The sequence below is a fragment of the Carcharhinus amblyrhynchos genome, chromosome 27, assembly GCF_965287045.1.
Source record: "Carcharhinus amblyrhynchos chromosome 27, sCarAmb.v2.hapA, whole genome shotgun sequence".
NCBI lineage: Eukaryota > Metazoa > Chordata > Chondrichthyes > Carcharhiniformes > Carcharhinidae > Carcharhinus > Carcharhinus amblyrhynchos.
The window spans coordinates 36,939,845-37,084,023 of record NC_137350.1 but is presented as its reverse complement, the minus strand read 5'-3'; the positions used below and the strand labels follow the sequence as shown (position 1 = coordinate 37,084,023).

At 44.1% G+C, this 144,179-nt stretch overlaps 1 protein-coding gene across 2 annotated transcripts; it reads left to right on the top strand.

Moving 5' to 3' along the window:
* The first annotated feature begins 27,359 nt into the window (after positions 1 to 27,359).
* Positions 27,360 to 89,061, top strand: socs7 (suppressor of cytokine signaling 7). 2 transcript variants are annotated; one of them, XM_080213392.1, is made up of 10 exons: positions 27,360 to 28,271; positions 57,286 to 57,350; positions 58,113 to 58,217; positions 60,532 to 60,669; positions 62,557 to 62,672; positions 63,990 to 64,158; positions 73,862 to 73,990; positions 83,802 to 83,937; positions 84,524 to 84,676; positions 86,205 to 89,061. In XM_080213392.1, the coding sequence occupies exons 1-9, from the start codon at positions 27,373 to 27,375 to the stop codon at positions 84,642 to 84,644; spliced, it is 1,878 nt and encodes a 625-aa protein (XP_080069518.1). In that variant the 5' UTR covers positions 27,360 to 27,372; the 3' UTR covers positions 84,645 to 84,676; positions 86,205 to 89,061. The 2 variants fall into 2 exon arrangements, with proteins under 2 accessions (XP_080069518.1, XP_080069516.1); XM_080213390.1 differs by having other exon boundaries at positions 62,554 to 62,672.
* The last annotated feature ends 55,118 nt before the right edge of the window (positions 89,062 to 144,179 follow it).

Genomic DNA, 144,179 nt, shown 5'->3' with positions numbered 1-144,179 from the left:
CTGTGTGGGTTTCCTCCAGGTACTCCAGTTTCCTTCCACAGTCCAAAGATGAGCGGGTTAGGTTGATTGGCTGTGCTAAGAAATTGCCCCTTGGTGCCCAGGGATGCGTAAGTTAGAGGGATTGGTGGGTACAATGTGTGGGCATGTGGGGGTGGGGTCTGGATGGGATTGTTTGGTGCAGTCTTGATGGGCTGAAGGGTCTCTTTCTGATCTGTAGGGTTCTATGATTCTATGATCTCTTGGATTGTGGTAGAAAGCAGTTCACCCAGAGGGAAAAGGTAGCACAGTGGTTAGTACTGCTATTTCATAGCACCAGGCACCCAGGTTCGATTCCCAGCTTGGGTCACTGTCTGTGCGGAGTTTGCACATTCTCCCCATGTCTGCATGGGTTTCCTGTGGGTGCTGTGGTTTCCTCCCACATTCTGAAAGATGCACTGGTTAGGTGCATTGACCTGAACAGACATCAAACTGTGGCAACTAGGGGAATTTCATAGTAACTTCATTGCAGTGTTAATGTAAGCCTTAATTATAATTAATAAATAAACTTTAAGCTTTTACTTTAAATGCACAAACTCCACAGACAGTGACCCAAGCTGGGAGTTGAACCTGACTCCCTGGCACTGTGAAGCAGCAGTGCTAACTGCTGAACCCCCATGCCAGCCTCGAGTAAATCCTGGCAGTGTTGCATATCTTTTTCATGTGTTGGCCATGACAGTGACCCTGGCTAGGCCAATATTTATTGCCCCTTGAGGGAGCAGTTAAGAGTCAACAACATTGCTGTGGCTCTGAGGTCACATGTAGGTCAGACCAGGTAAGGACGACAGATTTCCTTCCCTAAAGGACATCAATGAAGCAAACGGGTTTTTACGGCAATAGATTCATTGTCATCGGTAAACTTTTAATTCCAGATTTTTATTCAATTCAAATTTTACCATCTACATTGGTGGGATTGAAACCCAGGACCCCTGAGCCTACTCTGGGTCTCTGCAATATTAGTGCTGTGATAATACCATTGCATCACTGTCTCCTCTTCTCGAACTTTCTCTGGTTCTAACATGCTCATACTTCTGCTGCTACTCGCCTTCAAATATCTCCTTGGGCCTGACGTATTTGCCTTTGCCTCTTCCTGGCTGTCTAAGGTTACCGAGACTGGCTGCATGTGTTCCTGAAGGGTTCATAACCTCCACCTTCAAGATCCTGCACAGTAAAACAGACATTTTTGCCTCCAACATTTCCACAACCAATAAAGTGTTCAAAGAAATTGAAAATGGATATTAATTTATTAATGCCCCGGTGGGTTTCTTTTCTACTGGGTGTTGTTCACAGCAATGTCTCTGAGATTAATCCCCCAATGCCTGCAGAGTTGGCAATCCCTCATGGGGGCTAAAAGATGGTCAGGAAGAGGCAACAGCATCGCCCACTCATAGGGTCCCAAAGGATTGTTTGAAAGTGAGTGGTCATAGAAATGTGGGCAGAGAGCTGATGGACCAACACTGCCAGAATTTACTCAGCCAACAGTTTAACCATAGAGTATTGAAGTCAAATTTAAGTTACGTAATCATAATATGTACTTCAATAAGATGGTCTATATGCCATTTGCATTCTTTTTAACTGCGCATAAAAGTTGATCAAAAATCCTTGTAATTAAATGTTGGTGTCAAAATAAACTTAGAAATATCCAACGTGAAAATAATGCAATCTGTTACAACATATATTTATAAAGCACTTTGAACTTAGAAATATGTCCCGTTTGCTTTAATTAATAGTAAGAAGTCTGGGAATAATTCTGGGACAAAAGGTTTACATTATGAGGATGAGTACAGACAAAGCCTGCATTCCTTTGGACACAGAAACTGAGGGATAGGTTTTTTAGGGTGTTTATGATGATTGAAGCATTTGACCAGCGTCAAGAGAAACCATCCCCTCTGATAGGGGAGGCCAGTGCACGGGGCACACCTTTTAGTTCAGGGCTGATATCAGGGAGCACCTCTTCAAACACAGAACTGTAGAAATCTGGAACTCTCTCTCCACAACAGCGTTGAGGTCATTGAAATTTTAAGACCTGAATTCGATAGATTTTTGTTAGGCAGAAGAATTAAGGATTACAGGAACAAGGTGAGTAAATTGGAGTTAAAATACAGATCAGCCCATGATTTAATTGAATGAGGAACAGCTCAGAGGGGCCGAATGGACTAATCCTCCTCCTATGTGGCTACATTTGATATTAAATATCAATATATTCCTCAGATCAATTTGGGAGCGTAAGGAATGCTGTGGAACCACTGGAAGAAAACTCAGAGGAAACTAAACAAATACTAATGAATGAAAGGAAATGATGAGAACAGCTTTTACATAAAGCAGAACAGAGTGGAACCTCCTCAACCAGTAAATGGTGATTGTTTGTTTGTGTTGGGAAAAAGCTGACGGAGCAATCGGCTCTTTGCTAAAGTTAGGAATGAAGTCAGTCTCTGGGGAGAAGTGTGGCCACGTGCCTCATTTCAGCACAGAATGGTGCAGAGTCAGCAGCGAGATTAAGGTGCTGCTGTCAGACTCGCTCCCTGCTGGATTCAGGCAGCCCAGACGCTGGCAGTCAATCGTAGCACTGAGATTAGAACTCAAGACTCTGAAATCTAAAGCAGAGTAAAATACATTTCAAACAGATAGCGGAGAAAATCCAATAATCTCAAAGATTGATAAATATAATATCCCGGACTGGAAAGTAGAAAGAAAGATTTGCATTTATGGAACACATTTCAGCTTCCCAAAGCACTTTAATCAAGTACAAACAGCCAGGTGGAGCACAGAAAGATCCCACAAACAGCAATCTAATAACCAGATAGTACATTTTCTGGTGGTATTGATTGAGGGATAAATATTGGCCAGGACCCTGGGAACAACTCCACTGACCTTTATTGACCTAATATCTTATCTCAGGATCATTTCTGTTCATTTGATGGCCTGAATATTTGCTGCGGTGTCAGGTGTACAGAGTCACGAGAGATCCTGGCACCCTGAACCTGATTTCTGTAAAAGTGTACTGGAAATGTCTGATTTTCAGTCTGGCAGGGTGGGGAGGGGAGGGGAGGGATGGCAGAGCTGGTGGGGAGGTGTGCTCAGGGTGGTTTGACAACTTGGTCTGTTAAAATAGTCTGGTATTAGGAAGGCCCTTCTGAGAGCAAGGAGGCCAACGGTTCAGCGATTTGATTTGATTTATTATTGTCACATGTATACAGTGAAAAGAACCGTTTCTTGCGTGCTATACAGACAAAGCATACTTTACATAGAGAAGGAAAGGAGAGAGTGCAGAATGTAGTGTTACAGTGATAGCTGGGATGTAGAGAAAGATCAACTTAATGCAAGGTAAATCCATTCAAAAGTCTGACAGCAGCAGGGAAGAAGCTGATATTGAGTCAGTTGTTATGTGACCTCAAACTTTTGTATTTTTTTCCCGACAGAAGAAGGTGGAACAGAATATGCCCGAGGTGCATGGGGTCCTTGATTACGCTGGCTACTTTTCCGAGGCAGCAGGAAATGTAGACAGAGTCAATGGATGGAAGGTGGTTTGCGTGATGGGCTGCGTTCACTATCCTTGGGCAGAGCAGGAGCTATACCAAGCTGCGATACACAAGAAAGAATGCTTTCTACAGTGCACCTGTAAAAGTTGGTGAGAATTGTAGCTGACATGCCAGATTTCCTTAACCTCCTGAGAAAGTAGAGGCATTGATGGGCTTTCTTAACAATAGTGTCAGCATGGAGGAACCTGGACAGGTTATTGATGATCTGGACTTCTAAAAACTTGAAGCTCTCAACCATTTCCATGTTATCCCAGATTAGGAACAGCAGGAGGCCACTCGGCCCCCTTGAGCCTGTTCTGCCATTCAATAAGATCGTGGCTGATCCAATTGTAACCTCAAACTCCACATTCCTGATGACCCGCAATAACCTTTCACCCTCTTGTTAATCAAGAATTTATTTAACTCTGCCTTAAAATATTCACAGACTGCTTTCACCGTCCTTTGAGGAAGAGAATTCCAGAGACTCAAAACCCTCAGAGAGAAGAAACCTCCAATCTCCTTTTCAAATGGGTGATCCTTTATTTCTAAACATTGCCTAGTTCTAGATTCTTCCACGAGGGAAAGCATCCTCCCCACATCCACCCTGTTACTAACCCTCAGGATTTTATGTGTTTCAATCATGTCGCCTCCTACTCCTCTAAACTCCAGCGGATACAAGCCTGGCCTGCCAAACCTTTCCTCATAACATTGCTGTAGGTATTAGCTTAGTAAACCTTCTCTGAACTGCTTCCAATTCAGTAACCCTAACCCGAACCCTTCCTTAAATAAGGAGACTAGTATTATACACAGTACTCACCAATGTCCTGTATAACTGAAGGATAACCTTCCTACTCTTGTATTCAATTCCCCTTGCAATAAATTATTACATTCTGGACTTGCGATATCTTCAGACTAACCTTTTGCAATTCAGACAATAAGACCTCAAAATCCCTCTGCATCTCAGAGCTCTGCAATCTTTCACTTATTTAAATAATTTTATTCTTCCTGCCAAAATGGGCAATTTCACATTTTGCCACACTCTACTCACAAAATCCATTTGCATCCCTTTGCAAGCTTCTTTTGACCTCTTTATAATCTACTCTCCTATCTGTCTTTAGGTCATCAGAAAATCTTTATCCAAGTAAGTTACATACATTTTAAATAGTTAGGAAGTTGGCATAAGGGAGAATTATAAGGATGGGTTCACATCTTAAGAACAGTGCGATTGTGGTTAAGACAATGGCAGGCATCAGAATGTGCTTCACAATGCGCGTCACACACATCCCAGCTCTGCTCTCACACACCCCCATCAGGAGCAGGACGGATTGTCTGAGGAGGAAGTGTAGCATTTGACTAACTGACGCTCTGCCAATTCAGATACCAGCATCTCAGAGGGATGTAGTGCACCTGGAGATTTCCCTTGGAGGAGGGGATATGAAGCTGTAATGATGTTCCATTGGGCAGGAGTCACATTTTGGAGTACAGTATTGGGTGGCATGGTGGTGCAGTGGTTAGCACTGCTGCCTCGCAGTTCCAGAAACCCGGGTTCCATTCCCTAGGGTCACTGCCTGTGTAGAGTTTGCACATTCTCCCTGTCTCTGCATGGGTTTCCTCCAGGTGTTCCCGCTTCTTCCCACAGTCCAAAGATGTATGGGTTGTGTTGATTGCCCCTTAGTGTCAGGGGGATTAGTTAGGGTAAGTGCATAAGGTTATGGGGATAGGGCCTGGGTGGTATTGTGGTCGCTGCGGACTCAATGGGCCGAATGGTCTCCTTCCGCACTGTAGGGATTCTGTGAAGATGGATGAACATGTGGCGAGGATTCTGGAGGCAGTGAGAGTTGATGCTCCGTGAGTGGGGTGGGGGGTGGGGTGTCTTTATATGCCCTGTTTGTGAACAGAACTCCCACTTACCTGACGAAGGAGCAGTACTCCGAAAGCCAGTGGTTTTTGCCACCAACTAAACCTGTTGGTCTTTAACCTGGTGTTGTGAGACTTCTTACTGTGTCTACCCCAGTCCAACGCTGATATCTCCACATCATAACTACCATCAGCCTCATAGTGCCAGGGACTGGATTAGATTCTCTTCATGTCTGTGTGTTTCCTCTGGGTGCTCTGGTTTCCACCCTAAGTCCAAAGATAAGCAGGTTAGGTGGATTGGCCATGCTAAATTGACCCTTAGGATGGGTTTTTCTGGCTGCGCTCGCTCCAAGGCTGGTGAGGGTGGTGTGGTGGCACAGTGGTTGGCACTGCTGCCTCACAGTGCCAGGGACCTTGGTTCAATCCTGGCCTGGTGTCACTGTCAGTATGGAATTTACACATTCTCCCCATGTCTGCGTGGGTTTCCTCCAGGTGCTCCGGTTTCCTCCCACTGTCCAAAGATGTGCGGGCTAGTTGGATTGGCCATGGTAAATGGACTCTAGTATAAAGGGGATTAGCAGGGTAAATATGTGGGGTTATAAGTGTAGGGTTTGGGTGGTGTTGTGGTCGGTGCAAACTTGATGGGCTAGATGGTCACTATGATTCCTGTGCCGAGTTGGACAGGAAAATTCTGCCCTTAGTGTCCCAAGATGTGTAAATTAGATGGATTAGCCATGGGAAAAGAAGGGGGGGTTACGGGGATGGGGCCTAGGTAATATACTCAGTGCAGACTTGATAGGCCAAATGGCTTCCTTCTGCACTGTAGGGCCTTTATGAATTTTAATATCTTTAAAGGTGAGAAAACTAGACAAAGCAGCAAAGGCCAATGTGAAGGACACAACCTTGTTTGAAAGTGAAGCTGAAATTCAGCCGCGATCTTGTGGAGGGTGGAGCTGCCTCGAGGGAGCATGTGGCCCTCCTCCAGCTCCTATTGTGGAGTGTGGAACTGCCTCGAGGGAGCATGTGGCCCTCCTCCAGCTCCTATTGTGGAGTGTGGAACTGCCTCGAGGGAGCATGTGGCCCTCCTCCAGCTCCTATTGTGGAGGGTGGAGCTGCCTCGAGGGAGCATGTGGCCCTCCTCCAGCACCTACTGTGGAGGGTGGAGCTGCCTCGAGGGAGCATGTGGCCCTCCTCCAGCACCTACTGTGGAGGGTGGAGCTGCCTCGAGGGAGCATGTGGCCCTCCTCCAGCTCCTATTGTGGAGGGTGGAGCTGCCTCGAGGGAGCATGTGGCCCTCCTCCAGCTCCTATTGTGGAGGGTGGAACTGCCTCGAGGCTCCATGTGCCCTCCTCCAGCTCCTATTGTGGAGGGTGGAACTGCCTCGAGGCTCCATGTGCCCTCCTCCAGCTCCTATTGTGGAGGGTGGAGCTGCCTCGAGGCTCCATGTGGCCCTCCTCCAGCTCCTGTTTCATCTGTTTTATGAAAGGAGATGAAAGTAGAGCTTTGAGAAATCGGGGGAATGTTGCTCGGGTTCAGGCGGATCGCGGATTGGAGGAGGAAGTGAGAAAAATGAGACGTTCCACAGTGTGAGTCTCAGGGAGCAGGATGGAGGCAGAGATCATCCTGAGATAGTGAGGATGTGGAAAGCGGGAGCAATGTGTAAGGTGGAATATTTGGAGTTTAGAAAGGACATTTTGGGTATTTTATCCAGCAGTGTCATCAGATTCACAAAACGCACAAACAGCACTAGCTGTTCTTCTGTGACAGTGTGGATCTGCCACATGAATTTGCAACTATGTCTGAGAGACAGACAGTTTAACTCTCTGTCATTCTGCAAAGCATCAGATGTCCTGACTTCCAGTTGTAGCACAGCTAGTGATGACTAATAAGTATGTCAGTGTGTTTTCTCACTGTTTTGTAGCTGTCTTGTAGCGTTTTACAAAGTAACTCTGTAAGCTCAGCGATCTTACTGCTGGGTCAGGACATTGCTGAATGCCCAGGCCTCATCGCAGGGATGGTGTTTGGTCGATTCTCTGCTGGAGTTTGGCCTGAGTGTAGTGAAGCATTGCCCCTGTCCGCTGGGCCAGGCCAGTGTCAAAGGTCCCCATTCAAAGTATTCAGTCAGGAGCAAAAGGTTGTCCAATCACCTGGCCAACGTTACCCCCTCCACCGAAGAAAAATCCCAACAAATTGACATCAGTTTGCTGTTTGAGAGGCAGCGTGGCCGATAACATAAAACAGTCACTGTGTTTTACAAAATAATTCATTACATGAAGCATTTGTTTCAATCTGAGATGCTACATGAGTAATACGACAATACATATGAAGACTTGATCAGATAACACTCCTGTGAAGGACCTTGTGACATTTTATTATATTAAAGATGCTATAAATACAAATTGTTCTTCTTGTGGCTGTAAAAAAAATTCATACAGCACAATTCGGAGAAGAGAAAGGGAGTTTATCCTTGTGTCCTGGTCAATATTTATCCCTCAGCAACACCTCAGACAGATTCTCCAGTGACTGCAGCTTCCCGGCTCCTGGAGGTTAGTTTTTAGTAAATCAGTTTGATACATTTTCACTCCAGCGGTGACTACACTTCAGAATCACTTCATTAGATGTAAAGAGCTTCGAGATGTCAAGCTCCTTTTTGTGATGTTAATTGAGAGATAAATATTAATCTTAAACATCCACTAGAGAGGGTAGATGGAGGCCCTGTTTGACATCTCAATGAAAACATAGAAACTGGAAGCAGGACGAGGCCATTCAGCCCTTTAAACCTACTCCGCCATTCCTTTTGATCATGGCTGATACCTAAATATATAAATACCTTGATCCCCCCCTTCCCCCCTCATCCCTTGATCCCTTTTGCTCCAACAGCTATATCTTATTTCTTGTTGAAATCAGACAATATTTTATCTCAACTATTTTCTGTGGTAGTGAATTCCACACATTCACCACCCTCTGGGTGAAGAAATTTCTCCTCACCTCAGTTCTAAAAGGGTTACCCCTTATCCTCAAACTATGACCCCTAGTCTGGAGTCCCCCACCATTGGGAACATTTTTTCTGAATCTACTTTGTCCAATTTTTTTAAGTTTCTATGAGATCCCCTCTCCCCTCTTCTAAAGTCTGGTGAATTTAATCCTAACTGATATAGTCTGTCCTCATATGACAGACCAGGCAACCCAAGAATCAACCGGGTAAACCTTTGCTGCACTCTCTCTAAGCAAGGACATCCTTTTTCAGATAAGGACATCAAAACTGCACACAGTATTCCAGGTGTGGTCTCAACAACACCCTATACAATTGCAGCAAAACATCCCTATCCCGATATTCAAATCCTCTCGCTATGAAAGCCAACATACCATTTGCCTTCTTTATAGCCTGCTGTATCTGCACACTTATTTTCAGTAACTGATGCACGAGGACACAAAGGTCTCACTGAGTATCCACCTCTCTCAAGTTACACCCATTCAAGTTATAATCTATCTTCCTGTTATTGCTACCAAAGCGGATAACTCACATTTATCCACATTATTCTGCATCTGCCATGCATATGCCCACACACTCAGCCTGTCCAAATTACACTGAAGCATCTCTGCATCCTCCTCACAGCTCACCCTCCCACCCAAAAGGCATACCTCCAATAGTGCAGTACGCCCTCAGTACTGCATTGATGTGACAGCCTGGACTCACAATTTCTGGATTAAGACTTTGGACCCATGACCTTCCAACTCAGAAGCCAGAATGCTGGTCAATGGGAGAAATTACTTATGCCAAAAACATTTGTTTGGAGCATGCACTGAGGATATATTACCCCCCTGGCTACCCCCCTCTTCCCCCTCCCCCCCACCCCACCACAATGTTTACATGCTGCAGAAGCAGCTACATTTTTAGAAAGTGAGTTTGATTACAAAAGGTCAAGACACTGGGGGGGTGGATTCTCCGGCTGTTCACCCCAATGGGATTCTCTGGTGCCACCGCAGTGAATGAAGATTTGGCTGAGTGCCAGATTCTCCATCCTCCCTTGCAGTGGGGCGTGAACGTGAGAGAGAAGGATAAATGTGCCTATCATTTACAGAATTGGAGATGAAGAAATGATATCTGGGTTTGTGAAATAAATTTGAGATTAGTAATGAATTGGTCATTAAAAAGTAATTATTGAATATTCACTAAACTATGGAATTAGATGGATTGCATCCAGGAATATTTTCTTAAAATGCACCCACCCATCTAAGTATTTCTTGCACATCCCTAATTACCCTTGAGAAAGTGGTGGTGAGCTGCCTTCTCGAGCCACTGCAGTCCACGTAGTGTAGATACACCCACAGCGCTGTTAGGGAAAGAGTTCCAGGATTTTGATCCAGTGACAGTGAAGGAACAAGGAGGTAGTTCCAACTCAGAATAATGAGTGGCTTGGAGAGAAACTTGAGGGTGGTGGTGTTCCCATACGTCTACCGTCTTTTTCCTTCTTGGTAGTAGAGTTTGCAGGTCTGGAAGGTGCTGTAGAATTAATTGTGACGAGTTGCTGGTGACAAAATGAAATAAGGGCAGAGCCTTTGATTAAATACACGAGGTAGTTCTAAACAATTGGAAAATATTCCAGTTTTTGAAGAGGTCAGTAATACAGTCCAGGGAATTAGCAACTCACGTGATTGACAGCTATAACAGAACATAAATTGGAGATTTATATAAAGGAAATATGAAAATATAACAACAGTCAAGGTAATAATTCCAAACTGACATCAACTTATGAAGGCAGGTCGCTGTCTAACAAATTTAATGGAATTCTTTTGAGGTTGTAATAGAATTGGATGCATAATATGTTATGGATATTAGATTTCTGATTCTCAGAATGTATTTTATAACATCTGTCACAAGAGATTTGTGACTAAGATGTGAAGAAGATGTAAATTTGTGACTCCATTATATAAACAACAGGAAACAGAGGTCAAAATGATAGAGATTCTAATTGGTCAGGGCCTGGCCAGAGGCTACTATAAGAAGTAATTCTGGGATCTCTCTTGTTTACACAATATTTTACTAAATGTAATTAAAAATTCTGGATTGAAATAAGGATGTTCATAAGATTTTCTGTCCTTAATTTTATTTAATGTGAAATAATGGTGAGCGGTGCCTGTGATTTCTCTGTTATCGACTCCCAGTGAATGAGATTCCCCACAGGGTTAAGCATTTCTAAACTCCTCCTCAGTAAATCCATCCTCTGTAAAGATGCAGACAGCGATCTGGCAAAGCCACTAATGAGAAATGGTCAGAAAATTAGTATTAACGCCACTACATTTCAAACATGCCTTTCTTCTGGAATGGGCTAAGTTTTGGGACAAGATAATAGCCAGCCCCTACCGTCAGTGGTACGTTGCCTTGCGCGATCTGTACAGTAAGAATTTTTACAAAAAGGAGAAGAAATTGCTGAACTTTCTAAACTTCCCCTTTTTTCACAGATTTCAAGCCCACCAAATCAGTGTTGGACCAAATCCCATACCTCTTCAAGCACTTAGTTACCCCTGGACCTCCTCCCCAAGAACTGAGTCCACTACATCTGGCTGACCTCTGGCTGGCTTCCACTTTTACCTCCTGCCCCTCACAATAAAGAAAAGTTGTAACCTCCGAGCTGTTGGAAAGAAATAAAATCAGCTTTTAAACATTAGAAGTAGTGAAAAGTAGGGATGGTTTGAGGAGGCAAAAGACAGACAGGGAGGAGAGAGAGAGAGAGCAAACACATTTGCATTGATATAATGTCCTTCACAGCCTCAGGACATCCTGAGCTTCACAGGCAATTCATTATTTTTGAAGTATAATCACTGTTGTTTTGTAGACAAACTGCCCCGGCCTCCAGCAAAACTGCTGACAACTATAACCTTCATGAGTTTCACTGCCCCAGTGCAGGGTATTATCTGAAGCCCTTGATTATGTGACAGGTCCCAAAGCTCACAATAAATCACATCTCAGTACTCAATTTTGATGAAAGGATGTTCTAAGTAGGGACTGCAGCGATTTTTAATTTGAAGCCTGTTGAAGAGAAAATCATAGTAGCTAAGAGAAATTTTTTTAAAAATCAGGGATTTAAGTCACTAATAAAACACTAACAGTAATTAAAATTACCTCAGATCAGATTAACTGTTTAACAGGGGAACAGCCTGCATAAAGCACAGAAGAATGAGTTTTGAACCATGTATTTTGGTAAGTCAAACATAATAACTGTATTTTATAAAAGTAATTGAATTGTGCACTTTATCCAAGAGCAGGTTGCTGTGAGGGGTGCTGGGATGAAACCTTAGCAGACAGAACCACATTCTTCTGAAACAATGAAATGTGTAGGTTCTTAACAGCGAAAGTTGTTTGCAGTCAGGTTCTCAGGGCTACTTATGAATAGATATTTTTTACACTATCTGTTAAGACAGATGCCTTCTCAGACATGAGAATGCACATCTGTCTCATTTGGCTAATGATGGAGCAGAAGTTGGTGGGAACTTGAACTTTGACCTCTGTAGCTGAGAGTCAGGGGTTACTAAGCAGCAGAGGAAGCAACATCAGCAATAGAGGGAGGAAGCATCCGGATTCTATGGACCAATGAAATCGCATGATGTCAGAGGATAGAATGCAATTGGCTAAAGTAAGTGACAAGTGTTATTAATAATTTATGTGGAAAATGATTTGATCAGAACTGATGAAAGGTGGGAGAATTTGATATGAAAAATGTATAATTGATTAATCCGTGCGTTGGAACCTATTGGAAAGTTCAGAGCCTTCTCTGTAGAGAGGATTGGACTGACCAATGTTATCGCTCCCTTCAACAGTTGGTTAATGAAGATATGTCATTAACCCGAGACATTGGCTTTTGTGTGTCTTTGTATTGGCTGAAGTTTTGGCGATACCTAGCCTCCAGAGAAGCCCATGACAGAGTCAAATTAACAACATGACTTTCCCTTTTATTTTTATAATCTGTTTCTATGTTTCTATTTGAACTCTTTGACTGAAGATAGGAAAGTTCCAGTATCCCTGGGTTGATTGGATTTGTTTGTATTCAGCTGACATGATACGACAGTGAAATATATAATACGATGATAAAATTTGCCTGACAAAGTCCAGTGTTATTCTGTAATAGCTGGAGTACAGTTGCTGATCTGATAACAGCTTTATTTTAAAATTATTTTCAAATCCCTCCATGACCCTATTTCAGTAAAATCCTCCAGCCCATAACCTTCTGAGATCTTTACATTTCTCCAATTCTGGCCTCTTGCATGTCCCCAGTTGTACTCTGATAACTGTGCCTTCAGCTGCCTGAGCTGCAGTGAATTCCCTCCCTAAATCTCTCAGCCTTGCCACCTCTCCCTCCTCCTATAAGATGCTCTTTACTTTCTTTCTCTGTTTTTTGGTCATCCTCCCTAACACGTCCTTCTGTGGGCTTGGGTGTCATATTTTGTTTAATAATGTTCTTGTGAAATGCCTTGCGGTGGTTTATTATGTTAAATATAAGTTATGGTTATTTTTGATCCTAAACTGCTAAATTCCCTCAAAGGCAGACTCAGAGAGGGGTAGCTGAGCCAATATAATCAGGAATTTGTTTAGCTTGTGGCTGGTTGGCTGATTAGTGATGCAGAGAAATGCCAACAGCGTGGGTTCAATTCCTGTGCCGGCTGAGGTTATTCATGAAGACCCCATCTTCTCAACGTTGCTCCTCAAGCGTGGTGTGGTACTGCTCAGGTTAAACCACTGATAGTCAAAGGGGAGAACAGCTTATGGTCATCAGGGACTACGGCAACTTTGTTTTTAACCTACAATCAGGAAGTAACTGCACTCAGTTACTGTTCTGTGATCAGCCAGCTGATTTCAACTGGAACAATAATAGGATCCCTGTATTGTCCCATTTGGAGCAGCCTCGGGAAGAGTAATATCCCAAATGCTAGCTCCTGACTAGTGATCCAGGGTCGTGTAGTGACCCTGACGCAGTATTGGACCTCCATATGCAGTAATGCCCGGGCAATAGTGATCATAACATTATTGGGTTTTACTTAATCAATTGAAAACTCGTCGACAAGTGGAGCAGATTTATTCAGCTGGCAGAAACTTGAATCAGATCAACTCAGCAGCAAGAACATTGCCAACACAGAAGGAAGGTGGAATATATAGAAAAGCAGAGAAGTAATGTTAATCTTGTATAAGAAGCTTGGTTAGATCACAACTGTCCAGCATTCTGGTCTCCAAATATTGAGGCACAGGAGAAGGTGCAAAAAGAGATAAGGGATTTAAATGTTTGAAAATGGGACTGAGAGGATATGTTTATTCGGAAAACATGGGGAGGCAGGGGTATTGTCACTGGATTAGTAACCCAGAGACCCCTCTGGGGACCTGCATTCAGATCCCACCACGGCAAATAGTGAAATTTAAATTCAATAAAAAATCTGTGATGACCATTGTTGATTGTTGTAAAAACCCATCTGGTTCACTAATCTTTAGGGAAGGAAATTTTGGGTGGCACAGTAGCACAGTGGTTAGCACTGCTGCTTCACAGCTCCAGGGTCCTGGGTTCAATTCCCGGCTTGGGTCACCGTGTGTTTGGAGATTGCACATTCTCCTCGTGTCCACATGGGTTTCCTCTGGCTACTCCGGTTTCCTCCCACAGTCCAAAGATGTGCGGGTTAGGTTGATTGGCCATGCTAAGAAATTGCCCCTTAGTGTTCAGGGATGTGTAGGTTAGAGGGATTAGTGGGTATAATATGTAGGGATATGGGGGTAGGGTCTGGGTGGGATTGTGTTCGGTGCAGACTCGACGGGCCGAAGGGCCTCTTTCTGCACCGTAGGGTTCTATGACTCTATGATCTATGAAATGGCTTCTGAAATGGCCTTGCAAGCCGCTCAGTTCAAGGGCAATTAGGGATGGACAACAAATGCTGGCCCAGCTAGTGATGCCCATGAATGAATTTTAAAAAGAGGAAAGGCTGGACAGACCTATAAGAGAAAAGGTTGAGAGAGTGCCCTGATTGAGAGATCTTCAAAAGATTTAATCAGGTAGACGTAGGTGAGGTGTTTCACGGTGAAGCCCAAAACCGATGATCACACATAAATCCAATAGGGGATTCAGGAAATTCACACAGAGATTGGTGAGAATGCTGAACTCAATATTACAAGGAGCAGTTGAGACAGATAGCATAGATCTACTTAAGTGGAAACTAGATAAACAAATGAAGAATTTGAGAATACATTTACAAGATTAGATATAAAACCAGTGGGAGGAGCCTCATGAGAAAACAAAATTGCTGGTATATACCAACTGTGCTGTGACGTAAGTCTGTGTAATCCTTATAAACATCATTGCATTAGGAGGCTGTTCACATCTCATAAAGGTCAATGTGACTATAATGGGCTCTGTGTAAGGCCAAATCAGATTGCAGTGAAAATACTCTTACACATGAATGAGAGTCATTTTTAGGAGAACGGGGAAATATACCAAACTCAGCGAGTGCTTCAAGGGTAATGATAAAGTTATTGGAAAAGAAAGTATTTATTTATTAGTGTTATTAGACTTATATTAACACTGTAGTGAAGTTACTGTGAAAATCCCTTAGTTGCCACACTCTGGCGCCTATTCGGGTACACTGAGGGTACCTAACCAGCACATATTTTGGAGGAAACTGGAGCACCCAGAGAAAACCCATGCAGACACAGGGAGAATGTGCAGACTCCAAGCCTGGAATAACCAAACCTGGAGTTGAACCTGGGTCCCTGGCTCTGTAGACAGCAGTGCTAAACATTGTGCCACCGTGCTGCCCAATTAGTGCATAATTGTGGTCATAATATCTGTTTTTTTAAAGTAATGCTGGAGGACAACTAAGAACTAGTTGAAGGATTCTTCAGGTAGAGTTCTGGAAGAGGACAAATGTTTGAAACTGTTTCTTTTCAGCTGGGAGAATATGCTTCAAAGTTGCATTGTACAGTTGGCTGTAAGTGAGATCTAGAGACATTTTGTACGAGTATCTAGACAGAGAGAGGTTAGAAAAGACCCTCAACATGGTTTTAGAAGAAGAAGGTAAAATCTCACCAATCTGGATTAATTTTCTGAGGAAGGTAGTTGGATATATTATCAAGAAAACAGCTGCCATTTTAATGGTTCTATATTTGTATTGTTAAATATTAGAAATAAGATATAGTTGTAGCATTTAATGTTTCTGCATCAAACAAGATAAACCTATCAGTAGATTCATGTGAGATAAAGTTGTTTGCACTTAGGGATTTGGATTTCAGATAAAATTGTGCTTCTGTTGGGCTTAGAAAAGATTATGAAGTGAAAGATAAACAAGCTGGGAGAAATATATAATTACTGCTTAGTAGCCAGCGGCACCTTTAGGATGGGGATGCTTTTTCAGTTTAGTTTTAGCTGGATTTACAGCAGTTGATTACAGAGGAAATCTCTCAGCTTTGTTAGAAGAGAAGCCATACCATAGAGTAATGGTTCAGAAAACAATTGCAGGAAAGTTAAAGAACAGCTAGTTAAGGAAACTAGAGAAATTAAGAGAAGTTGCCAGAATGTGACATTAAAGGAACAAAATGGAAGTGCGTGAGAGTGGGATACTGGTTGTCGATGTCAAAGTCAGGCTTAGGAAGAGAAGAGTTGATGTGGTTGGCTATGGGCAAGCCACATATCTGAAGCAATTGTAAGGTTTGTTGTTCTTATTTCCAGTTTTTGAAACTGGATGTTGGGATCTGAGTACCTGAGTTTGTGTAAAATTATTTAAGACAAAGGAAACCTGAAAGAAAAGGTAGAAAACCTGGCGCTGGATTCTTTGCTAAAAGAGGAGCAGAAGATTTATTTGAAAGGATAGTTTGAAAAGCTGGAATGGATTATTAATGCAAACAGTTGATGCAAAGCATTGGTTGAAAAAAAAGATTTTAAAGCGTGTCTTTTTGGGAGTGGAATTTGGAAATTCTCATGTGACAATCATCTGGGGGGAATCTGAAAGAAATCCATGGAAGATTGATTAAGTGGCATCAGCCGTTTTGTTCAGAGTGGGGTGTTATTTTTTGAAAACTGTATACATTTGTAAAGCTCACGTAGAGGGAGGGGTGGTAAAGGAGTTTTGTATTATAATAAAATTTTCATGTTTAATAAATGTTTTTTTCCTTTGATGTTTAAAACTAATTAATTACTTTGTTCTTCCACATTTTCTTTAAAAAAAGTAAAAGTTATGATCTTCTGAGCCAGGGTTCCATCCTGGGATCTTCCCCTCCAGTGGTAACACCAACTGGATGGTTGGTGTGTATGTACATAGCTGAGTACAGTGTGTAGCTGAGTTAATATTGTGCACCTGCATTATCAAAATGCATTTGAGGAAATGCTACATAAGATGCTGTTTAATAAGATAGAGTCTTACGGGAGAGAAATTGCTGGGGGCGGGCAGGTGGTCATGGAGTTATTTGTACCCTGAAGGAGTGGGACAGTGGTTAGCACTGCTACCGTCAGAGTGGTTAGCACTGCTACCTCCCAGCGCCAGGGACCCAGATTCGATTCCGGCCTTGGATCACCGTCTATGTTGGAGTTTGCGCATTCACCCCGTGTCTGCATGGGTTTCCTCCGGGTACTTCCATTTCCTCCCACACTCCAAAGATGTGCACTTTATTCCCACCATTATTCCCATGAAACTCATCTCCAAACTCCATGGCCTGGGGCTTGGCTCCTCCCTCTGCGACTGGATCCTGAACTTCCTAACTCACAGACTACAATCAGTAAGGATAGGCAACGACATCTCCTCCATAATCATCCTCAACACTGGTGTTCCACAAGGCTGTGTTCTCAGCCCCCTAATACACTGCTTATACACCTATGACTCTGTGGCCAAATTCCCCTCCAATTTGATTTTCAAGTTTGTTGATGACACCACCGTAGTGGGTCGGATCTCAAACAATGACGAGACAGAGCACAGGAATGAGATAGACAGTCTGGTGAACTGGTATGGCAATAATAATCTCTCCCTCAATGCCAACAAAATGAAGGAGATTGTTATTGACTTCAAGAAGTGTAAAGGAGAACATGCCCCTGTCTACATCAACAGGGACGAAGTAGAAAGGGTCGAGAGCTTTAGGTTTTTAGGTGTCCAGATCACTAAAAACCTGTCCTGGTCCCCCCATGCCAATACTATTGTTAAGAGAGCCCACCAACACCTCTACTTGCTCAGAAGACTAAGGAAATTTGGCATGTCAGCTATCACTCTCATCAGCTTTTACAGATGCACCATAGAGAGCATTCTTTCTGGTTGCATCACAGCTTGGTATGGGCTCCTGCTTTGCCCAACACTGCAAGGAACTACAAAAGGACATGACTGTAGCCCAGTCCATCACACAAACCAGCCTCCCATCCACTGATGCTGTCTACACTTCCTGCTGCCTCAGCAAAGCAGCCAGCATAATTAAGGACCCCACACACTCTAGACATTCTCTCTTCCACCTTCTTCCGTCGGGAAAAAGATACAAAATCTGAAGTCACGTACCAACTGACTCAGGAACAGCTTCTTCCCTGCTGCTGTCAGATTTTTGAATGGACTTAACTTGCGTTAAGTTGATCTTTCTCCACGCCCTTTCCTTCTCTATGAACACTATGCTTTGTCTGTATAGCACGCAAGAAACAATATTTTTCATTGTATGTTAAATACATGTGACAATAATAAATCAAATCAAATCAAACCCTATATTAACATACAGTGAAAAGCATTGTTTTTTGTGCGCTATTCAGACAAAGCATACCGTTCATAGAGGAAAAAAGGAGAAAGTGCAAAATGTAGTGTTATAGTCTTAGCTACGTGTAGAGAAAGATCAACTGAATGCAAGGTAGGTCCATTCCAAAGTCTGATGGCAGCAGGGGAAAAGCTGTTCTTGAGTCAATTGGTATGTGATCTCAGACTTTTGTATCTTTTTCTTGATGGAAGAAGATGGAAGAGAGAATATGCAGGATGCATGGGGTTCTTAATTATGCTGGCTGATTTTCTGAGGCAGCAGGATGTGTAGACAGAATCAATGTATGGGAGACTGCTTCGTGTGATGGACTGGGCTATGTTCACCAGTCTTTGTCCAAAGATGTGTGGGTTAAGTTGATTGGCCATGCTAAAATTGCCCCTTAGTGTCCTGGGATGTGTAGATTAGAGGGATTAATGGGTAAATGTACAGGGATATGGGGGTAGGGCCTGGGTGGGATTGTGGTCGGTGCAGACTCGATGGACTGAAGGGCCTCTTTCTGCACTGTAGGGTTCTATGATTCTTTGTAGTTTCTTGTGGTCTTGGGCAGAGCAAGAACCATTCCAAGCTGTGATGCAACCAGAAAGAATGCTTTCTTTGGTGTATCTATAAAAGTTGGTGAGAGTCATAGCTAACGTGCCAAAATAGATGTTGTGTTGATGCTTCCCTTTGGCTGGGAATGTCGAACCTGGGGTCAGGATGTTAGGATAAGGGGTCAACCACTTAGGACTCAGATGAGGAGGAATTTTTTTGCTCAAAAGGAGGCTACCAAAGGAGCTGTGGTGAATCAATCACTTTCAGTTAGAGGTCAACTATTCTTTCAGACACCAGTGCAATCAAAAGATACAGGGAGAGTATGAGAAAGGAGAGTATGAGAAGCCAGATCTGGGTGGCAAGGTCAGCTATGATCTTATTGAATCGTTAACATGGTTGAGGGTTTGAATGGCCTCTTCCTGTTCCCAGCGATTGGGGATTAGAGGGAGTAATGCGTCCGAGGGAAATACATCCCAGTGTGACCTCTCACCCTCAGGGAAGGGAAGAAAATAAGGAGCATTGTTTTCAGTGAAACCAAATAATGCTGCTTTTGACATTTATTTTTCTGGTTTGTTTCTGTTTTCCTGTGATATAAACTGCCTGGATGGAGCTGTTGAGTTTTAGCCTCTTGAACTGAGTATTGATTGTGACATAATTTCCTGTGCACAGTAGCTTTTATTGTGTTATCTCTTTCACCAGGGTTTGTTTCTGAGCTTTTTCCAGCTTTTCACATTGTAATTTATAGCTTGCATTTTCACTGTAAGTTACTGAAAGGAAAGAAATTTCTCATTTCAGTTTATTACTTTGTAACAAACGAAGGATATTAGGAATGTGAAATCCCATAGGTCTGAATTTAGTGAAAGTGGTACTTCCTATTTTGGGAAATATTGATGACTGTTTATTAATTATACGGTAACCCTAAACATGAGCTTAAACATAGAACATAGAACATTACAGCGCAGAACAGGCCCTTCGGCCCACGATGTTGCGCCGACCAGTTAAAAAAAAACAACAATGACCCACTAACCTAAACCAATCCCTTTTCGTCCATAAACCTATCCACAGACTTCTTAAACGCCCCCAAACTAGGCGCATTTACAACTGCAGCAGGCAGGGCATTCCAATCCCTCACCACCCTCTGGGTAAAGAACCTACCCCTGACATCTGTCCTATAACTACCCCTCCTTAGTTTAAAGCCATGCCCCCTTGTGCTAGATTTTTCCATCAGAGGAAAAAGGCTATCACTATCCACCCTATCTAAACCTCTAATCATCTTATATGTTTCAATAAGATCCCCTCTTAGCCGCCTTCTTTCCAGCGAAAACAACCCCAAATCCCTCAGCCTCTCCTCATAGGATCTCCCCCCCATACCAGGCAACATCCTGGTAAACCTCCTCTGCACCCTCTCCAAAGCCTCCACATCCTTCCTGTAATGTGGGGACCAGAACTGCACACAATACTCCAAGTGCGGCCTCACCAGAGTTGTGTACAGTTGCAACATAACGCTACGACTCCTAAATTCAATCCCCCTACCAATAAACGCCAAGACACTGTATGCCTTCTTAACAACCTTATCTACTTGATTCCCAACTTTCAGGGATCTATGTACACATACACCTAGATCCCTCTGCTCCTCCACACTATTCAAAGTCTTCCCGTTAGCCCTATACTCAACACATCTGTTATTCCTACCAAAGTGAATTACCTCACATTTCTCTGCATTAAACTCCATCCGCCACCTCTCGGCCCAGCTCTGCAACCTGTCTAAGTCTTCCTGCAAACTATGACACCCTTCCTCACTATCTACCACACCTCCGACTTTGGTGTCATCAGCAAATTTACTGATCCACCCAACTATACCCTCATCCAGATCATTAATAAAAATCACAAACAGCAGTGGCCCCAACACAGATCCCTGAGGCACACCACTTGTAACCGAACTCCATGATGAATATTTACCGTCAACCACTACCCTCTGTCTCCTATCCGCTAGCCAATTCCTAATCCAGTTCCCTAGATCACCCCCAATCCCATACATCTGCATTTTGTGCAGAAGCCTACCATGGTGAACCTTATCAAACGCCTTACTAAAATCCATATACACCACGTCCACTGCCTTACCCCCATCCACCTCTTTGGTCACTTTCTCAAAAAACTCAATAAGGTTAGTAAGGCACGACCTACCCGCCACAAAACCATGCTGACTATCTCCAATCAACTCATTACTCTCCAAATAACTATAAATCCTATCCCTAATAATTTTTTCCAAAACCTTGCCCACAACAGAAGTGAGACTCACCGGTCTATAATTCCCGGGGAAGTCTCTGTTCCCCTTCTTAAACAATGGGACAACATTCGCTAACCTCCAATCATCTGGTACTATACCAGAGGCCAACGATGACCTGAAGATCAGAGCCAGAGGCTCTGCAATCACTTCTCTTGCCTCCCAGAGAATCCTGGGGTAAATCCCATCCGGACCAGGGGACTTATCTATTTTCAGACCCTCCAGAATATCCAGCACATCCTCCTTATCAACTGTAACACTGTCAATTCTACTCCCCTGCAACCCAGTGTCCTCCTCAGCTATATCCATGTCCCCCTGCGTGAACACCGAAGAGAAATATTGGTTCAATGCTTCACCAATCTCCTCCGGTTCCACACATAACTTCCCTCTGCCGTCTATAACTGGCCCTAACCTTGCCCTAACCAACCTTCTGTTCTTGACATACCTATAGAACGCCTTAGGATTCTCCTTAACCCTATCAGCCAAAGTCTTCTCATGTCCTCTTTTAGCCCTTCTTAGCTCGCTCTTCAACTCCCTCCTAGCCAATCTAAAGCTCTCTAGTGCACTATCCGAGTGCTCACGTCTCATCCGAACATAAGCCTCCTTTTTCTTTTTAACCAACGAATCAACTTTTTTGGTGCACCACGGTTCCCTAGCCTTACCAATTCCACCTTGCCTGACAGGGACATACCTATCACAGACTCGCAGTAGCTGCTCCTTGAAAAAACTCCACATTTCGGACGTTCCCAATCCCTGTAATCTCCTAGTCCAACCTATGTTTCCTAATTCTCTCCTAATAGCCTCATAATTACCCTTCCCCCAGCTAAAACCACTGGCCCGAGGTTCATGCCTATCCCTTTCCATCACTAAGGTGAACGTAACCGAATTGTGGTCACTATCACCAAAATGCACACCAACTTCCAAATCCAACACCTGATCTGGTGTTGGTGCTATCTAGCTTGGTGCTATCTATAAATTCCATTAATCTCTTAAATCTCCTCCTACTACCGAACTTGATTTTGTTAAAGCCCGATATATTCTGTCCTCTCCTTCACATTTCCTCACCTCCCCACCCATCTACCTCTCCTCTCAGTTATTGTCTCCTTTATCCTCTCTTCCAACCCAACCCCTATGCTCTTCTACACTCCTTTCTGGTCCCCTCTCACCTATTCTCTCTCCTTCTCTCCCCTTTCCCCTCGTTTCCCCTCCTATAAGGTTAGGTCACAGTTCAGATACGATCTTATTGAATGTTGTGTCAGAGGACCAAGACCTCACATTCTATATATTTTATAAAATATATATAGATATGTTCCTGGCTAATTTCTAAAATTTAAAAAAAACTGGGCAAGATCTTTCAAAATGGCTGTTTGTGACCGTTGAACAAAAGGAGGTTTCTGGCTGTAATGCAGAAACTTGCACCTCATTACCTCTGAAGAGAGAGTAATGACCCCCCTGTGGGTTGGGCAGACTAAATTCAAAGAGAATTATAAAATGGCCACCTGGATTTTCTAACCCTGATTGGTCAACTGGCATTTATTTGTCTGCTGGGACAAAGGACCCTGGAACTTGCCTTTCAAGTCTTAATGGTTGGGACATTTAACCATCTTGGGAACCCAGGTACAGAATACACACCATTTATCAAAGGCAATGTGGAGAGGTAGGAGTCACGTCACGTGAATCTTGAGTTGATGGAACCAGTTAAATTGCCTTGTGGAACTACAAAACTCAGTCCACCATCTACAAAGCTGCAGCCCAGATTGAGAACAGGGTCCCATATTACTCTGGAGCTTCTGTACCATCCACCTACAAGACTGATTCATCTCTGCATGCCTATCTCCTCATGTACGTCACGTTCATTAACCACTCTACAGCACTGGTTTTCAACTTGCTGACCTCGGTGAAGACATACTTCACTGTACTTTGATTCTGGACTTTAAACACAAATGAAACAACAACTATTTTCTCTGGGGTCTTTGCCCTGTCAGTTTATCTTTCTCCATCCCTGTTTACTGTATGAGGCAATGCTGTTACCCTCTTCCCGCATTTGAGTAGAAACTAACCCTTTAATTCATCCTATTGTGAGTTTGCTGTGGGGTTATTACTAAAAGTTGGATCACACCAAAACTGAGGGGTTGGGAAATACTGCATTGTTTATAAAGGGGGAAGCAAATCAAAACCCCTTTCCATTTATGGTCAAGTAGTGAGAGGAGAAATTAGAGCTATTTAGATTAATCCTCTACTGTCCATAACAGATGGAAATGTCTTGATGGACTGAATGGCCTCTTATGTTCCTCTCCCCTTCCTCTACTCTCTCCATTCCTCTCTGCCAACTCACACTGGGAACGGTTCTGTTGGCAAATGCCACCTTCATCCTAAGTGTCCATTCCTCATGTATGAATTGAGCCAGTGGGGGTTAGACATTCCTGGGACTGTCAAGCCGAATGGGACAGAAACCCCGACTGCATTGGGGCAGGTTACTCACACATTTCTGTCCAGTCATTTTATCCTCATGTCAATGGAGCTTATAATTATAAATCACCTATCTTACATCTTATTTTTCTGTCTTAACGTCCCCAAAGTTCTTGGTGTCATTGAGGAGGCAGGATTATGTTGCTGGGTTATGGGGACCTTTTTATCCACTTTGAGCACTCAGTATCAGTGTGCAGCCATCCCAGGGCTTGCTGCTACCTTGCTGAGCTACATTACCCCTCCATATCTCCATAACCTCCTCCAGCCCGACAATGTGAACTCTGTGCTCCTCCAATTCTGGACACAGAGGCATTCCCCATTTTCTTTAATCTGTTATTGGTGGCTGTAACTTCAGCTGCTTTAAGATCTAGAATTCCCTCTCTAAACCTCCCCAGACAAATCTCTATTTGCTTTTAAAGGCACCACCACAAAACTGACCTCTTTGACCAAAGTTTTTGCCGCTGTCCCAGTTTATCCTTATGTGGCTTAGTGACAAATGTTGTTTGCAGAAATAAAGCTCATGTTATAGGGGGTAACACACTGGCATGGATAGAAGGTTGGCTAGCTAACAGAAAACAAAGAGTTGGCATAAATGAATTTTTTTCAGGTTGGCAAGCTGCAAGTGGTGTGCCACAGGTAACAGTGCTGGATCTCAACTCTTTATTGTTTATATAATTGACTTGGGAGATGATCAAATCTGTTGACAACACAAAGTTAGATCGGAAAGCAAATTGTGAAGAGGACACAAGGAGGCTACAAAATGATGTACATCGGTTCAGTGAGTGGACAAAGACCTGGAAAATGTGGCTAAATGTGAAATATTCCACCTTGGCTGGAAAAATAAAAAAGCACATTGTCTAAATGATGAGAGAACATAGGATCCCTACAGTGCAAAAGGAAGCCATTCAGCCCTTTGAGACAGCACTGACCACAATTGCAGAGTTCTGAGGTACAGTGGGATCTGGTTGTCTTTGTGCATGAATCACAAAAGGTTAATATGTAGGTCAGGAATTAATTAGGAAAGATAATAGAATATTGTCATTTATTGCAAGGAGAATTGAATACAAAAGTAGGAAGGTTATGCTTCATTTGTACAGAATACTCGTGAGACCACTTTTGGTAGTTTTACGTGACTGATACCTGGAATGGGCGGGTTCTCTTATGAGGAAAAGTTGAATAGGCTCAGCTTATATCCGCTACTGTTCAGAAGAGTAAGAGGCAATGTGATTGAAGGCTTTAAGATCCTGAAAGGTTTTGACAGGGTGCAAATGGAAAGGATATTTCATCTTTGGAAGAATCAAGATCTAGGGGTCAGTGTCTAAAATGAAAAGACTGCCCTTTTAAGATAAGTATTGCAGTGAAATTCTTCCTCTGAGGGTCGTGAGTCTTTGGAACTCTCTTCCTGAAAAGATGGAGGAAGCAGAATTTTGAATATTTTTAAGCAGAGGTGGATAGAATCTTGGGCAACAAGATTGTGATAGGTTATCGGGAGCGGACAAGATGCAGATTTTAGGGACTATCAGATCTGCTGAACTGATGCAATGACAAAAATCTCTCCCTCAATGTCACAAAACGAAGGAGGTAGTTATCGACTTCAGGAAGCCTAGTGGAGAACATGCTCCTGTCATATCAACGGGGACGAAGTAGAAGTGGTCAAGAGCTTCAAGCTTTTAGGTGACCAGATCACCAACAACCTGTCCTCATCTCCCCATGTCAACACTATTGTTAGGAAAGTCCATCAACACCTCTACTTTCTCAGAAGACTAAGGAAATCTGGCATGTCAGCTATGACTTTCACCAACTTTTACTGATGCACCATAGAAAGCATTCTTTCTGGTTATATCACAGTTTGGTATGTCTCCTGCTCTGCCCAAGACCGCAAGAAACTACAAAGGCTGGTGAACGTAGCCCAGTCCACCACATAAACCATGAATTCCCATCCATTGACTCTGTCTACACTTCCCGCTGCCTCAGGAAAGCAACCAGCATAATTAAGGACCCCACACACCCCAAACATACTTTCTTCCACTTCTTCCATCAGGAAAAACATACAGAAGTCTGAGATCACGTACCAATTGACTCAAGAACAGCTTCTTCCTTGCTGCCATCAGACTTTTGAATGGACCTACCTTGCGTTAAGTTGATTTTTCTCTACACCCTAGCTATGACTGTAACACTACATTCTGCACTCTCTCCTTTCCTTCCCTATCTACAGTACGTTTTAACTGTAATACATCACTGTGTGTTAACACAGGTAACAATAATAAATGAAATCAAATCAGCCATGATCTTATTAAATGGCAAGGCAGGCTTGAGGGGCTGAATGGCCTACTCCTGCTCCTTGTTTGTATGCTAACACTAGTGTGGAGGGTCTTGGAATATTTACTAAAGGCATCTGTCAGCATGTCTTAGTTTCAGTGTCAGTACAGCACCCTCTATTGCACCATTCTCTACAAAAAAACATCCTGAGCATCCCAAATAATTGAGTGACAGCTTTATTGCCTCGGCCTCCTGCCCACTGGGCCAGCACTGGATTTGACATGGCTAAAGCTATTTTAAGTGGTCCCTTGATAGGCGGTAGGCTGAGATTCCCCTCGCTTCTATCGCTAAACCGGATTACAATATAGATTCCAGAGGTGACAGATTCCAGCGGTGATAGCTTCCCAACTGGGATCACACGTGTCGAATGTTTATTAATGAATGTATAAAAATTAAAACAGCAGAGTTTCTATTCTTTAGGATGTACCGATAAAATTCACTGTAACATAGGGAGGATATTTAAATAGGTTTACAACCACACAGGATTCTCATGGCACATCTACTGCATCTCTGGAACATTTTCCTTAACTGTTTTAAGGGAATCGGTCCGTGCCGATAACAAAACTACATCGGGAAAAAAGGGTTAAAATCCTTCAGTGTAAACCAAATTCAGCTAAAGCAGCTTCAAAGATGACCTTTCATCTCAGCCGGAAATCCGCTTCATGTTAGCTGATAGCACCTGATACCCCAGCTCCAGGTTTTTACGGTATTTTGGTGCAATATCCTTCAAACACTGTAAAGGAAACCTTTGCAGAAGCTTCGTGCTGGTGACAGTGTCTGCGAGATTTTTGGCCTGAGCCCGGCGCTCTGACCTTTGCAAGTGCCCAGCAGTCGGATGGGGAGGGGATTGCATTGAATTTGCGGAAGTGTCAGCGGGTGTGGCTTTAAACACTGAGCTGTGGCTCATGAAGCTTTCCTCGCTGCTGTGTGTCACTGCAAAGATGCTGGATTGCGGGGCCAGCGCAGCGCAGAGAGAAGAGGGTTAGCCTGGAACAGAGAGAGAGAGAGAGGGAGGGAGAGAGAGAGTGTGAGTGAGGAGAAAGAGGGGAGAAGAGAGTGTGTGAGAAGGAGAGAAAAAGAGAAGGGAAGAGGAGAGAGAGAGGGAAGGAGAGAGTGTAGGGAGAAGGAGAGAGTGAATGAATGAGTGAGGAGGAGAGAGTGTGAGGAAGAGGAGAAGGAAGGAGAGAGTGAGACAGGAGGAGAGGGAAGGAGAGAGTGGGGGAGAGGAGAGGATTAGCCTGGACCAGACACAGGGAGAGACAGTGAGAGGAGGAGAGGGGGAAGGAGGGAGTGTGAATAGGAGAGAGGGTTAGCCTGGAATAGACAGACAGAGAGGAGGGGGGAGAGCATCCCTGGACAGGCGGATAAAGGGTTAATGTGCTAGAGCCCCGCTGCCCCCCCCCGGCTCTCGGTGCCCCCCCCCGGGTCTCTCCCCCCGCTGCCACCCCCCCCCCCCAACCGGTTCTCTCCCCCCACCTGCCCCCCCCTACCCCCTGTACCCCCCCCCCCCGCCCCGGGTCTCCTCTTTCCCCCCCCCCCCCCCCGCCCCGGGTCTCTCTCTTCCCCCCCCCCCCCCCCCCGGGTCTCTCTCCCCCCGGTCCCGGGCCGGGATGATGAGCGGTGAAGCGGCTGCCGAGCTGGTTTTGCTGCAGGTTTTGGGCCCGGCTTTAGGGGACGGGAGCGGGGGCTCAGCCCCGGAGCGGCCCCGGGTGTTGGCCGCGGGCCGGCCCGACTCCCTCTACCAGAATGCCGGCTGTAAGCTGCAGCACCTCCGGCTGCCCGCGGCCCGCCCGCACCTCATGGTCTTCCGCAAGCCGCTGCGGGCCGGGAGCGGGGACCCAGGCCGCCTCCGGCTGCCTTTCCCCCGGACACAGGCCCCGAGCCCGCCCCGCTCCCCGGCCTGCTGCCCCCGACAGCAGGAGCGCGTCTGCTGGGAGCTGGCGCGACATTTCGGCGGCTTCTCGGTGGCCGGCGGCGGGGCCGAGTGGGCGGCTTCCCCCGGCTGCGAGTGCCCGGGCCCGGCGGCTTCCCCCAGCGAGGAGCCGGCCGACAGCAGCGACGCGGTGCTGGTGCTGGAGGCCGGCCTGGGCGGCCTAGAGCCGGGCAGCTGCCAGCCCGAGGCCGAGGCTGAGGCCGGGGCCTTCCAGCTGCCCCCGGAGCCGGAGCGCGGCTCCCCGGGGAGGCGGAGAGACAGCGAGGCCCAGCCCGAGAGCCTGGGCCCGGGGTCCGGCTGCAGCCCCGGCCCGGCCTCCCCGTGCCCCGGCCCCGCCGCCCGGGTCCGCCTGAGCCGCTGCTCCAGCTCGCCCAGCCCCTCGCTCGCCGATGAGAAGCTGCTGAGCCGCCTGCCCGGAAAATCCCGCAAAAACTCGCTCAAAATCCGCCTCAGCAAAATCTTCCGCACCAAAAGCTGCAGCGCCGAGCCCGGAGCCAAGAGGCACTCGATGGACCTGGAGACATCAGCCGGCTGCCTGGCGGAGATCTCCCAGCTACAGGACTATAACATCAGGAGGTATCGGACTTCATTGCTGCCTGTCTGGGGAGGGGGATCTCAATCAGTGTGGCTGTGAGAAACTCTGACACTGTCCAGGGAGAAATAGCCAGCACACAAACTCTGACACTGTCCAGGGAGAAATAGCCAGCACACAAACTCTGACACTGTGTCCAGGGAGAAATAGCCAGCACACAAACTCTGACACTGTGTCCAGGGAGAAATAGCCAGCGCACAAACTCTGACACTGTGTCCAGGGAGAAATAGCCAGCGCACAAACTCTGACACTGTCCAGGGAGAAATAGCCAGCACACAAACTCTGACACTGTGTCCAGGGAGAAATAGCCAGCGCACAAACTCTGACACTGTCCAGGGAGAAGTAGCCAGCGCACAAACTCTGACACTGTCCAGGGAGAAATAGCCAGCGCACAAACTCTGACACTGTCCAGGGAGAAATAGCCAGCGCACAAACTCTGACACTGTCCAGGGAGAAATAGCCAGCACACAAACTCTGATATTGTCCAGGGAGAAATAGCCAGCGCACAAACTCTGACACTGTCCAAAGGAGAAATAGCCAGCACACAAACTCTGATATTGTCCAGGGAGAAATAGCCAGCGCACAAACTCTGACACTGTCCAAAGGAGAAATAGCCAGCACACAAACTCTGATATTGTCCAGGGAGAAATAGCCAGCACACAAACTCTGACACTCTGTCCAGGGAGAAATAGCCAGCACACAAACTCTGACACTGTGTCCAGGGAGAAATAGCCAGCACACAAACTCTGACACTGTGTCCAGGGAGAAATAGCCAGCGCACAAACTCTGACACTGTGTCCAGGGAGAAATAGCCAGCGCACAAACTCTGACACTGTCCAGGGAGAAGTAGCCAGCGCACAAACTCTGACACTGTCCAAAGGAGAAATAGCCAGCGCACAAACTCTGATATTGTCCAGGGAGAAATAGCCAGCGCACAAACTCTGACACTGTCCAAAGGAGAAATAGCCAGCACACAAACTCTGATATTGTCCAGGGAGAAATAGCCAGCACACAAACTCTGACACTCTGTCCAGGGAGAAATAGCCAGCACACAAACTCTGACACTGTGTCCAGGGAGAAATAGCCAGCACACAAACTCTGACACTGTGTCCAGGGAGAAATAGCCAGCGCACAAACTCTGACACTGTCCAGGGAGAAGTAGCCAGCGCACAAACTCTGACACTGTCCAAAGGAGAAATAGCCAGCACACAAACTCTGACACGGTCCAGGGAGAAATAGCCAGCACACAAACTCTGACACTGTCCAGGGAGAAATAGCCAGCACACAAACTCTGACACTGTGTCCAGGGAGAAATAGTCAGCGCACAAACTCTGACACTGTCCAGGGAGAAATAGCCAGCACACAAACTCTGACACTGTGTCCAGGGAGAAGTAGCCAGCGCACAAACTTTTACACTGTGTCCAGGGAGAAATAGCCAGCACACAAACTTTTACACTGTGTCCAGGGAGAAATAGCCAGCACACAAACTCTGACACTGTCCAGGGAGAAATAGCCAGCACACAAACTCTGACACTGTGTCCAGGGAGAAATAGTCAGCGCACAAACTCTGACACTGTCCAGGGAGAAATAGCCAGCACACAAACTCTGACACTGTGTCCAGGGAGAAGTAGCCAGCGCACAAACTTTTACACTGTGTCCAGGGAGAAATAGCCAGCACACAAACTTTTACACTGTGTCCAGGGAGAAATAGCCAGCACACAAACTCTGACACTGTCCAGGGAGAAATAGCCAGCACACAAACTCTGACACTGTGTCCAGGGAGAAATAGTCAGCGCACAAACTCTGACACTGTCCAGGGAGAAATAGCCAGCACACAAACTCTGACACTGTGTCCAGGGAGAAGTAGCCAGCGCACAAACTTTTACACTGTGTCCAGGGAGAAATAGCCAGCACACAAACTTTTACACTGTGTCCAGGGAGAAATAGCCAGCACACAAACTCTGACACTGTCCAGGGAGAAATAGCCAGCACACAAACTCTGACACTGTGTCCAGGGAGAAATAGTCAGCGCACAAACTCTGACACTGTCCAGGGAGAAATAGCCAGCACACAAACTCTGACACTGTGTCCAGGGAGAAGTAGCCAGCGCACAAACTTTTACACTGTGTCCAGGGAGAAATAGCCAGCACACAAACTTTTACACTGTGTCCAGGGAGAAATAGCCAGTGCACAAACTCTGACACTGTGTCCAGGGAGAAGTAGCCAGCGCACAAACTCTGACACTGTCCAAAGGAGAAATAGCCAGCACGCAAACTCTGACACTGTCCAGGGAGAAATAGCCAGCACACAAACTCTGACACTGTGTCCAGGGAGAAATAGCCAGCACACAAACTCTGACACTGTCCAGGGAGAAATAGCCAGCACACAAACTCTGACACTGTCCAGGGAGAAATAGCCAGCGCACAAACTTTTACACTGTGTCCAGGGAGAAGTAGCCAGCACACAAACTCTGATATTGTCCAGGGAGAACTAGCCGGCACACAAACTCTGACACGGTCCAGGGAGAAATAGCCCAGCACACAAACTCTGACACACTGTCCAGGAGAAATAGCCAGCACACAAACTTTTACACTGTGTTCAGGGAGAAATAACCAGCACACAAACCTGACACTGTTTCCAGGAGAAATAGCCAGCACACAAACTCTGACACTGTGTCCAGGGAGAAATAACCAGCACACAAACCTGACACTGTTTCCAGGAGAAATAGCCAGCAGACAAACTCTGACACACTGTCCAGGGAGAAATAGCCAGCACACAAACTCTGACAGTGTCCAGCACACAATGACGGATTAAGTCTTCCCAAAGTCTGGCAAACTTTTGTTTTTGGAGAGAGCACATTTGAGTCCCTGTTACAACTCCAGGTTGAACTTACAATGTTATCAACTGTTTCAATGGGCATCATTGCTCCGATCGATTTGAGATGATGAATAGAAATGTGACGCATCAGTGTGTATTGTCTCAGTATTGGATTGTCGCCTCTAATGTAACTGTAACAATATCCTAGATCGGTTCCAAATCGTGAAGGGTTTTGTTAATCAGGAGAAACTGTTCCCAGAATCTGGAGGGTTGGTAACCAATGGACACAAATTTAAGAGAGCTTGTAAAAGAAGCAGAACGTTGTTACATGGCGAGTTGTGATCTGGAATGCACTGCCTAAAAGAGTGGCAGGAGAAAATTATTCAGCAGTTACATTCAAAAGAAAAATGAGAAATAATTCTTGAAGGGGGAAACAAATATTGGTGGAGTCTGATTAATAAAAGCAGTGTACCTTAGCACAGGTACAGTAGGTCAGGTGATCTACTCCTGTATCGTTCTTTGATATGATACAGGCAATGGCACAGCAGTGTTGCAGTGGCTGGTGTGTTCTGTCTTCTAATTCACGTGTGGGAATGCCACACAATCTTGTCAAGCTGTCAGGCTGAATGGAACTGCAGCATCCCAGTTATCTAATAGAACAGCAACTGTAACCTAGTTGAAGGTAGTAATCAGCAAAGGTTCTTGTATATTAAACTGATCCATCCTTTTGCCCAAATTAGTAATGCAGAAAAAATATAATTGTGGAGCCCCCCCCCCCCCCCCCCCCCCCCCACACACATAGTGTTCTCCTGAAAGCAATAAGTCGTACCGAGAAGTAGTTCTTGCTCTAAAGGCACGGTGTAGATCTGGTGTGATACATACCAGAATAAGACATGGCCTGGTTCCTGAAGGACATTGGTTTTGCTGACGGAATTTTGACTGCAGCTTTTGTATTCATTTCCTGCAGTGCCAGTTCACAAAGAAGCCAGTTATTGAATTCAATTCTGTAACTTGCCAGAGTGGGGTTTTTTACATTCAATTTTAAAATCAGACAATTACATTGTTGTGGAAATCTAACTGGTTCACTTTAAGAAAGAAAACCTTTATCTTATCTTAGCACAGAAAAAAGGAGCAGCAGTAGGCCATTCTGCCCTTCAAGCCTGCTCCACCAGTCAGTATGCCCAGGGCTAATCCTCTGTCTCAATGCCATACTCTAGCATGTTTTCTCTCTTTCTCCACCTCCCATATAATAATACTAATTTCTAACCTAATCCGTAATCTATTTTGTTAGCTGTGATTGGGCTGCTTTTCTTGTGTTTTTGCACCAGAAAGGAGTGTGTAACTATTGCAATACCCACATTTGTTTCTGAAATATTAGCATTGCCTATCCACCATTATGCTTTTTAATCAAGTTCCCCAATCTATCTTAGCCAACTTCTGCCTCATGTTTTAGTTTCCTTAGTTTTGATTTGGGACCCTAGTTTCAGATCGGACTTTCTCGCTTTCCATCCCAATGAAGAATTCTATCATGTTATGGTCACTGTTCCCTAAAGGACCCATCGCAAGGTTATCAATTAACCCCTTTGTGATTGCATTATACCAAATCTAGGATAGCATGTTCCCTAGTTCCTCAACATACCATCTAAAAAAAATCTCCAGGGGTTTGTCCACCACAGTATTATTATTACTAATTTTGTTTGTCCAGTCTGTGTAGATTTATCACCCATGATTAGTATAGCACTCTTGGTACATGCACCTTGAGTTTCCTGTTTCCATCCTCTATCTTACGGTTACTGTTTGGAGGCCTATAGACATCTTCCAGTGATGCTTTCCACCCCTTGTTAACTTGCTTCTTAACTCCACCCAGACAGATTTACATTTTCAGAGTCAATATTGCCTCTTAATATTGCACGGATTTCATTTTTAACCAACACCACCCCACTTCCTTTCCCTTTTTGCCTACCCTTCCTAAATATTGGATATTCCACTCCTAGCCTTGGTCGCCCTGCCTCTATTTGCAGTTATATCGCACCCATTTGTGCTGTTAATTTGTCCACCTTATTGTGAATGCTCCATGTGCTCAGATACTCTGCCTTTGGCCCGATTTGCTGCTAACACTTGTTTCCTCTGCCTTTCATGTTTGCTTTCTGCTTTTCTATCTTTCATTCCTATCTTTGTTTCCCTTTCTTGTGTCTCCCCAGTCGAGGTCCCATCCACTTGCCACTAAGGACTGAAGGGTTTAAGCTAATGTGTTGGCCTTTGGCAAGCCACTCAGCCATTGCAGCGGTCTGATAGGCTTCCATCTTCTCGAGGGCATCTTGCGATAAGCCTCCAGCCTTACCAGAGAATTAAGTTGCTGTGATGGGGATTTGAACACAGTTGCTGAGTTAGACTCCTCGTGTCTATGAGGCTACTGTGGCCATGGATGACAACAGCCCTCACTGAACTGGCCACACTTTACCTGTGTGGTGAGTGCTGTGCTGCAATTTAATGGTTGAACAAGTAGATGAATTGCAGTGGAGGCTGAGAGCATCCTCACTTGCAATCTACACACTTGCCACTTCACAGCAGGGGTCACTGATAATTCATTCCTCTAAGGACACTTAGACCGATTGTAGCACCCACAGTCTTATCATTTCCTGTGAGCTTGTGGGTATCAAAACCACAGCCCTCCTGATCTGTAAGAAAACAATTGTGTCATTTCTTTTCTTGTAGGATGCTGTATAGTGTGCAATATTAATACAACAGTAATGTAAAGAAGTGTGATACTGCATCAGCCATGATTTGTATTACATTGGTGTCATTCTTCAACCATTGGTGGCTGTGTTTCAGCCCCGAGCTCTGACATTTCCTCCCCGTCACCTCTCAACCTCACTTTCATCTTTTTAAGACACTCCTAAAAACCTAAAAGCGGGACAAAGGGCTAGGAGGAGGGCAGGAAAGTGGAGTTGAGATTAGGATAAGATCTGCCAGCAGCATGTCAAATGGTGGAGCAGGCTGGTTAGGCTAAATTGCTGACTAATGTCTATGTTCCTATGGTCATCTTTGACCAAGTTTATGGTCATCTTTGACCAAGTTTAAGGTCATCTGACCTAATTTCTCTTTGTATGTCTTTGGTGTCAAAATTTGCCGTATAATACTCCTATGAAGCACCTTGGGATGTTTCCTTAATGTTGAAGATGCCATATAAATACAAGGTGTTGTTGGTCATGGGACATCTGTTTAAATTCGATGAAAGAGTTGAGAAATATCTGCAGCTGAATTCTATACAATGTTTAAATTCATTTTGTGAATGGTCATCCGAGCGGTAAATCAGAGTGACTATTTTAGGGTCAGGGATGTTATATTCACATATGATGCTAAATTGTAGGTGTTACCCCTTTAAGGCATCAAGGCCCAATTGTTCTGCAGTCTTAGTGGAAAACTGGGTCAGTTAAAGATCAAACTGGCTTTGTGGGAAAATTACTGGAAGAAGCTGTAGATATTCTGGCCTCGTTATTAACCATGATGCAGAGGTTTGCATTGGAGCGTATGTGACACCTGGATTAATCTATATTGAGAATGTATCACAGGTATGATTGCTGTCACTTGGAGATTGTTTTACAATAATAGAGGTGTCAGAGTGTGATGGGAGAAGTGTTACAGGAAGTGTGTGTGGCAATAGCAGGAAGTACATACAGGATTCTTAACCTGTTACAAAGGATTGCTCATTTTTAAAGTGTCCGTATGTCCATCGTCTAACCTGTGATTGATATTCTGGGATTCGGGAAGACTATTATGGAGAAGCAGGTGGCGATTAAATGCTTTTGGTGAGGATGTCTAGAAACTAGAAGCAGGATTTGGCCTTTGACCCTGCTCCTCTATCCATTTTGTTAACACTCCTTCTGCCACCAACCCCATTCCCAAAGAAACATAGATTCATGGAGTAATGGGAATAATTTATAGGATGTAGCATTTGGGAGGAATAAGAATGGGTTGTTTGACTGTAATGATATTGATATGGAATTAAAGTTGAGAAAGATGGCAACAGAGAGGAAGGTGGCACCTCTGGCGTGAGAAACAGTAGTTTCAGGGTCAGTAAGGGTTGTCCCTAATCCTTCGCAATCATCCTGAAACCTGCCCACTCTAGGGGATTTTCAGAGTGACTTCATTGCAGTGTGAATGTAAGCCGACTTGTGACTAATAAATAAACTTTAACTTTACTGTCCCGCCTGAAACCTGCACACCGCATCTACTTTGCTCTGTTCCTCCCCAACCATTCTGTTTAACACAATTCTGATCCAAATTAACTGTCAGAGGCAGTTTGCAAAGTGACAGCTGAGCTGGTACGCAAAGGCTCAACAGAATTCAGATCTATGTTCACTTCATCGACAGATGGGATTCTGAGTTCCGGAAGCCTTTGTGTTTGTGGAGTTGGGTTGCAGATCAGCGATGATCTCGTTGAATGACAGAGTCAGTGCAAGGTGTTGGATAGCAAACGTATTTGTCCTGGACACACACACAATGCATTAAACAACATTGTGTGGCTCTGATTTAGAAGATGTATCTGAAGTTTGGGGTTTGGAGTGATTCACAATGTTTGTGTCAGGGTAATGATTATTGGAGAGGTGAAATCATGTAGCAAGTGGGGGTGGGGTGTATTACCCCCCATGACACTTCAAGTTTGAGGGTCCATTGGTAAGCTTTAATGAATCCACATTTGCTTTTGCTCAGTAGGTGTATTGTAGGTACCATGCTGAGCATTTTCAGATAGAACAGCTCCAGGTTTGACTGCCAACCCTCGGTTAACAGTTGTGCAATTGAAGCATAGCTGTGGGATGAGCTGAGAGCCAGCAATTGTGAACCTGTATAAAATATACTGGGGTGGCACGGTGGTGCAATGGTTAGCATTGCTGCCTCACAGCACCAGGGACTCGGGTTCACTCTCTGTGTGACGTTTGCACATTCCTCTCCGTTTCTGCATGCGTTTCCTCCGGGTGCTCCGGTATCCTCCCACAGTCCAGATGTGCGGATTAGGTGGATTGACCATGGTTAAATTCCCCAGGGATTAGTAAGGTGAATATGTGGGGTTTTGGGATAGGGCCTGGGTGGGATTGGCGTTGGTGCAGGCTTGAATGGCCTCTTTCTGCGCTGTTGGGATTCTATGAACAAGAGTCAGAGAGGGGAGGAATGGTTTGTACTGTGCTGACATGGTGTGAAAGTTAACGTTAAAGGAATGTGTAAGGTGTCCATGGAACCGGTGTCTCTATACATCGCCAGTTTGGCCACTGCAGCCAATTTAATGAGTGCAATGATTGAAAGGACCCGAGGCAAGGTGGCTTAATGGGTGAACAGGGAGTTGGGCTCAAAGTCATGAGATTAGGGGAGAGAGAGAGAGGTGACAGAATGGATTAGATTTTAATTGGGCTGAACTTCAGCCAGTGGAATAGCGAAAGGGAAGCAGGCATTTAATTTGTTAGGTTAGCAAACGTCTGTTAACCTGACTGAGCAAAGATGTTCTCACCAGGAGTGGAAATTATAGGTTGAAGGAGGTGATTGTGAATTTAAATCAGTTTAGTAAGGCCTGGTGTTCTGGGTGCTTGGGCAACAATTGGAGGGAGTCCAGAGGAAATCGCCCAGGAATGAGATGTGGGCATGACTGGCAAGGCCAGCATTTGTTGCCCATCCCCAGTTGCCCCTTGACTGAGTGTCTGGCTTCTAGGGGGCATTTAAGAGGGAGCCACACTACTGTGAATCTAACATCACAGGAAGGCCAGACCAGCTAAGGATGGCAAATAGTCTAAAGATATAGGTAAACCTTTTAGGACTGAAATATGGTGAAATTTCTTCACCCAGAGAGTGGCAAGCCTGTGGAATTCACTACCACAGCAAGCAGTCCTTTTAAAGGAGGAATTAGATTTGGCTCTTGGGGCCAAAGTGATCAAAGGATATTAGGAGGGAATCTGGATATTGAGTTAAATGATCGTCTGTGATGATGAATGGTGGAGCAGGTTCAAAGGCCGAATGGCCTCCTCCTTCTAGTTTCTATGTTTCCATTTCCTTCCCTAAAGGAAATTAGTGAACCAGATGGGTGTTTATGACAATAGTTACATGTCATAATTAGACTTGTTTTTCTGGATTTGTTTTATTCAATTCCATCGTCTGCCATGGTGGGATTTGAACCTGGGTGTCCAGAGCATTGCCCTGGGTTTCTGGATTATTAGTCGAGTCACGATGCCCGATGTCAGAACCTCCCAAATTGTCGATCATCTTTTCTCTTTTGGAGATTGACACATTTCCAACCTTTTCTGATTTTAGCTTTTAAAGCCAAAAGTTGGCTGCCATAGCCAACTGAGTTCTCAGCACGATCGAAACCAAATAATTGCTGTTATTACAGATGTGCCTCTGCAGGTTGCTGCTATGTGGAACTGTAAATTGACAGAGAGGAGGGAGAACAGACGGGCAGTTTTCACAAATTATTTGGCGAAAGAACCAGGCAGGTGCAAGAGAGATTCTTTACGCAGCGAGTTATTGGGAACTGGGATTTCACTGCACAAAAGAGCAGTGGCAGCAAATTCAGTAGGAAAAGGGGAATTGGAATAAATACTGCAGGGAAAGAATGTGCACGGAGAGTGGGCTGACCTGGTTAGCTCTTTCAAAAAGCTGGCACAGGAACAGTGGGCTGAATAGCCTCCTCATGTGCTGTATCATTCTCTGACTTTAAGCACTTTCTAAAGACAGAATTGTGCCGTGAGGATTTTTAAATAGGAGGTGATTTGTTCCTTTGCAAAATAATAAACTTGGGTTCCTGATCCTTCTGAGCCTGTCGGAGCAAATTAATGGGGAGGGAGGCAATCACTTCAGCTGTTGATTTGTTGGAGCTTATTGCTTTTCAAATTCAGGATAAAGTTGAGAGATGATACGAACCTCTTTGAATATAATCACACAGCAGCCAATCTGTCTCTGAGTGCTTTATTTGTAGTCATTACGGATTTCATATAAAGAGTGACAGACCTGAAAAAAGCTCTCTGATCTTTTCCAGTTCCACGCAGTTTATTACCTTGTGCATCACAATAATACACCCCCTCCCCCAACCCTCAACTCCACTGAGACGTGCAGTCTCCTGGGTGAGGGGTAACCAGATGAAAAGACCTAGTGCATTGGCCATGCTAAATTCTAAAATTCTCAGCCAATTTGTGGGGAGAAAAATCTGGGATTTTTCTCTGGCATCCCCAGGTGAGATCACTGCCCCGGTATCTCCCTTTTCAGAAGGTGATCGCTGCCACATGCTGCTCTCACCTGGAGGAATTCTGTGTTGACAACTTTTACCTGTTCACATCTCTCTCGGTGGAGAATTCCCATTACGAGCCTGTTAGTAACTCATTTGCAAATGTTTCCATGTTCACCGTCATGTAACTGGGGTAAGTGGGTTACGTTTCACCATTGCGGCAATTAAACCAAAGTGAAGGCTTGAGGCCGAGTGAAAGATTCCAGATAAGAGTTCCCAGTACTTCGCATCAAATCACACAGAGCTCAGGCCATTCTGCCCAAATAGTCCCAGCTGGTTCCAATGATCCATGTGAGCTGCCTCACCCCCTTCATCCAAACTGAATTAAAATAACTTGTTCCTATCTCATTGCTCATCTAGCTTCTCCTTAAAGACATTTATGCTGTTTGCCCCAGCTCCTTTCTGGGTGAAATAGTTTCTCTTGAATTAGTGGATTTACCAAGTTGTGCTTTTCACAATATTGAGACTTCCCAAACTGTTTTACAGCAAATGGAGCCACTTTTGAAATGTAGCTACTGTTTTAAGTAACATTAATTCACATAAGTGACAGGAAATGACTATCTTCAAGTGAAAATCTAACCATCCCATCTTGACAATTACATTACTGTCACTGAATTCCCTACTGTCAACATCCTGGTGATTACCAGTGACCTGAAACTGAACTGGACTAGTCATATAAATGCTGGTGTTACAGGTCAGGCGCTAGGAATCCTGCGGCAAGTAACTCGCTACCAAACTCCCCTAAGCTTGTCCACCATCTACAAGGCACAAGTCAGGAGTGTGAGGGAATACTCTCCATTTGCCTGGATGAGTGCAGTTCAAGCAGCTCAACACCATCCAGGACAAAGCAGCTCTGGAACCACATCCACAAACATTCGATCGCTCCACCACTGCACAGTGGCAGCTGTGTGTACCACCTATCAGGTGCACTGCAGCAATTGTTCAGGCATCTTAGATAGAACCTTCCAAATTTACCTGGATAAATAGGGGTAACAGACCTATGGGAACACCATCACTCGCAAATCTCCTTCCAAGGCACACGCTACCCTGAATTGGAAATATATCAGCTGTTCCTTCAATGTCAGAGAATCAAAATCCTGGAACTCAGCACTGGGTGTACTTACATCACATGGATTACAGCTATTCAGGAAGGCAAGCTCACTGCCACCTTCTCAAGGCAATTGGGGACGGGTAATAAATGCACACCCACATCCCTTGAATGAATACAATAAACTTGATATTACCCTGCAGACTCCCACATTGATCCAAGTTTCTCATTAAAAAAAATGCAATCCCTGTTCCCAGAGATGTAATATACTGTGAGTTTATTACACTGATAATGTACGTAATTGACCAAACATGTAAAATTAAATAAGAATAAAGACTTTAATTAGATTGATACTTAGATCTGCATGTGGAGAGAGTGACTCTGGTGAACTGGAGTATTATGTCGCAGTGAGTTGTCTGTTTACCTCCTTTACATTCACTCAGAGTTTTGAAAATGATAAGGGGGGAAAAAAGCAGCAAATCTGGGAATACACAGCAGCCCAGTTGGTACCTGTAAAGATGGGAAATGTACCTGAAACGTTGACACTGTGTTGCCTTGACACATAGACTGACCTGCTGTGCACTTTAGCAACTTCCTAGCTTTATTCTGGAAAGCTTGCATTTGACAATGTGAAGAGAAATCCAGCACCAGGAGCCTGGGATTATTATGGAATCTTACAGTGCAGAAAGAAGTCATTTGGCCCATCGTGCCTGTGCTAGCACTTTGGTTGAGCTATCCAATCAGTCGCAATCCCTGCTCCTTCTCCATTGCCTTTCATAATGCTGCTTTTCAGATATATATCCAAGTTATCATTGAAACTACTTCCATTATTTTTCAAGCATTGCATTCCTGATCATAAGACTTTGCAGTGTGAAAACAGTTCTCCTGATCTCCCTCTCAACCTCAACTCCTTGTGACCTCCAGCTGTTGACCCTTACGCGAGTGGAAATTGTTTCTTCTGATCTAATCTATCAAGACCCCTCAATTTTGAAGACCTTTTGTCAATCTCCCCTTCATCCTTCTCCACTCTAAGGAACAGCCTCAATCTCTCTGGTCTCTGGACAGTCCTGAAGCCCCTCGACCCTGGCACTATACTGATAAGTGTCTTTTGCATGCACTGCAAGACTTGGGATCCTCCCTGAGGCATGGTGCTTGGAAATTGAACACAATATTCTATCTGACACCTAACCGATGGTTTCCCAGGACCTCCTTGCTTAAGATATATGCAATGTTCCTCTTAAAACAATTGTGACAATGATTGGAGCCAGGGAGGGACTTGAGCAAGACTCACAGCAAATGGTATTCGTTTACTCTGAGCGGATTCTAAACCGTGCACTACAACAACAGTCTACAGAGTCTATTTAAAAAATGGTCCCTGCGAACTACAGCAAACTAAACTCCATGGCCAAAATGACAGCAGCATATCCCAATAATAGCAGGGTGATTTGTTCCTGCAAGATGTAGCAAGTGGAAGATTGTTGCATACAAATGAAATCAGATCAGTGCCAGCCACTTGCTGCAATGCAGTCTCCTGGAGCGATTGGCAGAGGAAATGACCCAATTATCTCTCCTCTGGCCAGAGATACTGGTGTGACTCTGTGGCCGAAAATACATGGGCCACGTATCCGTGAGAAAAGGGATAGACTGCAAATGACACACGGCACTAATGTCAGCTACCTGCCGTGCCGAGGGCTTGTTTGGAGATTTTGCAAGGCAGCCGTTGAGCTAATTGTAAATATCTGCAGAACATCTTTATGCATTTGACATTTGAGTTGCTATTGGGATAAGTAAAATTTAATTGGGACAAATGTATGCCTTGCAGTGCCTGTCTCTGGGGAACTTTATTGACACACTATCTTGGAGTTGAGCAAAGAGCTATCCGAACCCCTGTCGCATAGTAATTTTATTTTCCAATGTTAATCTCTTATTTGTCCCTTTCCCAGTGTGTTTCGACTGTTGCTATAATTTCACGGATGTGTACGCTCTGGTTCTTCCCCCAGGGGTCAGGCTGTTCATCCATGGGGAATTCCATACCACCCCAATCCTGATCTCTCCCAATGCCTATTTGGGCTTTCCAATCTGTAAAATTCAAAAGGATTTCAATAGGATATGTGTAAAAGATAATTCCACCTTTTGGGGAAGTCCAAAACTGCTCAATGGAACCTAGTCCAAAAATAGATGTGAGATAGTCACAACTAAATCCAGGAGTGTCTCGGCATAGAGCACTGAGGCTTACTGTACACGTTCACTCCAACTGAGATTCATCAACTGGACACAAATTGGAATTTTAGTCTGTGTGGCTTCAGAGACTCATTCTTATTGGAGACACTGAGGAAGCTAAATGTTTATTATTATACCCACATTTATTCTTCACCAACTTATTGCAGAGTGATGGGAACTAAGAATGGGATCATTTTGTAGAGAAAAGTTAACCCTCATCCCTGAATCGCTCTTCATTGTGCCCACCCCACAACCCATCCCTTTTACAGTGAATTCCAGAATATCATAACTCGCTGCTTTAAAACAAACTTCCTCTGCAAGACTCCTGACAATTTTCTTAAACCTGTGTCCTTGTTACTGACCTTGCTGCCAGTCTCTCCTATTTACTCTCTGACAATCCCTCCTTTATCCCAGGTGTAGCAGTCAATGTTAATCTTTGTTTTCTCAAATGCTGATAGTCCTATTCCTTGTTGTGTTGGGAATTCTAAGTACGTGGTTTTCAATATGCCCCCTGTAACTCTGGAAGGAAAGTTTGAAGTTTGTCTTGCTCTCTGGAGAATTTGTTCCAACGTGGTTCTGCATTTGGCTGAAGGAGCTGAAGATTCCTGTGAAGGAATTTGGTATTCACTTTTGATTGGGGGGAGGAGGGGGAGGGATGCTGGAGAAGATAGTGACCTTGAGGGCACAAAATCTCCCATCATTCCTCCAACATTGCAGCGTAGTGTGAAATTTCCAGAACTGCTGTATCATTGTGTGTGTCCTTTTCACAATATAGTCCCGTGCAAGTCTGCTGGGTATTTGTGAATATGTCTTTGATAGTGAGTATCTGTGCAAATGGCCCAGGTGCAGCATAGAACGGGTAACACTTTTATCTTTGACTCAGAAGATTAAAGGGTCAGGTCCCACTCCAGAGACTCGTGTACGAAATCTAGGCTGACGTTGTTGCCGCAGTACTGGAGAGTGCTGCACAGCTGGAGGTGCTGTCTTTCAGACGAAATAGCTAAACCATCTGGACCTAAAAGTCCCATGGTACTTCTGGAAAGAAGAGCAAGGATGATCTCCTCAGTGTCCCGGTCAATATTCATCCCTCGATTTATCTGGTCATTGAGGCATTGCAATTTGTAGGGCCTTGTTGTGTATAAATTGGCTGTTTCCTACAGTAGTGAAAACACTTCAAAAAGTATTTTGTTGTGTTAAGACCCAGGCCCAGGTGTTTTGGTGAAGTTAGCATAGATCCTAAGTTTCACAACTGATTTTGGCATTGATGAGCATAAGGTGTTTCACACCAGGTATGGTTAAAATGACCCCCTAGGAAGCTTTTATCAAACAATTTAATTAAGAACACAATTAGAATATAACGAAATAATTAGCATAACTTTTACCAAATAGTGTTGTAGAAGTTTACAGTGTGGAAACAGGCCCTTCAGCCCAACTTGTCCATACTGCCCTTTTTTAAAACCCCTAAGCTAGTCTCAATTGCTGGCATTTGGCCCATATCCCTCCATAACCATCGTAACTGTCTAAAGGCTTTGTAAAAGACAAAATTGTACCCGCTTCTACAAATACCTCTGACAGCTTGTTCCAGACACTCACCACCCTCTGATTTAAACATGATGCAGTAAAATCCTTAACAGCTAGCTATCTCTGTTGTTCCAACTCAAACGTCATCCCACAGACATACAGACCCTTCTCCAGACTTAGCAAAAAAAGCAAGAATGCTCACATGATGCTGGATCTTCAGCTTTTTAATACCTTCTGTGAATTGGTCCTTTGAATATTGGATCAAATCTCCAAAGCCTTCTAGTCTTGGAGCTTTCAGAACGTCTCTGGAGAGGGACACTGCCTGCCTCCACCAGCTTCTAGCAGCAACTGAGAAACTAATCTAAAAGCTGGGCTTTTCTGTGAGGCATAGCTGCCCTCAGCCACATGATATAAATTGTCAAGTCAACCTCAATAAAGGTCCACTCAACAATCCCATGGGGACACATTAAAAGCACAGGACACTGCATTAGACCAGATTAAAAATAAACATTGCTGCTGAGGCAGAATAATTGAAGCAATAAAGGCCACCAGCTACAGACAACACGATGCCAACAAATTTCAGGGCCTGCTGGAAACGTTTTGCAGAGAAACATAACTAAAATAAAATTTCTTAAAGGCACAGTACCGTCACAACTGGCTGTTTGAATCTAACACTGAATATGATTGCAATGTACTCACTTCATTGTCTTCTATCAAGTCCAGGCAAATGCGGTGTCTTTAATTGTCTGTTTGTTCTTTGTTACCATGTTCGGCTGACTGTGTGGAGATGTAATGTTCATCAATCCTGTTAATCCTGCTGCACTCCAACTTGTTGAGGAATGCCTGAGATCTTTCACAAACGCTGTCATTGCAATTCATTATAGCAGCACAGGTGTTGCTGTGAAAAAGACCTTTTTCCTTCATGATTTCCCCTTGGGAGGTAACCAATAATCCAAAGTTTCATTGTCCCACTGCCTCGGTTCTCTTCACAATGTGACCACAAAAAGAACTCAATCGGCACAATTCGCACATTCTGCACTTCAGCGGAATCTAAACAGCACTGTCAGCAAAACTGTACCATGATGTATTAAACCCTAAAGCATCTGGGAATGAACAACTTTCAACCCTTTTGTTCTTCCACATTGCAATTCAAACCACAAGCTACCTGTAAAGTGGGAAAAAACGACTTTTATTAAGAGGTTAAATCATATCCCATATATATAAGAATAGAGTGTTTTATAGCTGTAAATCGCTGAGATTGTGAAAAGAAACTATATAACTGCAAGTGTCTCACATTAAGTGTGTTAATGATCAGACCTTTCAGTCTATACTCGATGTCAGTAATGTGCATCAGAATACGGTGGCAGATTTTGCTTAAGTCATTGAGAGCTGGAAATGTTGGAGTGAAAGTGAAGCTCAGCAACGAATGAGTTAACGATTCTATTTCCATTTACCAGTTTGTTGCCAGTGTCGCACTTTGCTGTCAAACCAAATCAGCAAGTAGCTCTGTAATAAGATTACATTGCAGGGATCTGTGTCTCAGTAGAACTGGGCCTTGGAGCTGTTAGGAATGTAACTGCTTTAAACACGATTACAGTCGCCCTCAAATGCTGCTGTGCTTTCTTGTTTATTTAATTTAATTCGGCTGTGAGCGCTGAAAGATTCCTCTCCTGCACCAGGAGTTGGGGTTGAGATTGAGGCGGTACTCTCTGAATATCCAACAAATTCATAACCACCTTGTTCTTGCACATTAAAGTATTTTTACATCTGAATTAAACATGGGAAAGGGAAAAATTAACAGTAATGAGAAGAAACAGTGAGATTTTGATTTCGGATTCCAAAATGAACACTTTTTCACCTGAATCTGAATAGTTCCGTGGTTGGTGCCACAGACTGATTTGAAATGTTTGAAGATGTTTAAAGGATTATGTTTCTGCACTGCTTCATAAAATAGGATTCTCACTCAGAAATTATTTCTGCAAATTGTTTTACTTTTGAAGCCTCTGCAATTGTTAGCTTCAGAACCGGTTGGAATCAAATATTGTTGAGTTTTTTTTTCCCTGCTTATTGGACTGAATTATAATTACATCTGTTATTAGTTTGGTACCACGGGAACTGACCCTAATGATCCAAGCAAAAACAAAGGATCTTTCATAACATCACTGGCTTGGAGGCAGTTCTGGATCCGTCATGTAGAAGGTTGGAAATTCATAAGCTAATGGAATATTTGTGGACTTGCCTCTCATACAATGGGGACGGAGCATTCACCTCTGCATTAGGTGTTGGCTTAAGCCCCACTGCAGAGACCTGGGTGCACCATCTAGGAGGGGTCACCTGGTGCCATACTCTGGAGTGCTACACTGGCAACAGATGCCAATGTTTGTTTGAGACATTAAATCGCCAGATGTTGGTGATATCGTGACACTATTTTGAATAAGAGCAGGAAAGGTCTTCGCAATGTCTGGATCGATAGTTATCCCTTAATTCAATTTCTTCGATGCTGTTAATTACCAGGAAACCATATTGTTACATTGCTATTTATGGGATCTTGCTGTGCATACTTTTGCGGCCATGTTTCCTGTATTACAAAAATGACCGCTTTAATGTTACCTCATGCTCATTTTGGGAAATCCTGAGGTCATGAAAGGTGCTATGTTAATAACAAGTCTTGTTATCTTTTATGATGAGGTATAGCAAATATTGCTCCCAGAACACACCAAATATACTGCCTTTAAAAACAAAGCTTGGATTAATATGGGCAGGTGGTCACTGCCCAGGAAAGAGTGCAAATACAACCATCATTCCCAAAATCGTTGATGCATTAGAATTAAAAGGAAATAATAATTCTCACATCACAAATGTTCATAAAATATCTGTACAGTTGAGACAAGGAGATCCATTCCTTGTTACAAGAAAGTTTGGTTACATTAGTTAGAGAATGGCTTGGTGGGAGAGGTGAAGATTGATAATCAAATAGTCCATAATGCAAATACAGCTGGAAATTCAAAAAAATAGTGGAGATGTTCTCCTGGCTAACCTCCACCTGACTTGGAATTCATCCAAAACTCTGCTATCTGTGCTCTGCACCTATTCCCGTTCACCCATTACCCCGGTGCTCACTAACACCTCCATTTTAAAAAATCTCATTCTTGTTTTCAAATCTCTGATTTCGAGATGGTGGTGGTGATGAGCTTCCTTGAACGAGGAAGTTAAAGTTTATTTATTAGCCTCAAGTAGGCTGAGAACACTGCAATGAAGTTACTGTGAAATTCCCCCAGTCGCCACAGTCTGGCACCTGTTCGGGTCAATGCATCTAACCGGCACATCTTTCAGACTGTGGGAGGAAACCGGAGCGCCCAGAGGAAACCCACTCAGGAACGGGGAGAATGTGCAAACTCCACACAGACAGTGACCCAAGCCAGGAATCAAACTCGGGTTCCTGGCGCTGCGAGGAAGCAGTACTAACCACTGTGCCACAGTCTGTCTCTCTGGCGTTGGTTACACCTACAATGTGCCACCAGATGTTTGGGGGACAGGGAGGTGGCTGTGTACCATGCCAAATCTGTGCCGCTGTTTACCACATTTTACTACTTGGTTCAGTCTATACTTATCAGCGAGGTGGCATCAGTTGGCGAAGGGGGTCAGATCCATGGGGATTCCAGCAACCAGCAGCAATATTCGACATTGTTACTTATGGTGGCCCAGTCCCTTCAGCACAGCAGTAATAACAGCATTGCCAGCGCTCGTTCCCAGACTCTGCTGATCTGAAGAGTTTCTGTTGTTGACTGGATGCACACTGGGATTTTTCTTTAATAAACTTGCCTACAGCCTGGATTTTGCTTTGATTGGAGTTCTCTGACCTCTGAGCGCTAGGATTTTTAAAAATGCAATTTAAAATGAATGAGATGCTTGTGGTTGGACAGTTAATTCAGATGTGTAATTGTATGCAGCGATGAGCGATCAGGTAATTTTATTCCAATTTATTCACTAGATGTGGCAAGGCTGCTTTTTATTGCCTCTCTCTCTCTCTCTCGGCCCTGGGAAGGTGATACTGATCTTCATCTGAAACCACTTTAGCCCCACGCACACGTTCTGCTCCTGGATCGTGTTCCGGGTAAAAGCCTCGACCCAGTGGCCGTGACCTTTTCTATTCTTGTTATCTGTTACCGTGTTTTCGAGGAAAGCTTTTTGACCTTGGATCTGTGAATTATTATTCTTCTGCCTTTTTTTTTAACTGTGCAGCAGCAGGTAAACCGATGGGAGATAAAGGTTTTATTTATTTTAAAACCAGGTTGAGAGAATTTTCTTTGTGTAGCGCCGGGCCCAGTGAGTCCCCAGTTCGATACTGGAATAGCTGAGTGGGTCAGATGTCTACGCAGTGAGAAACATTAACGTTAATGACCTTGCAGCAGGAAGGTTATAATGTGGGGGAAGGACAGGAGCTTATTTATACACAGCAAGATCCCACTAACAGCTAAGGGATAAATGGCTAATGAAGTTGTTGTAGGGTGTTGATACCATCTGGTAGGTTTTAATGAAGTAGATTAATTGTATGCATTTGTTAACGATGTAGATGTATAGTAAAGGATCGAAGCTAGGAGCAGTCTCCATGCTTTCTTGCGCACAGGGCTCTGTCGATGCGGGTCATGTATTCTGTCACATCACTGTCGGTGGAACTATACTCAGTCCCACATTAAGCCCACATGTGCCAGATCATTATTTGTTTCTGCTGATGCCAGTCCAGACAAGAGGACATTCCTGGTGCCACAGAAATGTTTTCATGCGGTGCTCAGAGAGGTTGGGGTGAGGTGATGCTTTGGTTTCAGGTTTTCCCTGATTGTGTGGCAGTTCCTCAGTCCCTCGGTACTGCACTGAGGTATCGGCCTAGGACGTGTACAGTGGAGCTTGAAACAGGATTTAGAGAAGAAAATGTTACTCCAGCACAACTAAAAGTTGGAGAGTGTTGGTGTTTCCAGATTGGATGGTGGGTTATACTCACCAAAATGTCCAATTTTCAATGACCAGTGTCCTGCTCTGAATGGAGGAATTAGGCTGATGGTTCAGGTGGCCATTCAGGATGCTATGGCACTATTGTAGGAACAGCAAGGAGTCCTGGTGTTCCGATCAATCTCTCTCAAGTGATATTATGAAAAATAGATTGACCTGACATCTCTGGCTGTTCTGGGATCTTGCTGTGTTTGCCTACGTACCAACCATATTTGAGCTGCAAGGTCACACACTGGATGCCATTGGTTAACAATATGGCCCATTGTGAAGCTGATTGGTTCAGCTGCCGCACCAGTTTCCACTCAGTTTGGTTTTACTGGTTCTGCCCAGTCTCTTGGCTCTCCTGTCTGGAGAGTTGGGTTAAAGTTGTTACCCCATTGTGCATGAGGCAGTTGGTCACCTGGTGAAGAGTTGCTTTAGAAATGCAAGCTCGTTCTTGCTGACTGCTTGAGGCCACTCCAAGTTTGAGAAGATTCACAAACCTGTTTGTTATACACTTCACTACCCTTGGCAGTGAACTGGGGATAACGATTGGATTGATGTCCATCGACAGCTGGGTAAAGGAGTCAGACTTGAATAATTAACAATCCCCCATTGGTAATATCTGATCAATGTGAACCTCTGTATCAAACACACAATGGTTCAAGTCCTGAGATCTTTTTACTGGAGTTAGAAACAGTTATTTTAACCTTGTTTACTGTTTAGTCGAGTTGAAGGTAGAATGTTGTGTGCAGTCTTTTGAAGAGTGTAAGGACAGTCAGTTTCACCAGAGATCTAATGCAAGGCAGTACAAAGACTAGCAGAGATGATACTGTTTGAGAGTCAGCGTGTGTGAACTGCTCCTTCGATGCTGAATTCTCGATTGGCGTGATGGAGGTGAATTGTACTGATGCTGGAGAAAGGAGCAAGGTGATATGCTGGTCGGGTGATATGATGAAGAAAAGGGATGCATAAGTGCCAGCATTGTTAAAGTTGGGCTGAATGGCCTGATTGTGAGAGAAACAGTTGAATGCTGGTGGAGGAAAGGACACCCGGAACGTGTAGTTACAGGACAGTGTGTGGTTTTGGAATAATTCCTTCACTGCTCTCCCAGTCGTGGAACAGACACCCCTGAATATCTTGATCCTCAGAGATCTCCACATTCACTTACACTCGCTGTTCTGGCTGCTTTTTAATTATTTATAGACCCGAGTGTGCTGAGCTAATGTTTCCTGCTCTCTGTACAATGAATCATTCAGGCACCACGTGACTCACTGTCAGTGATTGTACATCACTTTATACATTAGATGGGACAGAGCTATTCCAGGTGAGCTATTTATAAATGTAATTTTATGGCTTTGAGTACTAAGTCTTTTGAATATAGAATCCTTGATCGAGAAGCCAGTGTTACCCAGTCACTGATGATTGCAACTGAGATCTCTTCTCAACTTTTCAACTGAGATCACAAACTAACCATTTGGTGTAGCATATGCTCTGTTTTATTCAAACTTGTCTTGCTTTGCAATTGTCAAACACGTCACAAATGTCTCTGCCGTCCCAGGGAGTGCTCCTTGTGTCCGGGCCCTGTCCCAGGGAGTGCTCCTTGTGTCCGGGCCCTGTCCCAGGGAGTGCTCCTTGTGTCCGGGCCCTGTCCCAGGGAGTGCTCCTTGTGTCCGGGCCCTGTCCCAGGGAGTGCTCCTTGTGTCCGGGCCCTGTCCCAGGGAGTGCTCCTTGTGTCCGGGCCCTGTCCCAGGGAGTGCTCCTTGTGTCCGGGCCCTGTCCCAGGGAGTGCTCCTTGTGTCCGGGCCCTGTCCCAGGGAGTGCTCCTTGTGTCCGGGCCCTGTCCCAGGGAGTGCTCCTTGTGTCCGGGCCCTGTCCCAGGGAGTGCTCCTTGTGTCCGGGCCCTGTCCCAGGGAGTGCTCCTTGTGTCCGGGCCCTGTCCCAGGGAGTGCTCCTTGTGTCCGGGCCCTGTCCCAGGGAGTGCTCCTTGTGTCCGGGCCCTGTCCCAGGGAGTGCTCCTTGTGTCCGGGCCCTGTCCCAGGGAGTGCTCCTTGTGTCCGGGCCCTGTCCCAGGGAGTGCTCCTTGTGTCCGGGCCCTGTCCCAGGGAGTGCTCCTTGTGTCCGGGCCCTGTCCCAGGGAGTGCTCCTTGTGTCCGGGCCCTGTCCCAGGGAGTGCTCCTTGTGTCCGGGCCCTGTCCCAGGGAGTGCTCCTTGTGTCCGGGCCCTGTCCCAGGGAGTGCTCCTTGTGTCCGGGCCCTGTCCCAGGGAGTGCTCCTTGTGTCCGGGCCCTGTCCCAGGGAGTGCTCCTTGTGTCCGGGCCCTGTCCCAGGGAGTGCTCCTTGTGTCCGGGCCCTGTCCCAGGGAGTGCTCCTTGTGTCCGGGCCCTGTCCCAGGGAGTGCTCCTTGTGTCCGGGCCCTGTCCCAGGGAGTGCTCCTTGTGTCCGGGCCCTGTCCCAGGGAGTGCTCCTTGCTCCAAAACTAGAGGAAGCATCACAGCCAATGGTGCAGGAGAAATGAGGAGTAAAATCAGGAGGCTGAGCTTCATATTGCTGACGGTCGGAGGAATATGAATGCTGATGATGTTTGGAAGTTTTGGGTTCGAGGAGATGGGATAAGTGGTCTAACATTTCAGCTGAATGGAGATATGAGGAGATGGTAGACTGATTTACCTGTGCAGTGACACTGTGCAGTCTCTACTTGTCCAGCGAGACCCGACAGGCTGAGATTAGCAGAGCCTGAAGAGCTAGACTCCAGCCTGTCTTTCTGCTGAGGAAGATGACCATCCAGAGAAATTGGAAGGGACAAGAGAAGGTTGGTGATGTAGGCAGAGTTGAGGTGGAAGAAGAGAGTTACTAACAAAAGACTGCAACATTCCCCTTGTGCAACATATTCTGCCTTTGAATTTCATAGAATGTTACAGCGTAGATCATTCAGCTGGCCAGGAATCTGCTGACTCCTGGTAGAAATACTTTTGGTCCCACCCTGCCACGCCTAAATCTCTCTTCCTTATTTTGAAGTATTCAGTTTCCTTATCCAAGTTATTATTGAAGCTGTTGTGTATCACTCTGGCTGGATAATAACAGCTCACTGTGTAATACAGGTGAAAGACTTGAGCTTCATTAACAGTTTTCTCAGCTCAGGGCATTCCAAAGCATTTAGTGACCACTGAAGAGTAGCTATTGTTATAATGTAGGGAACGCAGAAGCCAATTTGCACATAGCAAGATCCCACAACAATGTGATAATGACCAGAAAACAAAAAATCCCCATTGGATGTTCTCTGCCAATTTAGTATCCAGGATTGCTCCATCACACTAACTCTTCAAAGATCCTCCGATCAGAAGAATTGCTGAATTGCTTGCAGCTGGTGACAGTTCACCGTGTGGAGTACAATCTGTACTTGAACCAACAGATCTGCAGTTGCTTCCAGAACATTCCATCTTCTATGCAGATTTCCAGATTTTGTTGTTTTTGTTCTTGACTAAAGACCTGAAATAGAATGAGAAATTCAGATACGTGAAGACTGATGAAATGACTTGTGTTCAAATCGTGTAGTGCCTTTTACAATCTCAAGGCATTCTGTCTTTCCAGCCAATGGAGTAATGGAAGTGTGGTCACTGTTGTAATGTAGGAGAGACAAGCCCTTTTTCACACCATAACATTCCCACAGACAGCAACGCGATAACCAGACAATCTCTCTTTGTGAAATTAGTTGGAATAAATAGTGACCAGGACACAAGGGTGGCCCTCTGGCTTCTCTTTGGAATAGTGTCACAGGATTGTTTACAGTCACATGTGGGTAGAGATAGTCTAACATCTTATCCACAAGTCCAGCAGTGCAGCACTAGACAAATATCAAACAAAATACTTTATCACAGTAGAAGCACAATTTACATGTCTGAAATAGATGGTAACCTAGGGGTTCATGAGTGAGAAAATTAAGGAAACTTATATGAATAGAGTACAAATGTGGGAGAAACTTAAGGGAATAAAATTCTCAAGATCTGATGGCCTCCAACCCAGGGCTCCAAATGAGGGAGCTGCAGAAATAGCGGATGCACCAGTTAGGCCAGGCCCCCAAGTCGAAGAATTCTCCCAAATTCCTATCAAATTGCAAATTGACAAATGTTCCACCGCTTTCGAGAAAGGAGGGAGAGAGAAAACCGTAAACTGCAGGCTGGTTAGCCTAAAATCAGTACTTAGGGGAAACCTGGAATCTATTATTAAGAAAGTCTTAACAATGTACTTTATAAAACCAAGTTGACTTGCTTTCTAAGGGAAATCATGCCGAATTTATTGGAGTCTTTTGACGTAACTAGCAGGGTAAATAAAGGGGATCCCCACTAGCTGTCATATATCTGGATTTCCAAAAGACATTTGATAACGTTCCACACAAAAGGTTAATAGACAAAATAAGGGTTCTTGGAATCGGTAATATATTTAAGGTGTGAAGAAAAACAGATTGGGGCTTGTTTTTACTGGAATTTAGAAGCATCAGAGGGGATCTCATAGAAATATATGAAATCCTGATGGTACTGGGTATGTTAGATGCGGGAAGAGTGTTCCTGCCCTTGGGGAGGTCCAGAACTAGAGGCCACAGTCTAAGAATAAGGGATAAGCCATTAAGAACTGAAATAAAGAAGAACTTCTTTGCTCAGACAATTGTGAACCTGTGGAATTCTCTACCACAGAATGCTGTTGGAGCCAGTTTGTTAGATATGCTCGAGAGGGAGCTGGATGTGGCCCGAATGGCTAAAGGGATCAAGGGGTATTGAGAGAAAGTGGGAGTGAGGAAATGGAAGTACCTGATCAGCCATGATCATGTTGGATGGTTGTGCAGGTTCGAAGGGCTGAATGGCCTACTCCTGCACCTTTTTCCGTGTTTCTATTTGCACGAGTAGGGAATTGTTAATGGATAGAAAATAAAGTTGGCATAAATTACAGAGGAGATGTCAGGGTAAGTTTTTTTCACTCGGTGGTGAGTGAGTGGAATCGGCTGCCGTCGGTGGTGGTAGAGGCGAACTCGCTGGGGTCTTTTAAGAGACTTCTGGATGAGTATATGGGATTTAATGGGATTGAGGGTTATAGATAGGCCTGGTAGGTATGGATATGATCGGTGCAACTTGTGGGCTGAAGGGCCTGTTTGTGTTGTAGTGTTCTATGTTCTAAATGGGATTTTTTTCTAGTTGGCAGGCGGTGAATAGCAGCATGCTACAAGGATTGATACTGGGTCCTCCACTATTTGCAGTCTACATTAATGATTTGGATGCATTACACTCTATCCTGCCATCTAACGTTTACTGATGATACCAAGTTAAGTGGAAAGGTGAGCTGTAGGGAGGACACAGAGGCTGCAAAGAGATATGGACAGGTTAAGTGAGTAAACATCAAGTGGCGGATGGTGTTTAATGTAGGGAAGTGTGAAGTTATTCACTTTGGTTCTGAGAATAGAAAAGCTGAAGATCTTTTAATAGGTCTGAAACTTGCAAAAGGAAGTTAGCATGCAAGTGCAGCAAGCAGTTAGGAAAGCAAATGGCACATTGGCTTTTACTCTTGTCCAATCCCCTTGCAATAAAAAATCTTCCCACAGTTGTACAGGGTTTTGGTGAGACCGTATTTAGAGTACTTTGTGCAGTTTTGGATCTCCATCTTTAATAAAGAAATATTTACATTGAAGGTGATATAGTGAAGATTCACTAGCTTGGTCCCTGAGATGAAGAGGTTGTCCTATCATAAGCTGAGAAAATTGGCCTAATATTCTCTGCAGTTAGAAGAACGAGAGGCAATTGAAACAAGATTCTGAAGGGATTTGACGCTGAGAGATTGTTCTCGATTTCCCAACCAGTCTCAGGATAAAGGGCCTAAACATTTTGGATTGACATAGGGAGAAATTACTTCATGCGGTGTTGTGAATCTTTGGAACTTTCTACCCCAGAGGAGCGTGGATGCTCCATTGTTGAATATATTAAAGACTAGGACAGACAGATTTTTGATTTCTGAAAGAATTAAAAAGTTTGTTTATTATTGTCACAAATTGGCTTACATTAACACTGCAATGAAGTTACTGTGAAAATCCCCCAGGGTTAAAGGGAACTGGGAAGAGATTGGGTTGATGCCCAAGATTTGCCCCAACGGTATTGAATGGCAGAACAAGCTCGATGGTCATGTGGTTGACTCCTGCTCCTATTGCTTGTGTTCTTGGCATGTTGTCATGCTTGGACCTACCTCCCAGATCATGAGGTTACTGAGTCCAGAAGCCTCCACTGAATCACAGTGGACACCGACACAAGACCCATCTTGATCAGGTTTAAAAAAAGACGCTTCTATTTGTGAGGGTCATTAATAAATCTGGTCAGTAATTCGGGAGGAACCCACCCAAAGAGCAGTGAGAATTGGAACTCGGGGAGTAGTTGAGATGTAACTGAGACATCTTTGAAAGGAAATGAGCCAAATTTGAGGGAGAAATGAATGGAAGGAAATGCCAGTACGGAATGAGGGAGGGACGGGAGGAGGCTGTTGAGGATAAACAACATCATGGACTAGTTAGCTTAATCAGCTTATCTTTAAGTTGCTAATTCAAGGCAAAGAACATTTTCCTCTTGTTTTGGTATCAATCCGATTGTGAACTTCAAAGGATTCAGGTATATTCCTGACTCCACAGATTGTCCACATTCCAGCAGTTAACGTGTTGCACATGTGGCGGGTCTGGTAGCACACGGAACATCAATAACTTCTGGTTTTTAATATTCAGACGAGGCAAATAGCCAAAACCCACCGGGCGCGATGCCAGTTGGGTAGGATGCAGGTGGGTGAAATAATTCACCGACACCAAGAACCCTTTCTGCTTTATTTTGAAGCAGGAACTCTCATCTGACATTAAAAATAATGGTGTCAAAATAAATCTATTATCTATTATTTTGTTAGGTGCATGATGAAATCTTCATTTTATGTTGATTTGAACTCTGGACAAATACCTGGCAGAAAAGATGATTTATTTTATCTAAATCTAGGGTGTATTTGGGAAGGTTACGATGAGTAAATGATTTTGTTTTGGGGAGATGGGGTGGGGATTTTAAAACAAGTGAGGGGGGGATGTCATGAAAGATTGACACTTGAGTGAAAATGTCAGAACCAAGATTTCTGATTGTGTGAGGTTAGTGTACCTTTAAGATTTTTTTAAAATCATGCTCTCAGCCACGAGTGATTTCATTGGGAAGAAGGAAAAAAACCTGTGGACAGGTCAGGTGATGAGGATGGATTTTCAATTTCAGTTTTAACTGAGGTCTAACTTTAACTTCCTGAAAGATGTTGGAAAAGTAGGAATGAAGAACATCCATCTATAGAATGGATTTCCCACTTTTGGGAAACCTGAAAGAAATCAGAGTGAGTGACTTTTCAATGCTGTTGTTGGTAAGAACATGCAGTGTTTAATTTGTGCACAGCAAGATCCCACAAACCACAATGAGATAAAGAATTGGATAATCGAGGGGGTTCAAGTTAAGGAGCAGGGATGTCTTGCTGCTATTCTATAGGGCCCTGGCGAAGCTACACCTGGAATATTGTGCGCAGTTTTGATGTTCCTCAGATAAGGACAATGTCCTTGCTGTAGAGGGAGTGTAGTGAATGTTTACCAGGCTGATTCCTAACTTGGCAGGTCTGTCAACTGAGAGGAGATTGAGGATTATAGTCACTGGAGTTTAGAAGAGTGAGAGGGAATTTCATAACCCACAAAATTCTAACAAGACTGGGCATGGTAGATACAGGATGGATATTCCCAATGTTGGGGGTGTCCAGAACTCAGGGTGACAATCTGAGGATGCAGGGTAGATCTATTAGGACGGAGATGGGAAGAAATTTCTTCACCCAGAGAGTGGTGAATCTGTGGAAAGTTTTGAGACCAATGCATTGTGTTTTTTCAAGAAGGAGTTAGATAAAGCGCGGGATGAAGGGATCAAATGATTGGAGGGAGGAGGGGGCAAGAGGTAGGAACATTGTAACCGAGTTGAATGGTAGTTATGAATGGTGGAGCAGGGTCAAAAGGCTGAATGGCCAACTTCTACAATCACCAGCAGTGGCTGGTTTGTTTTGGCGGGGGGGTCAGGAGGGGGTTGGGATGAGCAGCTGTTTAATGGGCAGAGATTCTGCTATATATTCCCTGTCATTTCACATGTGTTCCACTTGTATTTCACAAGTGGTGACCCCTACTATCCCTCCAGGGAAATTTTACCCTTGTTGGTATTTACATCGGCTAAATGGCATAGGGGTGTGTGTGTGTGTGTGTGTGTGTGTGTGTGTGTGTGTGTGTGTGTGTGTGTGTGTGCATGCATGGCATAGGTGTGTGTGTGTGCACGCTTGGCGTGTGTGTGTGTGTGTGTGTGTGCAATTAGCACAATCACCAGTTGTGTCTATGCTCCATCTTCATTGCTCCTAAATCACGATTGCAGTCTCTGAATCAAAGCTGAAATCCTCGCTGCCTGTAATGACTGTGTGACGGGATTGTTCAGAGAGCGAGGGCTGAGAGCTACTTGTCAGTGAGCTGGGGGTGGGGTGGGGTGTGGTCTCTGCTTCATTTCACAATTACATTGTTGGCTGTTTTAACTTTGCTGCATCAGATGCTCATTTCCCTTTTATCCAACGGAAAATCCTTTGGAATCTGGTTGCCGTAGCAGGAGTGTTGACAGCTCTGTCACAGATTGGAGGTGGCAGCTCTGGCTGTGTACCAGGGCGAACCTTGACTCTGCCAGTGAGAGTGTTGCTGAAAGCAGTCAGGCCTGCAGATTAGACCCTGTCTCTGAGGCTGGATTGAGGAAGAGGGTGAGCATTTGGTCAACTGCTAAAGGGAGAACGTGTGGCAAAATCTGCTGGAGATTCAGAGATCGGTTTTAAGGCCTCTGTGAATTTGGTCCTGTTATAAACCCTTGATTTATTCTGTGTAACGTTGAATCCACCCACAAGCCAGAAAATGAGACGAGAGTGTGAATATTTAAAAGTGTAGGCTCCTGTTCAGCAATAAGATGCTGCTCTGAGTCGGGGGAGTTTGACAATCTTACCAAATGTTCCTGTATTAACCAATCTCACTGTTTCTGTAGGATTTTTCGCCCACTTGTCTGATGATTTTTTTAACTGTTTTCCTTTTGTAGCAAGCCCAGGCTGACACGGACACAAAGTGCCTTCACTCCAGTGTCTTTAGCTTCACCTTTCACAGGTACAGAGTTTTTAATTTGCTTTCGCTGTCTCCTCCCTCGCACTTCCCTCTTGTCTCGTCCTTGTCCACCTCCTCTCTCTGCTCCACCACCATCATCTTCTCCTCCTCCTCCTCCTCCTTCTCTTCATCCTTCTCTATTTGCTTTTCTATCTTCTCCCTCTCTGTCTCTTCCTCCTCCCCCTTCTCTCCATTCTTGTCATTATTCTGCCACTTGCTGAGAAAGTAAATGGTGTCTGAGCACGGATCTGGCATCCTGTGAATTTTTTCTGGGAGGCTGGGAGAGAGGCTGTTGTGGAATAATAAAGCCGTACAGTACAGAATGTGGCAATTCGGCCCCTCATACCTGTGCTAGCCCTTTCCGATTTGTCCTAGTCCTTTACTTTTTTTTGTTTCGAAAATTACTATTGAATTTACATCTGCCCACGTTGGCAATGCATTCAGATTAAAACTCACTGTGTTCAGTTTTATTTATCTACCAACCTGGTATTTATGCCGATTAATCTTAAATCTGTAATTTTGTGGACTTACCCAAGTGAGAGAAAATAAAACATTGCTGCGTTCTGACAGCCCTGAATGGGGGGGAAGGTGGCAGGGTGGGGTTGGGGGTGGGCAGTGGTGGTGTTGGAATGCTGGGCATGGATGCTGCAGATCCCATGGGAAGAAGCAAAGAGCAGAACTGGAAACACATTCACAACAGGGTGCTGGGGAATGGGCAAAGCCTTTTCTGTTTTCACTGACCAGTCTCTTCCCGTCTGTTACCAGGAGAAACTGTGTCACTGGTTGACCTGGACATCTCTCGCCGTGGACCCCCGTCACCTCACCCCCCGACGCCTCCACCTCCACCTCGCAGGAGCCTCAGCCTTCTCGGTAGAGTATACAAACTGCACCAAGGCGTGACTCCAGCCCATTGCCTGGTGTGTCCCATCACCCCTTCGTTTGTCAGTGACCTTCCTGTGAAGATAGTGGACACTGAGCTTGCTTTCCCGCACTCCTCATGGCTTTCACTGCCCACTCTCAATCCTATAATGGAGAGGGTTGTTTATCTGAGGACAGTGAAAGAACTAGGTCCCTGTTGTTGTGTGTACTGCGTGTAAATGTGCCAATGATAAACTAATGGCCCGTTGTTCCACCGGTTAGCATCGTGACCTATGGGTCTGAGATTTAACTGGTTATTAAAAAATCCCAGTCTGTTTGTTTGTGGAAACCTGATCCCTCCAATGGCCTTGTTTGATGTCACCATTTTACCAACTTATACAACGGCCCCAGTTAGTTCAGCAGTGGAGTAACTGAGGAGGAAGTTCCCCTTCTCATGGTAGTGTCCAGTGTAGATCCTGGATACCAGGAATGGCATTCTTCCTGGTGGGCAGTGAGTTTGCTGCCTGTCCCAGCCTGGCCAATGGAATATAAATTACCATATTTGATGCTCCATAAGATGCACCAGGAAGGGTTGGGACTTAAGAACATAAGAACATAAGAAATAGGAGCAGGAGTAGGCCATCTAGCCCTTCGAGCCTGCCCCGCCATTCAATAAGATCATGGCTGATCTGTCGTGGCTCAGTTCCACTTTCCCGCCCTCTCCCCATAACCCTTAATCCCCTCTCTTATCAAGAACCCATCAACCCGCTTCTTAAAAATATTTAGCGAGGCAGCCTCCACCACTTCAACGGGCAGAGAATTCCAGAGATTCACCACCCTTTGAGTGAAGAAGTTCCTCCTCAACTCCGTTCTAAACCGCCCCCCCCTTTATCTTGAGGCTGTGCCCCCTAGTCCTACTGTCTTTTTTGAGCGGGAAGAGTCTCTCCACCTCTATCCTATCCATCCCATTCATCATCTTATACGTCTCAATGAGATCTCCCCTCATTCTTCTAAACTCTAACGAGTACAAGCCTAGTTTATTCAGCCTCTCCTCATAGCTCAATCCCCTCAACTCCGGTATCAGCCTAGTAAACCTCCTCTGCACTCCCTCCAGGGCCAAAATATCCTTGCGTAAGTGCGGCGCCCAAAACTGCACACAGTACTCCAGCTGCGGCCTCACCAATGCCCTATACAGCTGCAGCAAGACCTCCCTACTTTTATATTCAATCCCCCTCGCTATGAAGGCCAGCATCCCATTCGCCTTCCTGACCACCTGCTGCACCTGCAAGCTGGGTTTTTGCGACTCATGCACAAGGACCCCGAGGTTCCTCTGCACCGTCGCCTGCTGCAGTTTTAACCTCTGGACCAATGTTTTTGGGCATTATTTTTCTCCAGGGAAAGAATTGCGTCTTCCCAGTAAATGTGGTCTTGAAACCAACCATTGTTCAGCTGCAGCCTTTTCATCGGAAATATTAATCTGCTTCCACAGACAGGAAGGTAGATGTGGAAGAGGATGGCCATTCAGCCCACCTAAACAGAAAGCTCCAACCTATCCCATCACAGCAAGCAGACGTTTCTTAAACAAATCCAATGGGATTTGCCTTATTACGCCATCAGGAATTAATTGCTATTGGTCCTTCCTGATATCAGGAATCCTGTGGGAATAATTTTGTGTCTAAATCGAGGCGAAGAAAACCTCACTTCAGTTATTGTTGCTTAATTAAGATCCCAGAGCCTGGTAAAATAACAGTAGCACTAACGATTAACATTTATATAGCACCTTTAATGCAGCAAGATGCTGCTTTACCTCTCTGAAAGTGGAGTCTATTATCTGGATTATGTAGTCAGCAATCAGCACCATTCATTATCATTCCTGAGTTGGGACAGTGGTTCGCACTGCTGCCTCTCAGTGCGGGGAACTCGGGTTCAATTCCCACTCGGGTCACTGTCGGTGTGGAGCCTTCACGTTCCCCCCCGTGTCTGTGTGGGTTACCCTCGGTGCTTCAGTTTCCTCCCACAGTCTGAAAGCTGTGCTGGTTAGGGTGCATTGACCATGCTAAATTCTCCCTCAGTGTAACCCGAATAGGTGCCAGAGTGTGGCAACTAGGGGATTTTCACAGTAACTTCATTGCAGTGTTAATGTAAGCCTACTGGCGGCTTAAATAAACGGAATCAGTGTCTTGTGGTGGTTGGGGAGGGCACGTGCTCCCATTCATTATCTCACCGCAGTTGTTAGGGAGGAATTGGCTGGTGACCCGGGTTTGACACCCTGTTGCCACCTGTGCCTCCTGGGTTTATTTCTGAGGAAGCTTGTGTTGTTTTCCAGATGACATCGCAGGGCCGCAACCACCGTCTTGCCCAGTGAGCCCAGCTGCTGCCAGCTTACAGTTGTTACCTCTACCGCCTCCTCCTCCGCCTCCTCCTCCGCCTCACACTTCCATCCAGCACAGCCTCAGCTTAAACGGTAAGACCCCGCCTCTGCTCCTTGTGACCGTAAGAAATCTGAGCAGGAGGAGGCCATTCAGCCCATCGAGCCTGTTCTGCCACTCAGTGCGATCACGGCTTTTACCTCTGCTACACTCTCCCACATAGTCCCCATTTCCCTTGATTCCACCAGGATCTAAAAATCTATCGATCTTGTTCCCCAACATTGAGTATCCGTAGTTCTGGGGTGGAGAATTCCAAAGATTGATAAACCATTTATTTGAAGAAATTGCTCCTTCATCCGAGCAAATAGTTTATTAAAGCACTGGGAGTTGGGGAATAAAAGTCATTTTAACCTGTTCCTTATTTCTGCTCGTCATTGACTCCAACATCCACAAGTCAGAGACTCCACCGTTGCAGCCACACAGCTGCCGAGTCTACTTGATTCTTTTTGTCTTTAGTTTTGGCTCTGCCTGTTTGACACTCGGTCCGTCCATGTGACAGCAGAGTGAGTAACCGTGCAGGGAGCCGTGGAAGTGTTGCTGGAGACCCAAAGACCAAGAATGACTGAATTTAGGAAGAAACGGGCAGAATAACCACTTTACTCCAGTGACCTGCAAGCGGTGACGGGGAAATTAACACGAGGTGTTCTGAATCATGGAGGGCTTTGCTAAGGAAAAGGGAGAAACTGTTTTTGTAAGAGTTGATACACAGAGAAGGTGGGATTTAAACTGTTTGATAAAAGAATGAGGGAAGATGAGAACTCTGATTTGGAATATGCTGCCTAATAGGACGGCAAACGCACGTTCAAAGGGAATTAGATGAATAATTGAAGAGGAAGGGTTTACTGGGAGTGGAACTGATTGGATAACTCTTTCAAAGAGCTGTTACAGACATGATGGGCTGAATGGTCTCCTTTCCTCTAAGACTCTGATTCTAAATGATGTGAGAAAGCGGATTCCCAGGAATTGGCCATTTTGGGGTTGGTTCCTGCTCTGATTTTGAGTCATCTCCCTGCTGGAAGGAATGCTTTAGTTAAAACCTGGACCTCTGAACATCATTCCACCAATCAGCCAGACCAACAACAACTTACATTTGTATAGTATCCCTAACGTAATGAAACATCCCAAGGTGTTTTAGAGAAGTGTTATCAGACAAATGTAACATCTGAGATCTGATAAGGCAGGTGACCAAAGGTTTGGTCAAACGGGTAAGTTTTTTAAGGATTTTGTTAAAGGAAGAGAGGGGGATAGGGAGGTTGTGGGTGACGAGGGAGGGAATTCTGGATTTGGGGCCCAGGCAGCTGGTTTAAAATTGGGATGTACGAGAGGCCGGAATTGGAGGAGCGCAGAGATCTCCGAGGATTGTGAGGCTGAAGGAGGTTACAGGGATGGAGCACCAATCCGGGCAGGAATTGTTAATCTGGATGAGAATTTTAAAATTGAAGCATTATTGGTCTCGAAAACTCGCATGTTAGTGAACACACAGGGGGATGAGTGAATGGGACTTGGTGTCAGTTAGGATATAATTTGATTTGATTTTATTATTGTCACATGTATTAGTATATAGTGAGAAGCATTGTTTCTTGTGTGCTATACAGACAAGGTATACCGTTCATAGGAAAAGAGAAGGTGCAGAACATAGTGTTACAGTCACAGCTACGGCATAGAGAAAGATCAACTTAGTGCAAAGTAGGTCCATTTAAAAGTCTGATGGCAGCAGCAGGGAAGAAGCTGTTCATGACTCTAGAACATTCCAGAATCACTTCTTTCCTGAGGTCTCTCCGTGGCAGAATATTGGGGGGGGGGGTTCGGTTCCAATGGGATCGGTCTTTGTGATCCGTCTCGGTTGTTCTCTCTCCTTATCGAAGGTTTGAAAATGAGTTGTTTGTTCTGGGCACTGATTGGATCCTTCATCTCTCCAGCAGACACGTTGCAGAGAAACTTGGCCCAGATCCGGCCGATGACGGTGCAGCCTCAGCATTGCCCGCTGAGCCGGAGGGACTCCAGCAGCTTTGCAGCCAGTTTACGGGAGCTCGAGAAGGTACCAGCCTTGTGTCGCTGCTATTTCACTCTGAACAATCTGTAAAAATATTGAAAAGAGGCGCAGAGGGGAGGAAAGAATTGTGTCTCTGCCTTGGAGGATCGATGGTGACTCTGGGTAACTGTTATCTCCCAGTCAGACGCTTGTGGGTTCCAGCCTCAGTCCAGAGACTTGAGGGTAATCCGGAGTGGCAGGATCGGTGGAGTGCCGCGCCGTGGGGGTGCCGCGCTGTCGGCTGGGTGCGGTGCCGTGGGGGTGCCGCGCTGTCGGCTGGGTGCGGTGCTGCGCTGTCGGCTGGGTGCGGTGCCGCGGGAGTGCCGCGCTGTCGGCTGGGTGCGGTGCCGCGGGAGTGCCGCGCTGTCGGCTGGGTGCGGTGCCGCGGGAGTGCCGCGCTGTCGGCTGGGTGCGGTGCCGCGGGAGTGCCGCGCTGTCGGCTGGGTGCGGTGCCGCGGGAGTGCCGCGCTGTCGGCTGGGTGCGGTGCCGCGCTGTCGGCTGGGTGGGGTGCCGCGGGAGTGCCGCGCTGTCGGCTGGGTGCGGTGCCGCGCTGTCGGCTGGGTGCGGTGCCGCGGGGGTGCCGCGCTGTCGGCTGGGTGCGGTGCCGCGCTGTCGGCTGGGTGCGGTGCCGCGGGGGTGCCGCGCTGTCGGCTGGGTGCGGTGCCGCGCTGTCGGCTGGGTGCGGTGCCGCGGGGGTGCCGCGCTGTCGGCTGGGTGCGGTGCCGCGCTGTCGGCTGGGTGCGGTGCCGCGCTGGCGCCGCGCTGTCGGCTGGGTGCGGTGCCGTGGGAGTGCCGCGCTGTCGGCTGGGGTGCGGTGCCGTGGGAGTGCCGCGCTGTCGGCTGGGGTGCGGTGCCGTGGGAGTGCCGCGCTGTCGGCTGGGTGCGGTGCCGTGGGAGTGCCGCGCTGTCGGCTGGGGTGCGGTGCCGCGGGGGTGCCGCGCTGTCGGCTGGGGATGTTGAATTGAAGCCCTGGCCTGGCAAGAGGATATGGTGCTATTTGAAAAGAGAGCAGGAAGCTGCCCCCTCTGCCCCCACTGCGCCAATATCCAGATCAATATTTATCCTCAACTAACACCACTAAACAAAACATCACGAGGTTATTATCACGTTGCAGTTTGTGAGAGCTTAATGTGCACAAATTAGCTGCTGCGTTTCCCGAATGAGAAAAGTGATTCCATTTGAAAAGTAGATCATTGTGAAGAGCTGAGAAACTTTGTGTAAACACGAGTCTATCTTTCTGCTAGTTTGTGTATCTTGTCCCTGCAATGCTGGAGGTTGTAGCTTCTTTCCCAGCCTGATGGCCACTCCGCTCTCTCCCGCAGTGCGGCTGGTACTGGGGTCCAATGAACTGGGATGATGCTGAAATGAAACTGAAGGGGAAGCCGGATGGTTCGTTCTTGGTGAGGGACAGTTCGGATCCACGTTACATCCTCAGTCTTAGCTTCCGGTCACAAGGCATCACGCACCACACCAGGATGGAGCATTATCGAGGTGAGGGCAACAACTTAGTGTTTCTGTCGTGCTTTTGTCAATATAGGATCTTTTTAAACATGAAGTGGAAGATAAACTCATTGACACAGGTTCTTGATCAATAACAGGATCAAGGGTTACAGGGAAAGGGCAGGAGAATGGGGATGAGAATCATATCAGCCATGATTGAATGGCAGAGCAGACCCAATGGCCCAAATGGCCTAATTCTGCTGCTATATCTAATGGACAGAGATCTGAGAGTTTGACTGATGTGATGTGACCAGTTTTTCATTCCCAATGTTGGTGCGGTATCTGTGCTGGGTGTTGAGCGAGGTTACAATATGTAGGTGATCAGTTGGCACAGATACTTTGTTCTCCTTGTCTTTTAATCAGTGTGATGCTGTTACTGGGTTTGTTTTGTAGCCACAGGAAGTGATTTGTGTATTTGTATTTCTTCATTTTCTCATTGCAGAGGTCAGTAGTGTCTGTGCCCTATCGCCAGTCACCCAGAGCAGGTGGTGATGAGTTATCGCCACTTTGAACTGCTGCAGTCCAAGTGGGGTTGTAATGTTTTGATACAATTGAGTGATTGCTTAATGGTCAAGCACATCAGGGTGGGACTGGAGTTACTGGTTGAGAGGCAGTAGATTTAAAACTGAGATGAGCAGGGACTACCTCTCACAGAGGGGGGGGGTGAATTTGTGGAACTTGCTGTTCCACAGCGCGGTGGAGTCTGAATCATAGTTTCAGGAAGGAGCTAGATATATTTCTGATTTAGAAGAAGGACAAGGGGATTTGGGGAATAGGTGGAGAGGTGGATTTGAAAACAGGCAGAGATCAGCCATGATCTGATTGAATGGCGGAGTGGGCTCGAAGGGCTAAATTTACCGACTCCTGCTCCTAATCCCTATGATTCTGTACAGACTCAGACCGGGTAAAGCTGGCACATTTCCTTCCCTACACAGTCGTTAGTGAACCATTTGGGTTATATCGGAAGAGTAATCACTTCTACTGATTTCAAACTGAATCTAAATTCACAAATTAGGATAGTGAGATGTGAGCTCTGGCTATCTGGGAGATTAGCCCAGTTACACAAACACAACATTACGGTACCCAGCACATGTTGCATTATTTTAAAGCGCTAACTTTCTCAAGAAACTCCCCTGATTCTCAGCGGCAACCTCCGCTGACAATTCCCAGAAACCATAAACAAGAGATTTTGTTTGGGAGAATTTCATGGCAATTGACCCCTCCAATCTAAGCAGAAGACTCAAACTCTTGAGCCTGTTCCCGCCATTCAATTAGGTTACAGCTGATCTGTAACTAAGCTCCGTTCATCTGCCACTGTTCTGTAATCCTTTAATATCCCTCCCAAAAATCTGCACAGTCAGTTTGGTAATTTTCAATTGACCTTTGACCGTGATGCTTTTTGAGGGAGGGATTTCCTGTTTGGAGACATGCTTCCTGACACTCCCCTGACCGTCTCATTCTGATTTTAACATCGTCTCCCTTGTTCTGGATTTCCCCATGGGAGGAAATTATTTTTCTCTCTCTACTTTATAAACTTTAATTATCTGAAAAGACATCAGTTAGATACCAGAATTCTGAATGAGTGAAGGATCGGTGCAAAGTAACCAAGAAGGCAACTAAATATTGCATCAAGCTGCCAAAAAAATTTTCCATCAGCTGATGGTTCGAAGGTGCTTCTAACATCGAAACTTGCTGGTCCCCTCTGCTGCTGTAGTTTGATTAAGTCTCACACTTGTATGCTAGTTCATTATTAAAGAATAGGCGTTCTTCTGCAGACTGGCAAGCTCACACTTGTACAGACGCAAGAATCATGGCTGTCCAGTAATGATTGCAAAGCACTAAACTAATTGAGGGAATCGGATTGTCAGAAACTACGAGCATCGTTTGAGAGATTTCATAATCTGAGATTAGCTTCTAGAAGCAAATCCTGCCAAATATTGTTCATCTGTGGCCCAGTGTTGAAGATTAGAGAGAGTGCACTAGTTTTGTTTTATATAATCTACGGTGCATGCTATGGCACATCTGTATATGATGTATTATATAATCTATACCCTGTATATAGGGAGGGGGTGCAGTGTTTTATTTCCAGACTGATTTTCCATTCTCACCATGAGCTTCGATGTAACAAGAAATCCAGCTTTCTTTAAGATAACCTTTGTTGTAACTTAAAACCCTGGATCAGAGCGTCACCATCCAGTCCAGGCTCTGTGCTGATGTTCTGCAAATGTTAGCTTGTAAAATACAAGCTACAAAACTTGTGGTTTACATTTAATTTTTCAGAAACTCTTTTAATAAGATGTAAGCTGTCATGAGCACACTTTACATCCTATTCCCAGAAGCTGGACTGATGTTACATCGTGTTGATGAGAGAGCACACGAGGGGATTGCTTTTAACGAGCAGTCATCAGGCTTGTGTTTGTGCAGTTGGATATAACCTTGTTTATTTTGACAATTAAGGATTGAAACAGTAGCACAGGACATAAATTTAAATTAGTGAATAGTAAATTTAAAACAGATATTGAGAAGAGCTGCATTACGGACAGAATAAAAGGCTGCTTGCGTGTTGTAAAATCTGTTCCATCTTCATAAATAACTGGTCCAAAAGGAGAGACAGACAATAAATGAATAGAAAGACGACTGTAAAACATGAACCATGTAATGATTGCCTCTGCATAACACTGGAGCTGGCTTAGCAGACTTCCTGTGGCATTGCTCCTGGATGGTGTAGGGTTTATTTTCTCAACTCTCTGGCTCTGTCAGAATCTAGCTCATTGCTCTGCTCTAATATGACAAATACGCTGAAATGACTTTCTCAAGATAAAAAGCCATTGCTTACTTTTTTATCACTACTGAAAGCTTACAGGTCTTACAGATATAAAACTACAAGAAGTAAGGCCAGGAGTAATCCCTCCAGTCTCTTAAACCTACTCCAGTGTTCAATAAAATGATGGCTAATATTCACATTGACTCTATTTCCCCAGCCACTCCCATATCGCTTGATTCCTTCAAATCTAAATATTTCTATTGAATATTCTCCAAGTCTCTGGGACAGAGAATTCCTCAGACTGAATGAAGAAATGTTCTTCGTTTTGGTCCTAAATGGCTGACCCTTTATCCTGAGGCAAACAACAATACAGCACTGGAACAGTCTGTTTGGCCCACCAAGCCTGTGCTGACACAGATGCCTCTCTCTAATCTAATATTTTCCTGCCTCTACATGGCCCATATCCCTCTATTCCTGCCTATTTGTGTACCTATCGAGATATCTCTTGAACATTGTTATAGAATCTGCTTCCATCACCACCTCCGGCAGCGCGTTCCAAGGCATTCACCACCCTCAGTGAAAAACTTACCCCTTACATCTGTTTTAAATCTCACTTTCCACCTATGCTCCCGAGTAATTGACCCTGGGGAAAAGACTCTGACTATCCACTCTACCCCAGCCTGTCATAATCTTGTAAACCTTTATCAGGTCCACCTCATCCTCCAATACTCCAATGAAAATGATGTAAGTTTGTTCAATCTTTCTCCACAGCCCGTATCCTCCAAACCAGGAGACATCCTGGTAAATCTCTTCTGCACCCTGTCCAGTGCATCCACATCCTTCCGTAGTGTGGTGACCAGAATTGTACACAGTACTTCAAATGCGGCTTAACCAAAGTCTTAGAGCTGCAACAAGATTTTCCAATTCCTACCCTCAACGGTCCAACCAATGAAGGCCAGCATGTTATGTGCCTTCTTCACCACCTTGTCCACCTGAGTTGTCAGCTTCAGGGAACTGTGGATCTGCATGCCTAGATTCCTCTGTAAGCTAATATTTCTAAGGTTCTACCATTTACTGTGCACTTTCCTTCTGCAGTAAACCTTCCAAATCGCATCACCTCATGCTTGTCCAGATTAAATTCCACCTGCTGTCTCCGGTCCAGGTCTCCAGCCGATTTATATCCTATTGTATCCTCTGACAATCCTCCTCGCTGTCCGCTGCTCTCCCAATTTCTGTATCATCGGTTAATTTACTAATCAGACCACCCACATTTTCCTTCAAATCATTTGTGTGTAACCACTGTAATTTGTTTTTACGTATATAACAAACAACAGAGGTCCCAGCACTGATCCTTGTGGAACACTGCTTGTCACAGATGTCCAGTTTGAAAAGCACCCTTCCACTGTTACACTCTGCTTTCTATGCCCAATCTAGTTTTGTATCCATTTTACCAGCTCACCTTGGATCCCGTATGATTTCACTTTCTGTATCGGCCTGCCCAAGGAACCTTATTGAAGGCTTTACTAAACTCCATGTACACAACATCCACTGCCCTGCCCTGGTCAATTTTTCCTGCCACTTCCTCAGAGAACTCAATCAAGTTTGTGAGACAATACCCCCCCACCTTCACAAAACCATGCTGCCTATTGTGTTCCAGATGTGAGTACATCCTGTCCCTAAGAATCTTCTCCAATAATTTCCCCACCACTGATGTAAAGCTCACAGGCCTGTAATTTCCCAGATTGTCTCTTCTGCCCTTCTTAAACAGAGAAACAATACTAACTACTCTCCAATCGTCCAGTACCTCACCCGTGGCTAAAGAGGATACAAAGATTTTGGTCAAGGCCTCAGCTATTTCTTCCCTTGCCCCTCTCAGTATTCTGGTATAGATCCTATCTGGCCCTGGGGACTTGCCCACTTTAATATTTTTCAAAATCTCCAATACTTCCACCCTTTCTATCTCAACATGTCCTAGAATGTCAACATCCTTCCTACACTCCCCATCCACCACATCCTTCTCTTTTGTGAATACTAATGCAAAGTACTCATTAAGGATCTCGCCTACCTCATCTGACTCCACACACACATTCCCTGCAGTATCCTTGAGAGACGTACCCTTTCCTTGGCTATCCTCTTCCTCCTCAATGATGCATAAAAAGCTTTGGGATTCTCCATAATCCTACCTACCAAGGACATTTCACGGCCCCTTTTTGCCCCCCCTGTTTAAGCTCTTTCCTGCTACCTTTGTATTCCTCAAGAGGCTTATCCGTTATCAATTTCCTAAAATTTATGTATGCCTCCTCCTTTTTAACTAAGCTCACAATCTCATCATCAGGATTCCTGAATCGTCTCATCTTCATCCTTCATTTTTACATGCTCATACTTATCCTGAATTGTTAATAACTGATTTTTAAAAGATTCCCACATATCGGATGTGGATTTACCCTCAAACAGCCACCCCCAATTTATATGCTCAAGCTCCCGCCTAACACTCTCGTAGTTAGCCTTCCCCCAGTTTAGTACTTTCACTCTGAGACTCCTTCTATCCTTTTCTCCAAGTATCTGAAAACAGTGTTGAGTTGGTCACCTGTAAATAGTATAATTTCAGATAAATATCTAAACATTAAAATGTTGCAAGTTCAAGTCCCTTGACGTTCAATGGTTAAATTTCCCCCATTATCGATACCTTGGGAGGTTACCATTGAGCTGACTCTGAACTGGATTGGCCATATAAATACAGTGGCTACCAGAACAGGTTAAAGGCTAGGTACCCTGCAGTGAGTAACTCACCTCCTGACTCCCCAAAGCCTGTCCACCACCTACAAGGCACAAGTCAGGAATGTGATGGAATACTTGCCTGGGTGGGTAGAACTCCCAACAGGTCTGGAGAAGCTCAACACCATCCAGGGCAAAATGGCCCACTTGATTGTCACCCCTTCCACAAAGCTTCATCTCTCCACTGCCAATTTTCCCATTGGACCAGGTTTCCAGGGTCTGGTGTTGCAGGCTCCAATCCATTCAGAACTCTGGCCTTGCCTCTGGCAGTGCAGTTTCTTAGCCAAGCGGTCAATAAATTTAGTTGATTAGATCGGTACAACCGTGGTCTGAGTGGGTGATGCTGCTATTAAAAAGGGAAGTTGTATACAGTTGGTACAGATATCTGCTGCTGATGGAAGCCAGAAGGCTGGAAGCGAATGTTCTCCTGGCCTTGGAACAGATCTGAGTGACAGAATGGGAGCAGTGGTCACAGCTCTCACAGGAGTCGAGGCTGTTGATTGAAGCAGACAGTTTGATTTCATTCCTGTCCAAGCTGTACTTTCGTTTCCAGTCACTGACAAACTGGGGGATCTCGTGCCAGTTTCCAACTTCCCTGTTTGCTTTTTCTCTCACTTTTTAAAAATTTCCTTCCTCCTTGTGGCAGCCTGGCTGTGAGATTGGCAGGCGTGTTTACCAAGCTTCTCTGCTCTGTGTTAACTTGCATTAGATTCTGTTTGTCCGTCACTCTCTGTGCTTGCTGGCTTACATTGGCTTCCAGTTAAACAACACCTGAATTTTACAGTTTGCAACCTTGTTTTTGAATGCTTCAATGGCCTTGCCTCATCCCTATCCCAATTAACCTCCCTCTCCCCACACCACCCCCCCTTAGCTCCTACAACAGTTTGTTGTATAAGAACGATCTGGCTGGCGATATCTTTCCCCCCAGGTAACCTCCTCCAGCTCCGACAACCCCCTCTATCTCTGTAAATCCGTCCAATTCCTACAACCTCCTTATCTTTGTAACCTCCTACTATCCCTATCTCTGTAACCTCTTCCAATCTTCCCTGTCCCTTTAGTCCCGACTACCCTCCCTATCTCGGTAACCTCCTCCAACCTTCCCTATCTCTGTGGCACCCTCTTTAGTGCCAACTACCCTCCCTGTCTCTGTTACCTTCTCCAGCTGAATAACCTTTTCTGATTGTACACACCTCCCAGACTTTGGATTCTATTTTCCATCCCCTTTTTCACCACAGTTGGATGTGTCCTGCTAATTTCCCAGGCTCTAAGCTCTAAGGACTCTCTCTTCCTGAACCTTTCCACCTCCCTCCCCCTCCTTTTAAACCGTTCCTGAAAACCAAACTCTGTGACTAAGTGGATGATTGTGAACAGCTCAGTGTTAATATTTGATTAGGCTCCTGTGTTTGTGGACAGTTTGTTATTGAACACTATGCAACATCTGCATTGCACTGTGCTGAACAATGTCCATCTCCAACAGGAGAGAATTGAACCGTTCCTGTTCAATGACTTTACTGAATTCCCCAAGAGTAACATCCTGAGGATTAACCATGGACCAGAAACTCAACTGGAATAGCCATTTAAACACTGTGGCTACCAGAGCAGGTCAGACGCTGGGAATTCTGTGGAGAATAACCCACGCCTGTCCACCATCTACAAGGCACAGGTCAGGAGTCTGACAGAAACTCTCCACTTGTCTGGATGGGTGCAGCTCCAACAACACTCAAAAAGCACGACACCGTCAGGATAAAGCAGACAGCTTGATTGGCACTTCAGCCACCACCTTTAATATTGCTCCCTCCAGCACAGCGCACCGTGGCAGTGGTGTCTGCCATCTACACGATGCACTCCAGCAGCTCACCAAGGCTCCTTTCACAGCACCTTCCAAATCTCGCCCAAGACTGCTACCATCGCGAGGGAGCAGGGCAGCAGATGCAGGGAACAGCACTGCCTGCAAGTTCTATTTTGATTCACACACAATCCTGACTTGGAAACATATCTCCATCCCTTCACTGGGAGAAAATCCTGAAACTCCCTCCCTAACAGCACTGTGGGTGTGCCTACACCACATGGACTGCAGCGGTTCAGGAAAGGGATTCCTCCCCCGCCACCACCGCAGGCAATTAGGGATGGGCAATAAGTGCTGGCCCAGTGAGCAGCCCTCATCCTTGGAATGGGTAAAGAGAAAGAAATGTGTGCGAGATATTGGTGTTTCCAGGAGCTGAGCCCTGTGCCGGTTGAGCTTGGCTGCTGAGTTGAAGCCGTTATTCAGTGTTAGTTGTACAACAACAATCTGGCTGGAGATATCTTCCCCCAAGTACAAGGTGGTCTTTCCTCCTGTCCTTGTGAAGTTATCTTCATCATCTTCAGTCTCAACCACAAATCCATCGCCAGAAAGGTTTTGTGCCAGTATACTGTGCTCCAGGGACACAGCAATGGTCAGTTGTATAGACTCCACCTAATGTATAAACCTCACTCAAATATAAACTTTATGCTATGGAATTTTTGAGAGCTAATACTCTGTGTAAGTTGTAAATATGAGGATCACCACTGAGGTTTGCTTTGATGATTCTCATTCTCCTGCTCTCTCCGGGTTCGCCCGGTGTGGCCTGGCTAGATTTTGTTACAAGTTGGCCTGTGATTCTGAACCTTCCCACAGTATCTCGCGGTCGAGGGGAGGTCCAGTGGCCTGCTTTGTGGGTTTCTAATTAAACAGTTAAGAAAAAACATTGACGAGAATTGAAAAAATGAGGTCAGTGCTTCAAAAGATGACAAAGTGAGTTGAGTTAGTTCAGTTGGAGTTGCTGTGAGTGTGTCACCAGAATCACTTCTCAAAACTCACCCTGACCTCAACCACATTGTCTTTGAGTCACAAGGTTCTGTGACAGAGACTTGAGCAGATAATGTAGTCTGCCTCCCCCGCCTGCCCAGTTTGGCCTAGCATCCTTTGTACCCCTGCTGGGTCTTGTCTCCTGCTTCCCCCCCCCCCCCCCCCCCCCCCCCTCCACCCCTTTACTTCACAAGGACTACAGCGGTTCACGAAGGCAGCTCGCCATCACTGAGCCAGCACTCCCCATATCCCATGAATGAATAATTAATAAAACTCCATCAAAATCATTCCCATTCTGTGGAACTCTTTGCCACAGAAGGTGGTGGAGGCCGGGTCATTGAGTATTTTAAAGACAGAGATATGTAGGTTGTTGATTAATAAGAGGGTCAGGGGTTACGATGAAAGGACAGGAGAATGGGGATGAGAAAAATATCAGCCATGATTGAACGGTGGAGCAGACTCGATGGGCCGAGTGGTCTAATTCTGCTCCTACGTCTTATGGTTGATTCTGAACCTCTTCTGCTCTAAGGAGAGAAACTGCAGCTCCTTCAACCTCCGTGAAACTGAAGTCTCCTTATCTAAGAGAGGATATAATTTCCTAGGAGTCCCTCAACTGATCCATGGGGTGGGGGCATTGTCCAATGGGGAGAGAGATTGAGTAGTTAAGATCTTTGTTAGAGTTTAGGAGTGAGGTAGCCTCAATAAACATATTAAAACGCTTAGTTTGATAGGCCAGATGCTGCAGATGGACTGGAGAGCCTGGAGTTCAGTATCACAAACTCACAATAAGGCTTGGCTACCTCTGACTTGGATGTGAATTTTCTTCACCGCGGGAGGATAATGTTTCATGTAGAGTGTATGTGCTGTGGGGAAAGTGGAGGATGGCGTGTCAATCAAAGGGACAGATTTGGCCAGGATGGTGTTGAGCTTCTTGTGTTGTTGGAGTTGCAGCTACCCAGGCGAGTGGGGAATATTCCCTCACACACCTGACCTGTGACTTGTCCACAATGGACAGGATTTGGGAAGTCAGGAGGTGAGTTGGTCTCCGCAACATTCCCATCCTCTGAACTCACCACCACTGATATTGGTGGAGTCTGGGATGGTGACGTGGTCGTGTGGATGTGGTTTACAGTCGGCAGATTTATGAAGACGAAGGGAACCGTTTCAGTACGTGGTCCCTGTCCTCTGAAGGATAATATTTATCTTTTTGCATTCTCTCCCTCGCTGTCTTGTTGAATTGATGTGCAGGTGGAGCTGGTTCAGGCCAGAGCAGCTGATCGGTCGGTTACTCTCCCCCTGAGCCACTGCGTTTTCTCTTTTTCTAACAGGTACTTTCAGCCTCTGGTGTCAGCCGAAGTTTGAAGACCGCTGCCAGTCTGTCGTCGAGTTCATCGAAAGGGCTATCATGCATTCCAAAAACGGGAAGTTTCTGTACTTCCTACGCTCACGGGTTCCTGGTAAGTCGGAGTCTCCCTATGAGTTTGATTTAAGCCCCTGCTTTGTCTGATCCCTCGCTCCCAGGCGAGACCCGCAGGTCTGTCCAAAACTAAAGGCAGAATTCCTGGGATCCGACCATTCCTCGTCTCCCTCTGTCTCTCCCAAATTCTGTTGATTCTTCATCTTCTGCTTGTGGATTTTGCTGTGTGGAAAACGGCTGTGTCACGTATCGCTTACTCTGTGGTTTAACCTTTAATCTGTGATATTACGAGCGTGAATCTGGAAGCAAGGGGAGAGACTGCGTTTTGGACTGAGGAAGTGAATGAGGAAATGGAAATGGGTTCCTGTTGGACCTGTTACTTAAATCAGAGCAAACGCTCCATCAAAATAACCTGCTTTAATTATTTTAAATATTGTACCTCTGTCAACCCCCGTGTTGTGTGATTTTGATTGATGGGGAGACTTGCTTTCTCTGTGTCTCCCCCCTCCCCCGGAATCTGCTGGCATGTCTCGGGAGCTGAATTGTATCAGACTGGAACTGAGTAGATTATCTTTGAGTCGAGTGCAGCAGGGAAACCGCATCTTCAGGAAGTTGCTCGTACCTCATCCTTGTGGTTTAATTGAGCAGATAGCTGACCCCGTGGTCTGCTACAGTCATGAAGGAATGGAGAACTCGTGAGGAACAGGCTGGGAAGATGCTGCGTTCCCTGGGCATTTTCCTTTGCCTTTCTCTCAAGGACGTTGTTTATTTGCTGTAAATTCTGCCCAATGAATGGCCTTTAGTGTTTCAGGATCATTTTCGGGGGATTTAAAATGGGCTGGTGGACTGGACACTGTGTACAATGCTGAGGTTTTGTGAGAAGCTGTTACTGCTCGTGAATGTATTGTGAGATATTCTTTGTGCAAAATAAAAATATATTGCAAATGTATTTTGAGGCTGGTAAGCGGAAGGTTGTGGTGAGAGGCAAACAGGTTTGAGCAGAGGGAAACAGCTTGTGAAACCAGTGGAGTTACCGAGCTTCATACCCAGAGTACAACTAGTGAATGATATGCTTTAAACTGCCTTGTTACGAGCATGTTTTTAGCTAAGTGCTGGTTTATGAAGGAAGTCTTGGTGTTCTTGTTCTATCTGCTCTCAAAGATTATTTCATTCAGTAAATATCTAGGAACGTTTTATTCTGTTAAAGGTGCTATATAAATGTACTTTGGTCTCGTTATTGTCCTATGATAACATTCTGCCCCTAGACCCTGCTCCATTATCCAGTTCGATCATGGCTTTACCTTGGTTCCATTAATGTTAATTTTCTTGCCTAAAAAACCTACCAGTCTTGGTCTTTAACTCTCCAAATGCCACCCCCCAGACCCGGGAAGGTGAAGTTTCAGATTTCCACTGCCCTCTGTGTGAAGTGTTTCCTCGATAGTCCGGCTCTCATTTAAGTGATTTCCAGCTCCCCCCACCCCCATCCAGGATTCCCACTCCACTCCAGAAGTTTGTCATCTCTCTCTCTATCAAACCATTTAAACATATTAGATCATTGAGTTGCTGGCCTCGAGCGGGTGCAAGCCCAGTTAATAACCTGTCCTAATAATGTGACCTCCTTTTATCCCGGGAGTCAGTCCTACATGTGAATCACGGGCTGAGTGTAGCTGCCTTCCCTGGTCACTGCCTCGTTAGTGAAGACTGAGATGTTTTGTGGAGGATGAAGTGAGTAATTGCAGCTGATCTGGACCTGCTATTGTCCAATTAACTCCTGTGTTTATCTTGTATTATTTTCTGATTCACCAGGCCAGTCATGTAGCTCAGACAAGAGGCCATTTCTACAATCTCGGCAAGTGCTGTCCCTTCGCAACTGAGCTTAGCCAAGGATCGGGAAAAGAAAGAAAAATTTAAATATCTGTAGCGCCTTTCACAATCTCGGGGCATCCCAAAGCCCTTTACAGCCAGTGGAACATTTCGAAGCGTAGTCACTGTTGTAACGTAGGGAATGCAGCAACTGATTTGTGTACAGCAAGATCCCACAAGCAGCAATGATTTGAGAGATAGATATTAACCTAGGATAATCAGAGAGTCACAATGCCTCTGGATCTGGGAACCGAGGTAATTTTGGAAGGCTGTGTCCTTAATCACAAATTTTAATCAGTCTTCACTGAAGTTAAGCAGCCCAGTGAGACTGTCTGGAAAGTTTGAGGCTCCGCGTCCAAACTTCCAGAAGCAAAATACTGCAGATGCTGGAAATCAGAAATAAGAAGAAATGCTGGAAAAGCTCAGGGTCTGCGGAGAGAGAAACAGAGTATGTGTTCAGAGTCGAATATGATTTCTATTTCTGGAGCAGTTTTATCTGATCTGAGACATTAACTGTTTGTTGTTCCACAGGACTTGCTGTGTCTCCAGCACTTTGTTTCTATTGCAGTTTGTGTGGGAGCTCTCCAGATACAGGGTGCTCGCTGCTGCACACTGTCCAGTCTCCGGCACGTAGCTGTCAACGTGGCTTTCAAACGGTTTTGAATAAGATTCTAAACCTTTGGGGCAGGAGGAGGATAGAAAGGGTGTTTTGTTTATATTTTTTAAAAAACAGATCTTTGATAGACTGTATTGTGGTTAATCGCAGGGCTGCAGGAAGTTGCCACTATCTCGAGTCTGTCAGAAAAAACTGTGCCTCAAAACTCAGATTTTAAACAGTCTTCACCGAAGTTAAACAGCCTGTCTGAGATGGTTTTAAATTTTCTTTCTCTCTAATCTCCCTAGTAAACTGCTCACTCATCCCTTCAACACCTCCCTGGTCTTCTGTTTGAACGGAGCATGCCGTATTTTGCTGATTGATTTGTTTGATTTATTTATTATTGACACATGTATTAGTATATAGTGAAAAGTATTATTTTTTGCATGCTATATGGACAAAGCATACCGTTCATAGTGAAGGAAAAAGAGTGCAGAATGTAGTGTTACAGTTATAGCTAGGGTGTAGAGAAAGATCAACTTAATGTAGGGTAAAGTCCATTCAAAAGTCTGATAGCAGCAGGGAAGGAGCTGTTCTTGAGTCGGTTGGTACGTGACCTCAGACTTTTGTATCTTTTTCCTGACAGAAGAAGGTGGAAGAGAGAACGTCCGGGGCACGGGTGTCCTTTGCCGCTTTGCTAAGGCAGCGGGAAGTGTGGACAGAGTCAATGGATGGGAGGCTGGTTTATGTGATGGATTGGGCTACATTCATGACCTTTTGTAGCTCCTTGCAGTCTTGGGCAGAACAGGAGCCATACCAGGCTGTGATACAACCAGAAAGAATGCTTTCTATGGTGCATCTGTAAAAATTGGTGAGAGTTGTAGCTGACATGTCAAAATTCCTTAATCTTCTGAGGAAGTAGAGGCATTGATGGGCTTTCTTAACAATAGTGTTGGCATGGGGGGGACCAGGACATTTTGTTGGTGATCTGGGCAGCTAAAAACTTGAAGCTCTTGATCTTTTCTACTTCATCCCTGTTGATGTAGACAGGTTCTCCTTTACGCTTTGGGAAGTCGTTGACAATCTCCTTCGTTTTGTTGACATTGAGGGAGAGATCATTGTCACTGCACCAGTTTATCAGATTCTCTATCTCATTCCTGTACACTCTTGTTGAGATTGTACTGAATTATTACAATGTTAATGTGACAGTAAATGTGCCAAAAGAAAAGTTTCCCCTTTTTCAGAGTTTCAGTGGGCCAGGTAAAGTCTGTCTCAACTCCTGTTCCAGTCACTCAGTTTTGAGTTTAAAATTCTCATCCTTGGTTTCAGACCATTCTTTGGTCTCACCACTCACTATCCCAGCAGCCATCTCTTAATCTCCGAGATAGCTGCAATATTTTCATTCTGGCATCTTTAATTGCTGTACCATTGGTGGCTGCTCTGGGTGGTATGGATAGGTTGGGCCAAAGGGCCTGTTCCCACGCTGTAAACCTCTGTGACACTTGAGTCAGTAACTGCTTCGCCGCAGCTATCTCATCGTTTTCAAAGGATCCACAAAACATGTCTCCTTGACCAAGTGTTTGGTCATGTTGGAACACTGATATGTGTCAGTCAGGTTCTGTCCATGGATCTGAATACATTAAGGGCACTAATAATAGGCATGTTGTTGTTGTTGATGATGATGATTCCACAGTTCTTCTGGAGCAAGGATCCAGTCTCCCAATCTCACCGTTTCAGCTCCACAGGATGACGGAGTGATTCGGAGACTGAATGCTCTCTTATTCTGATGCCTCAAACTTGCTCCATGACCTCGGGAACTGCAACTCCTGATGGATCTAAAGCCCTGAAGATCCGAGAAGGTAGCTGACGTTTCTGTGCTGTGGGCTGTTGGGGCAAAGGTACCAATTTGGAGCAGTACTGCTCTGCTTGTCGCAGCCAAAGCTCGGGGGGGTGGGGGGGTGATTCTCTTGTCCCGCTGCACTGGTTGGTTTAGCGAGCTGGGAGATTGGCACGCCAGCCTGTTGCGCTCAGGGCCAGATGGCCAGAATCATCTCCCAGCATCAGATTTCCAGCACTGTCAGTGCTGCATAACGATACTTAAAAGGTCACTTCCCTACAATGCCCCAGCCTGGGCCCCCTGGCAGTGCCCAAGGGGTAAAGTGGCAATGCCCTGGTGGCACCTTGGCATTCCCATCAGCAGTGCCAAGGGGGTGGGGCCTCTGGGTTGGCAATCTGTGGGGGTGGGGGGTGGAATTCCCAATGCCACACTGCAATTGGGAGTCGTGGGGAAGACCAGCGATCGTGGCTGGCCACCGGGATTGTTGGTGGGGGGAGTGGGGGGGGCAGCCTGGGGGGATCGGGGGAGAGGGTGGTGTGGTCAGGTCTGGGTATGTTGGGGGGGCGGGGGTGGGGGGTGCGGCGTTCGACGTTCGAGCCTTGGTGGGATGGGAGGGCCAGCAGTCTGGAGTTACGGGGCTGGCTGGCAGACAGGAGCCAACCTTGGCGCTGACAGAGTGGCACGTGCGCGGTAGCCCGCTCAGCGCTATCCCAGCGGGGGATAGGCCCCACCCACTGTCAGAGTGCGGGAGTTTCTATTTAAACTCCCGCCGAGAAACCCAGCGCAACTTACTCCGGTTTTTACACAAATCCGACTCTATGGAATAACGAAACTCCACCCTGGATGCAGCCTGAGTGGCCCCAGCGTTCCCCCGATGTTTCTAAATCCTTCACCTGAGCTCTGCTCCTTATCCCATGTCCTGTTTCCATAGTTACTGCCTTTTAATAAATGAAAAGGGAGAGCAGGTAATGAGAGCATTGCTTGAAGTATTTAACTGGTGAGGATAAATCTCAATCTCGGGGCTGTAATTGTCTGAATCCCAGATTGAAAGGGACAGAACTAAAAATGGATTCATAATTGTGTGGCCCAGCTGGTCCACCTGGCTGGCCTTGCCTGGTTGATTCATCGCGACTAATCTCGCCCTCGCTGGGGGAGGGGGTCAGTCAGAGACGTGAGCCTCACATTGCTGCAAATACTCATCCTCCCAGCCACTTACTGAAAGGACGACATTTCTGCTCTTCACTGGAAACCATTAGCTCTTTAAGGACTGATTGACCTTTCCTGCTTTCAGACTACAGACCTATTTCTGTCAGATTACATCTGCTGCAAATGTGTTTCTGGGAATTTATTTTGCTGAGCGGTGATTCTGTCGTTTTCGCTGCTGGCTGGAGTTATGATGGGGTCGATGTGTGAGAGCCCCCCCCACCCCAGCTTTAATTGGCCTGTTCCTCGGGGGAGAGTTAGCAGCAACTGTTCAAAGCAGCTCCGAGCTGGAGATGGTCAGTGGCCGTGCTGAATGTGTGTTGTGGTCTGACTGCCCCCCCCGGCTCTCCTGTTACCCACACCGGCCGATAATCCCCTCAGGTCTTTGGGCACAAAGGGAACTGGAGCAGGTGTTTTAGTGAGCATCAGATTCACTCTCACAGAATGAAAATAATTCCCAGGAGAGAGACAGAGCCCCGCACTGTCAGGGGGTCAGTGCTGAGGGACTGCCGCACTGTCAGGGGGTCAGTGCTGAGGGAGTGCCGCACTGTCAGGGGGTCAGTGCTGAGGGAGTGCCGCACTGTCAGGGGGTCAGTGCTGAGGGAGTGCCGCACTGTCAGGGGGTCAGTGCTGAGGGAGTGCCGCACTGTCAGGGGGTCAGTGCTGAGGGAGTGCCGCACTGTCGGAGGGTCAGTGCTGAGGGAGTGCCGCACTGTCAGAGGGTCGGTGCTGAGGGAGTGCCGCACTGTCAGGGGGTCAGTGCTGAGGGAGTGCCGCATTGTCAGGGGGTCAGTGCTGAGGGAGTGCCGCACTGTCGGAGGGTCGGTGCCGAGGGAGTGCCGCACTGTCGGGGGGTCGGTGCTGAGGGAGTGCCGCACTGTCGGAGGGTCAGTGCTGAGGGAGTGCCGCACTGTCGGGGGGTCGGTGCTGAGGGAGTGCCGCACTGTCGGAGGGTCAGTGCTGAGGGAGTGCCGCACTGTCGGAGGGTCAGTGCTGAGGGAGTGCCGCACTGTCGGGGGGTCGGTGCCGAACAGGAGCTACGTTGCTGTCAGCAGCATCTTGGACAATGAAATATTAAAACATTTATTTCATCCATCACTCGTTTAGACATGAAGGATCTTGTGACAGGATTTTGTTTGTGTTTTGATTTCAGAATATTCCCAATTGTTTTCCGGGTACTTGCTGAAGTGGAGACGTTTGTTGTAATGTCAGAAATGTGGAAGACAGTTTTCCACAACAGCCAATAAAAAAGAAATTTACAAATGTGCAGTGATGTTGGTGAGGGGGTGAATCATTGGTGACTCACTGAGGAGAAATACCCATCGTCATGGTGACCGTGGGATCTTTACATCTACCTGAGAGAATAGACAAGATTTTGCTTTCATGTCCCATCTGAAATCCAGCACTTCCAACACTGGGGCTCCCTCGGCGCTGACCCCCCTGACGGTGCGGCGCTCCCTCGGCGCTGACCCCCCTGACGGTGCGGCGCTCCCTCGGCGCTGACCCCCCTGACGGTGCGGGGCTCCCTCGGCGCTGACCCCCCTGACGGTGCGGGGCTCCCTCGGCGCTGAGCCCCTGACGGTGCGGGGCTCCCTCGGCGCTGAGCCCCTGACGGTGCGGGGCTCCCTCGGCGCTGAGCCCCTGACGGTGCGGGGCTCCCTCGGCGCTGAGCCCCTGACGGTGCGGGGCTCCCTCGGCGCTGAGCCCCTGACGGTGCGGGGCTCCCTCGGCGCTGAGCCCCTGACGGTGCGGGGCTCCCTCGGCGCTGACCCCCCTGACGGTGCGGGGCTCCCTCGGCGCTGAGCCCCTGACGGTGCGGGGCTCCCTCGGCGCTGAGCCCCTGACGGTGCGGGGCTCCCTCGGCGCTGAGCCCCTGACGGTGCGGGGCTCCCTCGGCGCTGAGCCCCTGACGGTGCGGGGCTCCCTCGGCGCTGAGCCCCTGACGGTGCGGGGCTCCCTCGGCGCTGAGCCCCTGACGGTGCGGGGCTCCCTCGGCGCTGAGCCCCTGACGGTGCGGGGCTCCCTCGGCGCTGAGCCCCTGACGGTGCGGGGCTCCCTCGGCGCTGACCCCCTGACGGTGCGGGGCTCCCTCGGCGCTGACCCCCTGGTTAACAGCTTGGGGCTTGTGCTCTGGCGTGGGATATAAAACCATGGTCTTCACTGTCAGGTTGGTGTGGCTCTCACTGAGCTGCAGCACACACCTGTGTTTTAATTCTGTTTTGAGGGTCTGAGAGTGGGATCTTTCTCTGCTTCAGTCAATTAGCTCACTAATGCTCACTCTTGGAGCTCAGGCCTCATCCCTGGAAGGTGCAGATTTGCATCAACTGATCCCTTGCCCCAGTGCCTCACACTCCTGTCCCTCACACTCCTGTCCCTCACACTCCTGTCCCTCACACTCCTGTCCCTCACACTCCTGTCCCTCACACTCCTGTCCCTCACACTCCTGTCCCTCACACTCCTGTCCCTCACACTCCTGTCCCTCACACTCCTGTCCCTCACACTCCTGTCCCTCACACTCCTGTCCCTCACACTCCTGTCCCTCACACTCCTGTCCCTCACACTCCTGTCCCTCACACTCCTGTCCCTCACACTCCTGTCCCTCACACTCCTGTCCCTCACACTCCTGTCCCTCACACTCCTGTCCCTCACACTCCTGTCCCTCACACTCCTGTCCCTCACACTCCTGTCCCTCACACTCCTGTCCCTCACACTCCTGTCCCTCACACTCCTGTCCCTCACACTCCTGTCCCTCACACTCCTGTCCCTCACACTCCTGTCCCTCACACTCCTGTCCCTCACACTCCTGTCCCTCACACTCCTGTCCCTCACACTCCTGTCCCTCACACTCCTGTCCCTCACACTCCTGTCCCTCACACTCCTGTCCCTCACACTCCTGTCCCTCACACTCCTGTCCCTCACACTCCTGTCCCTCACACTCCTGTCCCTCACACTCCTGTCCCTCACACTCCTGTCCCTCACACTCCTGTCCCTCACACTCCTGTCCCTCACACTCCTGTCCCTCACACTCCTGTCCCTCACACTCCTGTCCCTCACACTCCTGTCCCTCACACTCCTGTCCCTCACACTCCTGTCCCTCACACTCCTGTCCCTCACACTCCTGTCCCTCACACTCCTGTCCCTCACACTCCTGTCCCTCACACTCCTGTCCCTCACACTCCTGTCCCTCACACTCCTGTCCCTCACACTCCTGTCCCTCACACTCCTGTCCCTCACACTCCTGTCCCTCACACTCCTGTCCCTCACACTCCTGTCCCTCACACTCCTGTCCCTCACACTCCTGTCCCTCACACTCCTGTCCCTCACACTCCTGTCCCTCACACTCCTGTCCCTCACACTCCTGTCCCTCACACTCCTGTCCCTCACACTCCTGTCCCTCACACTCCTGTCCCTCACACTCCTGTCCCTCACACTCCTGTCCCTCACACTCCTGTCCCTCACACTCCTGTCCCTCACACTCCTGTCCCTCACACTCCTGTCCCTCACACTCCTGTCCCTCACACTCCTGTCCCTCACACTATACTTCCTCCGTTGTGAGAATTTTGACTGCTGTGTTCCTCTTACACTTTCAGATCCTGTTTCCATGAATTTTGGAAAGAATCACAATTAAACTGCAGACTTTGGCATAAATCACAGCTCTTCAACTGCCTGGACCTGAAACCCGTTCCTTCAAACCTCTCCATCTCTTTATCTCTTACCGCTCCTTAAAACCTGCCCGTACCGAGCAGTGTTTTGGTGTGGTTCATTTGGCCTGAGCTACTTGATTCTTGTTTACAGGCTTTCCTCTGACTCCTGTCCACTTCCTGCTATCTGGTCACCTGGACCGATCTTTCTGCGTGTGGTTTGGTCTGAAATGTTGTTCCTGTGAAGCATTCCGGGCAGTTTTTATTTCAGTTCCCGGAGGGTGGGTATCACCGGTGAGGTCAGCATTTGTTGCCTGTCCCTATTTACCCCTTCAGAAGTTGTTGGTGTGATTGAGAGGCCTTACAAAACCATTTCAGAGAATCAGCCACGTTGCTGCGGCTCTGGAGAACGTATCGGCCAGACTGGGTAAGGACGGCAGATTTCCTTCCCCACGGGACAGTAATGAACCAGGTGGAGTTTTCCAGCATTACAAATGCTAGCTTTCAATTCCAATTTGCTGGTTTAACTGAGCCCAGCTGCAGTGCTTGGATCCGAGCTTGCCTTTCCTGTGGCAGAGGAGTTTATAAATGCAAGTTGTTGTTGTTGTTGTTGTTGTTGAGCCGTGAGATCCTCTGGGAGTTTCCCAGTGCATTGGTGCAGCGCCTGGTGGCCCAGCTTTATCCTGAGTTCTGTGACCGTTCTCGTTTGCAGGTTTGCCTCCGACCCCTGTGCAGCTCCTCTATCCCGTCTCCCGCTTCAGCAACGTGAAATCCCTGCAGCACCTTTGCCGCTTCCGAATCCGGCAACTTGTCCGGATAGACCACATCCCGGAACTTCCACTCCCAAAGTGAGTAGCCTGCGGGTTGGGGGTGGGGGTGGGGGGATCCGTGGGGGCGGGTGAATGGAAACTCTCTTACTCGGGATGGGTTCTGCTTTGGTTGCTGGGGGACGGTGTGGTGTTTGGCAAGGGTTGTGGATGACAGTCTGTGCCTGAGGTGGGGAGGGACAGAGTACAGAGTGAGTGGAGGATGGGAGGTCGGGAGGTCAGGGTTTGCCTGAGGATGCGCTCTGTGTGGTGGGGGTGGGGAGAGGTGGTGGGTGGAGGGCATTGGGATGTGGGGTGGTGGGTGGGGGTGTGGGGTGGTGCAGCATTGAGACACACTACTGTAAATATCCCATTGCAACAAGATCTTGTACTGCTTCAGGGGGTGGTGGAAAGAGCAATAATCTCCACAAGCGAATTGGATAAATATTTAGCTGAAAATTTCAGAGATCTGAGGCCGAGCAGGGGGTTGGGGGATGAATTGGATAGCACTTTCCAAGAGCTAGCACAGGCAGAATGGGCTGAATGGCTTTAATCCAGACAGTGATTCTGTGAACTACCCTTCCCTATGTTTGCTGCTGACTGACTTTGCGTTACTGATCTTGCTCAGACCCCTTATATCGTATCTGCGAAAGTTTTACTATTACGATCCTGAGGAAGAGGCCTACCTTTCCCTGAGGGAAGCTCGTCTCTGTATCGCCCACGAACAGGACATGGACACCCAGACGTAGCTGTCCCAGAAACATCGCTCGAACCATCTAAAGTAAGTAAAGCCAAGCCTTCACCCTGTGTCAAAGTGTGTGGTTTTCACACCTCCACCCCCTCCCTGCCTTCTCCCCTCCCCTCCCCACCCCCTCGCTGCCTTCTCCCATCTCCCCACCCCCTCGCTGCCTTCTCCCATCTCCCCACCCCCTCGCTGCCTTCTCCCATCTCCCCACCCCCTCGCTGCCTTCTCCCATCTCCCCACCCCCTCGCTGCCTTCTCCCATCTCCCCACCCCCTCGCTGCCTTCTCCCATCTCCCCACCCCCTCGCTGCCTTCTCCCATCTCCCCACCCCCTCGCTGCCTTCTCCCATCTCCCCACCCCCTCGCTGCCTTCTCCCCTCCCCTCCCCACCCCCTCGCTGCCTTCTCCCCTCCCCTCCCCACCCCCTCGCTGCCTTCTCCCCTCCCCTCCCCACCCCCTCGCTGCCTTCTCCCCTCCCCTCCCCACCCCCCCTCCCTGCCTTCTCCCCTCCCCTCCCCTCCCCACCCCCCCTCCCTGCCTTCTCCCCTCCCTGCCTTCTCCCCTCCCCACCCCCCCTCCCTGCCTTCTACCATCTCCCACGTTGCAGTGGCTTTGGAATCTCATGTAGACCAGATCGGGTAAGGAGGGCAGATTTCCTTCCCTAAAGGACATTGTTGGAAAAACCCATCTGGTTTACCAATGGTTACAAGGTTATCATTAGACTTCTAATTCCAGATGTTTTATTGAATTCAAATTTCACCACCTGCCATGGTGAGGTTTGAGAATTCCCCTGGGTCTCTGCATTTCTAGTCTGGTGACTATACCACGACACCACTGCCTCCCCCAGGACGATGTGGGTCAAATGGCCAGTTTGGCTGAGTTTGTAGGCTCAGAAAAAGATCTTTCTCTCAGGCCACTGTCGATTTGTTCTCAGCACAATTCATGTGGTGCTGATTTTCAGATACTTTTGTATTTAACATAATTTTCAGCATGGTTTGAACGTCAGTGGTATTGGGGAAGCCAGTGTGTTCATTAATCTTACTTTGAAACTATGCTAATTCACTGCATTCTAATTGAAGATGAGCTTATTTCTGCTGAGGGAGCTTTATTTTATAGGCTCAGTGGACATCTGGTGTGCACAATTGCTTAGTAATTTCATAGAATCCTACAGTACAGAAAGAGGCCATTCAGCCCATCGAGTCTGCACAATCCCACCCAGGCCCTATCCCCATATATTTACCCACTAATCCCTTTAATCTATGCATCCTGGGACATTAAGGACAATTTAGCAGAGCCGTTCAACCTAACCCGCACATCTTTGGACTGTAGGAGGAAACCGGAGCGCCTGGAGGAAACTTTCGCAGACACGGGGAGAATGTGCAAACTCCACACGGACAGTGACCTGAACCAGGAGGTCACAGGTCCCTGGGGCTGTGAAGCAGCAGTGCTGATCACTGGGCTACTGGGCCACCCAGCACTCATTTGTGGCACTCATTAGTGTTGTGGTTGAGTTAGATGAGAGAATGTTTTCCTGACCCTTCATGCTGCCTTTCTGCTTTGTTACAGGTTGGAGTTACTGAGGGCGGTGGGAACGGCGCGTTCTAACCGGATCCCCATGCCAGGAGCCGCTTATGACCCAGGGGGCTCGTCGATTTTCCTGAATTGCTCCTTATTCCCGATGCTTATTTAGACGCGTCGCTCACTCCAGAAGTTGGTGTGGTGGAGGGAGGGGAGGAGGGTGCACCCGGAACATGGCAGAATTCCTCCCGGAATCTCCCTGGATGGTGAAGATGGGACAGGACAATCAAACGATGGATGATGGATTTGCACTTTCTACAGAGAAAGACAGGTGTTCCTAACTTGCAGCTTTTGCTGGGGAGGCAATGGTTCTCCTGAATCCAGAGACATTCCAGGTGTTTTGTGCTGAGATACCTGACGCTGTATGAATGCCTGGAAGGGTTATATTGCACAAATGTTTTTTTTTGTTAATTTATGGATTAGACTACTGGTTATATTCACAGGTTGTTTAATGCGTAATTTATGGAAATCATTTGCAGGTTTCTCTTAGAATCATAGAATGGTTACAGTACAGAGGAAAGTATTCAACTCATCGTGTCAGTGCTGGCTCCCTGCAAGAACTCGGCTTGTCCCGCTCCCCCACCTTTCGCCAAAACTCCTGCAAGTTGTTTCTTTTAAGATAATTGTCCAATTCCCTTTTTAAATTCGCAGACTGACTCTGTCTCCAGTATGAGCTTGGGTGGTATTTTCTGAATCCTAACCACTCGCTGCATAAAAATAAAGATTTCTTTGTGTCGCCTTTTAGTTCTTAAATCCATTTCCTCTGGTTCTCAACGTTTCTGCCAATGGGAACAGTTTCTCACGATTTACTCTGCCTGATTCCTTTTGACCGCGAACACCTCAATCAAATCTCCTCACAACCCCCCTCCTCTGAGGGGAACAGTCTTAGCTTCTCCCGTCTGTCTGTGTAACTAAAGTTAGAACCATTCTTTTCCATCCTTTTTTGCTTTCTCACCAAAGCTTTCCTGTCCTTATGTGTGGTGCCTAGGATTGGATATAATATTCCAGTTGACACTCACCCAGTATTTTCTAAAGTTCACTCTGATCTTTTTAGTTATGTACTTTAAGCATCTGTTTTTGAAGCCCAGGATTCCATGTACCTTTACTGATCTCTGTCTCATCCTGCTCTACCATCTTCAACAATTCAACATTTACCTGCAGGTCCCTCTATTCTGAACCCCCTTTAGATTTGGCCTCTTTGTGTTGCCTCTCTTCATCCTTCCCTCCAAAATGAATCATTTCACATTTCTGTCCATTAAATTTCATTTGCCACTTGTCCACCCAGACTGTGACTTTTGACATCAGTTGCTCTCCTCTTCACAGTTGTCAGCATATCCAAGTAATGTGTCATCCACAAATATTGAAATTGTTTCCAGTGCAAGTCCAGGTAACAAAGAACAAGCTGGGTAGTCATCCTTTTACCAAGCCCTGGGGACCTTTACACTCTCCTCAACTGTTCACCGCTATTCTCTTTCCTGCACTCAGTCAATTTTGTGTCCTTATTGTGTCTGTCCCTTTTATTGATAAACTGTTGTTTACACTTTATCAATGTCTTTCGGCGTACACTTCATCAAACAACTCAATCTAGTTATTTAAACATGATTTGCCTTTAACAAATTCATGACCGCTTTTCCTTAATTAAGCCGTATTTATCCAAGTGACTGTTTAATTTTGTTCAAGATTATGGTTTCTATAAGCCTTCCCACTATCAATGTTAAACCGACTGGCCTGTAGTTGCTTTAAACTTATAGCCTTTTTAATGATATTTACAGTTCTCCAGCCCTCTGACACCAACCCTGTCTCTGAGGAAGATTGGAAAACTGTTGGTAGTGTCTCTGTGATTTCTATTTTACTTTCCTCTGTATCCTTTGGACACACCCTGTCCACCTTAAATACAGGCAGCCTTTCTAATACCTCCTCTACATCCCTTTGCAGCCCATCCAGCGTCTCGACTGCCTCCACTTTCACTGAGTTTGGGAGCATTTACACTCGTGGAACTGAAATGCCCTGGCACTACCTCTGAGTTATACCACCCATTGATTAAACAGAAATAAACGTGAATAACTAAAGACTCATCGGCCAGTCACCAAGCAGCTGCTTCCCTTCTACTGAAGTCACTTTATTTTGTAGGGATTATGAGCATCTTAAATGATTTTATTTTTATCTATAGATTTGATTTTAATTTACTGGAAAAAAAAATCAAGAATCCTTTAGTGTTATGATCCCTTGTTATTTAATTTAAACTTTATCCCGTCAGACCTGATTAATTAATTAAAAACTGATCGTAATTATTTGATAAATTATCAAATTGGTTTTAACTTTTAGACTAATTGATCTAGTTCATGATTAAGTCACATTCAAAGTTTATCAATTAATCACATTCCCCACGTGACTTCATTTTTCTAAGAAAATGTATTTGGACATTTTTGTGTATTCAATATGAAAATACAGGAAATGGCCAAGTGTCTGACCAATAAAATAACATCTAATAGGATAAGCGAGTCAGCTTGTTTTCCAGTTGGCTGTGATGATTTATCCCCGCTGTGTTCTTGGATCACCCGTGTTCTTTGACCTGGAAGCATTTTAGTTTAATTATCAAGGGTCAGAATTTCCCCATTTCCAGTATCTTCATTACAAAAACACAAAAGTGTTCAAATATTTTTTCTTAAAAGCCACTATTTTTGCTAATCCTGATGAGTTATTGCCTGAGCTACTTCCAGCAATATCCAGGACATTAATCTTCAATTCCCACAGATCCCAAAGCAATCCCAGAGTGTTGATGAAGGAGAACACACAATGGGTTAGCAAAAAGCAACAATGGATTCATTTCCTTCACCCACCCCCCCCCCCACCCCCCCCCCCCGCCCCAGTGCCCTTTCCCCCTGCAACGTGACACCAAGAGTCTCTCTACTTGGGTGTCCTTGTATTCCAGTCACTGAAGGTAGCAAACAGATACAGCAGGCCAGGAAAGAAGGCAAGTGGTATGTTGGCCTTCAGAGTGAGAGGATTTAAGTGTAGGAGTAGAGGTACCTTGCTGCCCTTATACAGGGTTGGTGAGGCCACACCTGGAATGTTGTGTGCAAGTTTGGTCTCCTTTATTTGAGGAAGGATGCCCTTGCCATAGAGAGAGTGCAGAGAAGGTGTTACCAGACTGATCCCTGAAATGATGGGACTGGCATGAGGACATATTGAGGCAGTTAGAATTGTATTGACAGGACTTTAGTAGAATGAGGGGGGATTGAAATTCTATCAGGACTATTTAGAGTAAATGCAGGAAGAATGTTCCCAATGGTGGGGCTGTCCAGAACCAGAGGTCACAGTCTGAGGATACAGGGTAAATCTTTCAGAACTGAAATAAGGAGAAATTTCTTCAGCTGAGAGTGGTGAATGTGTGGAATTCTCTACCACAGAAAACAGTTGAGGCCAAAACTTGTACGTTTATAAGAAACAGATATAGTAACAGAGGGTGAATGGGGCTGAAGGGATATGGAACAAGGGGGGATCAGGATATTGAATTTGATATTCAGCCACAATCCAAATGAATGGTGGAACAGGCTCAAAGGGCTGGATGGCCTACTCCTGCTCCTATTTACTATGTTGACTTTAGGTCCAAAATTCTAGCAATTTCTTGAAAAATTCAGCAAGTCCAAGGTTTGCTCTTGGTCCCATTTCTTTGCTATAAATAACACAGCATCATATTTACAAAATTTAGCTAAAGCACAAAACTGCACATGTTGGTTAATATTGTAGCTCTGTCTATAACCCCTGAGTTGTGTTTTTCTGTGTTACTGGTTTGCAGTCATTCACTTGAAATGTATTCCACGAGTAATTTTGTTTGTCAAGTTTTCTACATGATGGATAATCTACATCGAGTATACAGCACAGGAGCAGGCCATTCTGTCCAACTCCCCCATGGGCCTTCTCTGACACTACCTCATCTCACCCAATTAGCTTCTCCTCATCTCCCTCTCTGGCTCCCCCTAAAACTGGTTGAGGCCAACAGCATCAATCATCAGGAGTGAGTGCCGCATTCTTACCGCTGTCAGGTAAAGAAGTCTCTCCTGGATGACCTCTGGATTTATTAATCTTTATGCCCCTAATTTGAGACACCCTAAGTGAAATATTGTCCCTATGTCAACCTTATCAAACCTCTTTGTAATCTTAAAGACCTCAGTCAGATCACTTTTAACCTTCCAGAGGGAAAAACCCTTTTTTTAATATATAAATCCTCTTCCATCTTCAGCCATCAGCCGCTGGAATGGACATGAGGGATTCTGGATTCAGATTATTGTGGCTCGTGTTCTTCTAGAGTGAGAATCTCAGGTCATGTCTGCATTGTTTGTTGGGATGGCTGATTTCTGAATCAGTTTGCATTGTGGTACAAGGACACCACTCTTTCTGGTGAAGAGTTGTTGCTTCCTATGGTAGAATCCAACTGTGGACGCAATAACATTGCAATATAATGACTGCCCTCATCCTGGGTCATCCCATTTCCTATTTAATAAAAGCTGGGGAGGCCATCACCAATCTGTTCTTCTTTCCCCTGGGCTGCCAACCTGCCAGGAATTAAAGATTAATTTCTGGATACTGCTGCATGTGGCAGCCAGGAGAAAAATCACACCTGGGGACAAATCAGAAAATTGGGGTTTTCTCCGTTACTATCAGAAACGAGAAAAATAGCTGTGTACTGGGCAGGATCAGCGATGGAAATCGCCAGGAGAATGTCCAACCGGGTCTCCCTCCCACCCCTCCCAACCACCCTTATCTTCTACTTGAGAATTCAGCGATGTCTCTTACTATAAGAATCCTAAAACTCCAGCCATGATTGTGTTCCCTGTCTGGTTGTGATTTTTGGAAAGGAGAAATCCTATCGACCCACAGGGACAGCCACATTGCAAATGGGAAGTTTAACCCTTACAGTCATCTGACTTTAAATAAAAGTTTACTAAACCTTGCAACTTGAATTTTCTTTTTGCATTAAAGCTTTGCACCTGTGCCATTAGTTAATGTTAAATTACCTGCTGCACCGAATGACCTGTCAGCTGGAACATCAGCTCCTGGGAGCTGCTCTACCACAGCAGATCAATGACGAGAACAAGGTCTTTTCTAATTTGTTTGTTATAAGAAGATTGGGCCAATTGTGGAGTCATGGGTTGGGAGCAGGGGGAAGCTAGGAACCTTCAATAAAACCTCCAGGAATTACTTCTGACTAGAGTTGGCAATCCTAAAAGTACCCATGTGTAACTTGTTTCTCAGTTCTGCTCAGTGAGAGTCTGTCTTGCCGTGTGGTGACCATGTAGTGTGGAGTTGGTCCCACTGGTAACATTAGCAATTGAACTGAGAGACTAGGAGACCTGGGTGAACCCTTGTTTGTCATAGTGGATTCCAAATCATAGGATATTTGGAACTCAGAATCGAGTGTAAGGAGGCTGATCGCAGAACCATACAGCACAGAGGAAGGCCATTCAGCCCATCGTGCCTGTCCTGCTCTTTAGAAGAGCAGTCTAGCCAGTTTCCTCTCCCCGTGGCCCTGCAAATATTCCCTATTTAAGTATTTACCCAATCCCCTTTGAAAAGTTGTTATTGAATCTGTTCCAGAGGCTTTTCAAACAATGTATTCACAACACTGCTTAATAAAGAAAAAGAGAACACTCACCTGATGAAGGAGCAGCACTCCAAAAGCTCGTGATTCCAAATAAACCTGTTGGACTTTAACTTGGTTTGTGAGACTTCTTACTAATTTAAAAAAAAATTTTGCTCCTCTTGTTCTTCTGCTAATAAGCTTAAATTTGTGTTTTCTGATTAGATGCAGAGCAAAGCACTCCAGATCCAATCTCATTCCGGCATGTGACACTTTTCCACTTTCTGCATTGACTTCTCGAGCAAGCTGTGAATGGGAAATGGTCAAACAGCCCATTCTCACAGTGACTTGCCCAGTCTGATGCTGCTGGATTTTAGGTGTGGGTTTGGGTTTGCTGTTTTGAGCCGAGGGCCCAGTAGGAACTGTCTGAAGTTGTGCAGACTCCTCCCAAAGCAGCCCACGCAGTCAGGGAAGGGCACCGTTCCCTGCGGTCTGGGCAACAAAGATACAACCAAGAGTTTCCGATGTGAAAGATAAAATCCTTTGGTAACGTTTAAATTGGTTTAGTGTTTGTGACCAGCTGAGATTTTTCCCCCGTGTGAAAATAGTTCTGAACAGATCATAAAATAGAAAACTGTATCCCTTAAAGAATGGCCTTGCCTGGTAAATCTAGATATATTTTGTGATTGATGCAAAATCAATGCAGACTGACTGTAACCATCCAGTCTACTGATATTTTGTACATACTCTATTAATAAGCATGTATGTCCTCTCTGTATACGGAGGACTTTGGAACAATCAGTGCTGATGTCAGAGGGAGTCGTGTAAATGTTTCAACCCTTGTTTTGTAAATGTTGGAAAAAGGCGGTTGATTATGTAATTGTGGATTTGTATTGAATTTCTATTCTTGGAACTACTGCCGTTAAAGACTTGTATATATTGGAATCTGAGTGAAACTTATAAACCGATTGATTTAAAATTGTTTCTGGGTATGAGTGTTGGATTTTTTTTAAGATGGCCAGAATTAAGCTTTTGGGCTGTTGTATTAAAACAACTGCTTTATGTTATAGAGACCGGCAACGGAATTCAGAAGCCCCTTCACTTTTTAAAAAACTTCTGTCTCACCCTCTACTCCTTCCTGTCTCCAGTGCACATCTCCTTTCCTCGGAAAGGCATCTATACCGTTCACCTTGACGATTCCCTGTGGTAGAGTTCAATGTTATTCCTATGAGGAAGTTTCTCCTGAATTCCCAGTGGATTTATTAGTGACTATCCAATACCTAGTTTTGGACTCCACACAAAGGGAATCTATGTGGACCCTATCAAACCTTTTTCTTATTCGTTCCCCTTATCCATTTCAAGAGTAGAATTTCTCAGCCCAAACATCTCTCTACCCCGAGCCCTCAGCCATTCCCCCCACCCCACCATCTCATTTTTCCAACCATCACCTCTCACTATCTCGCTCCCTTCCTGCATTCCTCCACTTTAAGCAATACCTGAGATGTCCTGAATTAAATTATTCCCCACACCTCTCCCTGCCTCCACGGGCAAAACACCTCCGTTGTGGGTTTCCTTGGATTAAGATGGCCTGCTCTCTCCTCACCCCAAAAGACCCTGATAACAACTGACTTCCCTGCCCCCCAACACTTGGCCTGAAAGTTCAAGTGTCAATTTATTTTTGAATATTGTGACCCGCTCATCAATCAGTCCAGGAAGGGGCAGGTGACCCACTTCTTGTGTCTCAGATTATAGCTCCTTCTGACGCTCTGATGGGAGGTTAGCTGTCCAGGGAAACAGTCTGATCCACAGTTCTACATAAATATTTAAAAGCTAGCTCTGGGTGATAAACAAAAAAATGGTTTGCACTTTTATACAATCTCTGATATCCCAAAGCACTTTACAGCCAGTGGGATACTACCAAAGTGTTGTCATGATGTTGTGATGTCAGAGATGGGGTGGGCAATTTGCACCCAACAAATGTGAGAATGATGTGATGCTCTGTATTTTGGTGATATCAGCTAAGGGCTATCATTAGCCTATACTGTTAACGTTCTTGCTCTCCTTCAAACTGAGTGTGGGATCTTCTATGTCCATGTAGCGGGAAGGTCGTGCCTTACTAACCTTATTGAGTTCTTTGAGAAGGTGACCAAAGAGGTGGATGGGGGTAAGGCAGTAGACGTGGTATATATGGATTTTAGTAAGGCGTTTGATAAGGTTCACCATGGTATGCTTCTGCAGAAAATGCAGATGTATGGGATTGGTGGTAATTTAGGTACTTGGATCAGGAATTGGTTAGCAGATAGGAGACAGAGGGTGGTGGTTGATGGTAATTATTCATCATGGAGTTCGGTTACGAGTGGTGTGCCTCAGGGATCTGTTTTGGGGCCACTGCTGTTTGTAATCTTTATTAATGATCTGGATGAGGGTATAGTTGGGTGGATTAGTAAGTTTGCTGATGACACCAAAGTCGGAGGTGTGGTAGATTGTGAGGAAGGGTGTCGAAGTTTGCAGGGTGACTTGGACAGGTTGCAGAGCTGGGCCGCGAGGTGGCGGATGGAGTTTAATGCGGAGAAGTGTGAGGTAATCCATTTCGGTAGGAATAACAGATGTGTTGAGTATAGGGCTAACGGGAGGACTTTGAATAGAGTGGAGGAGCAGAGGGATCTAGGTGTATGTGTACGTAGATCCCTGAAAGTTGGGAATCAAGTAGATAAGGTTGTTAAGAAGGCGTACGGTGTCTTGGCGTTTATTGGTAGGGGGATTGAATTTAGGAGTCGCAGCGTCATGTTGCAACTGTACACAACTCTGGTGCGGCCGCACTTGGAGTACTGTGTGCAGTTCTGGTCCCCACATTACAGGAAGGATGTGGAGGCTTTGGAGAGGGTGCAGAGGAGGTTTACCAGGATGTTGCCTGGTATGCAGGGGAGGTCCTATGAGGAGAGACTGAGGGATTTGGGGTTGTTTTCACTGGAAAGAAGGCGGCTAAGAAGGGATCTTATAGAAACATATAAGATGATTAGAGGTTTAGATACGGTGGATGGTGATAGCCTGTTTCCTCGGATGGAGAAAGCTAGCACGAGGGGGCATGGCTTTAAATTAAGGGGGGGTAGTTATAGGATGGATGTCAGGGGCAGGTTCTTTACCCAGAGGGTGGTGAGGGACTGGAATGCCCTGCCTGCTGCAGTTGTAAATGCGCCTAGTTTGGGGGCGTTTAAGAGATTGGTGGATAGGTTTATGGACGAAAAGGGATTGGTTTAGATTAGTGGGTCAATGTTTTTTTTTAAAAATAAGACTGGTCGGCGCAACATTGTGGGCCGAAGGGCCTGTTCCGCGCTGTAATGTTCTATGTTCTATGTTCTATGTGCCATAAAGCTTGGTTTACTGATTTATGTCTAAATCTTCAGATGCTATAATATGAAAGCATTCTGTGAATCCTGTCGTTGTCCCATTCCTTTTGGAGATTCCAATTGGACTTTAACTTGGTTTTTGAGACTACTTACTAATTTAAAAAAAATTTGCTCCTGGCCCTGCACTCAACCCTGGAACATCTAGATAACAAAGACATCTATGTCAGATTCCCATTTATTAACTACAGTTCAGCCTTCAACACCATTATTCATATGGAACTCATCTCCAAATTTCATGGCCTGGGGCTCATCTCCTCCCTCTCCAACTGCATCCTAAACTTCCTAACCCTTAGACCATAATCAGTAAGGATAGGCAATAACACCTCCTCCACGATCATCCTCAATACCGGTGTTCCACAAGACTGTGTCCTTAGCTCCTTACTATACTCCTTATACACCTATGACTATGTGGCCAAATTCACCTCCAACCTGATTTTCAAGTTTGCTGATGACACCACTACTATAGTTGGCTAGATCATAAACAATGATGAGATGGAGTACAGGAATGAGATAGAGAATCTGGTGAACTGGTGCGGTGATAATAATCTCTCCCTCAATCTCAACAAAACAAAGGAGATTGTCATCGACTTCAGGAAGTATAGTGGAGAACATGCCCCTGTCTTCATCAACGAGGAGAGATAGAAATGGTCAAGAGCTTCAAGTTTTTAGGTGTCCAAATTACCAACAACCTCTCCTGATTCCCCCATGCCAACACTAGAGTTAAAAAGTCCACCATTGCCTCTACTTTCTCAGAAGACTAAGGAAATTTGGCATGTCCACTACGACTCTCACCAACTTTTACACCTGCACCGTAGTAAGCATTCTTTCTGGTTGTATCACAGCTTGGTATGGGCTCCTGCTCTGCCCAAGACCACAGGAAGCTACAAAGGATCATGAACAAAGCCCAGTCCATCACTCAAACCAACGTTCCATCCATTGACTCTGTCTACACTTCCTGCTGCCTCAGCAAAGCAGCCAGCGTAATTAAGGACCCCACGCACCCTGGACGTTCTCTCTTTCACCTTCCTCCGTCAGGAAAAAGATACAAAAGTTTGAGGTCACGTACCAACTGAGTCTAGAACAGCTTCTTCCCTGCTGCAATCAGACTTTTGACAGGATTTACTTTATATGAAGTTGATCTTTCTCTGCACCCTAGCTATGACTGTAACACTACATTCTACACTCTCTCCTTTCCTTCTCTATGTATGGTTAACATTGTATAGTGTGCAAGAAACAATATTTTTCAATGTATGCTAATACATGTGACAATAATAAATCAATTCAAATTCCACCAACTGCCATGGTGGGATTGGAACCCATATCCTCAGGACATTAGCCTAGGTTTCTAGTCCAGTGACCTTTCCACGACTCCACCATCTCCACATTGACTAATGATGTTATGAAATGTCGGCCGGAATCTTACCATCGTTCACGCCAGCCGGATTTTCCCATCCAGTGAACGGAGATTGGGCTGACTGCCAAATTCTCTGACTTCACTGCAGCAGGCATGTGTCATAAACAGCAGATAAAATCATGCCTGTAGTTATTGTTGCTGGACACGTGGCAGCTAATTTATGCACAGCAAGCTCCTGCCAGCAGCAATGTGCACCAAGCAGATGATATTGTGATTGAGGGACAAGGACGTGGGAGAACATCTGCTCTTTAAATACAGCAATGTCACGGCATCTTCTACATCCACTGCACTGGAGTGTACTCAAGCCCTGAAACCCTGCTTTCAGTTCTGTTCTCTGTTTTGTAGCTCTGGCCATTCTTTAATGATATGAAACAAGACTAGAATCTACCCCAGTGATCAACCCACTTGGGTAGATTTCAGTTTAAGAGACGTGACTAACCTTTTAGATGCAAACAGTAAAAAAAAAATCAGTTGTACTTTTGGGCTTCACCACAGTTCACAGTGCAACAGCTCAGCACAACGTCCATCCCTCTGAGCAGGAACTGCCTCTTTACCTTTCTATGTGTTGCTGAGAGAGAATTGATTCATTTATTAAAATAAAACTAGCAAATCCTGGAGACACTTGGCAGGTCAGGTAGCAGCCATGGAGGGAGAAACAGAATTAATATTTCAGATCACAGAATCATAGAATGCTGACTGCAGAAAGGAAGTTCTTCAGCCTATCCTGTTTGTGCTGGATTCTCTGAAACAGAAATTCACCGAGTGTCACGTTACTGCCTTTTCCCTGGACCAATTCTTCCTTTTCAATGATCTAATTCCCTTTAGAGAGTCTCAGTTAATCCTGGCTTCACCACACGTGGGTTCTTGATCTTACCCACTTGCTGAATGAAGAAGCATTTCCTCGTGTCGCCTTCGCATCTGTGGCTTTCAGCAGAACCAGAAAAAGTTAAAGATTGGTGGATTGGCCGTGCAGAATTGCCCCTTGGTGTCAGGGGAACTAGCTGGGGTAAATGCATGGGGTTAGAGGGATAGGCCTGGATGGAATTATGGTCTGTGCAGACTCGATAGGCCGAAAGGCCTCCTTCTGCCTGGTAGGATTCTGATTCTGTACCACAGGTTTGAATGAAGAGCAAAGGCAGGACAAGGGGGAAGCGGAGGAAAGGTCCAGCATCTGTATTGTTCTGTTTCTACATGCTTTACTGGTAAAGTAGATTTTGTGAGATTTATTCCTAAATTAGGTTTATTTAATAGTGTGACATTGCAATGAAGTCACAGTAAAAATCCCCCAGTACCACACTCTGACACCTGTTTGGGTACACCGAGGGAGAATTTAGCATGGCCAGTGCACCTGACCAGCACGGCTTTGGACTGTGGGAGGAAACCAGAGCACCCGGAGGAAACTCAAGCAGACATGGGGGGAATGTGCAAACTCCAGACAGACAGCGGCCCAAGCTGGGAATCGAACCTGGGTCCCTGGTGCTGTGAGGCAGCAGTGCTAACCACTGTGCCACCGTGCCACCCCAACCTGTTCAAAAGAAAATCCAGAGAGTGAGAGGTCCTGGTGAAGGTTCCAATAGAAAATTAATATTTGTAACTCCTGGACATCTGCATGGCTCCAGCAAACGCCCAGTTTAGAAACTAAATGATTGCAATAAGTGTGTGATCCAAAATATCGTGGAAGAGTAGCACATTTACAGGCAAGCTACCTCCTTTCAGAAGTTCCTGGTATTGTCAGTGCTGTGGTTTGGGGCTAAAATCGCCACTTCCTCTTTCTGTTAGCTGATACTACAGCAACCATAAAAGATCTCGATTCTACAAGTTGGTTTGCAGAGAAAGATGGCTTCGCCAATGCCTTTAAGAACATAAGAACTAGGAGCAGGAGTAGGCCACCCGGCCCCTCGAGCCTGCTCCACCATTCAATAAGATCATGGCTGATTTCTCGTGGCCTCAGCTCCACTTACCCGCCCACCCACCACAGCCCCTAATTCCTTCACTGTTCAAAAATGTATCTAAAAGGATACTATTTCGATAGTAATTGAGGGTCACGTTAATCAGATTGACAAATAACCCAGAATGGTACTAAATATAAGAGATCCCACTGGAATCTGTAACAAATGTTTCAAATTCTGTCTAGCCACACACTGGACATTTGGATTTCATAAGAACATAAGAAATAGGAGCAGGAGTAGGCCATCTAGCCCTTCGAGCCTGCCCCGCCATTCAATAAGATCATGGCTGATCTGTTGTGGCTCAGTTCCACTTTCCCGCCCTCTCCCCATAACCCTTAATCCCCTCTCTTATCAAGAACCCATCAACCCGCTTCTTAAAAATACTTAGCGAGGCAGCCTCCACCACTTCAACGGGCAGAGAATTCCAGAGATTCACCACCCTTTGAGTGAAGAAGTTCCTCCTCAACTCCGTTCTAAACCGCCTCCCCTTTATCTTGAGGCTGTGCCCTCCTACTGTCGCCTGACAGAAGCTGTTTGGGACCAGATTAGAAACACCAAGGTGTATTATGAAGTTAGCCTGGACCCCTACTTTATTTGATGTTGGCATTAGTGCGAGGATAAAGTGTTTCACTCCAGGTGTGATTCTATTAACCCACTTGGAAGCTTCTATTAAAACAAACTTTATTTAACAACATGGTGAAAGTCATGCTTTTTGTTATATTTCAACTAATTTAAATAATTAAACATGACAAGTTATTGTTCTTAGCAGCTAGCTATCTCAGTAGTTCCAATTTAAGCAATATCCCCATGGACATATATCTTTCTTCAGAACTAGTTAACACCAAAGACACATATGCTCACATGGACGCTAGATTTTCAGACATTTAACACTTCTGGACAGAGAACCAGAAAGACACCAGTCTTTTGCCTTCCATATAGCAGTCTCTAAGGAAAATTATAACTTCAAACAGCATAACATCAGAGAAAGTGATCTATGTTCTGACAGATCCCAGTCTCCAAATCCTGAGAGAGAAAGAGACAGACAGAGAGCTAATTTGAGAAATATCTATTTCTTCTCTCTATACTCCCAAACTTCACATGAGCTGGGTTTCTCTCTGTGAGCCTAGCCCAGCCAATCACATGACATTTCCTGTTAAAACCAAATCAAACCCCACTCTGAAAACCCCTGGGGAAAACACTAACGTAACAACCATGCATTAATCCAGATAAAAACAAACATTCCAGCAATTAAAATCAATTATGCTGCTGCAGTAGTAACGCAGGCTGCCAGGTACAGACAAAGCTGCACCCATTATAAAACAAACTGCTAAAACAAATCCTGCATAAGATACATGACACGGATCCTTTTCTTAAAGGCACAGTAACATCACACTGTAGACATGAAGTTCACCCAAAATTGAACCTCAGGCCTCATTGGCATATTGCTGGCAAGCTGTGGACAACACTACAGGTGACCAGACGTAATCTGATGGCTCTATGAGGACAATGTTTGTCTGACTGCCTTCTCAGTAATATTCAGGTAGTTCTGGCAGAAGGGGAGACAGGTGCAGGAGTGTTGGGTGGGATATTCCAAGCTGCTGGACAGTCAATTAAGTATTTTTGAAGTGTAGTGTCACTTATAATGGAGGGAAACATGGCCATCAGTTTGCATGTAGCAAGATCCACTCAGCTCTGCAATAATGACCCAAGCATCAGTTTTAGTGATGTAATTTGAGAAATATCTACACAGTGATCACTGACCCCAGCAAACAAACACAATCTGTGCCTAATCTCTGTACGAGGATTGAACACAAAATGGACAGATTCAAGTTGCAGAAACAAAATTGCAATCTAAGAATGGCAGCAATTATTAGCCAGGTCACTAACCCACATGGATAACTGGTTAGGCATAACCAGTAAAGGAATGATTTACCTCAAATAATTAAACATAACAAGTTATAATTCTTATCAGCTAGCTATCTCTATAGTTCCAATTTAAGCAATATCCCCATAGACATAGATCTTTCTTCAGAACTAGATAACACGGCATCCAGTGTTTGAAATAAATTAGGAACCAACTTGGTGATGAGCAATTCTACGAATTTTAGCATCTAGAAAGTATTACTGATTTGCTGAGTTTGAATATCTGTACTGGGCTGGGCTAGACTGGATGTTCTGTGCTGATGTGGACTGGAATATATGTATATTATTTTTATGTGGTTGTTGTGTTGGAATGGACTATTGTGTATTTGACTGGATTGACTGAGTGATCCTACCTCATTTTATGTTAAGTTTAGAATATGATGTTATGCAGGGTGTTGCATTTGGCTATGTAATATTGTGTTATGTTAGATAAGATTAAACTATACTCGGTTGTTGGACTATGCCACAATGCAGGGCAGTGGGTTGTCCTAGGAAATAATGGGTACATTATGAAAGCACAATGGTTAGATTACTGTGATTGTAATCCAGAGGCCTCAATGAATGATCTGGAAATATTATTTTTAACGTATTTGTGTGAATTGATGCAGCACGGTGGCACAGTGGTTAATGCTACTGCCTCACAACACCAGGGATCCTAGTTTGATTCCAGTTTTGGGTGACTGTGTGGAGTTTAGATGTTCTCCCCATGTCTGCATGGGTTTCCTCCGGATGCTCCAGTTTCCTCCCACAGACCGAAATATGTGCCGGTTAGATGCATTGGCTGTGCTAAATTCTCATTCTGTGTACCTGAACAGGCACTGGAGTGTGGCAACTAGGAGATTTTCACAGTAACTTCATTGCAGTGTTAATGTATGCCTACTTGTGACACTAATAAGTAAACTTGAAAATTGAAATAAAGCTGAAGTAAGAAGCTACTATCAGTGACAGTGGCCAGGAAGCTACTGGATTGGAATAAAAACCCATCTGGTTCACCAATGTCCTTTTGGGAAGGAAATCTGCCATCCTTACCCGGCCTGGCCTACATGTGCAGTCCCAGAACAATGTGATTGACTCCTAATGGGTCTCTGAACTGCCTAACAAGACATGAAAATGCCTCAAAGATAATTCAAGATGAGTAATAAATTAATGGGCAGAATTCTACTCTTTGATTCTGATTTGAGTTCGATCGTGCTGTTTTATGCTGGTTAGGGTGATGATTTTTTTTTGTATTCTATTGTATTGCAATGCCTGGAAGCTTTCTGCTTATTTTCCCTCTGTATATGTCATTGTACATTAGAGGAATTATCACTTCAATCTCCACAAATAGCTGCAGGAAATTAGCTCAGAGCTCCTCCAGGCTGTTGTGTTACACTTAGTGGACAATAGCAGAAGGCAGCAGCACACAGATAAATTTGACTTTCTGATCTGCCTTCCTCCTGAGATTTCACTGCAATTAGTTTGATGATGGGAATTTAGGCAGTGCAATAATATTAAGGCTGCTAACATTCAGGCTTTGTGTTATTTTGCTGATTGAAGCTTTGCCGATAAGTCTCAGCCGTTGTGAAATTAAAGCATCAGTTTGAACAGGAGGACTGGTGATGTTAAACTGACATTGCAAAACCGAGAAGCATGAGGCAGCACTGCAGTTTAACCAGCTCACAGGAGGAGTCACCCAGACTCGAAGCATTGACACTGTTCTCTCTCCACAGATGCTGTCAGACCCACTGAGATTCCCAGCATTTTCTGTTTTTGTTTTAGATTCCAGCAGCCACGGAATTTTCCCTTTATCCTGGAATTTAGGTGTGCTTTGTTAATTTGTTAATCCTACGGACGGGGAAAGAAAAGCACCAATAAGTTTATTAATGGCGCGCAGAAAATTTAAAGTGACAAGTGAATATTTTGGTTGCAAATAAAGGGAAAGGTGAGAGGAAATGGTTATTATTTTAAATTGTTAACCTGCTCTGATAGTGGCAATGCCACAATCTAAATATGACAAGACTCATTTCCCAATGTCACTGTGGGTGGTCCCTCTATCCACCTGATTAGTAATGTCTAACTGGGCTTTCGTTTTATCTTTAATAAGCGAGAGATGATGTCTGGCTTTCATTTCAGAGTGAAACATCAGACTCACACTGAGCTACTCATCAAAGTCACGCACATCAGCACGTGGTTTCAAAGCATGGAGGAGAAACGAAGGGAGAATCAAACACTTCAAATCATCATTATCCCACATTGAATTTCCTTTCAAACATTATTGGTAATTAATCATTTATTAGCATAACTACTTTCCTGAGCTCCCACTGGATTTCCAGTACAGAGGCTTTCAAGACCCAATCTGGAGAGAGACTCAAATGCTTCTTTATCAATGCACCGGCTTGCAAACTGGAAGGTTACGTTCCACCCAGTTTTTACTAACGATGAATCTGGAGGGTTGTGAGCTTGTCTCCCATGTTTATAATTTAGGCCCACACTTCCGTATGAGAAATACTTAATTCCCAGGATGCTGCGCTTGAGAAACAAACACAAAATTAAGTCCTAATCTGCTTCTTCCAGCACTCAGTTGGAGGTCAGATATTCCATGTCAATCTCTGGCACTGCTGCCTCACAGTGCCAGGGGCCCGGGTTCAATTCCGGCTTGGGTCACTCTATGCTTTCTTGACTACCTTAACAGACTGCGTCGCCACTTTCAGTGATTGGTGGACATGTATGCCCAGACCTCTCTGCCTGTCAGCACTCCTAAGGGTTCTACCATTTACTGTATAATTCCTATGTTCATTGGACCTTCCAAAATGCATTATCTCACACTTGTCCGGATTAAACTCCATCTACCATTTTTCCGCCCAAGTCTCCAACCGGTCTATATCTTGCTGTTTCCTCTGACAATCCTCTTCACTATCCGCAATTCCACCAATTTTTGTGTCACCTGCGAACTGGAGTTTGCACATTCTCCCCGTGTCTGTGTGAGTTTCCTCCGGGTGCTCCACTTTCCTCCCGCAGTCCAAAGATGTGCAGGTTAGGTGGATTGGCCATGCTAAATTGCCCCTTAGTGACAGGGGGTTAGTAGTGTAAATAAGTGGGGCTATGGGAATAGGGCCTGGCTGGGCCAAATGGCCTCTTTCTGCGCTGTAGGAATTCTATGTTTCTAAGAGCAGAGGCTTCTCCTGGTCTCCGGGCCAATATTTCTGGCCAGATACCCTCATACCTCAGTTGGAGACACTCCCAGCTCTGAGTCAGGAAGTTATGAGTTCTGACACCATCCCTATCTCTATGTTGGTGCTCCCAGCACAGGAATCAGTTGGTGCTGCATTGTTGGGAATGTGATCTTTCAGATGAGATGTTGAAACTGACATCCTGTCTGCTCTTACTCTGAAGGTATAACATCCCAAGAAGCTGTTTCAAGGGTAACAGGGGATTCTCGCAATCCTGGCCAATGCTCACCCCTCAACTGACAGCATCAAAACAGATCGTCTGGTCATTGTCATATTGCTGATTATGGGATCTTGCTATGCACAAGTTGGTTGCCACATTTTTAGAAATTACAATAGTAATGACATTTTAAAAGTACTTAATTGGCTATAAAGAGAAATGGAACACCATGAAGGCTTGAAAAGCGAAATGTATTTTTTAGAGTTGGAAATCAAGGACATTTTAAATTCACATTTCTGGAGAATGTGGAGTGCAGAGGGGACAGAGCGTTGAGATTGTGGGACTGAGCGTTGAGATTGTGGGACTGAGCGTTGAGATTGTGGGACCGAGCGTTGAGATTGTGGGACTGAGCGTTGAGATTGTGGGACCGAGCGTTGAGATTGTGGGACTGAGCGTTGAGATTGTGGGACTGAGCGTTGAGATTGTGGGACTGAGCGTTGAGATTGTGGGACCGAGCGTTGAGATTGTGGGACCGAGCGTTGAGATTGTGGGACTGAGTGTTGAGATTGTGGGACTGAGCGTTGAGATTGTGGGACTGAGCGTTGAGATTGTGGGACCGAGCGTTGAGATTGTGGGACCGAGCGTTGAGATTGTGGGACTGAGTGTTGAGATTGTGGGACTGAGCGTTGAGATTGTGGGACAGAGCGTTGAGATTGTGGGACTGAGCGTTGAGATTGTGGGACAGAGCGTTGAGATTGTGGGACAGAGCGTTGAGATTGTGGGACTGAGCGTTGAGATTGTGGGACCGAGCATTGAGATTGTGGGACCGAGCATTGAGATTGTGGGACCGAGCATTGAGATTGTGGGACTGAGCGATGAGATTGTGGGACCGAGCGTTGAGATTGTGGGACCGAGCGTTGAGATTGTGGGACTGAGCGATGAGATTGTGGGACTGAGTGTTGAGATTGTGGGACTGAGCGTTGAGATTGTGGGACAGAGCGTTGAGATTGTGGGACTGAGCGTTGAGATTGTGGGACCGAGCATTGAGATTGTGGGACCGAGCGTTGAGATTGTGGGACCGAGCGTTGAGATTGTGGGACCGAGCGTTGAGATTGTGGGACCGAGCGTTGAGATTGTGGGACAGAGCATTGAGATTGTGGGACCGAGCATTGAGATTGTGGGACCGAGCGTTGAGATTGTGGGACCGAGCGTTGAGATTGTGGGACCGAGCGTTGAGATTGTGGGACTGAGTGTGAGTGCAGGACTGAAAGCAGGCGGAGATGGATTGATCAGAGCGCAGGACTTTGTGTGGATTAGATTGACACCATTGTGATGGCCAATGAGTTGGAGACGGGGTTGGACTTTTGAGTTTCCCAATTCATGACCAAAACTCTGGGAAACAAAATCTCCCAAGTAAAGCAGCTTTGTCATTTTGTCACACAGAACTCCAGTACAGCTGCAAATAGGCCATTTTTCTCAAGCAATATAATTTGTTGTTTCCTTTGAAATTTGTTATTCTTACATGTGTTCTGATGAGTGCAAGGTGAAAAGTTTCAACAGCATGTCTCTTTTTTCAGATAAATCGCAGGGTTGTTTCTTTTTGCTCCAAAAGTTCAAAGGCAGCTTCCAGCCCCTTTTGTATTCATGTGATCATCCCAAGTTGTAACTGTTTTGTGGTATAAAATATTAATGACCATCCTGTAGTCTCCGGGGCTAAACTCCAGCAGAATCCATTTGAGTGACGGGGTGAGGTATCAGATCATTTCCAGCCTGGCCATACTTTGCAGTATCATTATGTGCTGCAATAAGAGAGTCAGAGTCTTAATGTTGCTCAGCACTCGAATTGTAACCCTGCTGTTAGCAGTTCTATCTTCCCATATGTTGCTCCTCTGTTTGGATTGCTTCCTCTCCTCTCAGACCGATCCTTGCCATTTGCTTTTTCTGTGATTGGCTCACTTGTTTAAGTTTCTTCAGTGTTGTTCAATGAGACATGGCCACATTCCTTGGAGAATTTCAAACCGTTTCTATTAGCAACCAAGCCCGCAGTGAGACGGTAACAGTAAGTTGTGTCAATAATGGAAAGGAAAACCTTGCATTTATTTCGAGCCTTTTACAACCTCAGCACGTCCCAAGCTCTTCACAGTCAGTGTACTTTCTGAAGTGCAGTCACTGTTCCAACATGGGAAACACATCAGCCAATTTTCAGACAGGGATCTCACAAACAGCAACAAAATAATAACTGGATCTAGCCATGTCGGTTGAGACATATTTTCCAAACCCATCTTCATGATAATGGATATTTTACACTAGCCTCAGAGGGTTGACAGGACTTCAGTATAACATCTCATTCCAAGGACTGCCCCTCTGACAGTTCAGCACTCCATTGGTACTGCACTGGGAGTTTTGGCTTCGATTACAAGCTCAGGGCTCTGGAATGAATCTTGAGCTCATCCGGCAGACTCAACTGAAGTATGGCTGATATCGTTAAATAAAAACAGTGGATGTGGTATTCACAATGGCCAGTTCTATTGGAGGAGTTGGTGACATAGAAAGACATAAACTAGAAGCAGGTGGAGGCCATTTGGCCCTTCAAGCCTACTCTGCCATTCATTTTGATCATGGCTAATCATCAAATTCAATATCCTGATCCCCCCTTCCCCCCATATCCCTTGATCCCTTTAGTCTCAAGAGCTAGCTCAAATTTCTTCTTGAAATCAGACCTCAACTATTTTCTGTGGGAGTGAATTCCACACATTCACCACCCTCTGGTGAAGAAATTTCTCCTCACCGCAGTTCTAAAATGTTTACCCCTTATCCTCAAACAATGACCCCTAGTTCTAGACTCCTCCACCATGAGGAACATTCTTTCTGAATCTACCCTGTCTAACACTGTTAAAATTTTACAAGTTTATATGAGATCCCCTCTCATTCTTCCAAACTCCAGTGAATATAATCCTAACTGACTTAGTCTCTCCTTATATGACAGAGCTGCCATCCCAGGAATCAGCCTGATAAACCTTTGCTGCCCTCCCTCTATAGCAAGGACATCCTTCCTCAGATAAAGACACCAAAACTACACACAATACTCCAGGTGTGGCCTCCCCAATGCCCTGTACAATTGCAGTTAAACAAACATCCTTATCTCAATACTCAATACACATCGACACTCGAAGAATGTGCTGACCCCCGCGAGGCAGTTCATTAGTTTGTATTTACTCTTCAGATGAAAGGGAGAAATGGCACCCCTTGCCTTTATTTCCCATTTCCATCTCTGCCTCACTCTCTCCATTTCCTTTTACCATGAGAATCCAGAGGAGAGTTGGAAAACAAAAGATTATTTTTCTATTCCCTGTGACAACATTGTTACGTGTTACTTTGTGAAGCAAAAATGTTAATCCTAGTTTTTAACGTTAGCCAGAAATACCCTCACCCTGGGGAGAAGTGACTGCAGTAAGAAATCTCACAACACCAGGTTAAAGTCCAAAGTTAATTGGTTGGACTTTAACCTGGTGTTGTGAGACTTCTTACTGTGTTTACCCCAGTTCAACACCGGCATCTCCACATCATGAGAAGTGACTGCCCATTCTCCAGATGTTAAGCAGTGTAATGAGTAACCAATTGTCTCTCTCTAATGGTGAGAGATACCCATGATGCATCATGTCTATGACCTACAATTCCATCAAGATGAACTTTGAACAGAGAAATTGACAGGTGTTAAAAGTGACATTTATGAATGACAAGGGTGAACTGGGTTAAGAATCCACTTATAGACAGTGAGCCAGGTATATTTTTTACTCATTAAATGCAGCAAAAATTGAGAGTTTTAAATGGAACTGAATGACTGTAATTTCTACTGAGTGACAGGTGCCAAGTTAGAGGTTTATAGGAATGCAGGATTTCCACAATGATGTTTGATCTCAGTCCCCAGCTCATTCTCACATTGCTGTAAGTGCTGTCAGGGTAACTGCCAGGTACAAGTATCAATAATGCATCTTTTTTCAATTAATGAGGCACAAGGCAGGAGGATCCAGACTACAGTCCATGGTCACCAATTAAGACCAAGGTTTGTGATTGGCTGATCTACAATGGATTCAGTAATCTTCCTAAGGATCCAATCTTGAATCAGAACTGCAATTTTCAACACCTACTCCCTGATCTTTTGTGGCTGGATAGTATTCCTTCAATTCCACATCTTGTAGCAAAATTCTTTCAACACCACATTCTAAGGATTCAGGACAGACCATTTAGGATGGAGGTGAGGAGACATTTCTTCACCTAAAGAGTGGTGAGCCTGTGGAATTCATTACCACAGGAAGTAGTTGATGCCAAAACATTGAGGCAGCTGGATATAGCACTCGGGGTGAATGGGATCAAAGGGGAGAAAGCAGGATTAAGCTATTGAGTTGGACAATCAGCCACGGTTGTGATAAATGGCAGAGTAGGCTCAAAAGGCCAATTGGCCTCTTCCTGCTCCTAACTTCTGTATTTCTATGTTGGTATGTTTCTAACATGGGGCAGGATTTGCCTGGATTTTCCAGGAATTCAAGACAAATCTCCAGGAAGCTGGTGAAAGCAAACCCAGGGAGAAACACAATAGGAGCCTTTTAAAAACTGTGTTTGTTTTTTAAAACCTTTGGCCATTTTGTTTATTAAAATAAACAATGTGAGAGGTGGGAGAAAAAGCTGTTTGACTGATTGGGTAATGAACACAGCTGGTACAGGAAGAAGGCACAGTGGCACAGTGTTAGCACTGCTGCCTCACAGCGCCAGGGACCCAGGTTCAATTCCAGCCTGGGATAGCTGTCTGTGTGGAGTTTGCATGTTCTTCCCATGTCTGTGTGGGTTTCCTCCGGGTGCGCCGGTTTCCTCCCACAGTTCAAAGATGTGCCAGTTAGGTGGATTAGCCATAGCAAAATATGTGCAATTGTGGGGTAGTGTGGGGGTCTGGGTCAAGGTAGGGTGCTCTGTTGGAGAGTCAGAGGCCAAATAGCCTCAACTGCACTGTGGGAAATGTATGATCATCAGGATGGACAAGTTGGACAACACCTTGGATTACATCTCCAGGAATATGTCCAATGAGAGTTGATAACCTTAGAGACTTAATGATGAAGTCTGACAAAAGCTGTTTTGCTGTCAGTGAAAGTGAAACCAGTTAAAGGCAGTGGCAGTGAATGGATAGTTGGCTTTTATACCATCCTCATTACTGAAACCAATGGGAAAATAAGTCCAATGCAAAGCAAGCTGCCCATTCCCTGCCAACCTGCTTTGATCATCATTCACTCCCAATGTGACTTATCCTTCTTATCAGTTAAAAAACCTGGGTGAGTGGAATGTGACTCAACAAGGGATAGAAACAGTTTGCTTAAACGAGAAAAGTGATGACAAAGGTGGGGGGTCTATAAAGGGTGGGGTGGTCTATAGAGGGGCCCATTGATGGTCTCAGGGCATTGGAAGGTGCTTTATAATATTTTTTATTGTAATATAGGAAACAGGGTGGTTAATTACGTGCACAGCCAGGCTCAATAAACGAGTTAAAGACCAGATGATCTGTTTTATTAGTGACGCTGGTTAAGGAATAAATATTGGCCAGGAAACGAGGATAGCTCCCTGCTCTTACTCCTCATACTGCCTGGAGCTTCTCTATCCAACAGAGACAGCAGATGGGCCCCCGGTTTAATGTCTCATTCAGAAGAATCCGCAGTGAGTACATCAACCCAGATTGTCAGCTCAAACCTCCAGAGCGGGACTTGAACCTCTGAACTTCCAAACTGAGAGGCAAGGGTGTTCTCACTGAGCTACAGGAAAGCAAGTTGGATACAAGCCAAAGCACCCGTAAACAAGTTAAATTGTGTGCAGTACCCTGGGAGCTTAATATAAAGGCAGGTGAAAAAAAAACACAAGTGTGAAAAATAATGAGACAAAACTTGCTCATCATTTCCCATGAGTTTTACACAGGGCTGAATGAAGTGTTTCCGGTAAATTGAAGCTTTTCCAATAGGAAGCTTTATTGGCATTTTTAATGGGATTTATAACCTGCCCTTTCTGGGGGATCTTCAAAAGGAAATTTGTTTTAGAGTGCATTGCATTTAATAACTAGCAATATCTGGCCATCACAATTAATTGTGGATTGGTGTTTTAAAACTCTCATTTCTGTTTTTGATAATTGAACCCATTTTCACCAAGGCCACTGCTGGAAAAACTGAATAAAGCCTGCCACCTGGTGGAACAATTAAATTATTGCAGAGAGCAGAGGCAGTGAAGGGTGAAAGTGGCTTACACCAGTCTGCACCATTTACAGTTATGGCAATTACAGCCTGTTTTACACCATGCCCTTCTGCTTAGGGTGTGTTGGCAGCACCAAACCAGTATTCTTCTAATTTTTATATGTGTCCGCTTAGCTAAACTAGGCATGACCTGCTGAGATAGTTTTCCTGATAATGCAAACCTTAAATGGAAATAATCCAAAGGGAGACAGTAAGCAGGAGAGTATAGCACAGTCAGCCTAATATCTGTCATTCAGAAATGTTAAAATTCATTATTAATGAAGTAGCAGGACATCTAGAAAATCATAATCCCATCAAACAGAGTCAATATGATTTTATGAAAGGGAAATTGTGTTTACAAATTGATTAGTGTTCTTGGTGTATAAAAAAGGAACAAGTAGATGTAATGTACTTTGCAATGACTTCCCAATAGGGGAAAAAAATCGAATCTGGAATTCTTATTTCCCAATTTTTACTGTTTCCTTTCCTTCTGGGCTTTAACTTGAAAGCAGTACAGTAAGGGAAAACTGTAATTTCTTTAAAATATCTGTGGAATCAGTAATGGTTTATAAGGAGTTTGAAAGGGAGTTTAAGAGCTTGCAATTGTAAAGGGTCAATTGTAAATTTCTTGGATGATAAGAAATACTGTACCTATTACTGTAAGCAGTAATAACAGGAAAGAAGTTAAGATACAAATGCCGTGTGGCCTGAGACGAAGAAGCTGCAACAGGGGAAGAACAGAGAAAGCACATTTGCAAGGAGTGGTGTGCATAAGAGAGTTTAAAAGGACAGCTGAAGAGCAGAGATTATGATTTGAAAAATTTACGGCTGCGCTTTGAATGAGTCAAAGCCAACCAGACCATTTGGCAAGGTTAATTAGAGGAGTTAGAAAAGGAGTCTGCAGGGAATCTGTGCTATCAAGACTGTCATGAACCTGGGAAATCCTACTGACAGTGGCAGGATCCTGCTGCCAAAGAACAGCGCACCATGAGAAACACACTGCAAGAAGGTCAATGAATCCTTTCCCCACCCTCCCCTGCCCGTGTAGATTTTGGTTTGTGTTAACATAAAGCCACAAGAAATGAGATCTTGTTGATAATTTCTTCATTTGGAGTTATTCAGTAAATTCTGTTCACAATTCTCCCACGGGATTGTAGCAAATTGCATTAGACATACAATGAGTGCTACATGAAAGGTTACTACAAAATAAATGAAGTCTTGTGTTGCAGTAGGTAGTGTCCCTGCCTCTAAACTTGAAGCTCCAGATTCAAGTCCCAGAATTTGATGGTCAAAGAAGGCACATTCAGAACATGTCACACAGGTTGAATATATCAACTGGTAAATCCTTCCAAACAAACCAATGGCTGGTGGTAAGAGCAGCTGAGGCTCTACTGGAGTGGCATCCCTCAAGCCATAAGCCCCTAGTGACAGATAGCAATTGTTCCAGGAATTACTAGCTATGGAAACAGACAAAAGTCTGGGTTAGTGCATCACTAGGCACGGGAAGAGAATTGGAACATGGAACCAATTTAACAATGGAGTACTTAAGGAATGAACAGGAAACAGAATCAGGATAAATGGATAATTTTCAGGTTGGCAGACCTGTGAAATACCACAGCTCTCAGCACAAAGCCTCAGCTATTTACAATCTATAGTGATGATTTGGATGAAGGGCCCAAGCCCACCAATGCTTCAACTTTCTCAGGAGGCTAAGGAAATTTGGCATGTCCAGTATGGTTCTCATTAACTTTTACAGATGCACCATAGAAAGCATCCTTTCCGGATGTATCGCAGCTTGGTGTGGCTCCTGCTCTGAATAACACCACAAGAAAGTACAAAAGAGACTTCTGGATGAGTACATGGGACTTAATAGGATTGAGGGTTATAGGTAAGCCTAGTAGATAGAGATATGACCGGCGCAACTTGTGGGCCAAAGGGCCTGTTGTGTTGTAGTTTTTCTATGTTCTAAAAGGTTGTGAATGTAGCCCAGTCCATCATGCAAACCAGCCTCCAATCCATTGACTCTGTCTACACTTTCCACTGCCTTGGAAAAGTAGCCAGCACAATCAAGGACATCACACACCATGGACATTCTCTCTTCCAACTTCTTCCATCGGGATAAAGATACAAAAGTCTGAGGTCACGTACCAACCAATTCAAAAACAACTTCTTCCCTGCTGCCAAGAGATTTTTGAATGGACCAACCTTGCATTAACTTGAGCTTTCTCTACACCCTAGCAATGACTGTTACACTACATTCTGCACCCTTTCGTTTTCTTCTCTGTGAATGGTATACTTTGTCCGTATTGTGCACAAGAAACAATACTTTTCACTGTATACTAATACATGTGACAATAATTAATTAAATCAAGTCAATTATTGAGCCAAATCTGCTCTCAGTATAAAAATAGGTCAGAAAGTAAGTTGCAAGGAAGACACAATGGGATATAGATATGTTAAATGAATGGACAACAATTTTACAGATGTAGAAAAATGTGAGGTAGTCCACAATGACGCGAAAATGGAAAAGCAGAATATTTAAATAGAGAGAGACTGCAGGATTCTGCTGCACTGTGAGATCGGAATGTCCTCGTAGATGATTTACAAAAGTGAATCACAAAATGTTAGCAGGCGGGTACAGCAAGTAATTAGGAAGGCAAGTGAAAGATTAGCCTTTATTACGAGGGAAATGGACTATAACAGTCGGGCAGTCCAGCTACAACTATATGGGCCATTGGTGAGACTACACATGATCACATTGCTGATTTTGAAATCTTTCTGTTTGCAAATTTGTTGCTGCGTTACAATGACAATGAAGTACTTAAGGAATGAACAGGAAACAGAATCAGGATAAACTTTCAGGTTAATAATTAAAATTGTAAATTATTATATTTTCAGGCCGTTCAGTCCAGCAGGTCTGCACCACCCAGGCCTATCCCCATAACCTCACACATTTACACAATCCCACCCAGGCCTATCCCCATAACCCCACACATTTACACAATCCCACCCAGGCCTATCCCCATAACCCCACACATTTACACAATCCCACCCAGGCCTATCCCCATAACCCCACACATTTACACAATCCCACCCAGGCCTATCCCCATAACCCCACACATTTACCCTAGCTAGTCCCCCTGACAGTAAAGGTCAATTTAGCATGGCAATTTAAAAATACAATTACAAGACTGAATACATTTCAAACACAGGTCACTGGCTGTAAAGTCCTTTGAGATGTCCTGAGGTCATGAAAGGTGCTATAGAAATGTAAGTCTTTTTCTTCTATTTTTGTGATCTCAGAGCATTCCAATGTACTTTACCAGCCAATGAAATCCTTTCGGAAGTGAAAGTACTGTTGTAATGTATCACTGGGGAAGATCAGAGATCAGATGTCCAGCTCTGAATAATGATGTACTTCACTGCTAACCAGACTGATTACTTTTCTGATGAAAGATTACAGATTGGAAATGTTTTTCTCTCCACAGATGTTGCCTCATCTGCTGAATATTTCCAGCATTCTCTGCATCTGTTTCAGATTTTCAGCATCTGCATTACTTTGTTTTGGTGCTGTGATAACTTTTTCATTTATCACCTTTGTGGAGTTTGCGTTTTTAATCCTGAAAATTGCAAATTCAATGCGAGCTGTATCTGATTCCTGTGGAACACTACATTTATTTTATCAAGGGCACAAGTCACATGGCAGCATACCAACAACATTGAAGTAAACACGGGGGAAGAGAGAGATAATGATTAGCTATCACATCGCTTGAGTTTTAAATATTGTGTTTTGCAGGAAGATTCGAGGTTCTAGCTTCCAGAAGTTTGACATCAAATTGAGGGTCTGTAAGATGAGGCTTATATTTAACCTATCAAGATCCTGAAGCAGATAAAGTGTGTACAGGGCCAGATAATTTGCAGTGTTAAAGGAGCAAGAGGAAAAATATTGTAAGATATTTACTTAATGATTCAGAGGTCTGGACCAATAATTGAAAGAATAAGAATTCAAATGCCACCATGATAGCTTACAAATTTAAATTCAGTTAAAAATAAATCTTGAAATAAAAAGCTGGTTTGAGTCCAAACTCCCAAGAGGCTGTTGACTCGTCAAGAAAATCCAACTGATATCCTTTAACAGCAGTGGCATGGTGGTTAGCGCTGCCGCTTCACAGCGCCAGGAACCCGAGTTCGATTCCCGGCTTGAGTCAATGTCAGTGTAGAATTTGCACATCTCCTCGTGTCTGCACGGGTTTCCTCCGGGTACTCCGGTTTCCTCCCATAGTCCAAAGATGTGCGGGTTAGGTGGATTGGCCATGCTAAATTGCCCCATAGTGTCAGGGGGACTAGCTAGGGTAAATATATGGGGTTATGGGGATAGGGCCTGGGTGGGATTGTGGTTGGTGCAAACCTGATTGACTGAATAGCCTCCTTCTGCACTATATAATTCTATGATATTCTAAAGGAAACTCTTCACTGCCTCCAGCCTATGACACTAATCTCACACCGAAATAGAAGACTCTTCACCACTCAGTGGTCAAGGAAGGCATTTAATTGGATCAACATTCCTCAAAGCAAATTGCAACAGTTCAAAGGGCAGACCCACCACCACCTTTATCAGCTACTTGGGGGTGGGCCACAAGTGCTCACCTCGCCAACGATATCCACATCCTGAGAATGAAGTGTTGGGGTGGAGGGGGAGAGTGAGAAATGTGATTGAAAAAAAGAAAGTTTGGAACCTATAAATGGAAAAAAAAGACCCATCAGGAAACATTATTTCCTTGTAGCCCATCCAGCAGAACGAAGGGTGAAGGAAAGAGAAATGTTTGGATTAAAAATAAAATGGAACTTCTTGGGAGGTTTTAATAATGTCCAAGTTCCATTTTGAGTTCAGAGGTGATGGACAAAGAATGTTGAATGTTGATAAATGAATACTGAAGGTGGAGAAATCAGAACTGAAAGGTGATACTTGTTGGTTAAAGTTGCAAGTGACTAAGTTGAAGATACTGCTCCACTGAAGAATTGAAGGATTGCATTGTCCCATCAGTTGACATGAAACAGGTCAATATGTGGGTCAATTGCTGCACCAAGTGGGAAATGGAAGTTGAGTGTATGCAATCCGGAAGAAGTGTGTGAGTTGGTGAAAGGAAACTAACGTATTGTAGCCAAATTGACAGACGGCACAAATACAGATGGAAAGACAAATTGCCAGAAGGATACAAACAGTTTACAAAAAGACATTGATGAGTTAAGTAAGTGGGCAAAATGGAGTATGAGGTGAGAAAATGTGAAGTTGTTCATTTTGGAAGAGAGAACAAAAGAATAGAGTATTATTTAAATGGAGAAAAACTGCAGAAAGCCTCAACACAAAGGGACTTGGGATACTTGTGCACAAAACATAGGAAGCAAGCACACAGGTACAGCAGGGGATCAGGAAGGGTAATGGAATGTGAATCCTTATTTCAAAAGATTTGTAGTATAAAAGTAGGGACGTCCTGTTGCAACTGTACAAGGTCCTGGTGAGACCATATCTGGAGTACTGTGAGCAGTTTTGGTCCCCTTATTTAAGGAAAGATATTATTTCATTGTCCAGAGAAGATTCACTGGGATGATCCTGATATGGAGGGATTGTCTTATGAGGAAAGATTAAACTGGGTGGGACTTTACTCATTGGCATTTAGAAAAATGAGAGTTGATCTCACTGAAACATATAGGATTCTTAAGAGACTTGATGGAGTAGATGCTGGGGTAAATGCTGAGAGGATGTTTCCTCTTATGGAGAGTCTAAGACCAGGGAGCATAGTCCCAGAATAAAGGGGCCAATTTAAGATTGAGATAAGGAGGAATTTCTTCGCTCAAAGAGTTGCTTGCCACAGGGAGCTGTGGGGGTAGAGTCTTTGTGTATATTTAAGGCTGAAACAGATAGAAACAGATAGATGAGGACTGTCAGATTGGCCATGATCCTATCAAGAAGACTCGAGGGGCCAAACAGCCTACTCCTGTTCCTATTACTTATGGTCTTATGAATCATCAGAAGAGTAGGTGAGATAGAATGAGATAAATCAGTGCTATGAATTCCTCTTTGTATGTCAAGATTGATTCTTATCTTTGGGAGTTGGTGATTTAATTTGACCTGTTTTATATCCATTTGGAGTGAAGTTAGCTTTCAAAATTGAGAAAGCTGCATGAAAGTCAAGGATTAATATGTCAGAGAATTACAGAATCCCTACAGTGCAGAAGGAGGCCATTTGGCCCATCGTGTCTGCACCAACTCTCTGAAAGAGCATCTTATCCAGGCTCGCTCCCTGTAATGCCACATCCCCAAACCTACGCATTCCTGGCACTGTGAGGCACAGTGGTTAGCACTGTTGCCTCACAGCGCCAGGGACCCAGGTTCAATTCTGGCCTCAGGTCACTGTCTGAGTGGAGTTTGTACTTTCTCCCCATGTCTGTGTGGGATTCCTCCAAAATATGCAGGTTAGGTTGATTGGCCATGCTAAATTGTCCCTATTGTCAGGGGGATTTGCAGGGTAAATGTTTGGGGTTACAGAAATAGGGCCTCGTTAGGGTTGTGATTGGTACCCCTTAGTGTCCAAAGATTCTTTGATCTTTGGACACTAAGGAGTAATTTAGCATGGCCAATCCATTGCACATCTTTAGACTGTGGGAGGAAACCAGAGCACTCGGAGGGGACACAGCTGCAAACACTACACAAACAGTCACACAAGGCTGGAATCGAACTCAGGTCCCTGGCACTGCAAGGCTAACAACAGATTGCAAAAGTAGGAGAGAAGATGTGGTGTATCAACAGATAATGGTCAGGAGACACCCAGATTGGATTTTGATGCCTATGGCTCTGAAGAGGGAGATGGAACATACAAAGGTAAGAATATAGCAAACTGAAACATGAGTAGGCAATTCAGCCCCTTGAGCCTGTTCCCCTATTCAACAAAATCTTCAATCTCAACTCCCCTTGCCTTCTTCATTTTCATATCCTTTGACTCCCTTAGATTGCAATAATCTATCAATCTCCACCTTGAGTATTCTTAATGTCCATAATGTCTGAACATTCACAGCTCTTTGAGATGGAGAATTCTAAAGATTCACAAAGCCCCTCTGTGTTAAGGCTAAAGGAGATCACAGTTTTCAACTGTTGGTATAATAACCTAATGTAAATAAGGGAAGTTCAAGATTATTTTCCTCACCATATGTTGTAATTAGTGACTGATAAACTTGGAGATGCCGGCGTTGGACTGAGGTAAGAAGTCTCGCAAAAAAAAAACTTTTTTGAAAAAGCTAGTGGCCTTTGCTACCAAATAAGCCTGTTGGACTTTAACCTGGTGCTGTGAGACTTCTTACTGAGGTATGATATATGGCAGGGAATGAGGAGAGGTTGTTACTGTATCTCCTGCTCCAATGCCTCTTGATGGACCTGACAGTTAACTAACTGCAGTTGATCTTGCAGCAATTGGATATCTATTATTATACCAGCACCATTGTGAATAGAATCTAGACAGCATCCTTTGAAAAACAGCACCAAAGTGTTATTCCAATAGAATTGCAGACTGCTGGTCAAAACGTAATTATAGAGAGGTAATTTCACCAAGTATGCCGACTGTGCAGAAAATTAGGGACCTGTATTTATAGCTGTTGAGATGTTATTAATATAACCTCGAAGGATCACTGTTTCCAATAAGAATGCTTTATTTTGTCATTGTGTGCATCAGTACAAATTGAATGTGCATGTAAACACCATAGATAATGCAATGAAACAAGTGGTTACTCAAAACCTTTGCATTTAAATTTTTCTTATTTCATGCATGTGAGGACATATTGAAAATTGAACATTCTAGTTATCTCTAAAACCAAGGGCTGGATATAGTCCTCAAACTGGGAGAGGGGGAGGAGGGAGTGGCAGACTTTTCATTGAATGTCAGAAGATCAGTACATTATGAAAGGATGTTTGCCTTGAAAAGCACAAGAGAGTCATAAAATACACAATAATAAATGCCATCATTCTCTTAAACAATGCATGTAAATTGATTATTACTTTGTGCAGACTTTTTTAGGATATTAATTGAATACATCAGCTATTCCATTTGGTGGATAGCATTAATTAAACTACTGTACCCACGTTGGCACAATTTATTAATTTATGTTTATTACAATAATTTCATGGACGTTATGTTGTGAGTTCTTACTGAGCAAAATCAGAGTAATTTTTTCAGCTATATGTTTTTCCTGATGTGCATGCCATAAAACAGGTGCTTTGAAATCTTCCTTTCCAGCAATCCACTTTTACAAAATGTCTGCCTCCCGATACCTTCCCCCCTCCACCCCACCCTCCTGTGACCCACTGACAAGGCAAACTGCTACAGTCGCAATCTAAATGGGATTTATGACTGGCTCCACACCCACACTGCTATAACTGGAACTTTTGAACCAACGCCCACAAGACAAATTCATAAGAACATAAGGACATAAGAAATAGGAGCAGGAGTAGGCCATCTGGCCCTTCGAGCCTGCCCCGCCATTCAATAAGATCATGGCTGATCTGTCGTGGCTCAGTTCCACATTCCCGCCCTCTCCCCATAACCCTTAATCCCCTCTCTTATCAAAAACCCATCAACCCTCTTCTTAAAAATATTTAGCGAGGTAGCCTCCAAATTCAAATTCATCCCTACGTGCTTATCCCTTTATGGAAGCAATGTCTATTGGAAAAGTGAATATTCAGCATCAGTCTTCGACCTGCTGACTTAGTGGAAGAATATTTTATTGGACTGTGATTCTGAACTTCTGTGAAACGATAGCTCTTATTTTGCCTGTGGTCTATGTCCTGGCCTCTTCCTCTTCTCTATCCTATCTTATTGTATGAATGAAAAGGAGGCCACATTGTTACCCTCCTCTCAAATTCAAATCCAAATTAAAAATCAAATAATCAGTCAGTAAGGGTGGGCAACAACACCTCCTCCATGATCATCCTCAACACCAGTGCTCCACGGTGTTCAGCCCCCTACTGTACTGCTATACACCTATGACTGTGTGGCCAAATTCCCCTCCAACTCGGTTTTCAAGTTTGCTGATGACACTACCGTTGTGGGTCAGATCTCAAATAATGACATGACACAGGACAGAAGGAGAAAGAATCTGGTGAACTGGTGCAATAAGAATAATCTTTCCCTCAATATCAACAAAATGAAGGAGGTAGTCATCAAATTCAGAAAGTGTAAAGGAGAACATGCCCCTGTCTATATTAATGGGGTTGAAGTAGAACTGGTCAAGAGCTTCAGGTTTTTAGGTGTCCAGATCGCTAACAACCTGTCCTGGTTCCTTCATGCGGATACTACAATTACAAAAGCCCACCAACACCTTTACTTTCTCAGAAGCCTAAGGAAATTTGGCAATTTGGTCCATTACAAGCCTCACCAGATACAGATGCACCATAGAAAGCATTATTTCTGGTTGCATCACAGCTTGGTACGGTTCCTGCTCTGTCTAAGACAGCAAGAAACTACAAAGGGTCATGAATGAAGCCCAGTCCATCACTCAAACCAGCCTCCCATCCATTGACTCTGTCTACGCTTGCCTCGGCAATAATCAAAGAGCCCACACACCCTCGACATTCTCTCAGGGGGGCGGTGCCTGTCGAGGATGGTGCTGGGGGAGGGGGGAGGTTGTTAACGTTAATAACATCTCATTTATTGCTTTTCAAGCGATATTTGGTGATAAAATGTTCTTCTTCCGTCGGGAAAAAGGTACAAAAGTCTGAGGTCACGTGCCAACTGACACAAGAACAGCTTCTTCCCTGCTGCTGCTAGATTTTGAATGGACTTATCCTCCATTAAGTTGATTTTTCTCTGCACCGTAGCTATGACTACAACACTACATTATGCATTCTCTTGCTTCCTTCTGTACGAACAGTATGCTTTGTCTGTATAGTGCACAAGAAACAATACTTTTCACTGTATGTTAATACACGTGACAATAATAAATCAAATCAAATCAAATTTGAGTGTGTGCAAGTAAATTAAAGTTCATCCTCTCAGGTTTGCTGTTGTCACTGATAGAAGATTGGATCACAAAAAACTGAGAAATTGATAAATACATTACCTTTTATAAAGGGGGAAAATCAAAAATCAAAACGCCTTTCTGTTCTAAGGACTGGTGGCGAGAGGAGAAATCAGGGCTGTTTAAACTAAACTTCTTCCTGTGCGTAACACTAATGTATAATACTAGCTTCTGTTTGCAGAGCAGCATTACTTACAACGAGGCACACAGAGTCTACAGTGCGGTAACTAGGACGCTTGTGATGTTTATACTCCATGTGAGATTCTTCCCACCTATTTTCACCCAGTCCTTCCAGCAGATCCCTCTATTCCTTTCTCCTTCCCCATAAAAGCTATTCCTCTCAACTGCTTCTGGAGGTAATGAGGTCTCCATTGTAATGACTGTCTGCATTTCCCCTAATGTTTCTCCTGAATTCCTTCATCGTTTTATAATCTTATAGATCTCCATCAGCCTTCTCTTTTCTAGAGAAAAGAGTCTGGCCTATTCGGCCTTTTCTGATTTAAAAGCTTATTAATCCTTCTAAATCATATTTGTACCTTCTCCAGTGCCTCCTTTTTACAGTTTAAGCACTGTACAGAACACACCAAATGTGGTCTGACTGATTTCTAAACATAATTGAGATGGAGCTTTTCAATTATCCCCCTCTAGAAATAAAACGTGGTTTGCTTTTTATGGGCTTACTGACTTGTGCTGCTACTCTGTGTCCTTGCGTATTGAGATCCTTTTGCTTCTCTACCCTATCTGGATTTAGAAGCTTCAAAGGCAGATTTCTGGCTTCCAATGGTGCTGGGAGAGGATGGGCAGGATTTTCCGGCTGTGCTCGTGCCAATTCCAGAGAATCCTGCCCAAACTCAACGGTTCTTTTCATGGTCTGTTTTCCGCTTGCTATGATTCCTTGGCAGGTGGGGTGGCAAAATTCCAGCCGGTGGATTTAGGAAATCAAGAACCCCAGCCTCCCTGGACATTCTCTCTTCCACCTTCTTCTATTGGGAAAAAGATACAAAAGTCAGCTTATAACCAACTCAAGAATAGCTTCTTTCCTGCTGCCATCAAATGGTCCTATCATCTAGACAGCTGGTCTTTTTCTTCACCCTCCCTGTAACTGGAACATTATATTCTGATGGCATTGTGGGTCAACCCACAGAACATGGACTGCAATGATTCAAGAAGGCAGCTCACCACCACCTTTCCAAGGGAACTAGGGATGGGTAATAAATGCTGGCCAGCCAGCGACGCCAATGTCCCAATGAATAAAAAAAATTCTGCATCTTTCTCCTTCCCGTCTGCCCATGTACTCACAGTACATGTGATAATAATAAATCAAATCAAATCAAATCAAATTAAAGAGTTCTTGTTTCTTTTGAATTAACTGATCTCACCCTTCTTACTTGTAGAGATAAGATGGTAAGATGCACGGGAGAATTGATTTATCAGTGACAAAATAATCATGCAGTTACCTTACACATGGCTAATAATATCTGCCTTTACGAAAATAGTCTGTCGTGCTTAGTTTTTAAAAATTGACCCAAACCCCCTCCTTTCCCTTGGGAAAAAGTTGAAGGGGCAGATGAAGAAACATTTTTATGCAGCAAGTTCTTAGAATTTGGAATGTACTTTATACAACCTGAAAAAGTAGTTGAAATAAATTTAGTATTAATTTCAAAAGAGATTTGGATAAATATTTGTTAAGTATGACTTTGCTTGCAGCAAAAAAAAATTGATGGGCTGAATGATCTCCACCTATGCTGCTGATGTAATTTTCTGTGAATCTATGAATTTTTTGTCTTGGCAAAGAAACAAGAAAATGTCACAACCTAGAACACAATGTAGGTACAAGTATGTTACTTAATTTGGACTGTGAGGACAGAACTAGGTGACAGTGTACAAAATTGATATGCTCCAAATAATATTTGAGATTAAAAAGAATTTTGCCCCCTGAGAGTTGCAAACGTGTGCAAAAGCTCTCAGCTGATTCAGTTCATGTGGGTCAGCTAAGAAGTCCGGGAAAAGTAGAGCAAGGTGAATGTCTTATCAGAATAAGTATAGATACTAAAACAGAAAATGCTGGAAAATCTCAGTAGGTCTGACAGCATCTATGGTGAGAGGATAGAGCCAGCATTTTGAGTCTAGAAGACTCTTTGCTTTCATCTAAGTACAGATACTGATATGCAATGAAATGAGTCTGAACTGCTGAACCAATGTAAATCAGAATAACTAGTGCTGGTCTCAAAACTCAACAGACTTCAGTGAAGTGATGGCAAGCAGGTACTTGCTGGTAATTATTACCACAACCAATCAGAACCATAGGATCTATGCCACATGGACAAGCCCTTCGGCCCAAACTGGTCCATGTCGACCAAAAGACCATCTAAGCTAGCCCCATTTGTCTGCATTTTGGCCCATATCCCTTTAAACCTTTCCTATCCACATATCTATCCAAATGCCTTTTAAATGTTGTCAATCCTTTTCTACTCTATTGCCTTCCATTTATGATTGACTGTTAGCACTCCTTATGTTATTGTTTCTCTCTTTTGGTTAGATGCTCATTCCTTTGCAATGACAGTGGGACTAAAGAGTACAAAAGCAATTGAGTAACTACAGCAAATAAAAATAGCTGTGATGAAGTTACTCAAAGGCACCAGGCTCAAATGGCAAGCACCCTATAATGTTGAGGTAGTGGAGAGAAAATAACAAAAAACCATGCTCATGTTCATTTAGCAATTGTTGGATATAAAAGCTGTGCCAGAGGATTGGAGTGAAAATTTGGCCTCTTTCTTTTGAAGGTAGAAAGAGAGAAGGTGACAATAGAACAGCCTCTGCAGAACGTACAGTTTGAGTGCATTATATGGAATAAAATTAATCCTGACATAAAAAAAGACAGGCTGCCAAATTTAGTTCTTTGAGAATACAATATAATACTTTGATAAAGATTAAAAGTGGTTATATTAACTAATTTTGGCATTTAATAAATGTAAAACAGAAGGCTTTATTAAAATTAAGGTGTATAGCAAGAACAACTGACTTGAAGATAAAAAGAAAAAGCTGAAATATTCAGTGGGGGAAGCAGCATCAATGTAAAAAAACAAAAGTCAGTTTGCATCCATCAGACCTTAGGATGCTTCCTCAGGGTTAAGATATGCAGCATTTGGAAGATTGGGAAGCTTTCAAAGATCAACAATGGGTCACAAAAAAGTAATGAAAAGGGAAAAGATAAATTATGAAAGAAAATAGTGCAAAATATAAAAATGAACAGCAAAAGCATAAAGGGGAAGAAAGTAGATAAAGCGAATGTTAGTCCTTGGAAGATGAGGCTGGGGAGTTAATAGTGCGGAATACAGAAATGGCTGAGACACTTAATCAATATTTTCCCTCAGTTTTCATGGTCAGGAACGCAAGGACCAACCCAAAAGTAACAGAAAATGCAAAGGTTATAGAAAGGTAGGAATTTAGAACTATCATCTCCCCAGGGAAAAAGTACAGAGCAAACTATTGGGATTGAAGGCAGGCAAGTCTCCAGGCCCTAATGGCCTACATCCTAGAGTCTTAAAAAAAAGCATTGGAGATAATGGACCCATTGGTTACAATATTCCAAAATTCATGGATTGAAAAAAGGATAATATAACACCCTTATTCAAAAAGGGAGGGAGGCAAATGTAGGAAATTATAGGCCAATTAGTTTGATATCTGTTATTGGGAAATTGTTAGGATCTATTATAAAGAAAGTAATAACAAGGCATTTAGAAAGTCAAAATGCAATCCATTAGTATCGGCATGGTTTCATGAAGGGTAAATCATGTTTGAATAAGTTGCTTGAGTTCTTTACAGCTGTAACAAAGTAGATAATGGTAAATGTAGTATATCTGGACCTCCAGAAAGTATTTCATAAGGTGCTAAATGAAAGGTTAATGCCCAAGATTAGTTCACATAGGATTAGGGATGGCTTGGATGGAGGATTGGCTAACCAATAGAAGGCAGAGAGTCAGGATAAATGGTCTTTTTTGGGCCGACAAGATGTAATTAGTGGGTGCCACAGGATTCAGTCCTCGGGCCCCAGATATTTACATTCTATATTAATGACTTGGAAGCAGGGATAGTAGGTTCCATAGCCCAAATTTGCTGATGTTACTAAAATAGGTGGGAGATAAGTTGCCATAATGAAATAAGAAATTTACAAATAGATATGGATAAGTTCAGTGAATGGAGCAAAATTTGGCAGATGGCATTAATGTGAATAAGTGTGAGGTTATCCATTTTGGAAGGAAAAATCCAAAGGCAAGTTATTATCTAAATGGAAAGAAACTTCAAAGAGCTTCTGTGCAGAGGGATCTGGGTGTCATTGTGCATGAATCGCAGAAAACTAGTGTGCAGGTACAGCAGGTAATAAGGAAGGCAAATGGAATCTTGGTATTTATTGCTAAAGGAATAGAATATAAAAGTAATGCAGTGTTGCTGCTAATGTACAAAGCATTATTGAGATTGCACTTAGAATATTGAGTGCAGTTTTGGTCCCCTTACTTGAGCAGGGGTGTAGTCGCATTGGAAGCGGTTCAGTGGTGGTTCACTAGATTGATTCCAGAGATAAGGGGATTGTCTTACAAAGACAGATTGGGCAGTTTAGGTATATACACCGTGGAGTTTAGAAGGATAAGGGAAATATAATTGAGGTGTATAAATGATAAGGGGAATTGACAAAGTAGATGTGGTGAGGATGTTTCCTCTTGTAGGGCCATCTGTGACAAGAGGTCATAGTTTGAGGATAAGTGAATGACAGATCTAAAACAAGGATGAGGAGAAATGGCTTCCCTCCAAACATTGAGTCTGTGGAATTCACTGCCCCAGTGTATGGTGGATGTCGGGACTTTGAGTAGATTTAAGGAAGAGATGGACAGATTTTAATTGGTAAGGGGATTGAAAGATTGTGGTGAATGGGCAGGAAAGTGGAGCTGAGGCTGAGATGAGATCAGCTATGACTGTATTGAATGGCAGAGCAGCTCGAGGGGCTGAATGGCCTCCTCTTGCTCCTAGTTCTTATGGTTCTTGCCCGTAGTATTCGGTTTATTGTTTCACTTGTGCTGTAATGAATAGAACACGGTCACCTGCATGATTTATTTGTTAAAGTCTACCTCTGGAGCAAATTTCAGATCTGATAACATCTGAATGATCATGAACATGGTTTTTGTTATTTTCTCTCCATAACCTTAACGTTATAGAATGCTCATTATTCGAACCTGGTACCTGGTTCCACTAACTTTATCACTGCTACTTTATTTGCTATAGTTACACAATTGCTTTTGAACACTTTAGTTCCACCATTATATGGTGGCATGGTGGCACAGTGGCTAGAATTGCTACCTTACAGTGTAGGGGCCTATGTTTGATTCCCAGCTTGGGTCACTCTCTGTGCGAAGTTTGCATGCTCTCCCTTGTCTGTGTGGATTTCCTCTGGGTGCTCCAGTTTCCTCCCACAGTCCAAAGATGTGCAGATTAGTTGGATTGGTCATGCTAAATTGCCCCTTAGTGTCCAAGGATGTGAAGGTTAGCCAGGGTAAATACTCCGGGTTACGGGAACAGGGCAGAGGGGAGGGTCAGGGTGGGATGTTCTTTCAGAGAGTTGGTGCACACTCGATGGGCCCAGTGGCTTCTTTCTGCACTGTCGGGATTCTATGGTTCTATGTTAATAGGATCCAAGCCAGTTGATGAAGCAGAAATCAAGATTCAGAGCTTTTCTTCCCTGAGAAAGTTCAGTTTCACAGCTCTGCTCCCACACAACCCAGTGTCTTAGCTATCCCCTGTTTATATGTGCTCATTTAATAGCCATCATCTCTTTCTATTAATCTTAACAAAGTAACTAACAACCATAACAATATAATTTGACAAGACTTTAGAATGAAAGTTCAAAGAGTGGAAGAATAAAGTTAGTGGCATGTTTCTAGGCAATCCTGGGCAATTGTTCTCTAGAAAACTTTGAATCTTCTTATTAATAATCTTGCAGTCTGATTCATTTTAAACTTTTATAATTTTAATAATTTGAATAAGAGCAGCAGGAAAAGATTTCCTGACCAGTATTTATTCCTCAATCTACTCATAAAAGCAGATTTTCTTGTCATTATTACATTGTTGTTTATGGAATCTTACTCTGCTCGAATTGCTGGCATACTTTTTAAATTACAAGAGTGACTACACTTCAAAATTATGTAATTGGCTGTAAAGTGCTTTGGGTCATGAAAAGTGCTTTATTCCAATTAGCTTATAAAGATAGAAAATATAACATGGGAAAAGACTGGTTGAACAGAACAAAATGATTATGTCTTTTGGGAACTGACACAGGAATAGCCCTTTTCACTGCAGTACAGTTCTATGATTTAACAGCATACCCATTTATATTACATTTAATTGACGGTTGCAAAGTCTCCATTAGAGAAAGCAATTGCCATTGTATTCACCTTTCCTATCTCCAAGATGTTTGCAACTGCTTCACAACCAATTAATTACTTCTGAAGTGTTGTGAGTGTTGTTGTTTGAGTAAACATGGCAGTCAATTTGTGCACTGCAAATTCTGACCAACAGCAAAGAGATAAATGTCCAGTTATTTGTTTTGGGTGGGGTTAGCTGAAGAATCAATTCCATTTAGGACATTAGAAAATTGACCCCCTTCTTCGAACATACCATTAATCTTCTGTATCTATTTGAACAACTTTGTTTTAACCAAATATCCAAAGATGGCACTTTTACAGTGAACCATTCCCTTCATAATAAGCTGAAGTGTCAACCTAGATCATATACTCAGGTGATCAAGTGAGGCCTGATCCCACACCCATGACTCAGAAAATGCTATCATTGTGCCAAGCTGACACAACAATGTGCATTTATGTAGCATTTCCAGCATAGAAAAACATCCTAAAGTGCCTCACAGAGGTGCTATCGAGAAAATGAAGACACTAATTGGGAAGGTTAACCAACATTTTGGTCCAAAAGGATGGTGGGCGACCATTACAATTATCACACATCAGATGCAGGACAGGAGGCATTTGACTCATTGCGTGGAAGACTGGGACTCAGATAATCCCAGTCTCCCACCTCCTAGCCCTGTATTTTTTCTCTTGGAGTAAGATGTTTCTCAACACCTGGTTCAAGTCCAACAGGTTTATTCGGTAGCACCAGCTTTCAGAGAACTGTTTCTTTTTTTTTGATTCCAATCTACATGAGAGTCATGATGCTCCCATCTGCCAGCAACAAGAGCCTCAGTCGTTGGGATGTCCACTTGGTTAATGTGATGCCAGGTGGAAATCAAGCTGCAATGGAGTGATAACTAAAAATGCCCAATTTTAATCCCTGACACAACCTGTGGTTTAACATATAATTCTGATGTGCATAGCGTAAACCAATGGCACCTATGATTAATTTGACCAAGCAACATAGAGAGCACTGCTTCTTCATCAGGTGAGTCTCCATATGCGCAATCTTTTTTCTCTTCTGATAGTTATCCAATTTTCCAATTGAAAACCACAATTGAACCTGTCTCCACCACAGGGCATTCCTGTGGGTGAGAATTTTGAAGGCTTTAGCAATTGGGCGCTGGTGCTTCAGAATTCCGCATCATCAGTGACACAAGTTTGGACAAGAAGTGTCTTCAGGGGAATTGCTAGACTTGTTTTCTGTGGAGAAGCAGAAGCGTGGAGGAAATGTTTAAACTTTTGTTCTGTGAATGAGGTGGTCTGGCTGCAGCTTATTCCCCATCATTGGTCGCACGCTATGATTTGGATTAAACGCTCTTTTGTTGTTGCATGCTTTGTTTTGTGCTCCGAGCTCAGCCCAGCCCAAACCGCCCAATCCCATTGGCCAAAGCAAGCATCAATCAAGTATCGTCAGCCCTTAAAGCCCGCCCCTAACAGGAACCTTCCATTCTGATTCGCTAATCCAAACGTCAGTCAGCTATAAGCGTGTTTTCAGTCCAATCTCTGCGGGACAAAATCTCAAAGGACAATTGTGAAAAGTTGTATTTGACAACGCATATTTTCACAATTTTCTCCAGTTTATCTGATGCATTTGGTTATTAATTGTATTTAATATTAGAAACCATTGCATACCCTTATCTTACATTGCGGCACGATGATAGGAGAGTCCGAACGTCCAATTAGAGTGACGGGGCCTTCGCCTCGGCGCTGCCCGGATTGAGTTACCATTGGCTGATAGCCCCGTCAATCATCCGCATCCTGACGCCTATTGGCTGTCGCTCCTGTCACTCAGGGCCAGCCCTGCCGCTCGCGCGGCCAAGGGAGCAATTTCAAGCGGCGGAGCTCGTGCAGCGGCAGTTGGGAGGGTGGTAGTGGCGGTGGAGGGAGTCGACTGGCGCTTGGGGATTTTTGAGCGGAGCTTCGGGGGGGTGATTTCACTCAGGAAATGCCCCCCTGGCAGCGAGCGAGTAGGCGCCGGGCACGGTCTTAGAACTGGGGTTGGAGAAGTTTGTCCCAAGCCGTCGAGCTGCCCTCTGACAGCTCGAGCACTCCCTCCCTCTCTCTGCCCCTCCAACTCCTGGGAGGGGAAAAGGTAATCTGGTTAATTACTTTCAGTTTTTGTTTTGAAGCACGTATTGCCTTTTGGAAATATGTATATTTAATAAGGAGGTGGTTTATGAGGAAAGTATTAGAGTCGGGATCCCTGTGACAGCTGCCTGGCGCCAAAACAAAAGCTGGAGCTGTCAAGGGGAAAAGGGCAGGTTGTCCATCAGTCTGACTTGCACATTGCACCCTCTGTGTCTTTAAACCCAAAAATACCATCACATTTCCACCCCAGCGTACGTTGAATGTCTTTTGGTTCTTTTGGCATTTCTTTTCATTGGTATTTCTTATGGATTGTAAGATTTTTATTGCTTTAGTATAAAGCTCCCCTCAGGCTCAAGTAACCCAAGAAAATTCTTAAACATTGGCAATTTAGTTGTCTCTGTAGCTCAATTCTTGACGAGCATGTTGATGGTATTCAACTTTGGTATGTTAAATTTAATGGTGATGGATGACTAAAACATTTTTTTTCTCTTGTCTTCTAGAATTTGTCTTCTAGGTCACCGAGCCTGGAAAAAGGTGCTGATTGCCATTCAGCACGTACTGGTGAAAATTACAGATGAACGTTGATGACCAGTGATAAACTGCTGCTCTTTTGTCACAAGGAAATTATTGTTTTAAACAAAAAGTTTTTTAAAGCTTAATCTCATAAGATGAGCTTTGGTTGATGATCCATTTTGTGTGGCTTTTTGAGATACAATCTGAGGATGAAGGTGCTAAGAATTATATAAACTACTGAGCTGATTTAATTGAAAAATGATGGCTACCCAAACAAAACTATCAAAATTTAATCAAGCAGGAAGACAAAACTTGACTGGAACAGCTAACATGGTATGAAAATTAAGTGCAAGTTTATGCTTTGCCTTTTTTTCTGTGTTTGTAGAGTTATAATATTGGCACAATTCCTTTGGTATGTTGTAGTCCAGTTTCATTGGTTAAAACTAGACTTCCTTGCATAACAGATTACAACTTTAGGTTGCGTTCACACATTGAAAAAATCTACAATTTGCTTTATAACAAAAGATCAAAGCTGTTTTCCAAATATCTGGTTTTGATATTGGTTAACACCTGGAAGCGTGAAGCTTAAGGATTATTATGCATGTTGGTTTTATATGTTCCTGCTTTGAGCCTTGGGACTTTAGCTGTGTTATAGGTATTATATACATGCAAGTTTTTGTCTTTTTATGTATGATCTTTAATTGAATGCATACATTTGGTTTGTGGACTGAAAGAATCACTTCTGATGTTGCTGTAATTGTTGATTTTTTTTTAATATATAGGTTACATCTGTTAGTCTGAATTTTTAGTGTTTTCTAAAAAAAAAATTCCAATTGAAATTTTAATCATCCATCACCATTAAATTTAGTAATGCAATTAAAATGCAAGTGTGAAGTTAGTGCTAAAATTGTAATCAGTTTATTTAAATTGAGTACACTGCATAAACCTACTGGGATAATTTAGCCAAAACAATATTTGGAAGAAAAGTAGGAATTTGTATGAACTATACAAACACCAATGACATGATTTTATATAGCATCCAGTAACAGGGAAATATCTTAAGATGCTTCATGCACATAACTGAACAAAATTGACACGGAGGCAAAAGTGAAGGAGATATTAGGATGGGTGACTAAAAGCTTGGTTCAGAAGAGAGGCAGAGAAGTTTAGGGACTAGATGTGTTTTTATTTGTACTGAATGTGTCTGTAGGTCAAAATATAAAATAATCCAGTAGCCTACTGCATTCTTTGCTGGGAAAACATTGGGAACCATGGATGGTATTCTATATTTACTGTTTGAAATGAGAAAAACATTTTCCACATAGTAAACATGTTTAGTGTATTTTTTTTTGCCTGACGTGAAGGTATAGATTTTGTGGGTGTATGCTTTTTGGAGTGCTGGTTTTTTTCTCCCTGTCCAAGATCCAATTTATATTTTAATGGTGAATGCTGGCAGACTACTTGATGATTGGGGGCAGTAAAAACAGTAAAACCAAATCCCACTCTTAACTGGTCATCTGCACTTTCAGCAAGGTTGCTGAAAAGAGGCTGATTCTTTTTTTAACTTTGAGGTCAATTACAGTACCCTAATCATTGCTGTTGCTAAAACTGGCTAATTTGGTTGGACTGGGGTTTGAACCTTGGGTATTCATGGTTTGTACAGCTCATCAATTCAGCTGGGAAGCCTAAATAATTTTTACTAAAACGTTGTGGTCTGTTTTATGCTGGGACACCACATTTCTCGAATGGAATAAAGAAACCCACCGTGGAACATTTGACCATAAGCCTGAAGCATCGCAGAAGTTCTATTTCCCTGTTCTTGAGTTCTTGATCTCTGCTTGCTACACAGATCGCCAGGTATCTCCCTGTTAGAGCAAATCGGTGTGAGAATTATTATTATTATGTTGCCCTTCTGCAATATTTGGCAGCCAGACAAATAGGACTTTTGATATTCCTATGAAATGACACTTTTTTTTAATTTAGTGTTTTGTGTGGTTTATCAAGATCTCAGCAAGCAAAGAGATGAAATAATGAATAAAAATGGGGATGTGTATTTTCACAACAAAGATGGTATGAATATTCTAAATGAAATTTTAAACACTTTCATCATAAGCTGACCTGAAATTAGTCCCAGTTTTTAAAATTTAATTGTAAAGTTCAATATATTTGGCCTTGAATGATTGGCAGAATGAAACAAGCAGCAAAAAGTAGCAAATCTCCGCAGTGCTGGGCTAGATTGTCTAAGTGCAGCTTCAGATTTCATTTTATGGTGGAAAAAAGAAAGCACTAGCATACGTACGCAATAAAAGAATCATGGACATTTTTAAAGTGAAACTCTTGAAATTGTTGAAAGATGTCAAGTTTTATTTCATACCACAATTATATTCTAATCCAAAGGATATACCTTGTAAATACAAACCATTCACACTGCGTTTATATTTAGTGAAATGAAATGAACCAACTGTATACCACCATATGCAGTGAAATTAAATCAAACAATATTAGTGTGCATGTTGTATGCATGGAAGTTGTAAATTTTAGTTTTTCAAGCTAGAAAGTTCTATATTTTCAAAATGGTTGCTAGTCTTATTATTGTGTGCTGCAATAGCTTGGAATATTTAAGTTGCAATTGTAAGTGTATCTTTCTGTTCTTTCACTAAGAATTTAATACTTAAATTTGGAATATTGTCATATATTCCTTGGGTTTTGATTATTTACATAAATCATAACTGGAAATTATTTATAATTACAATAACATATTTATACTGCAGTAGAAATAGCTAAACTATAATCAGCACATTTAAATCTGATGCCTCGTGTGGACACTGATACCTTTTTTGGATGCCTAGGGTCCTGGCATCTTGTTTTGAAAACTTATACCTTTTTTAAAAAAAAATAGCAGTAGTGAGATTTCTGTATTACCAAGTACTGGTATAGTTGATTTACAAACAATAGAACGTAAAAGCTGTGAATTGCTGAGGAGAGGTTGATTAGGTTTTCCCAAAACAACTTTCATCTGTCAGTTCTATTTAATCAGATATTTAAAAAAAATGTAATTTTCTTATTCAGTTACAATATTAACATTGAGGGGCATGAACAGAGTGGATAGTCAGAAGCTTTTTCCCAGGGTGGAAGAGTCAATTACTAGGGGGCATAGGTTTAAGGTGCGAGGGGCAAAGTTTAAAGGAGATGTACGAGGCAAGTTTTTTTTTACATAGAGGATGGTGGGTGCCTGGAACTCGTTGCCAGGGGAGGTCGTGGAAGCAGATACGACACTGAGTTTTGAGGGGCATCTGGACAAGTACATGAATAGGATGGGAATAGAGGGATATGGTCCCCGGAAGGGGAGGGGGTTTTAGTTCAGTTAGGCAGCATGGTCAGTGCAGGCTTGGAGGGCCGAAGGGCCTGTTCTTGTGCAGCTTTTTTTTCTTAATGTAAATGTTTGTAGAACAAAATATTTTGGTGGATATTTGTCACGCATTTTTATTTTCAGCTGGTGTTTGAATGCAGGTCAAAAAGTTCCAGTTTTGCTTTAATTTACCTAGTCAACAGCATTAATAAGCTCCACGAATTACTGCTGGTGATTACTTAAGGAGCCTGTTTTGCCTGTGGAATTGCTAATTACAATTCTCTTACTAATTGTCAGATAAATATTTAAGTAAGTATAGATCAGCATTTCTGATCTGAGGGAATTGCACTGTTGGATTTTTCAGTTGACTTAGTATTTGATCTTGATGCCTAAATAGTATATATGATGAGTTCAATCTGATGTAGTATAAATAAAACCAGGTACAGTTGGTTGAAGGAATGCTTCATCAGTGTGATATACCTGATTTCCTTAGTTTTTTTGGTAAATAATTTTTTCATACTTGAAAATTAACATTTAAAATGTTTTATGTATAACAGATTATAATATAAATTGCACTTTTTTTGGAAACAGACCGTTAAATGGATCAATCCAAAAGTTGGAAGAAACTGTTCCAGAGCCTAACATCTGTCAACAGTAAATGTACTTGATAGTTTTAAATAAGACATTGTTTAGTTTCCCTATGTCTCTAAACTTTGGCTGAATGGAAGCTCTGAGCAGGGAAGAACATGAAAGAATGGAGAGGAGTTTCTAGCAAACTGTTGTGAAAAGGGTGGAAACATTTTGATTCCAACAGACCTCAGCATTAGTAAAAACACTGTTCAGTTAATGCTGTCAGCAACATTCCATTCTCATGTTGACTCATACTTGAATGTTAAATATACCTATACACACTTTTAACAAAATGGGCATGGTAAAACAACAAGCTGCCCCACAGGACCAAGTTGCTTATCTATAAGGTCTTCAGCATATTGCTGCAAAATTTGACAACTTGCCCCTACCAAGAAAAAAAGATTCATAATTTCTATCGCCGGTGTTTATCACAGTTACCAATGAAGCAGACCAGAGCATATTGTAGCTAATCTAACAAAGAAGGCTTTGCTGGCTTGGCTGTATGCACAGGGTTGAAAATGGCTGCATTCAGTTAGGGTCCTAGACCAGAATCCCAAATTACATTAGGAAGCCAGACTATAAACTCGAACAATTTTTCTGTTTTGGCATAAATGTGAGGACAGGATACTTCACTCCACGAAAATTCTGCTGACAAATGAGATACTGTTTCATAGTGAAACACATTTTACGTAATAACACAGTTTAAGTAGAACAAATGAAGCAGCTTAACTATCAACAGTTGAATAATAGCTAAAAAATGAAAGAAAACATCCTCAACTTCTAACTTATCACTTTGTTTCATAGAGGTTTACAACATGGAACCAGGTCCTTTGGCCCAACTTGTCCATGCTGCCCAGGTTTTTCCATTTAAGCTAGTCCCAATTGCCCATGTCCTGCTATACCAATCTTGCCCATGTAACTGTCTAAATGCTTTTTAAAAAGACAAAATTGTACCCGCCATTATTACCTCTGGCAGCTTGTTCAGACACTCTCAACTCTGAGGTAGCTTTGTGTGTAGCTCTCTCCTAAGTCAACACTACTCAGCTAAAATGAATAATTGTCCTGCTTGCCCACTATCTGAGCTCTATTTTCCCCACCCCCTCCATTACATACCAACTGCCTGTAGAAAAAATTTTAAAATAGTCCCCTTAAATATTTTTAAAAAAGTACATATCTACAGCGACTAATATCATCACAATTTCCAGAGGTATGCTGTACAAGAAGGTGGTCTGTGACAAGAGATCAGCAGGACATCCAAAGCTATGATTCACAGATGCTGTCAAAAGAGATAGGAAAGCCCTCAACATCAATCAGGATAAGTGGGAAATTTAGCTAATGGATACAAATGATAATACTAGCAGGAATTTACCACCACAACAACATGATTTCCAAAGCAGCCCCTACAATTAAGGTGTCAGCAGAAATTATGGTTACCACTGCTGCCTCACAGTGCCGGGTACCCGAGTTCAATTCTGGCCTTGGACCACTGTCTGTGTGGAGTTTGCATGTTTTCCCTGTGTCTGCGTGGGTTTCCTTTGGTTTCCTCCCACATTCCAAAGATTAGGTTGTTTGGCCATTGTAGATTGCCCTTTAGTGTCAGGGGACTAGCAGGGTAAATACCTTGGGGTTAAGGGATAGGGCCTGGGTAGGCTGGTGCAGACTTAATGGGCCAAATTGCCACCTCCTGCACTGTAAGGATTCTATCATTCTGTGCCACATCACTGGCAAGGGACAACTTCATGTACAGCACTTGTGGCAGACTTTGTCTTTCCAGAATCTGGTTGTTTCAGCCATCAGGAATGCAGCAGGTGATCTCATCTAACCTCACCAATGTCTGAGGCTGCATTCACTTGTCTGGCAGATAAAAGGATGCCAATCAAGGCACTTCTTTTGGGGAGGGGGGGGTGCGGGTGGTGGGTGGAATTTGTGGTCCATTACCCTTTGAATCATGGAATTCAATTCACTGGGCTGATTTTTTTTTTTCACTTCCTTGGTAGGCATAAACAGCGTTCCATCCGTGAAATTTTGTTTTACAGGATATCACACTTCCTCCTTGAATCACCCAATTTTCAGCTCCTGTTGCTTGTGGCAGTGTGGATTTGTGCCTTTACTTTGCACCATATGGTTGCTTCTGAGTTTTCAATTGCTCCAAAGTGAAAGAAACAGCAGCAGCAATCCTAAAAATATTTTCTGAGCACTTAGGAATCCAGTTCTCTCATTCTGCTTGCTGACCACTTCCATTCTTTTCCTCTGCGTCTACCATGTGGCCTCCATATTTTAATTGTACTGCTTCCAGGTCGAGGGTTGCCAGGTCACATGGATCGATATTTCTTACAATCCAAAATGGATTGCCTGCAAACATTTTCAAGTAACTCCAAATTTCCCTTACTGCTATTGCTTTTGAGTCAAAGACCATCACAGTTGTTGATAATGCATTAATCAATGTCATTCTTGGTGCTCTTAAAGATGGGCAGAACAAAATAATGCATGTACCAGTTGGGTAAAATATGATGCTATTATTGCAATGGATGCAGGATTTTATTTGTAAATCTATACATACTTTAACAATTAGAGCACTAATTTTCCACTGGAAAAAAACTAATCTGAAGTTACTTTTTGTTCATGTAACATTTTTATGAAGTATAAAAAGTATTGTGGTAGAACATGAATTTAGGGCAGTGGTTCCCTTCAGGTTGAATTTCTAGTTTGCTGAATGCTGATGTGATGAGGAAAGTGAGCAAAGTATAAGAGCTGCTGACTGGAAGCCAAGGAAATTTGTTTGCTACTAATTTTCTGGGACAGTTCTCAGATGGTTCCTTTCTGTTGAAGCTTGCCAATTTGGGCAGTATGTTTGTGATATTGGACTGCAAGGGCAAGTGGTAAAAGAAATGTGTTTTTCAAACTCAACATCATTTGTATTTAGTTCATCTTGTATGGTACTTAATCAGTGTGGCACATTCAATGATGTTCATCATCAACTCAGGGAGTGACAACTTTTGACTTCTGTGGTTGATGACGAATGACTTTTTACATTGAGGATTAAGGTGGTGTTGGATTTCTGCTCCCCAACCAGAGGTACGACTGTCTCATAACTGTGTCACTCTTTTGAATCAGAGCTCTTTGAGTCAGAGTCAGCTCAACTCCTCAGAGTTGAGGAGGAACTTCTTCACTCAAAGGGTGGTGAATCTCTGGAATTCTCTGCCTGTTGAAGTGGTGGAGGCTACTTCGCTAAATATATTTAAGTCGCGGGTAGATAGGTTTTTGATAGACAGGGGAATAAGGGTTATGGGGAGAAAGCGGGAAAGTGGAACTGATCCACTTCAGATCAGCCATGAATAGCGGGGCAGGCTCGAAGGGCTAGATGGCCTACTCCTACTCCTGCTCCTATTTCTTATGTTCTTAGCTTTTGTATTCCAGGAGGTAAGTATCCTATTTCTTGTACTACCTGGGTTTGTCTACCATATAGTACCAGTCTGTTAATATATTCCTGCCTAGCTGTCAGTTATATGTGCAAGTAACAATGCTAATCTAAAAATTTGTTTAATCAGTCCTGGAAGTATTTGATTCAAAGCTGTGGAAAGCTGAAAATTCATAATGCAATATTCAAAAGTTGGTTGTCAGGTGGGAAGCGGACAATATAGTTCTTCAGGATTCCATTTATTCAAGATCTTTTTGCCGCATGATAACAAATCAGACATATTATAGTCTCATTGTGCTTCCTACAGATGTACATTGCCTGCCCCAGGCAGAATGCAATAAATTGGCTTTTCAGGAAACAAAGGTTGCTTCCCATCACATCAGACTTTAACTCATGACAAATTGCACTTTTCCAACAATGTGTAAATACAGATGCATGTCAGTATAATTAAAATAGAGTACTGGGTGAGGAAAGAAACACATTCAATTCCTTCACACTGATGAGCTGTGGCAGTTGTGAGTACCATTTACAAGATTCACTGCAGGAACTCACCAGGATTCCTTAAACAGCATCTTCCAAACCCATGTACTGCTTCCAGGTCCATCCAGAAAGACAAGGGCAGCAGATACCTGGGGACAACACCATGTGGAGGTTCCCCTTCAAGTCACTTGCCAACCTGACATGAAAATATAACGCTGTTCGTTCACTGTCACTGGGTCAAAATCCTAGAATTCCCTTCCTACACCTCCGGGACTGCAGCGGTTTAGTGTAATGTTTTCCTGGGACAATACTTTCAAAACAATTTGCAGAGACTATAGTGGCATTTGTATGATTCTCAATTAAAGGTGAGAAATGGGAGTTAAACTGCCATGGAGTGTTTTCCTAAAATGAATATTCCTTAATTGCATTGTAGTTAACAAAAGTCTCTGTTCCCTAGCTGCTGATGGGTGTGCTGTGTGATGTAATTGCTTCTGGGTCACCTGGCCATGGAAAATCAACTAGGTTTTCTTTTATATTTGATGAACAGCATTGCTTTTTAAATAAAGGTTTCCAGAGACAGTTGTTCAGTTAAAATGTTATGTGATTTTTAAAATTTCTAATTTTTAAAAAAATTCAACTGTGTGTCTGTTGTGAGTCACGATGTGGATATGCCGGTGTTGGACTGGGGTAAACACAGTAAAAAGTCTGACAACACCAGGTTTAAGTCCAACCGATTTATTTGATATCAAACTATCAAATTGAGTTTACTAGTTTACTATCAAATAAATCGGTTGGACTTAAACCTGGTGTTGTCAGACTTTTTACTCTGTTGTGAGTGCCAAACAGTTTACTTAAAAAAAGGGAAATAAACCAAACATTTCATTCAAACTTGTTCCCTGAAGCCTGAGGCTTGTAGCGAATTATGGACTAGCAATGGTCATACCGATTTATAAGCAAGTACCATTATCTGGATTCCAAAAGAGACCATTTTATCAGTTGATTTACAGAAACATCTTCAACTTCCTTTGGTCTCTTCAACCTTGCCCTTTTTAACTTCCTTCAGTGACCTTTGCCCTGCCCTTGGTGGCAGAGCTGATAACCAACTTGGCTGCATTTGTTGGATCCACAAGTCCCTTGATATTTCTTTCTCCATTTACAAAACTTTCTCAAAACTCAGCTTTTCAACCAAGCTTTCAGTTGTCCAATTTTCCATTTTGTTCCCCATAGTACCATATAAATATAAGATTTACTTTTTCTGCAACTTTCTGTTCCTTCTCTGCTTTCCTAGATGATGCATTTTTTTTTAAAAAGGACATTTGTTACAGGGGAGGAGGAAAGCCACATTTATCATAAGGGAGGGGTTACAAAGAGATTTCTGGCAATGTATTTCACCATGTGTTAGAATATGCTTGGAACTGGAAAGAAATGAGGCATTGACATTGTAATGTGACTTGGAGCATTCTGTGACCTGAAGCAAGCTATATCTGTGTTTCCAAGAAATAAGATACTGCCCAAGTTATGGTGAATGAGGAAGAGGTATTGGATAAGCTGTCTGTACATCAAAGTTGATAAGGCACCAGGACTGGATGAGATGTATTCAAGTACACTGAAGGAGATGAGAGTGGAATTGTGGAGGCAATGTTCAGAATTTTCCAATTACCATTCAACTCCAGTATGGTGCCAAGATAAATCCAACAATTACACGCCAGCTAGTTTAATCAGTTTTAGGGAATCTTTTAGATGATATTTTGCCCCAAAATTAATAGTCACTTAGACAAATGCAGATTAATTAGGGAAAACCAGCATGGATTCGATGAGGGCAAATTAACTAACTTTTTGGTGTTACTTTCAGAAAACAGAGGTGGATGAGGATAAAGATGTGATTGGAATGTACACGGACTTCCAAAAGGCACTGAAGTGCCATGCAGCACATGAACAAAGTCATATTTCATGGAATAAAAAACAGTAGCAATATGAATATGAAATTTGCTGAGTATCAGGAAACATGAATGTTTTTTGGACTGGAGGAAAGTTTATAGAGGAGTTCCCCAGGGATTTTTTAAATCTCCCCCTCTGCCTGCTTATATGTTAACGACCTAGTCCTTGGTGTACAGGGCATAATTTCAAAATTTGCAGATGATTTGAAGTTTGGAAGTATTATGAACTTCTGCACATTTTCTAATGCCTTCACAATATTCCCAGAATGAGGTTTGCAGAACTGGTTGCAATACTTCAGTTAAGGCTGAATCAGTGTTTTATATAGGTCTAACATAACTTCCTTGCTTGTATATTCTTTTGCTTCCAAATGCTTTAATTAACTGCTTTCAATGGGTGGTGTCAAATGTCAGAAGGGCATAAACAAGTTGATGGAATGCATGAACAAGTGGCAGATGAAATTTAATGCAGAGATCTAAAGCTGCATTAAATTTAAAGGGATCTAATGGGAATGCAGGAGCAGAGGGACCTGGGTGTTTATGTACATGGTGATATTGGAGACAGAGCAGAGGAGGTTCACCAGATTGATTCCAGGGATGAAATGGTTGATATACGAGGAGAGATTAAACTTGTACTCATTGGAGTTTAGAAGGATGAGAGGAGATCTGATCAAGATATAGAAAATCCTAAAGGGGATTGATAGAGTAAATGTAGGCCAGATGTTTCCCCTTGTGGGGAAATCTAGAAAAATAGATAACAGGTATAAGTTGAGAGGCAGTAGATTTAAAACTGAGGTGCGGAGGAACTCCTTCTCGCAGAGGGCAGTTAATTTGTAGAACTTGCTGCCCCATACCACAGTGGAATCTGAATCATTGAGAGTCATTTGAAGGGGGCAGGACAGTTTGAAAGCAGTTAATTAAGGAATTTGGAAGCATAAGAATATACAAGCAAGGAAGTTATGTAAATCTCTACATAAAACACCGGTTCAGCCCTAGCTGGAGTATTGTATCCAGTTCTGCGAACCACATTTTGGGAATATTGTGAGGGTATTAGAAAGTGTGCAGAAATGATTAATCAAAATAGTTCTGGGGGTTGAGAAACTTCAGTTATGTAGGGAGATCTGACAGAGGCATTCAAAATCATAAGGGGTCTGGTCAGAGCAGATGGGGAGAAACTGTTCCCATTGGTGGAAGGATTGAGAACTTGAGGGCACAGATTTAAGTAAATTGGTAAAAGAAGCAATGAAGACATGAGTAACTTTTTCATGCAGCATATGGTTAGGTTCTGGAATACACTGTCTGAGAATGTGGTGGATGCAGGGCCCACTGAGGCTTTCAAAAGAAAACTTGATTGTTATCCGTAAAGGAAAAATTTGCAGGGCGGTGGAGAAGTGACAGTTGATGAATTGCCCCTTCAGGCGACCAACATGATGGGTTGAATGACCACCTGTGCTGTTACCTTTCTATAATTCTAAAAGAAATACAGATGACATAATAGGAGTGGGGAGATGTAGTGAAGTGATTTGGACTTGGTGAAAGCAATGCCACAGAAATCTACTGTTGTTTCTGCAGTAAATGATCTTCATACCTTTTGCCTTAAAAATAAATAACTGAGCTATTTCTGATGGAAGGAAAATCTGGATTAAGTTCAATTTCATGCCAGTGCTCTTCAGCTTAAGGTATTTATGCTGCTTGCATTTATACATTATCTAGAAAATGATGGTGCTGGTTTGAAAGATAATAGTTTACAGATGTACTGAGACAATTGAGCCTGTCATCATACAAATATATAATTAGTGTCAGTAAAACAGCTTGATTTGGATTGCTATTTGCTTTTTTATCATACTATTGTGCACTATATCAGTTAAATTGTAATTGGTTGGGCAATTCACCTTTCAAATTTGAGTGTGCCAAAAATTTAGATAGCAAAATCATATTTAAATTTTTTGGAAATTGATTTGATTTTTCTTTTAAAGGCTCCCTGCATCATGTGTATTTCCATTAATGCCATTGTACATATGATCATGAAGTTTGGAACACTGTGTGGAGGGAATAACTTTCACTTTCTTTTTACCTCCCTTTAGACCTTATTCAAGATATGATTTCCCCTAACTACCAATTAGCTGTTCACTAAGGACACATGGATGCGATTTTACTGGCTTGCCATGCTGGTCCATCAGCCTGGTGAGCTGGGAAGATTGCATGCGAGGATAGAAATCCACGAATCAATTTGGCTGGCAGGATGAGCTTTGTGTCAGAATGGGTACAAAGCTAATCAGAAAGTTAAAAACACTTACCTTGATTCCATACAGCATCTTCTGGCCTCCTGGAATCTTCCCTCTTGCCAGTGTGACAGTTCACCTTGGAGACTGGGGTGCCCTGAGCAGTGGTGGCAGTGTGCTCTGCAGCTAGCTTTCCTGGCATACTTGGGCTCTGTGCCCCTGATTACTGGTGTAAATCTCTCAGCTATCAGAAAAACTGTCAAGAGTGTGGCAGTGCTGAACTCACCCCAAAAAAAGTGTGGAACACTCCTGTTTTCAGACTATTATGACATATGGTGTGGAATCATCCCAAAAACATATTTGAGAAGCTTGCTGCAGAGTGACTTATCACGTTCATCCCACAGCAGCAGAACTACAAATGTAGTTGATTTGTCAGTGGTATGCAAGATGCCCATCATGGAAGTACAATGAAAATGGAAAGAGATAATTTGGCTTCATCTCATTTAAAGAAAAACATGCTGAAAAGAAGAAGCTAACATGGTGACGGATCAGATATCGGATGAGAAATTACCTCCTGCATTTGATTATTTATTGGGGAAGTCTAGTACTTTTTTTGTTCGTTAAGTAAGCAGTGGTAATTTGCTGGAAAATTAATAGTGATTAGTGATGCACTCATGATCCAACAGCAATTGATATTTATGTAGCACTTTTTTCATTAAAAGGTACATCATGCATGTGCTATCAAACCAAATTTGCTATCAAGACTCCTAATGAAATAATAAAGGCAATTTGGTCAAGGAGGTAGGTTTCAATGAGTACCATAAAAGAAGGATTAGTGACAGATTTAGGGAGGGAATTCAAGAGCTTGGGGCCTTTGAAGACATTATAAATGGTGGCATGATTGAAATAGGTTTCACAAGAAGCTAGAATTAGAGGATTACAGATAACGTGGGGTTATAGGCTGGAAAAGGTACAGAGAAGTCTTGGAGGGATTGAAATTAGAGTGTGAATTTTAAAAGGCTAGTTTACAAGTTGTTAAGGCCCAGACCAAAAATTCCAAGGTATATGCAGTTAGCCTGGACCTCAACTTTTGCAATTGATGTTGACATTAGGGTGAGCATAAGGTGTTTCACTCCAAGTATTATTCAGGTGATCCACTGGGAAGCTTTTTTCAAAACAAACTTTATTTAAGAACACAGAATACCACAAAAATAATTAGCATAACTTTTACCAGTTAAAATATGAAGATATGACTAGCTATTTCTGTTGTTCTAGTTTGAAGCAATATCCCATAGACATCCCGCTTCAGAATTAGGTAGCAGAAAAACAAGTATGCTCACGTGATGTTGGATTTTCAGCTTTCTGATATTTCTGGACAGAAATCCAGACAACCAATTTTCAGAGAATCTCCATGAAAGAAACTTGTCTCCTGGCAGAAGCAGCTGTGATGATACTGTGCCTTAAAGAAATGTATTTCAACATGTGTCTGTGTTTTAGCAGTCTCTGGGATTTTGTTGGCACTGTGTTGTTGCAGCCAATGTCCTTTTATTGTTATTTAAGCAGTATAATTTATGTCATATTGGCTTTAGTCTGAACTAATGCAGTGTTCTGTTGTTTGTGTTCCCATGAGATGGCAGAATAGAGCTTGATTGGAGGTCATATGGCTATTTTTTTTTTCAGAGATGCTCAGTTTTACTTCCTCTGAAGCTGAGAGGTAATAGTGTTTTTTTTTTGCACCCTCGCTGAGTTGGAGGTTCTTTTATCTGGCTGGCTGTTTTTGAAAGTTGCCGCAGACTGGGTTTATCTCTGTGGTTTTGCTGTTTGGAGGATATATCTTTGAAAACTGTTGTCGGGTTCACTGTCCAGAAGTTTTAAAAGACTAGGAATCTGGCAATATGTGCATGCTAGTTTTGTGCTAACTAATACTGACAAAGGGTGTGGGATGTTGCTTTGCATTGGAACAACAGAGATAACTAGCTGTTAAGAGTTGTACCATGTCATGCTTAAATCTTGTAATTTGGTAAAAGTTATGCTAATTCTTTTTGTTATATTCTAACTCTGTTTTTAAATAAACTTTGTTTGATAAAAGCTTCTTAGTGGGTCACTTGAATCATACCTGGAGTGAAACACCTTATGCTCATCAATGCCAAAATCAGATGTAAAACTTAGGGTCTAGGCTAACTTCACCAAAATACCTGGGCCTGGGTCTTAACACATCTAAACTTTAACATCCTGTGTAAGCCCAGCTTCCCCCATCATGTGGCCATGCCTGCCAATCATCCCAATCAAGCCCCACTCTGCAGAATCCCAAGAGAAAACAGCAGAGCAGCATTAGTTCAGATTAAAGCCAATGTTCTAGCCATAGGTTCACTAGGCTGATGCCGGAGATGAGGGGATTGGACTATGAAGAGAGACTAAATAGACTGGGTCTGTACTCGTTGGAGTTTAGAAGGCTGAGGGGGGGATCTTATAGAGACGTATAAGATAATGAAGGGGATGGATAGGGTAGAGGTAGAGAGATTCTTCCCGCTTAGGATAGCAGGATTAGAGGGCACAGCCTCAAGATAAAGGGGGGGGGGGGGGGGACAGTTTAGATTGGAGTTGAGGAGGAACTTTTTCACTCAGTGTGGTGAATCTCTGGAATTCTCTGCCCGTTGAAGTGGTGGAGGCTACCTCACTAAATATATTTAAGTCACGGGTAGATAAGTTTTTGATAGACAAGGGAATTAAGGGTTATGGGGAGAAAGCGGGAAAGTGGAACTGATCCACTTCAGATCAGCCATGATCTTATTGAATGGCGGGGCAGGCTCGAAGGGCTAGATAGCCTACTCCTGCTCCTATTTCCTACGTTCTTATGTTCGTTAGAAGCAATTATGCTGTTGCAGCAACAATATAAGATGCTGGTA

Coding starts and splice junctions, on each gene's coding strand:
- socs7 (XM_080213390.1), top strand. CDS start 27,373: ATGATGAGCGGTGAAGCGGCTGCCGAGCTGGTTTTGCTGCAGGTTTTG. Junction 73,991..83,801: donor CCTACGCTCACGGGTTCCTG/GTAAGTCGGAGT, acceptor TCTCGTTTGCAG/GTTTGCCTCCGACCCCTGTG. Junction 83,938..84,523: donor CCGGAACTTCCACTCCCAAA/GTGAGTAGCCTG, acceptor GATCTTGCTCAG/ACCCCTTATATCGTATCTGC.